This window comes from Enhydra lutris, unplaced genomic scaffold, assembly GCF_002288905.1.
Source record: "Enhydra lutris kenyoni isolate GAN:26980312 unplaced genomic scaffold, ASM228890v2 scaffoldscaffold12, whole genome shotgun sequence".
Classification (NCBI taxonomy): Eukaryota; Metazoa; Chordata; class Mammalia; order Carnivora; family Mustelidae; genus Enhydra; species Enhydra lutris.
Window position 1 is genome coordinate 48,427,788 of NW_019154096.1, and position 144,179 is coordinate 48,571,966.

The window sequence follows — 144,179 nt, forward strand, 5'->3', positions numbered from 1 at the left end:
CAATCAGGGGCACCAGGGTGGCTCAGTTGGTTAAGCGGCTGCCTTCGCCTCAGGTCATGATCCCAGGGTCCTAGGATCGAGTCCCACCATCAAGCTCCCTGCTCCATGGAGAGCCTGCTTCTCCCTCTCCCTCTGCCTGCTGCTCTGCCTACTTGTGCTATCTCTCTCTGTCAAATAAATAAATAAAATCTTGAAAAAAAAAAAACCATCAATCAAGTGTAAATGTTGAATAAGGGTATATCAGACGTGCAAGTTTGAAGTGAACCTCCACAGACCCTCTCTTAGAACCTCCTGGGGAAATAAACCAAGAAAGAGGAAACAGAGGATCCAGCCCAGGACAAGGTAAAGGAATTCCCAGGATGAGTCATGTCACAGGCCTATAGGTCAATCAACCCAGAAAAGAGGAGAGGGTTGGAGGCCTCTGGGAGGGAGGTCTCCAAGAGAAAAATGGTAATAAAATAAAGAGGAACATGTATTATAAAACATAGATGTTTTAAAATTCTTTCAGAGACTTTGAGAATTAGTAATAAGTACATAGAAAACAAAACAGAAAAAAGAAGGCAATGACCAACTAAAAAAAAGATGTACAAGAAAGGAAATATAGCACAACTACATGGTTCAGCCATGAACACTATTTACACAGACAAGATAATGTAAGCATTGAATATCAATATAACCCAAAACTGTGATGTAACCACATTGGGAAGACAGTGTGAACAGAGGTATGTGGGGAGAAGAGGGGACTAAGGGCTCCTCTAATCCATGGTAGGACATCAAGGAATAATATCCAAATTGAACAATCAGGAAACAGAACTGTTAGCAGGCAACTCACAAATATAACAGTACTATCAGGAAAAATAGCTAATAGAGTTGGAAGTGACTGTAGTAGGCAGAATAATGGCCCCTCAAAGATGGTGTCCATATCCTAATCCCTGAGCCTATAAACATGTTATCTGGCATAGGGGAATTACGGTTGCAAACAGAATAGAGGTTGCTGATCAAGGGCACTTAAAATAAGATTGCTAGATTACGCAGGCGAGCCCAAAGTACACACAAGTGTAGGGAGTCGGAGGAAGGTGGGACTCTGTGAGAAGTCAGAGTGATGCAGTAGGAGGGACCTCAGCCAGCCCGCTCCGGTAGAGGAAGGGGGCCAGGGGCCAGGGGCCAGGGAAGGCAGGCAGCCTCCAGAAGCCAGAACACTGCAACTAGGGACACAGATTCTTCCCAAAAGGGAATACAGCCCTGCTACCACCTTTATTTTAGCCCAGTGAGAACCTTTTCAGACTTCTAACCTACATAACCATAATATGAATTTATGTTGCTTCAAGCCACTATGTTGGTGGTAATTTGTTACTGCAGCAATAGAAAATCACATTCAGTGACGGACTCCGGGGAGTAATCGGTGGAATGAGAAGGGGTGACACAGCGTTTCTTTATAAGCCTTGCAGTGTTACTTGACTTTAAAAAGTATACACACCCACAAACACACACTTTTAAAAAAGTATGTGTGTATATTACATACACACACATATACACATAAATACATAAATATGACTTTGATGTAAATTAAAATTGCATTTAAAAAGGGATGAAACATAGATTCTGTCTTGCCAGATCTCACAATCTGGTAGAAAAGACAGACGGGGAACCAGCTACTGCTGAACACAGGAAGAAAAGCACCTTTCAGATGTGAGGAGAGTCTGAAAGGAGAAGGAGGAGTTAGCCAGGCCAAAGAGAAAAGGGACAAGCTCCCCGTGAGGGACAAGCTCTGGAGGGAGGGAGAACCTGGTTTCTGGGGACATGTGTTTGTGACTGGGACATCCAGTGGGTCTGGCAGAGCCAGCGGGAAGGGCTGGGGGCGTGGGGCAGCTCTCTACACAACCAGGCTTGGTGCTGCCACACTGCTGGCTTCTCCAGCTGGGCACGGGACCTGCTGTGCATGATGCAAGTGGACATGGGTAAGGGAAGGCCCGTATACACACAGTATTTTCCTGGACCATCAGTTGTACTCAATAGCAGAGCATATATTTTTTTAAAGACTTTATTTATTCATTTGAGAGACAGAGAGAAAGAGAGAGAGAGCAGGAGCAGAGGAAGGGGTAGAGGGAGAGGAGAAGCAGTCTCCCCACTAAATGGCTAGCTGGACGTGGGGCTCGATCCCAGAACCCCAAGATCACAACCTGAGCTGAAGTCGGATGCCTAACCGACTGAGCCACCCAGGCACCCCAACAGTAAAGCACTTTAAATACCTTTATACTAAAACCAGCACAGACATATTATAAATTAGAGTACAAAAGTCATGTGAATTTTTAACATATTAACTAGAGATTTCAAGGCAACTGCTTGCTTGCAAGGCCCGCTTTAGACACTAAACTATCTGCTGACCACTGAGAACCAAGACTCAATCTTCTTTGTAATTAGTCTGAGTCAGAAGAAAATTTTAAAGCACTACACCAAGCATCCATCAAAGCACCAGGAACTTCATACCTGCAACCTGTCAGGGGGTGCCTACCCTCCTTGTGCCTAGCTTCCCTTGGGTCCTAATCGACATGAATCATAAAGCTGAGCAACATCTCATTCTTTCCCAAAGGGGTCTGGGTCTTGCCACTGACTGTTGGGTTCACCCAGCTTAGGGAAACAAAGAAAAACCATCACACTGAATTCTTACATGTATTCTCTTGGCCATAAGTCCCCCCACATCCCCGACTCTAAGCGTTAAGAGAATCACAGACAAGAGTCCCAGCTTCAACATCAACACCCATAGCCTTTACAGTATAGGCCTCTGTCAGAGAACACACTGCACTCTTTCCATGGAAGGAAGTCAAGAAATAGGGCACATCTCTTGGGAGAGGGTGTCCCTTGTGTCCACAATACAGGGGTGGAAACTTTTTCTATTGTTGTAACTGTTTTTGTTATAAAAACAATAATATCCACATGACAGTGAGCCGGGAAATTTTTTTTTATAAAGAGCCACTACTGACCATAGAAGAAAAGCGGGGAGGGGAGGGGAGGTGGAAATCAATGGAAGGCCACACAGAAAGAAGTAAAAAGCAATTTAATTGGGTTTGGTTTGTTTGTTTTGTGTATAAAACACATACCCACACATGGAAAGAGAGTGAACTCAACTGACTGTAAATTAAGAACAGAGAAGATTAAATTTTAATAGCGGTAAATGTATTAAAATATACTACAAAGCTGTATTATTGACGGTCAAGAAAGAATGGGGAGGAGGGTAAGAAGAAAGAGAAAGATTCAGCAGGAGGAGAGAGAAAGAAATGTATAGAGGAGGGAAACGTGGGAAAGCAAGAGAGGACAGTGAGACACACAGACACACAGGCCCATCCCTGCACAAAAAGAGGGAACAACTCAAGGAATCTAGAGACACTTCCGAGGCCTGACCAAGGAGCCAAAGTAAACTACACCACACAGGCCAGCTGTTGGCTCGGGCTATAGACTTCAAAATATTATCACCTTTCATCCTTGCCTTTGAACGGCTACTGATCCGGTTAACCACTATTCACAGCTCTTTAATTGCTCATTGAAACATTGGGAGGCTTAGCTCAGGTCCCAGGCCAGAAGCTCCCTGCACATGGGCTACAGTTCAGTCAGTCAGCCAGCTCCAGGCTTGCCCTCTGAAAAGGGAGTATGTGAAACACTATCTCATAAAACATACAAAACCCCGGTGAAAGTTTGAGGAGAAAACGCTGCTTGAGTTGAAAAGAGATTCTTTGGAGAACTTTCTTTCGTTTTGCATTGTAAAAAAAAACAAAACCTGGGACTGAATTCAGCAGAACTGGGTCCCACCTCAGCATTCTCTGGCCTCACCGCCAGCACACCTGACTTCCCACATGTTCAAGTTCCATGTGGCCCAGTGGCTCCAAAGGCCTCAGCTGACCCTACGGCAAAGCAGCCTCTACCACACTCTGCAGGCTGAGGGTCAACAGGAGAGATCCCAAGGACACTCCACGGCCACCCCAAGCCCAAGCAGGTCCACCCACTCCCACCCCTATCTAAACCAAGCTACTTCTTGTTTCCTTCACTCCAGGGCTGCAGAAATCTGCTCTCTCCCAGCTGGCAAAGGCCCCCTTTCAGCTCCGTCCCTCCCTCCTCCAAGCTTGGAGGCTGTGTTCTCCCCTTCCCCACCTGACCTGCCTCCAACCTCTCTCTTCTTCAACCGTGTTTCCTCCTCACTTTCTCCATCCCATTTTAGAATCTCAGAGAAGGAGGGAGTAAGAGCTACATATAGAACACGGGACCTCGAATCACCACACCTGGGTTCCTGTCCCAGCTTTGCATCTTGCTACCTGTGTGACTTTGGACAAATCAACAAACCTTCCCAACCCCTCAAATTCCTCAGTGAGGGGGGCGAAACCTAGCAGTCACAGTTTTCTTCCAACGCTCATGCTCTAAACACCTGAATATTCACCTGTATAACTGTAAATAAAGCAGAGAGTTAAACATACATAGGAAGGAGGAATGAATTCTAAAAACTCCTTTTCCTGAGCATTCTGCCAATTCAAGTCACCCCAGTCAACCTCCAGAGAGTCTGTGCCCCTCATTCCAGGCCATTCTAGCTCTGAACTATTTACATACAGTAAATCCTCATCAATCACACTAATCGAGGAAAAGTTGAATCTGAAGCCATCAGAGGTCTGAGTCCTGGAATACTTCTTTCATGCCATTGAGCAATACTATGACTTTAACATTATTTAGCAAACAAAAAGGAATGTTAAAATGCCCTCACAAACTGGGCTTGTCAATCTAAGAACAGTGATGCTGTCAGGAACCTGGGAAAATAGTCTGCTCCAAAGCCTTCCGCTTTTTATTCCAACAAGGACACAGGCCCAGAGCGTGGAAGCCACAAGCCCAAAGCCCAAAGTAGGTCGGTGGCCAGGATCAAAGCCAGCTGTCCTGCCTCTGGTCCCAAGCTCCTTCACCAAAGTTTTTTGGGACCATCCATCTCCTTTTAGAGATGGATTAAATCCTAAATGACCACTGAGTGCCCTCTACAGCAAATCTATTTCCACGTCCAGCGAAGGGTCCAGACCTAAGTTTGAATGACCGGATGATTACCAATGCTGCCTGATAAAAAGCCTTCTTTCCTGAACCCTGCCCATTCATACTCGATGAAGAAAACCCCAGAGTCTGCTATCTATATGGAACTCTATTTTAGGGAAGGGAAAATAGGGGAAACGCTGAACAGTTCTTTGTTCTGCAATTAAGAAGCACCTGCTCGTCCCCTCCCAGGACTCCAACCTCACCCCCCATTATTCCCAATCCCTTCAGAAAAGTTCAGAAACTGTCCAACTAGCAGGAAAGACAGCAGGTAAGAGGAGGATCGGGCCAACAGGGGGAGTGAGCTTGAAGGGAAGATGACAATACCCTTCCCACCTCTTGGCCCTGCAGGGTAGAAAGCATTTCTTTTCAGTTGCTAATTCCCTGCAGGGAAGTCACCAAAAACAGCTAAACTCAGGGCCCTCCAGCTGAGAAATGAGCTCTCCGCAACCCCAGAAGAGCTACCCCTTTGCTAACCGTCCACTCTAAAGTGCGCAGGGCAAAGGTGCCAACAGACCCACCCTTCTCTGCCATCCCCTCAGGCCAAGAGCCTGAGACAGCAGAGCTTGGCTGGCAAGGAGCTATTTAAGGCAGCATCAAGAGGGTGGGGCAGAAAAATTGCTGGCAGCATCCTCTTCCTCCACCCCTCCCTCAAGCCAACACACACACACACACACACCCTCCCAGTGGGTAGACAGCCATCTATCTCACCTGCGTCTCTAACGGCTGTAGATCTGGAGTCTCCAAATGTCCAGCATGTGCTTTCTGTCATTGAGGGTGCTGCCCCCATCTGCTCCCCACACCACTTTCAATCCACCCCCTTCTCTTCAACCACCACCAAGCTTCCTTTCCATCAAAACCATAAAACTGAATCTAAATAGAGGAGCTCAAAAACCAAGGAGAGTGGAGACAGACAAGCCATCCCTGGCCTTCACTTATGAAAGGAAAAGGGGCGTGTGTGGTGGGGGGGGTGATGTCAGAGGCCTGACTGCCAGATAGGTTCCATGATGTCTCTAAATGAACCTCCCTCCTATTGACAGTGAAATCAATTCTGGCAATTTCAGCAGGTCGGCCCTGTGACAACAGGAGCATCCCAGCGCTCAGTTTAAAACAAAAATCCAAAGGTTCAGCCAGAACATGCTGGGAAAACACAGGGTCTGGATAAAAGGAGCCACGCTCAGTGGGATCCCTTCTGCTTTTATGTAGCAGTGTAGCAGCGTAATAAATTCTGCCTGCCCGAAGAAAGCATGCACTGGTGAATTTTCAAAGCCATCTTACGACAGCGGATGCAGGGGGGATGCAGAATTCGACAGCACATCCCCCCATGAAAGGTACATAATGACTTCAGGCCTCTCTCCCCCTCTACCTTGAACGGCGCTATCGCTTATTAAGGAAGCCACATCTGAAAGCAGCCAGGTGGGAGCTAGGAATGCCCGGGGTATTCGGAGAAAGGAGTTGCTTTCCGTCCATGTCGGTGATGAGCTGCCTAGCGAGATGCTGCCAGTCACTCTGGGGGGATGAAGCAGCATGGGCGGATGGGCACGCACGGCGTTCCCGGACCCACACACGCACCCGCTCATTCAGGCGGGTCCTAGGCCAGACCGATCCTCCTAGCGCCCCTCTCGCCGCCCTCTCCTCCCGGGGGATGCTGATGAATGAACACACCTGCGATGCCTCCATCCTGCCGCTCGCTCCCTCCTTCTCTGGCTGCTGCAGAGGAGCCCCTCCGCGGTAGTTTCACTTTACAGCACAAACCCACCAGGGCTTTGATGTCTCCTCCACCCACCCATATTGCAGCCAGCCTGAAGCAGGCGGACATTCTCTCCTAGCAGTGGCCATGATCGCACGTACCCCCACCCACAAAAAAATAAAATAAAACCTGAATCCCGAGGACCCCCGCACCCTGGGGAACTTTCCTGGAGAGACCGGGGATCCACCCAGCAGGAAGGAAGGTCCGGCCGAGGGGGACCACGGCTTTCCCCGTGACCACGGGGATGCTCTGGGGGAGGGCGTCCCCCAAGTACCTCCAACAGCTGGCCCTTTAAACGCGCCTCCTCCGAGCGCGGAACAAAGGCGCCGCCCGCGGGGGCCGGGCCGTCACACGCCCCCGGCGCCGCGGCCGCAGGTCTGGAGAGCGCGGGCGGGCGAGGGGGAGGCTGGCGCGGGCTTACCTCGCGGGTCTCCGGGCGGGCGGGCGGCGCGCGTCCTGCTCCACTCGCACTACACGCTGCAGTTGGCCCCGCTCTGTTTTTCTGGGACTCGGCGCTGACTTCACCGACACTCCGCTGCCGGCCAATGGGCTGCGGCGGCCGCCCCCTCATTAGCATGCGTCTGGAACCGTCCACTCCGGCAGCGCCCGGGCGGTGGGCGGTGCTAGGGGGCGGTGCTCGGTCCGGCCGTGACAGGAAGGGGCGTGTGCGCCAATGGGAGGCGAAGAACCGCCCTGCCGCCCCGCCCCGCGGCATTGTGAGCGGAGAGCGCGGGCCCGCGGATCCTCCGCGACAAGGCGCGCGCGGTCTCAGTAACCCTTTCTGTCCTGGCAGGCCACTGGCTGGGCCCTAGGTTGGCCCCGCGCGCCCTCTGGTCCTTGAGAAGGCTCCCCCGTGGAGAGCTGGGAAGGAACCTAGGGCATAAAAATAACAGCTAACGTGAATGGAGTGCATATATTACTTACCCTGTGCCCAGTTTGCTCACCTGTAAAATGGTATAATAGTAGGTTGTAGTGGGCATCTGGGTGGTTTAGGCGGTTAAGCGGCTGCCTTCGGCTCAGGTCATGATCCCAGAGTTCTGCGATCCAGTTCCGCTCCACCTCCCTGTTCCACGGGGAGTCTGCTTCTCCCTCTCCCTCTCCCTCTGCTTGTGTTCTCTCACTCTCTCTCTCTCAAATAAATAAATAAAATATTTTTTTAAAAAAATAGTAGGATGTAGTGAAGATTAACATAGTTAACCTATGTAAAGCATTTAGATCAGTGTCTGGCCTTTTTGCTACATAAATGTTTGCTACTATCATAATTATACTCTGTACCAACCAATGTGCTTAATGCTTCCTGGATATTTTCTCGTTTTATCCTCAGAGCCTTATAAAGAAGGCACTGTCACTAATCCCTATTTTTCAAGTGGGAAAACTGTTGAGGTTTAAGTGGCTTGCTCAAGGTCACACAGAAAACAATGCAACCAAGATTTGAACTCAGGCTCTGAGATTTCATTCATGCATGCGACACACATTCAGGGAGGCAAATGCTTGTCCCTGGGGTTACAGCAAAAAACAGGGATGCTTCCCTTCATTAGGATTCTATTTTAGTGAGGGAGACAGGCAAGTGAAAAAATCATCTGCAAAGCGAAACAGTAAAGAGAATAAAACAGGGCAATATACAAGTGAAGAGAAGGGTACTTTTTTGAGTTCAGAGCTAACTGCCACTGGGCATACCATCCAGACCTCCTCCAGTACCCCCTCAGTGTTACAGGAGAGGAATCAGAGAGGGGAAGCTGCTTACCCAAGGTCTCAGGGCCAGTAAGCAGGCACACCTACTCCCAACATCCCCGGGACATCCCTGAAGATAGAGCAGTCATCCCCTGGGCTGAACAAAACTGACTTTTGTGAGCTGCCATTGACAAGAATCTTCAGCCAGAGCATGTTCCCAGTTAACAAGCTGTGTGTGGTGAGGTAAAGACAGGCCTTAATGACTGCACAGGCTGATGGGAAACACATCTGCTAAGGTTCTTAGATGTCAAGGAACAGTGACGAGTTTTTGCTGAGCATCGGCTGTCCTCTTCCATGTAAAAAAAAAAAAAGAAATTTAGAACACTCATAGCCGCCTGGGAGCTCATTGCACAACTGAGGAGACAAGATGCCACCAGGAAACCACTCACCCTAAGGAGCTCCCAGCCCATGTCTCCTTCCACTTTCACCTTATCCTTTGGCTTTGCAAAGAAGACTAGATTAGGAATCAGGCTCCCCAGGCTCTGCTATTAGCTTTCTCCCTGATCTAGGCAAGACAGTTCCTTCTGGGCCTGGAAAGTAATAAAATGACTTTCACTCAAGCACAGCTAGTCTGCTAGGCACTGTTCTGTACCTGTACTGAGGGCTTAACAAGCATGAACTCACACCACACAATAACCCCAAGAGGGAGTCCTATACTTATCCTGATGTTGTCCACAGAGGAGGAAAATAACAGAGAGAGAAACCAGAGAAGTTGCCTCCCTCGAAAACTTAGGGCAATACCATTCAGAATTAAAAAAAAAAAAATTAGAGCAATTCAATGTCCAATTTTATTTTTTTTTAAAGATTTTTATTTATTTATTTGACAGAGAGATCACAAGCAGGCAGAGAGGCAGGCAGAGAGAGAGGAGGAAGCAGGCTCCCTGCTGAGCAGAGAGCCCGATGTGGGGCTCGATCCCAGGACCCTGAGATCATGACCCGAGCCGAAGGCAGCGGCTTAACCCACTGAGCCACCCAGGTGCCCCTCAATGTCCAATTTTAATTGGATAAGAAAACCTTTCTACTAAAACCATAATGACAGAATACCATACTGCCACAAAAAAATGAAAAAGTACAATGATACTGACACAAGAAGATGTACATAATACATTATTGAATAGAAAAGTAGATTGAGGGGCATCTGGGTGGCTCAGTCAGTTAAGCATCTGCCTTCAGCTTAGGTCATGATCCCAGGGTCCTGGGATCAAGTTCCACAATGGGCTCCCTGCTCAGCGGGGAGTCTGCTTCTCCCTCTGCCCCTCCTCCTGCTTGTGCTCTCTCTCTCTCTCTCTCTCTCTCTCTCAAATAAATAAAATCTTTTTTAAAAAAGCAGATTGCGAGGCACCTGTGTAGCTCATTTGTTAGGCATCTGCCTTTGGCTCAGGCCATGTTCCCAGGGTCCTGGGATCAAGACCCACCTCGGGCTCCCTGCTCCACGAGAGACTTGCTTCTCCCTCTCCCAGTCCCCCTGCTTGTGTTCCCTCTCTCACTGTGTCTCTGTCAAATAAATAAAATCTTTTTTTTAAGTAAATAAATAAATAGATCATAGATTGAAAACTAGGTTAATACTGCAATCCCATTAGAACAATTTTTATGGGATTGTGAGTAATTATTTTTTTGCTCATGTGTATTTTTATTTTTTTCTTCAAAAACATCTATCAAATTATTTAATTAAAATAAAACAAAATAATTTTAAAATGAAAAACCAGACTCTATCTCTGGAAATTTTATATATAGACAAGTCCATCCTTGTAAGTGGGCAAGTGCTTTGAGGAATCTTAAGTGAGATCTACATCTTTGAGTCATCCCTCAGATATCGAATTCTGCTGGTTCCAGGCTGTGTGTTTATGAGATAAATGGAAGGACAACAGGGAAGAGAAGAGGGGAAAACAGAGAGAAAGAAAAAAATCCTACTATCCTTCGAGACTCATCTCAAATGTCTCTTCCAAGAAGAGTTCAGAGTCATGGTCTAATAACATTAACGCTGAAAGCCACCCAAGAAATCAGCAGGTGTAATTGTGTTCAACTCATTTTTGTCTTCAGTCATTCACTGATTCATTGATTCAAGAGCCTGTAATGGGCTGGTGAGGCCTGACTCCCGACCTCCCAAAGATAACCCCTAAGAAAGCAGAGGCCCAGAGAAGGCCAGCTCCATGGGTGCACATTCTGCGCTAGAAAGGGTCCCACTCACGGTTTAGTAGCATCTTCAAATTTTTCATTTCAAGTGAGGGGCCTCACATTTTCATTTTGTAGTGGGGCCTACAAATTCTTGTAAATTCTGGGGCCTGTCCTGGGAAGGAGAAACGCCAAGCCCTTCTCAGTGTATCAGTAATCAAGCCTGGAATAAAGCGCAGCGCTTTCCGTTCTCATCCCATCTCATAGCACAAGCTCATTCCTGAGTTCCCAAGGAAAGTGAGCACCCCCGCCTTCTAGTCCCATAGCACCTCACTTCTTCCTTTCTCGCGGTATTGGCCATATTTGGCATGAACTCACGTACATACGTGTATAGTCCTATTCCTCATCCTCTCTACCCACCAGACTGTAAATTCCATGAGGTCCTTGCTTGTGTCTGCTCATCTCCGACAGCACTTAGCATGGTGGTTTACATACTGTAAAAAAGACCCTTAAACTTAGCCTTATTAGTAACTCCTCGTTTTCTCTTCATGGGCATCAGATTATTCCTCTCCAGCAGTCCTTCCACTGCTGGAGAGAAATAACAGTATCAGGCAGGAGAGTTGAGCACACAAACCAAGATCATAAACATGCTGTGGGAAGCAGCCCCCAAGCAGGTCGTAACTATGGGAAAGTAGGGGAAGAGGGAGAAGGATTCTGCAGACGACAGCCCAGAGTGGTCAGCATTTCCTCCATCTTTCCAGTCACACGGACTATAGGAGAGGGAAACAAACAAGACGACCTAGAGATGGCAGTGAGCATGGTGGTGAAGCCTGTGGACAGAATCCTGTCTCCAACACTTAACATGGAACTCTTGTGTAAGCTCTCAGGTCCCTCCTCTGCGACACGAGGAACACACAACCCTCTGAGGTTTACTTGCGAGCCATAGGTGAAAGCACGCATGGAAAGTGCTTACACACTGCCTGACCCATAAGAACTCAGTAAGTGGATATTATTACTAATATTACTGGGAAGCCAAGTCATGAAAGATTCTCTCCTAAAATGTGTGGGTTTTGTTAACGTGTTTCCCCAGTTACCCAAAAGAAGGACCATAACTATTTTCAGCCATATCAGCTGGAGAACGCCAGAATGGGAGAGAAGAAAATAGGATAAGGGAAAGGGAATTATGTACCAAAGAATTTAGCAGATATATCTCTAAAGCTCTGGTGAGCATTTGTAGCTGATTTCCTTTGTAACATCTTGAAGAAAGTGAACCAAGTAATGGAAAGAGCCAAACTTCCTTAAAGAACAGATTTTCTTGTTTCTTACTGATTAATTACTGAGAAAAAGTGAATCTACACTCTCATGTCTGAGGGCACAGAACTGACATGAAGATCAGTGCCAGATCAATGCCAGATCAATGAAGATCAATGCCAGACCCAAGAATTCCACATTCTTTGGAGGTCAGTAAGGAGGTCAGGACTGACAGATAACTGTGTTACTGTGTTAGAGAAGTTTGGTGAGACGGAAGGATGTTGGTCAGAAGTCTATGGGACCATGGAGAAATAAGAGGAGCCATGGGGATCACCATGCTTGGGAAGCTGTGCCAAGATGAGTATGAACCAGTAACTTCAAGAGTCTAGTGACAGGCTTCCATTTATTAATCTACAAACACTTGCTCTGGGGCGCCTGTGTGGCTCAGTGGGTTGAGCATCCAACTCTTGGTTTCAGCTCAAGTCACTATCTCATGGCTTTTGAGATCCAGCCCCACAGCAGGCTCCATAATCAGCAGGGAGTTTGCTGGAAGATTCTCTCCCTCTGCCCCTACCCCCCATAAATAAATAAATCTTTAAAAATATATACAAAATAAAAACACTTACTCCAGCGTATCTTGTTTTGTTACTTATATAAAAACACATGTATGTAATAGAGTACCAACCTTACACAATTGTATTTGACCAAGGGCATAAGGTTTGGTTTTGAGATTGCTTTATGCTATTAGTCAAAATAAGACACTTAAAATGTTGACCTGGGTGGACCTTTGAGAGAAATCAGTAGTATAGAAACACCCTTCCAACCACTGTCACTGAATTAATGGGAGAGTCTGTCTAGGTCAGGAGTTTTGGAGGACAAGAGGAGGGGGCCATCTGACTGGGCAGGGGATTCATCCACTAGAATACACTGGGTTTACCTGAGAAGTCTTACTACTCTGAAGTAATTTATTTAATGAAGTATTTACTTGAGGGAAGCATTTCTAGGGCTGGTGGATCCAGCTGCCAGCTCTGAGACAGGCATTCCGACTGAGGCTGGAGAGAGAAAGGGAGAAAGCCAGGAAGGAGGAACAAAGGAGGAGGAAAAAGAGGGTGGCTTTGGGAGAGCAAGAGAAAGTGAGAGAGACATCAGGGGAGAGGAAGAGAGATCACTGAATCTCCTGAGGCAAAAAAAAAAAAAAAAAAACACAACGTCAGAAACAGGGCAACTAGCCTCACTAAACTACGGTAACCTTAACAAGGTTAAAAAATCAACAACAATGGTGTTAAGGGAATTAACTGACATTCTGGAAGCTGTTGGAAGCTTGTCAGAGGTGATTGGAAGAGTTCACTGAAGGAACTCATTACACTGGGCCAAATTGAGTCACACGGGTGCCCTGGGAAAATTAATAACTCTTTGTCAGCATTTGTCAAGGGCAGATGCCAAGTGCCGTGTGGGGAAAGGGCAGAAGGGAAGACGGTGGGCCTGCCTATCAAGTATCAGCCCCATCTCCACGACGTCAGCAAGTCTATTCTGTCCCCAAACTTGCTCACCCTGAATCCTAAACCTGAGTGACCTCGATTTTCATGAACAACAGCTTAGGGACCACCTCTAGTCATTGTGCCATTCCCTTAGGGAACTTACCTCTGCTTCTCTGCCAGGCTGAACCAACCGATTCGTCCAGGCATACACAGTTCTCTGTGACAGGAGGTCTCAGAAAGTCACCTATTCCCAGGGATGTCTGGAGCCCTCTTCAAATTGGCAGTCTCAGCAGTGCTTGCACGGTTTATTATCTGGCCCTGTAAGAAGGAGATAATCTGAAAGAATCTAGTTCTACCGTCAGGAATTGAAGGCAACTGGACTTACACAAGAAAGAAGTGGACAGAGATAACTATCTCCTCCCTTAGGCCAAAAGAACCAAGGACTTCTTCATCTGGCCCTGATTAGAAGAAGAGCAGAACCATAAAGCATGCTAAAATGAGGTTCCCAAAATCTGTTGCAGCCCAAGCTGCCACCTTCAAAGAAGGAAGGGTTATGCCTGATGAATCCTCCAATAGAAGGATAGTAAGGACCCCCGAGGGGTCAGTGGCATCCCCTCTATTGAACTCAATGTGACCCCGGGACAAGGCTCAATGGGGTTAAGCAATGTGACCCCACCAGTTGGTGTTGACTGCTGGTGTAAGCTGCTCCACTCTTTGGTTCCAGAATATTCTATACTTGGATGAGAGCTTCTAACCCCCAGATGATTCATTGAGGGTGGGGAGATGAGCCACCAGGTGGATTGTGGGAAGAGGATTCTTGAGTCATTCAATTAACCAATATCGGTCCTACTGTGTCCAGCTTCTCTACTCAGTGCTGGGAAGCCAGGGAACAAGGACAGGAACTTAACCTCAAGACACTCATAAACTGTTGGGAGAGATCAATAAATACACAGGCAATTACAAGACAGTGTTCTAGACAAACATTTTTTTTAATTGAGATGTAATCCATATACCAGAACATTTATCCTTTTGAAGTATACAATCCAGTGGTTTTCAGCATATTCATAAGGCAGTGCAACCATCACCACAATCAGATTCCAGGACATTTTCATCACCACAGGAAGAAACCCTATACCTATTAGCAGTCACCCACCCCCATCCCTGTCCCCCATTTCCCCTCTCCCCTCAGTCCCTGGCAACCGCTAATCTACTTTCTGTCTTTCTAGATTTGCCTGTTCTGGACATCTCATATAACGGGGATCATGGAATACATGGCCTTTTGCATCTGGCTTCTTTTCACTTCGCATCATGTGGTAAAGCTTTATCCTGGCTATAGCGTGTATCAGTACTTCGCTGCGTTTTATGACTGAATAACATTCCACTGTCCGTGTACCACAATCTGTTTATCCCTTCATCCGTTGATAGACATTTGGGTTGTTTCCACTTTTTGTTGATCGTGAATAATGTCATTATGAACATTTTTTGCATGGGCATATGTTTTCAGTTCTCTTGGGTGTATACCTAGAAGTGGAATTGCCGCACCATATGGTAACAATATGTTTAACTTTCTGAGTAACTATTGGACTAATTTGAGTTAGGTTTCTGCTATTTTAACTGGCAGAGGTCAATACACCTTGTTGAATGAAAGGCATGGGTCACTTTATTTCTTCATGTGTGTATTACTACTTTACGTATTTCTATAAGATTTTTCCAAGGATGCGTATATACTAGTCATTTCAGACAATGTTGAAAATATAGAAAAGCTTAAAGGAAAAAAATGAAAATCATCCATATCCCTACGAAGTACCACTATATCCGCATGGCTTTTTTCCTTTTAATCTCCTTTTTCTTTGTATGCCTTTTATGAAGCAATGTCAGTTTTAGTATATTTTATATTCTGTGTTTTATATTCTGCTTTTCTCTTTGATCATCATATCATAAGTAGTTCAGCATTCATTGTTTTATAGATTCGTCTTCAAATTTATTTTATGTTTTTCTTTTTAGAGTGTTGTCTTTATTCTTCTTACCTTTGAGGGGTTTGCTGAGGAGACTGAAAGAGAGAGAGAGAGAAAGAGAGAGAGAGGCATTTGGGGAGGGAAATGCCATGAAGGATACACGAGCAAGAAAGGAGAAAGCAGACATGACCCTTGTTTGCTTTCTCATAGCTCCATATTTTATCCTGCCTAGTTGAAGAGAAAAATTTAAGGCACCGCTGCCTTGGTGGCCTCAGACTGGCTCTCCAGTCTCTCTCTCTGGTGGTGGAGCCCACAGCGGCTGCTGCTGTTCCGGGCAACCCTGCCCCGAGGCTGAGCCAGGGCTGGCTCCTGCAGCCTGCGATTCAAGATGGCCAATTCGCAATCCTAGCAAAATCAATCTATTGGGAACTAATGAGGCACAAATAGTTCATGCACTTTGGGACTGATGTGCCAACTGAGATAAACAGGGCTCAATCAGCAGGGAAAATCAATCATGCAAAAATGCATTTCAACTTAGTGTTATTTCCCTCTGGGATGCCCACGACATCACATTCTATTGTTAGGAGGCTTCTGTAGCAATTCTTGCCCAAGCTTCTGTAGGCCAGGCCGGGAGAACTCCCTCATCCAGGGTTTCATGTGTCCAGGGGGCTGATTGATGCCAAGACCTGGTGGCTGTGACAGAGAGGCCTGGCGGCCAACATGCGAGAAGCAAGGACTTTCAGTATTGTGAGCAAGCACTAACCTCTGTGTCTCTAAACCACCCCCTCGAACAGGTGATATAATTAGCAAGGAACATAACTATGAACTTTCCAAGAGAGCAAATCACAGAAGTATTGTGTCAGTAATTCACGTTTATATAACACAAAATATACAGTGATGTTTTCAAGATCCTATCTTTTTCTTTCTTTCTTTCTTTCTTTTTTGGTGCCACCAAGCTTATTTTCCCTTAAATATTCTGCTGGTGAGATAGGACATTGTGAAAAATTTAGAAACCATTGATGAGCAAAAATAAACAATTCAAATCATCTCTGTTAAATTGTATGTATATCTTGCCAAATTTCTCTCCACACAGAATTAACCATGTAACACATACCTGTTCTAGAACCTCCTTTAAAAAAACTTTGTAATATATTGGAATTGCTTATTCTATAAAGGCCTTCTCCACAGTGTCATAGTGTTGCTTGGGAGGGCTGGACCCCGCCCCCCCCCTTTCCTGTTTATTTGGAAGCCCACTTGGGAGTCTGACTGGAATGGTTGGAGTCAGGGAAGTGGGGAAGGAAATAGGTAATGTGAAGTCTTATCCCAGACCAGGGGTGTCCTGCAGGAACGGGGGTCCAGACAAGAAGCTGAGTCCAATGGGCCTCACCAGGGAGCTAGCTCCAAAGCAACCATTAGGGATGAATCATGGCCCATTCCCCCTGCAGGGTCAGCAGGTTAAACCCAAAGGGGACCAGAAAACTGAGGGCACAGGTTAACACCCCAAAATCAGTCTGACCAAAGAGTCTCAGGGTGAGGCCATTTCAGGGTCCCGGAGAGCCTGTGGGTGATCTGAGTGGCAGACTCTCTCCTTAACAGCAAGGGCCAGGGCGATATATGGCAGCCCCGGAGCCCAGCAGAGTGGAAATTCAGTATTTGTTAAATAAGGGAATGATGGCTCTACTTCTTCCTAATCATGCTTCTGGTCTTAGATCAGATATTACCTCCACTGGAGAACAGGTGAAAATGGGAATGTCTGTCCAGGCCGAGGGAGTGCCCTGAGGATCATCCCGGAGATTGTGAGGTGCAAGATGTGGGAGAGGAGAACAGAGGGTCTAGGAATGTGGGCGGTTACAGGCATGAGGGCTGGGGCGCAGCGGCCTCGAAAGCCAAGCTCGTGATTTCCAATTGTATCTGGTAGCCGGTGAGGAGTCGACAAAAATTTTTCAACAAGGGAGGGGTGGGACAGAGGTGACATGTAGGAACATCCCGTCTGGTGGGATGAATTAGCGCCAAGAAAGGCCAGGGGCAGAGCAAGCAGTTGAGAAGTAACTGTAACAGTCAAGCTCGGAAGAAGAATGAGAACGAGGGAGGTGACCATGGGAATGGAAAGGAAGAGATGCTTCATTCACTGAATCATTCACTCATTCGACGGATATTTCTTCATCACCGAGAGCCAGAAACTGTGCTAGATCTAGGCACCAGACTCATAAAGGGAGATGGGGCAAGGCTCGCTGTGTGCTGGGAAACAAGTGACTGTCTGCTAGGCAGAAAGTAACCAAACATGATCCCCTAGATGACGAGAATCATCATGTGGTCATGAAGAGAAATGGAGAAAGCAGAAGAAAAACCCAGCTTGGGCATCGAGGAAGTAAATCCTGAATTTAGTTTGATGATACAGTAGGACAGGAAGATGGAACTATCCAGCAGGCAGGTGGAAATGTGGGACTTGAGTAGGAGAGTGTAGGGAAGACAGAAGACGGACACGCGGCTACCTCTATGAGGAAAGAGGCTGCAAACCCATAGGGAGCACCATGACCTTGGAAGGTCTGAACTGGCCTGCCTGACCTCCATTCCAGGCTCTGAGCAGAGAAAGCACAAGGTAGCCTGGGTACCAACCTGCTGCCTCCCTCCTGTCATTCCTGACACTCCAGCCCCACCGCACACGTGGAGATGAGTTTTCAGAAGTTGCTTATGTCGAGACTCCAATCGGACTCCTGTGTCACCTCTGGCTTGAATAGCGCTCCCCCCGTCCCGGCTAGGAAAGGGTGTGCCGCAGCCAGATGGTAAACTGTGAACAGAAATAAACTCTCCTCACATGTAGCAAGTATATTTATATCCAATCCTATAATATCACTGCAGGCGTAATTATAGCCAATCCTCTAATTGCGTTGCGGATATCAGGCACCCAAACCCCACCAAATGCACTGCAGAGACCAGGAAGATGGTTTTTGGGGTGGGGGCCGCTGGGCCAGCTGCTACCGTGAGATGAATGGATGAAAACAGGCAGGTTTACAGCTGACCAGGCGCTCGGCCGGGAGAGGTGGTAGGGACATGATGATTCCGCGGGACACACAGCTCACATTCCTGTTTCAGTAAAACTGCAAGTTCTTAGCTTTATTATATTAAAAAAAATTATAAAATCAATGCTTATTCACTGTATAAGGTTTAAGAAAATGAAAAATCACCCAGAATCCCACAATATATTTGTCATTGCCACATTTTATTTTGTATGCATGTGTTTTGTGTTAGACTACAAATAATGTTTTATATATTGTGTTTCTCATTTAATACCATGAGTACTTTCCTATATCATTAAGGTGTATATTCCCAAGTATTTTTTTTTTTAAAGATTTTATTTATTTATTTGACAGAGAGAGATCACAAGTAGATGGAGAGGCAGGCAGAGAGAGAGAGAGAGGGAAGCAGGCTCCCTGCTGAGCAGAGAGCCCGATGCGGGACTCGATCCCAGGACCCTGAGATCATGACCTGAGCCGAAGGCAGCGGCTTAACCCACTGAGCCACCCAGGCGCCCCTATATTCCCAAGTATTATTTTAAAACTTCTTATTGTGAAATGTTCATATGATGGAATGGTATTCAGCAGTTAAAATGGATAACCTAGAGCTTCATATATAAACAAATAATTCTTAATAGAAGATGAATAAAAGGGGAATTTTTAAAAATAATATATATATAGTTTTATAAAATGTAATTATACATATTAAATAATTTTCAAAAATAATATTGTATATTGTTGATGCTATATGTTGTTTTATATTGTTAATGTTGACAAACATGTAAAAGGTATAGAAAAATAAATGGAAGGGATTTTCTCTGGGGAGGGAGGTTGGAGGTTGAAGTCAGGGACGGATGTGAAGAGGCTTTCATTGTTTCTATAATTTGTTATTTCTTTGAAAAATGATCTAAAACAAATATGTCAAAATCTTAAGACATTAAATCTAGGTGATGAATAAATGTGCTCATTATAGTCTGTATTCTTCTGACTGTATAGAATAGCTTATTACTTTCGAATTAACAGAATGTATTGCTAGAGCAGTTTTAGGTTTATAGAAAAATCGAGCAGAAAAGTATGGGGGGTCTTCTACCCATTCTCACCCCTCTCCCAACACGCACACAGGCCCCCCTATTAGGAACATCTTGTCTGACTGTGGTGCCTTTGTTACAGCTGAACCGATATTGGTACGTTACTACTAACTAAAGTCCATAGTTTACATAAGCGGTCATTCTTTGTATTGTGTATTTTATAGGTTTTTTTTTTTTTAAAGATTTTGCTTATTTACTTGACAGACAGAGATCACAAGTAGGCAGAGAGGCAGGCAGAGAGAGAGGAGGAAGCAGGCTCCCCACTGAGCAGAGAGCCAGATGCAGGGCTCGATCCCAGGACCCTGAGACCATGACCCGAGCCGAAGGCAGAGGCTTAACACACTGAGCCACCCAGGCACCCCAGGTTTCAACAAATGTATAATGACATGTGTCTATCATTACTGTCTCTTGCAGTACTGTTTCACTGCCCTAAAAATCTTCTGCTCCACCCACCTAGTCATTCTTCACTCCTCCCTCCCTCCACCCAAAGCCCTGGCAACTGCTGGTCTTTTCTCCATAGTTCTGCCTTCTCCAGAATGCCATAGGGTTGGAATCATACAGTGTGTATAGCCTTTGCAGAGAGGCTCCTGGACGAATTATTTTTAAATCAAACATTTAAAGCTAACTGTAACGAAGAAAACAAAAACCACCAGGAATTTACTATTTTGAGGTAATCACTCTAAGCCAGGAACACTGTGTATCTTTTTTTCACGTAAATGGCATCATAGTCTCTAAACAATATATTATGGAATCCATGCGATTCAGAATTCTTTCCAAAGCCTTCAGGAGTGTTTCCGGGTATGGAATATTCTATCAGTGAGTTAACCAATCCTTTACTGTTTTCATCTGTGGCAGGAAGCATTTCTGGCCTTGGAGAGCCTCTCAAACTAGAAAAGGCCTTTGAAGTCTCTCTAGAGAATTAGGAATAGACAGCCTTCTAGATATGTGTCACCTGGCAATGTGCTTGACATTAACTGTGAGTTCCCTGCAGTCAAAGACAATGTTTGCCAAATTTTCTCCTCTCATTGCAAACACAGTCCAGCACATGGCAAGTACTTGGTGAACATGGGTGGAATGGATCTGAAGTGCTTCTAATCCAAGTGATTTTGGGGTCACCTCTAAGGAAATTCCTAAACCACAGAGGGGGCAAACTTCTTCAAGAGCTTGCATTATTCACTAGGAACCTAAGAATGGGATCAGGGAGCCCAGTTTTGTGAAGCAGAGCTAGACCGGTGCCCAGAGGAATTGGGTCGCTGGGTTTGGGTGGGAACAGAGGCCAGTGGGTGTGTCTGTCTGCTGGGAGGCTCCTGCAGGTGGGGGTGAGAACCACCTCCGCTGCCCTGGGGCTCCACAGTGGGGAGTGTCTATAGTGTTGTGTAGGCCCAGGGAGTGCTCAGGCTCCAACTTTTCTTCCCTAGGTTCAATCATACCAGTTGAGACCTTGGGATCTGCTTTGGGACTTCTAGTCACAATCCCAACTTGGCCACTTTCAGACTATTTGGTTCTGGACAGGTGGCTAAGTCATGATGGCTTCAGCCCCCAAAGGGGCTATAAGAGCCTGGCTGGGAGGAGCTGTGAGATGAGGTAATACATGCAAAGGACTAAGCAAAATGCCTGGCGCTCAGCAAATCAGAGGAATGACAACAGCTTAGCATCTGTTCTTTAAAAAGCAAGGTTTTTTTGAAAGAGCCAAGCCAGAAGGCCAGCAAACATTTTCCTCCTATACAAAGGCCCAGCACACTTCATAACGGCCAGGTATGGTCTGGATTTAAGTGGATGGGGACCATAGGAGCAGGAAATGGAAACCCCCATTAGTTGACTCAAAAGGAATCTGGGGGGCTCTGATGATTTTTGCAAGCTACCTGCCGGTGTGTGTGCGTTCCCTGTGTTTTTATGTTTACTCTCAGATGTGGTTTAGCATCAAAAGATGCTAAATCCAGCCTTTGCAGATATATTTTCAAATGGATGCATGGCCTTTGGAGTCACCTGATTCTACTGCCCTCTCGGTGAGGGGATTTCTAGCCATAATATCCCTACATGTCCCTAGGAGACAATCTGGATTCCCACCCCCTTTTCTCAGTCATTTCCAAGCAAACCTTGTCAATTGCATCTTCAAAACTGACCTTGGCTCTCTCCTCTTCCCGCTATTGCCATTGCCATGCTTCCTGAGCAAGCCTCCTGCAGCCCTTACCTAGAGACGATCAGCCCTACCTGGCCTTTTTCTGCCCACACTTCCAAATCCCCGGTCTCTTCTCCCCTCAAAACCAGGGTACCTTTTAAAAGTGTGAATCTGACCGTGACTCTCTCCCCATCTTAGATGGAGTTCCCCAGAAACACTCCCTGAAATAAGGACTCAGCAGCAATTGTTTTCATTAAAAAATGCTCCAGGAGGAGCCAGTGAGGGAGTGGGGGAAGCTGGACAGGGCAGCACAAGACACCAAGCAAAGGAGATGCCTGGGAGCCTGCACAGCAACCAGAACTTTGTTCCTGCTGAAGGTAAAGGCTAGGCTTTCATACTACTGCTCTATTAGCAGAGTCCTGGGCCAAGAAGGTTAGAAGGAGCTCTCTGTGCCCGTGGGCCAAGAGCTCCCAAGACCCAAGTGCTAGTTTTGGAATTAAGCTGCAAGAACTGATCATTTTAGCAAAAGTGTGCAGAAGCTTGGAGACTGGCACAAAGAATGCATGACAGGGACCCTCAACAGAGCACTAACTGGATCCACTCCAGTTCCCTCCCTATTTCCTGTCACGCTTTATAAGTAGTTTATATAATTATTTGTCTCTCTCTACTTGTTTATTATCTGTTTTCCTGACTACAATGAAATCTCTAGGTATAGTGAGTACATTTTTCTTGTTCCCTTTTATACCCCAGTACCTAGGATAGAGATGGCACATTGTGGATCCTCCACAAAAATTTTTATAAATGGACGAATGAATGATGGGAACTTGGTTTGGACATCTTCAGGAATGGTGATCTCCTACAGCATGAAGCAGCTCATCCCACTGCCAGGAAACCTTAATGGAAAGCCTATCTCAAGACTGAACTTCCTTCCGAGTCTGCTTTCTTGTCACACCATCTGGTCTCCTCTCTGGAACAGCTCAGGAAACCATTGTCTCTTCCATGCCAGTCCCTCAAATGACCAATGTCCCACCTTTCTCACCTCCAGACTAGTCAACCCAGATCCTCCAGAAGTTCCTTGGATGACATGGGTCTTAGAGCAGTGGCCTCCATCATTTCACTAGTCTGAGAAAATTCTTGCTATCTAGCTAGACAGTGCAGAGCCATCTGTCCCATACCATGCTGAATACACCCAACCTTGGAAGGCAAACTGGGTCAAGCCAGATGAGAATCTGAGCAAAACTAAAGATTACCTAGTCAGAGCTCCAGAGTCAGCAGACCCAAGTTTGAATCCCAGATCCACTTATTCTTAAATGACTGTTCTTGGGCAAAATACTTCGTTTCTCTAAACCCCAGTTGCTTTATCCGTACAATGGGAAGAGTAAGAGCACCTCCATAACAGGGTGGGTGTGAGGGTTAAATTAAATAAGACAACAGATGTGAACCACTTAGCAGAACACTGTGCCCATCTTTCAGGGCCTGGGAGCTTCCCCAGATCTCACCTCTGATCCAATAGCTCTGCTTTTTCCCAGTCAAATCCTCGTCCAGACCCAGCTCCATTCAGATACCTCTGCACCCATTCAGTCATGATGAGGCTTCCAGGAGCTGCATCCAGATGTTTTCCTGGTTATTGTTTGTCTCCTCGCTGCTCCTGCATATCCATCCTGCCTTTCCTCCTTACTTGTCCTTCTTGCTCACTTAATCCTCTCCTCCTATTTCTGGTTCTCCCCGCCATCTTTCTTTATGTCATGGAAACTCTAACCAGAATTTTTTTTTCTCTCTCTCTCCCCTCCCCCTGTCCCCCATTTTCTATTCTGCCTCCTACCTGGGCTCCAGAGAACCAAGAGGAAATGATCGACCTGGTGGCAGAAAGATCAGTACATGGTACCTCCCTCACCGCATAGTCATCTGAAGCCACAGGCTTCAGCGGCTTCCTTGCTACAGACTGAATGGTAAAACCCAAGGTCAAATGAGGAGCCAGCAGCAGTGAGGGCAGAGGAGAAACAGGACATTCTCTTCCCCCTCCCCTGTGCATATGTTTCTCATTCCTTTCCTTGCCCACTGCATTAGTACACTACAGTGATAGCTGTTTGTCTTGTTCTTGACTTTAATGGAAACACCTCTAATAGTTTGTCATTAATTATGACTTTCCTTCCTTGGCTTTGTGCTAAATAGCTTTTATCCAATGGGGGAGCTCTCTTCTACATCTAGTTTGCTAAGCTTACGTGATATGTCATTGTGGTTACTAGACTTGAGTTTCTAGGTTGGAAGTAGAGCACTGAAAACCAGGGAAGCAGGGAGGTAAGTAGGTTGGCTTGGGAGGTAGCCCAGGAATATCAGAAGGAAGAATTGAGGCCAAGCAGGTAGTCTGGGGGATGATGCCGCATCCTGTCCTGAGGGACTGTCATGGCACCGATAGTGCTCTTCATATTCTGCTCTCAGACTAAGTGTGATACTGCGATTCAAAGACTCTACTGGACCCTTGAGGGTAGCAATGACAAAACTTGGATCTTGTTATAGTTCTCGTTTCTTCTTTTATTAATTTAAATAAGCAATTCTGGATTTTCAAGAAGCCTTTGGACCTTCTTGAATTGGAGCAGATAACTGAAACTTCATCCCTTTTCACGTGAAAGCTTTTGGGAGGTGGATCTGATCCCGGTTTTCCATTCCAATCAGTTGCTGTGAAAGCCACTTCTTGTTCTTCCTGTGGGCAAATCAAGCCTCTTTTTCTCCCTGATGGAAATTCAGGAAGGAAACCAAATAATTCCCAACAGAGACAAGAGTTGACCACAGTACCATCCACAAGGGCTTTTAAAGATTTCAATCTTGCATGTGAGAATGTTGGCAACCGAGGCTGGTGGCTCACTCTCCATTGTCAGCTTGACGGAGATGTGGTTTTGCCATTCTGACAGGAAGATCTTTTTTGATGGAGAAGAGGTTGCAATCGAAACATTGCTGAGGTCCACTTTAACACTGGGGAACTGTGGTAAAAGCGTTTGTGACAAACATCCAGAATAAAGTACTAAACACTGATAGCTCGTATTTCTCAAGAAACCAACCTGCACATACTCTAGAATTGATCAAAGGAAGGGACATTCTGAGCAAAATTATGCCATGTGGCATCGATTGATAGTTATTCTACTGATGTGTGTTTTTTTGTGTTGTTTCTACCATGACTGGCGGAAAATTTGCCAGTCTGCTCCAGGATCACCAGGAGATGATTATGCTTGACTTCTTTAATTAGTTCCACTCTTAACTGACGAGGGGTGGGGAAAGTAAATGCTAAACAGCCTGTCACAAAGGGAAAATTTAAACCAACTGGTAATGTGTCAGACAGTTTGGAATAGTCTCAGAAGGTGGCAAGTAAATAAAATCTATGAGGAAAAGTTGAAGGAAGTGACATACCTCAGCCTTACAAAGAGAAGGTGACAGGCTCATATAGTGCCTGTTTCTAGTACAGAGAACTAGATCATCAACACTCCAAAAACACCTTCTGTGCTCAGCAGACAGTGGTGCCCTGGAAAAAGCAAGGCTTTAGCTTAGAGGAAGGAGGCTCCAGCGGCAATTCGGCCAAAGGGGGACTTTGGCTTGTCTACCTGTTTCCACCTCTGTCAAATTGAAAAACTTGGACCACTTTGGGGTTCCCAGCCAAGCCTTCCTTTAAGGCAATCTAAAAGAAAAATGTTCGAACATTTCACACCACTCCAAGGATATAGGACTTTTACTTTATTACATAGTAAATGCATTTATTTAGTGATCAGAATTCTTCAAACATGAAGCTCACCAGGAATAAGAGTAATAAGAGAGGCGCTTGGTGGTAAGAGTATGGGAACCAGTCTGTAAGACACTATGGAGAAGAGACTTTGCCAGCTTTAGCTTAGAGACCTTAGCTGCCACCACAGTGCCTCTTTAAGTGCTCATTAAGCTTCCATAAAATGCAAATGCAGAGAGACCCCCAATAAACTCCCTTGTACTCATCACTCAGCTCCAGGAATGATCCCTCACAGTCTTGCTTTTCTATGCTCCTACTCAAGTGACTTCTAAACCTCCTCACAGATTATTTTGGTGCAAGTTCCAGATATCATATAATTTCACCCACAAACATTTCAATGTGTCACTCTGAAAAGTCAGTATTTTGTAAATACAGTTTCATCACACTTAAAATAAATATCATCTAATGTCAATTCAGTGTTCAAATTTCTCTGATTGTGTCCTAAATATTTTTTAAGGTTTGTTTAAGCTCTAAAGATTGCAATTGGGTGAAATGTATATTAAGTTTTGTTTAAGCCACAGTCACCCCACACGCACCCTCCCACACACACATTTCTTGTGACTTACTTGTTGAAGGGACTAGGTCTCTTGTCCCAGACTTTCCCTAAGTCTGGATCCTGTTGGTTGCCTCTCCAACTGTCATTTAAAGTACATTTACCTTGTACTTCCTATACACTGGTAGTTAGATCCAAAGACTTAATCTAGGGGCTCCTGGCTGGCTCAGTAAGTTTAGCATCTGTCTTTTGCTCAGGTCATGATCCCAGGGTCCTGGGGTCGAGCTCCACATCGGGCTCTCTGCTCAGCAGGGAGCCTGCTTCTCCCTCTCCCTTTGCCTCTCCCCCTGGCTTGTGCTCTCTCTCTCTCTCTCTCTCTCTCAAATAACATAAATAAAATGTTTTTTTTTTTTTAAGACTTAATCTAGTTCAGGTTCTTCTTCTTCCTCTCCTCCTTCTCCTTCTTCGTCAAGAATGTTTCATAGGCAGCTTTCTATATTTCCATCATGCCCTGTTTTCTTTCTTTTTCAGACATTAGCAGGCGTTGAAGATCATGGCATAGATAGATCCATTATTTCATGAAGAGTTGTAAAATGTTGGTATGTTAACTTCATGTCTTAGCTTCACTTCTTCATTTACTTCTATAAAGAAAAAACTTTATATCTGGCATATTTCTATACAGAAAACCTCCTAATCAACTATTCTGTTACCCTGGCATACAGCTGGAAAAAGAATAGCAGAATAAATGCTATGTCTTTCCCTTTATTTACTAGTTTCAAAATGATAGGCTGATTCCCTAGCATCCTTCAAAAGATGACAAATGAGAGGGCTTTTTTTTAGAGCACTACTACGAACTCATGGGTTTAAATATATTTGAGAAGTTTGAGTTTGATGCAGTTATAATCCTTATTGATTATCCCATCATTGGCCAGTGGCATTGTGGGAGCCTCTAATCTGCTCCAGAGTCCTGTGGACCAGCTCTGGTGGGGTTTGGCAGTTCTTAGTTTCTGTAGACTCAACTTTGGAGATAACTTCTAAGGTCCTCCTTAGCATTGCCCTGGCACCAGGGAAATAGGAGCCCCTGCCCTTGGCCACACATATCACATACACTGAGCCACAAAGTATTTTTTTTCCTCTTTTCAGATTTCATAGGAAAGTTTTCTGAAAGTTGGGTGACTGATTGAGTCAGGGAAGGGAGGGGTCATATGTGGACCCATGTGTGGTCATGTGTGGACTGATCCCTGATCAGCTGGGAGCCTGCCTCTCCTTCTGCTTCCCACTTGTTCTCTCTCTCTCTCTCAAATAAATTAAATCTTTTATTTATTTATTTGACAAAGAGAGAGAGAGATCACAAGTAGGCAGAGAGGCAGGCAGAAAGAGAGGGGGAAGCAGGCTCCCTGCTGAGCAGAGAACCCCATGCAGGGCTTGATCCCAGGACCCTGAGATCATGACCTGAGCCGAAGGCAGAGGCTTAACCCATTAAGCCACCCAGATGCCCCTCAAATAAATAAAATCTTAAAAAAAAAAAAAAGATTGCCTATGTCAGTTTAAAGTTGCCCCTCCAGTCAACACAAACGGGTGTCTAGACAGAACTTACTCCTCTGTAACTACCCTCCTGCACGTTCCCCCTGCCCCACTCCCTGCTCTTTGGCTGGGCTGCCACAGATTTGGGAGGCACTTAGAACTGCCTGGTACTCTTGGATTGGAAAAATAAGGTGTCGGGGAGGGTAATCTGCCTGCCCTAACTTTAGGGCCTTCAGTCAGTCTGTATCCTGGGATTGGATGCACCCCCCTGCCCCAGAGTCCTGCGGCCAGCTTCTGCCCTGCCCTGCCCTGCCCTAGCATGTCTATCTAACTACGACTCAGGTGTCCAGATGGCAGGAACAACCCAGGGAGAAACTTGTTCCTTTAGCTTCCACAACTCAAAGAAGTGGAGTGGGCTGTAGGGAGAGAGAAAAGCTCGGTTGGAACAGAGGATGAAAGTGGGCATAGCTTGATTTATAGCTTTTAAATATTTAGACATATCTGCCTTTTTGCAAATGATAGGGCAGCACTGGTCCTCGGCATGAGCTCCATGGCTGCTGGCTGCTGTGCTGTCTGGAGTTGTCCTAACTCCTTCCTCACCTAGATTTTCTTTGTTAATCTCTTCCTTCAAATAGGTGATACACTCGACAGCCTTTGAAAAGATTATTTTTTTTAATTAGTAGGAGCTAACTTAAGCCAGTTTCTAATGCCTGCATGTGCACACACACACACACACACACACACACACACATACACAAAACCCTTAACTAAAACCACTGTTAGGAGGAGCACTGGGTGAGGAGCCAAAGCACCCAAATTCTTTCCTTTACCTCTGACACCCCCATCCCTATCATCACATCATTTCTTTTCTTTTTTTTTTTTAAAGATTTTATTTATTTATCTGATAGAGCGTGCATGTGAGCACAAGTAGGAGGAACAGCAGGCAGAGGGAGAGGAAGAAACAGGCTCCCCATCCGGCAGAGAGCCCGATGTGGGGTTTGATCCCAGGACCTTGGGATCATGACCTGAGCTGAAGGCAGACGCCTAACAACTGAGCCACCTAGGCAACCCTCATCACATCTTTAAAAGCCAGACCTATTATCTTCTCTTATAACCAGAGCTAAAGCAATCAGGTGAAATAGAAATAATAATGATTAAAAATAATGATGATACCAATAATACCTTTTTCAGCACTTTTTGTATCAGGAACTGTGTTAAGTGCTTTACATAAATTATTTTATGAATCTAATCCTCAAAAACAATATTGGGTTCATTAAGATGCCTTTGACGCTGTATAAGAGAAACCCCAAGCTGCAAGGGCACCTTCCGGCTTGCTTAACTTAGAGGCCCAGTGAGATTTTCAGGGACCCAGGTTCTTTCCATCTCTTTGCTCAGTTGGCTCTGGTCTCCAGGCTAGCACTCTTCGTGACTGCAAAGTAGCCGCTGAATTTCCAGGAATCACGTGGAACATGACAAGGTTTAGCAGAGGGATGGTCTCTTCCTTGCAGCTCTTTTTGATGAACAAGAAAAACTTTCCAAGAAGTTTCCCCTGGATCACCCCTCCCCCCAACATGAATGGCCAGAACTGGGCCATACACACATGCCTAATCCAACCACTGACCAGGAGTAAGGTTACTGCAATGGGCCTAGACCAAATGTAATTCACCCCAAGTTGAGAGGGGAAGAGGTGAAACACTCTGGAAAAAAAGAATGAGACTTTTGCAGCAAAGAAGGGAGGAAACGGCTAGTTGATCAGGAGTGTCTGCTACAAACTTTGTGAGATGTGCAGGAAAGGAAAATGGCTTGCCCAAGGTCAAACCACCAGTTAGTGGCAGATGTGGGATTTGAACCTAGAACTGTCTCTAAAACCTGTTCTCTGAACCTATGCTCTGGGAGGCAGTTAGTCCTTACTAAGCTCTGGGCTTTTCGGTTTTTTATTTTGGTTTGGTTTTTTAGTCATCACTAGATTCTTTTGCCTTTGAGGAACTCAAGTCACTAAGACTATTCTGGCTGTTAAGTGAGAAGAACTGGTGTGGGAACTACTAGTCAGTCAGTTTCAAGGGACCAAGCAACAGAGCTACGTTTTCCAGCTAGTTCAACACCTCATTCAACCCCTTCTCCCAGGGCTTGTTCAATCCTCTTCAGCTGTGGTGGAGAGGAAACATAGAACCACAGCAGGCTTCAGTCCCAGATTTCTGAGTGAGTATCATAAATGAACAAACATTCCTTTTCTTTTTTTTTTTTTAATATTTTTAAAAAGATTTTATTTATTTATTTGACAGAGATCACAAGTATGTAGAGAGGCAGGCAGAGAGAGAGAGGGGGAAGCAGGCTCCCTGCCGAGCAGAGAGCCCGATGCAGGGCTCAGTCCCAGGACCCCGAGATCATGACCCGAGCCGAAGGTAGAGGCCTTAACCCTCTGAGCTACCCAGGTGTCCCCAAACATCCCTTTCCACGTCCTTCCATTTTTCCTCTTATTCTGGTATTGCCTCGTTTCAGGGAATTCCTTCTCCCAAACTTTAATCATTGGTTCTTGTGGGGATTTTCAATCACAGTGCTGAGAAATGACATCGAAATCATTGACAATGGAAAGGATGGCCCCAACCAATCAGAAGGGACATTTGCAACAATGGTAAAGCAGGTCCTGGAGGCTCCCGGCTAGGTCAGCAATGAACTCAGTTGCTGGATCATGAGGAAATGCCAGTTGTCCCAGGAAGAGCCACATGGCCATGGATGGGGAGGACAGGAAACTGAAAGAGACTGGGGCCAGTAGGTATTAATGAACAGGTAGGGCAATATTTCATTTAATGGGTTCTCAATTTCAGATGTTGCATTTATCAGTTCTAGGAAGTCTATTTGATTCTTTTTTATATATAGATTCTAATTCTCTGTTGAAATTCTTTATTTTTACATATATTGTGTCCTTTTCTTAACATGTTTATAATACTTATAAAGTCCTTGTCCACTAACACAGTATCAGAACTGTTTGTAGGTCTGCTTTCATAGTCCAATTTTTCTCTTCATTATTAGTCATATTTCTCTGCTCTTCACATGCCTCATGATTATGTAAAAGAACCATAAATGCTGTAGATGATATCATTTTCCTCCAGTGGTGATTCTCTTTTGCTTCTGTTAACAGATGGGGCGAGAGAGAGCTCATCTTCATCGAGTCAGGGATTCAGCTGCCTAGGGGCTTGACTACAACTTTATGAGTCCATCCCAACTCTGGGTCATCTTGTTCCTTGGAAGGAGCCCACGCAAGCTTTTGACTGACAGCCTGGCAGGTCTCTATCTTTCTAACCCTCAAAGCCTGTGGAAGATTCACTTCTGTTCTTAGGAGCTCACACTCTTTGGTCTCTTGCCCCACACAGTTTCAAAATTTAGCAAATATCTTGAGGGAGACACCCACCGTATGTTGGATGTAGCCCTCTTCCTTCTAAGAGGACTTTGTTTCCTACATACTGCAAGTTTGGGAAATTTCCCTCTGCTAGTCAGTCGATACTTCTAGCCCAGCATCTCCTGCTCCATCTTGGAATTCAGCCAGTGTCCCCCATGGGGAAATCAGCCATGTACTTAGAGCTACTCTCGATTCCAGTGTTGGGCTGCTCCAGATCACAACGACCAAAAAAAGTTCTGCCAGTCTCATGTTGTCCCAGTGAACACCTTACTCCTGGGCCAGCCTCTATCCTTGGCCTGCACCCAGTTTTGGCAAATACCCCCAGGGAAGAAAATGGTTACAGATTATCAGCTCATTCAGAAAATGCTCTTTTGGGAGGCACCTGGGAGGCTCAGTTGCAGATTGTCTGCCTTTGGCTCAGGTCATGATCCCAGAGTCCTGGGATCAAGCCCACATTGGGCTTCCTGCTCCGTAGGAAGCCTGCTTCTTCCTCTCCCACTCCCCCTGCTTGTGCTCCCTCTCTTGCTGTATCTCTCTGTCAAATAAATGAATAAAATATTTTAAAATAAATAAATAAAAAACATGATTTCCGTAACTTGACCAGTTTTTTTCTAGTTGTTTCAGCAGAAACATACCTCTACTACATCCTATCCAGAGAGGAAGTCTTATGAAATTATTTCAAGATTTAGGCATGTGTGGTCACAAGGGTATATGTGGCTGAATCAACCCAGATCATGCCTCAGAGGATGATACAGATGTCCTCTGTATCTCCACTACAGAGAGGACAGCTGGCCCAAGTAGACCAACCAAAGTTCTGCACTGGAATGGGGAGCCAGAGCCTTTTTATTTTTGCAGTGGTTGGGAAGTGGGACAAAGCCATGAGAATAAGTTTCACTTATTCACTGGAAGTTTCCATTGACTTGGTCCTAGGCTCAAGGAAGAAGCCAGTCTCCAACAGGAGGAAATGAAGCCGTCACAAAAAAGAGAAGCATAGGAGCATCCAGACAATGTTGGGGTCCCTGATTCTAGTCACTCACGCTCGCTGTGGTTCGCTTACTCAAGCCACAAATTTCTTTTATGCCAGAGCTAGTTCCAGTCTCTCGAGAGGCTGGGTCAGCTCTGTTTTTTGCACTTGACTTTATGAGACATCCTAGGTCCATATAATACGTTATCCTCTTCTTCTTAAGCAAGGTAAAGGTGGTTTATGTTACCTGTAACTCAAAGAGTCTTAACTAAGACTGCTTCTTTAATGATGGGCAGGCATAGAAGGGCCTAGTGAAAGCCATCTCCCTCACTGCACAGAGAAAGAGATGGAGGATGGATGGTGACTAGTGCTGAGACCTCAGCTTTGGGTCATGAATCCTCACCCCAAGGAGAGATGGATGGTTTTGGATTCTGGACACTGAGCCCACCATGGGAGGAACTTCAGACTTGCCTAAGAAGTTATCCAAATCTGCCTGCCAAAACTATGTTGTTTTATGTTAACCAAACTGTGAAACTGCTTCCTATCCTCAACAATATTAAGATGGGAGGGAATGGAAACAGGAAGATTCCCATGTTTGCACATTTTATCTGCTCCTGGGGCTCCTGACTTGCAGATGAGCCTGAAGTTTACACCAGAGGGTAAACAAGATAGCTATTTGGACATCACACACCACTTTGCCAGTTTCCGTTCTCTTGAATTATTTACCATCTAATTGTCTGCATTGAAACAGAATCTGGAAACATGGAGTCAGAGATGTAGCCTTATTTGTGAGTTAGAGAAGGAAAGCTGGAGTCCAGAAGCCCCTGGAGCAGGAAAGCTTTGTGGCTTTCTGAAGTTCTCTTGCTTTGGGAGGGCTATGACCACAGGGTGGGGGAAAGCAAACCATCAGCAGACAGAGCCACAGGCTGGAGGCACCCCCAACCTAACCTGTCCCATTTCTCCTCCGAGGCCACAATCCCTGGGTGCCAGTCTGGACTTAATCACTCTGAGCCTTGATTTCTTGTCTGCAAAAGACAGACTGTGAAAGGGGATGGGACAGAAAAATAAGCCTCTCTTCAGATTTAAAAGACTGTTAGGACAAACTTTATCTTCACCATCATAGCAATAATTTCCGATAGGAATAAATATTAGTAGCTGTGAAAAAAAAGAAAAATATTCTAAAAATACTTCAGGCAGTAACAGAGAAACTTTGGAAAGTTTGGAAAAGTATAATGACAAAAGTCACTAGTAGTCTCACTCTTTGGTAAGAATCGCTCCTTATATTTTGATGTATTTTCTTCCAGTACTTTTTTTAAACCAAATATCTATAATAAAATTGGGAAACATTAATTATATTATTAAAAATTACATTATTTTATAGCCTATTTTTTTTTCTATTCAACATTTTGTCGTGAGCTTTTCCCCCATGTCAATAAATATTCTTTAAAAACAAGATTTTTAACCAACTGGGTGGCTAAATTGGTTAAGCGTCTACTTTCAGCTCAGGTCATGGTCCCAGGGTCTTGGGATAGAGCCCCACATCAGGCTCTCTGCTCGATGGGGAGGCTGCTCTCCTTCTCCCCCTCTTTGTGCTCTCTAGCTCTGTCTCTCAAATAAATACAATCTTAAAAAAAAAAAAACAGCAAGATTGTTAGGGACACCTGGGTGGCTCAGTCAGTTAAGCATCTGATGCTTGATCCTAGTGCAGGACTTGATTTCAGGGTTATGAGCTTCAGCCCCATGTTGGGCTCCCCGCCTGGCATGGAGCCTACTTAAAAACAACAAGATTTTCAATGGCTGATTGTTTTCAAACAGTTTGCTGTAAAGAGAGCCAGGATTAAAATATTATTAACTAGGATTCTAATGGATTCGGTTTGATTTCACACTGAAATCTAACTGTGGGACCGCAGAGGATGCCGATCACAATATGGAGTCACAGTCTGTACAGAGAGGATCAGGAGCAGATGTGCAAACGATTGTTCCGCACCAGGACAACTTGGGCTGCACAGTGGCCCATGGGCAGGAAGTGAGAGAGAGAATATGGTGGGTGGATGGTCAGGGTCAGGGTGGATGGGAGCACCCAGGTGAGGGTAAGTGAGTGGTGAGCAGATCCTAGAAAACCCATGACTCTAGTCATTGGAGATATTAATAATTGCTATTATGCTATTCCCTATGCTCTTATGGCCTAAAATCTGTAGTCCAAGTGCCACCTGTATATTCGTATTTCCTTCCAGTCTTTTTTCTAAACATAATGGCTTTTTTTTACATTGGTGAAATCTATAGTAAGAATATTTTTGTTACCTGCTGTTTTTTTTTTTCATTTATACAAACTCAGTCTTCAAGTTTAATTTGTATAAACTTAGGATAGAGGAAAAGGAACTGTGTATCAATAGAAGACAATTTATCCATTTACTAGTTAGGGTCTTAGTCACACCAATTTCCACTCAAATCAACATGATTTTGAAATTTGCAAGGAAAACGGTCCACTTACAAATGATCGTGGGGAGGAGATATATACGTACACACTGTGGAGTCGGCTGATGCCTCCTTTTCCTCGCAGGCAACTAAGGGGAGGGAAAAGGGGTAAGTAAAGGCATGTCAGGGAAAGTCAGAGAAGCATCCACACCTGCTCGTTGTATCAAGTGTCTAGAGACTCTCTAAATAATTCAGGTGCAGCCGGCTCCCTCCAGGGGCAGGTGCTGAGGAGAGTTTCCAGACAAGCATCTCCTCTTGCAAAGCTGGAGCCGACCTAGGATCTGATTACTTGAAAAGGGGTCCAGTTAGTAGCTATGGCAACCTCCTTCTTCAGCCTTACAACTTACCTTGGGTTAAGGTATAAGAAGCTTCTAGGGAAATACTACTGCTACAGTAGGCCATGGTGGGGAAGAGCTCTGAAGCCCAGGTGTCTAGGTTCTACTACTTCCTAACTGTGTGACCTTGGGCAATTTACTCAACCTCTCTTATCCTCAGTTTCTGTACCTATAAACTAGGAATAACAAGTCACTTATTGAGACTGCTGTGACATCACATGCGAGGCTCCTATTATAGTGCCTGATACATAATAGATATCTCCTCATAGTGTCCCCAAACACATTTCCTAAGAAGAGATGTCTGTGCTTTAAATAAAAGAGCAATGCCCAGAAAGAAGAGAAATATATTCCTTAGAACAAAATAAATATAACAGCTAACAGTTTTTTTTTTTAAGATTTTATTTATTTATTTGATAGAGAGAGAGCACAAGCAGGCAGAGAGGCAGGCAGAGGCAGAGAGAGAAGCAGGCTCCCCACTGAGCAAGGAGCCCGATGCGGGGCTTGATCCCAGGACCCTGAGATTGTGACCCGAGCCGAAGGCAGCAGCTTAACCCACTGAGCCACCCGGGCGCCCCAGCTAACGGTTTTTGAAGGTTTACTATAGGCTGGACATTGTGCTGAGTGCTTTACATATAATCTCACAAAACCCATTAACAAAGTTCTGAGAAGTTAAGACACTTACCCCTAGCAAACAGCTAGAAGATGGTGGAATCAAGGTCCAAACCTGTTCTGTCCCTCGTCTAAAAAAAAGAACCTGTGTTCTTACCCTCTAGGCAAGTTGGTTTCTGAAAGTCATTTTACTGTGCCAGCACTCATCTGCAGGTGGACAACCTGAGGGTGGCCTGGTGGGGGGTGGGGGGGTGGGTGGAGGGGGGTGGAGTGGATAAAGGGTAGACCTCCTTAGGTCCATGCGGCCAGACTGCCCTCTAGTGTTGGAGGACTGTCAGGGCCACATGGAATAAAGAGCGAGTGGCTTTTCCTTTGAGGTGGCAGTGAACCCTCCTCCCTTCCATCCTGGAGTGCAGTCTGTCCAGTGCCTTCCTGTTGGCCAAAGAGTTCTCCTAGGAATGGGGGTCAAAAAGGTGGTAAAGACTGGGAGTTAAGGAGAGGGACTATCTTGGGACAGAACAGCAGTTCTCAGACAGGTTAAGCTTCAAACCATTGGGTAGAGGGAGTGTCTCCTATTCTCAGTACACAGCACATACTAGGTGCTCAGTGAGTACTGAACTAAGTTTTAAATCTCTTTCTCCTTATCAGAGTTCTGCCAGTAGGAGGTTATGGAATTATTGGTTTTTGCCAGAAACACTAGCAGAAAAGACACTGCAACATGTAACCCACCATCCATCCTAATAGATTCCAAGGAAATGTTCATGTTCATGACCAGGTAAGAATGACGACACTCCTTGGTTGTTCAGAAATGAGCTGCAGTCAGTAAAGATGTGTGATCATTTTTGGCTGCCACCCTCACACCAAGTCCCTAATGGTCCAAGGGTCTCGGAGAAGACACCCCCTCCCCACCTCCTGCTGCATCCACAACTCTACCAAAGCGGTCTGTTTCACCAAGAGGTCAGTGAACACCTGTAGGCACTGCTGCTAGCTGGACCACTGGGAAACATTAAAACAGACATACCAGGAAGGGCCCTATTGCTAATTGTGGCTAATGCTGATGGAGCTTCTTCCCTGAGCTGGATGTGCAATCTAGCTCTCCCAGGTCTCTCCTCACAGGTAGGTGGTAGTCTCCTACTTTTTCCAAATAAGGACGCTGAGGCCCATTTTGGTAGAAGTAACTCTTGTTATGTTCACACAATTTAGAGATGGCAACACAGGCCAGGATAACTCTCAAATGCAAGCTCTTTCCAATATGGCACTGACTAATTTTTTGGAATAACTGTTATTGTGACTGTTGCCTTTTTCTAAAATATAAGAACCTCCAAGAGGATTAGCCCCATGGAGCCATCAGTTTACAAACAGGTGGCTTTTTTTTTTTTTTTTTTTTTCCCCACTTTGGTGGTCTAGCTTTCTCCAGCCTAATATCCCGCAGATCTTCAGTCTGTACCCGCTGCCTAGGGCAATTCTAAATTCCCACTCTCTCCAGTAGTGCCCAGGAATTTTTCCTTTTCTCCATCTCCTACAGAGCAATTCGGCTTTCCCACATCCTACCACAAAATCTGATTTACAAAAGCCATCAATGAGCTCAAGAGAACAAAAGGGGCTTCTAGAAAAAGCTAGTCTTAAGAGGAGGTTTAGGGTAATGGTGGCACACAGTGCTAGTAGCTTATCCAATGTTTATCCTTTCTCCTTCCTTATGAAGAAGTTCCTGGTTTTTGTTCAAGGAGGAATGTGCCCAACTGTAAAGCTGTATTTCTCAGCTTCCCTTATAGCTAGAGTTGTCCACATGGCTGCAAGAAACAGTTCCTCCCTAAAAGCCATGTTGTTTAGGTGAATGGATGCTTCTCCCATCTCCCTGAATCAGAGTAATTTTCTTCCCCTATTCAATTTCTCTTCTCCCTTACCAATAGACTCCTTCTTAGAGCTACAGTATGCCCAGATAAAAAAGCCACACTCCCTAGATCTCTTGTAGAAGCAAGGAGTGTCATAAGCCAGTTCCGGACAAGCAGTTGGATGGGCCTTCCTGAAAAGTCACTTGGACGAGGCAGCTGGCATGTACTTGTTTGCCTGTGGTTCTTCCTCCTTCCTGCTGTCTGGAACATGGTCCTGATGGTAGGGAGATCACTGTCATGTGGATGAGGGCCTTACCCTACGATGGGAGAGCAGAAACTGAAAGGAGCCAGAGTGCCTGATGACATCATGGAGCTGCGTCCTCAGCCCTGAGATGCCTACCTCCAGATCTCTTCTTACTAGAGATGAAAATGAACTCCTATCATGTTCAAGCCTTAGCTGTTTGCATTTCCTGGGACAATGCAACTCAATTCCTACATTTACTACAGTGATTGATTCAGGCCAGTTTAATAAGAGCGGAGGTTAGGACCTCTGTCTGATGGTAGTTTTTTTTTTTTTTTAAAGATTTTTTATTTATTTATTTGTCAGAGAGAGAGAGGGAGAGAGAGCAAGCACAGGCAGACAGAATGGCAGGCAGAGGCAGAGGGAGAAGCAGGATCCCTGATGAGCAAGGAGCCCGATGTGGGACTCGATCCCAGGAGGCTGGGATCATGACCTGAGCCAAAGGCAGCCGCTTAACCAACTGAGCCACCCAGGTGTCCCATGTCTGATGGTAGTTTTACCGGATGCCCTCACATCATCCAACCCACCTTATTAGAAATGCAAATTCTCAGCCCCAACCCCAACCTCCTGAGTCAGCAATCTATTCTAATAACCCTGCGGGTGATTCTGAGACTCTCAAGTTTGAAAACCACCGATTTATAGAGATCTGCAGAGAAAGGGAGCCAAGCCCTGATCAAATCATGCCTTAACTACATGTCTGGATTTCCTTAATTATGTAACCCAATAAATACACTTTCTTTTGTGAAACTAGTTAGAGCAGAGGGTTCTGTTACTTGTACCTGAAAACACTCCTACAGTTGCGGCCTTGAGGTCACTATCCTCACAGGAAACAAAATAGTACCCAGAAATATTCTGTTCCATGTCCGTTTGAGAGGCAGAAGTAAGGAGTAACCACATTGACAACAATGGCTCCAGTCAAAAAGGAGACTTGATTAGAGTTAAAGCCTTAGCCAAACAGGACTGTCAGAGGATGCATCTAAATAGGCAGAACCGGGTGCCTGGGTGGCTCAGTTGGTTAAGCAACTGCTTTCAGCTCAGGTCATGATCCTGGAGTCCCAGGATCAAGTCCCGCATCTGGCTCCCTGCTCAGCAGGGAGTCTGCTTCTCCCTCTGACCCTCTCCCCTCTTGTGCTCTCTCTCTCTCTCTCTCTCTCTCAAGTAAAATTTAAAAAAAAAATCTTAAAAAAAAAAAAGAGTCTCTTAAAAAAAAATAAATAGGCAGAACCATTGTGCTGGCTTGGAGGTTAGGAACGAATCTCTAGTTCAGAAGCGCGCACACCACATGTATTCTGCCCTGTCCTGTCTGCCCGTGTTACTGCAAAACACAGGAGAGATGGTTCCACAACATAAGGGATCTAGAGCAAATAACACTGATTATTATCTAGTCCCTGGGGGCGCCTGGGTGGCTCAGTGGGTTAAGCCTCTGCCTTCGGCCCAGGTCATGATCTCAGGGTCCTGGGATCGAGTCCCGCATTGGGCTCTCTGCTTGGCAGGGAGCCTGCTTTTTCCTCTCTCTGCCTGCCTCTCTGCCTACCTGTGATCTCTGTCAAATAAATAAATAAAATCTTAAAAAGAAAAATAATCTAGTCCTGGACTGTCCACTTTTCTTTCCATAAGAATACTTTAAGAATTTATTTGAGAGAGAGAGAGAGTGCGAGCGCACACATGCGCACAAGCGGAGGGAGAGGCAGAGGGAGACGGAGGAGGCTCCCCACTGAGCAGGAAGCCAGCCGTGGGGCTCAATCACACGACCTCTGCTAAAGGCAGACATTGAACCCACTGAGCCACCCAGGAGCCCCCATATGAATACTTTTCTCAATGGCCCCATAATGTATATACTGTATCACTCACATACTTTTGGCTGTAGCAGAAAACCTAAACTCAAGTAAACGGCTTGACAAATGCTTGTTATCTTACATACCCCAGAGGGCCTTTTCTCCCCGCTTGGTGGGGTAGGGGGCGCGCCAGGGTCGGCTGGTTCAACAGCCTGCTGTCCTGGGTTGGTAGTTAAGGAAGGGCAGGACCACAGGAGGGATTTTAGAACAAAAAGCCCCCTTCCTACAGGACAAACCGTAAGTACTCAAGACAGCCTGGGTGGGGATATTTACGAAGGAATGGCTGCCTTTTGACCCTCCTTTGGGGAAATCTCTTTACTTTTGGTGGAAAAATAAATGCCTATGGCCCGAGGCTTCTGTAGAAGAGGACTAAGCCTGAAGTGGCTATAGGGGAATGGCCCTGTTGGATGAGTGAGCTTTAGCTGTGTTTTCCAGACCAAACCCCATTTCCGTCCCCTGCCCCAAGAAGGGTGGCCACCCTGGGATTCTTCAGCTGTCAGCTGTCTGGGATGGAATGCCTTCACTTAGAACTTCTGCCCTGCACTGGTGTGTCCCCTGCTCCACAGACCTGTGTTTCAGCCCCAGCTCTGGCCTTCTGCTTGGACCAGTCCCCTGCCCCAGTGCTCGGCCCACTCCCTACTCCTGTGACTCATCTTGCTCAGGGCCCGGATCCAGGCCTGCCTCCTCAGTGGCGTCTTCCCCAGGGGCCCCGGCCTTCTTGGGTCACTTTCTATTTTTGACTCCAAGGGTGTTTGCTGTCTGTTGGGAGCTGATTGTGGTATCTGCCATACAGTTTCTGGCAGGACTTTTGTCTATTGCCTTTTCAGGCAAGCTATGCCGGAATTCCCCAATCCGAGGGCAGGGCGGGCGGGGTGGCCTGCCGGACCATGTAAGGGTCTGGATGAGAGGGAGAGTTGGGAGCCGGCCTGAGAACACGCTCCACAGGACACTGTGATTCTTTTGCTCATAAAACATCCTTGAAGGCTAAGCAGCAGCATGTCAGTGAGAGCTTTTCTCTTTGGAAGGGCCCCCATGAGACAAGAGAGCTTTCAACTGCGGACTGTTGAGCACCAGGGACCCTAAAACAGGAGCTGGATAGAGGGAGGGTCTTCCGAAGTGAATAGGATGTTGGGTCTGGGACCACAGCTGCCCGAGTGGAGGCTGTGTGGTCCTGGCACCGTGGCAGCACACTTGTGCTATCCATACCCGCCGACCTCATTCTGTCACCATGCTCTCAGTCCTGATGCTCTAGGGCCCAATCTCCTCTGTTTTCCTCTCCTCTGTCAGGCTGGGTTTGTCCCCTGGGATCTGCCTCCACGGACACATGAGGCAGACAGACGGTCTCCCCGACCAGCTTCCTGAGAAGAGCCAGCGTGTCAAAGCAGGCGTGCGGGCCCAGGGAGGGAAGAGGAAGAAGAGGGCCAGGGCAAGCGAGAGTGGGGACTTTAACCACACATACAGGCTTTTCATAAGAACTTTATTTCTCAAAAAGGGGGAAGAATCCAAAGTATTAAAATAACCTTCTAATTTTTGTTTTGGAGGAAAAGGGTAGGATGACAAAATAATTTATATAAAAATTTCAAGCATAATTGCTGTAGATACTTCATCCCGGGACTCGCAGTTCCAGGTTCCAACGGCATCCCCAGTCGTGCTGAATCTTCTGGGCTCGGAGAGGCACAAGCGTCTAGAATGCTGCTTTATCTTAATCCACAATAAATATAAAAGGTCAATCCTCCCCGTGGAAATGATTCAGTCCATTTTTGCGACTGTTTCTGAGAATGCTGAAATGTTTTGAGAATGCTGAAATGAAGGGCTGTCCCTCTTCTAAATTCCAAGCCTTTCCTTTTTGAAGATGAGTGTGAGCATAAGGAGATGAAATGTGGAAAAACATATTAGGTGTGATGGGCTCTATTGCCAACCAAACGTCAGGGGAGATGTTACCTCACTGAGGCGATAAAAAGGTAAAAGCAGCCATGATTTTCCCGTTGACTTTTTGTGGGAAGCTGCACCTTTCTGTTCCTATCATGAAGGGAACTGGATCATATGAAGCGATGTCCCTAACTGCAGCAATTAAGCGAAGCCCCCATTCACAGCGATTATTTTCTAACTAAAAAAGAGATGGGTGAATTGGAATATGCACATTAGCCATCCCTGGAGTAGCCAAACAGAGCCCAGAAGCATCTGGGTGCACTTTCCAACAGGCAGACCCTTCCACGAAGTCGGAGATGAGAAATGGCTCATCCCCTGAGATTCTTAAGACAGGTTTAACTGTGAAGACCTCTTGAATCTTTCCCGGCTCTTCTTGGAATGCTTTCAGTTGGTGTTTCTCTGAGGCACAGGGAGGTTCTCGTGAAGGTATTTTAAACTTCCATGCTCTGAGAAATCTGAGACCACGTGGTCCTGCCCTCGCAGCAGCCACTTAGTGGTGAGCAGTCCCTCAAGTCCCACTGGTCCCCGTGCGTGGATCCTCGATGTGCTGATGCCCACTTCGGCTCCTGAGGGAAAGCATGGATGAGGATGTGGCTTTTCCCAGCCCCTGCTTCCTATCCGCCCACCAGACCCACAGCTCTTCCTCTCCTCATGTGCCACCCTCCACTCTGCCCACTCCTGCTCCATCCTTCCCAGATCAGCTTGAGCTCCACGGTCCCCTTCAACGTGTCCTCCGGTCATTATGAATCATAAGCCCTCTTCTTCTGATAAAACACAATGTGTGGGCTCTCCTCCACACTTTTATCCCAAATGCATTTTGACAATACTAGGAATGCTGGCTGATATCTGCTTGGTGTCTAGACTGTGTATCATAATTTGACATTCAGGCATTTTTTGAAGTATACAACAATGTCCAGTATCAAGGTTTCATCTCCTCAACTATTCTCTAAGTCCCAGAATGGAAGGGATGGGACATGTTCTCAGTATCCCCCAGAATTCTTAGTACATAGGCACTCACTAGATAGTTACTGAATACACGAAAGGGGACTGTTCATTTTCCTTCCCTCTTGCTCTAAGCTTAAACTCATGGTGTTAGGGGTTTTCCATGGTCTGGCTGGGATACAGTGTCCCGCATGGGATACAGTGGAGGCAGGGTTCCCTCATCCGTCACAATTTTCCTGAGCATGTACTATGTAAGAGGCACCAAGGTGGTCCCTGGGGAGGCAGTGGTGAATACCCAAAGCAAGGTCATGTAATCTTAGAGCTCATACTTCTGTGGGCAAGGCAGTCAAAGAATAGTTTAGCAAATAATTCCTTGTGGTGCTGGGAGTGCAGGGAAGGGTGCTGGGACAGACTGTGTGAGGTGGGGGGCCACCACACCAGTAGAGTGGTTAGCGAGGGTCTCCCTGAGAAGGGACTTTCCTCTGAACCCTGAACAATGACAAGGATCCAGCCAGTGGAGGGGCAGGTGGAGAGGTGCTGCAGGCAGAGACCAGCAGCGCAGAGGCCTGAGTGAGGACGTGCTGGGGAGTAGTGGTTGGCAAGGACAGTGTGACCACCAGATTTGAATTCTGGTTTAATAGCAGAGGGACCACAAGACTTCAGGCACATGGTGGAACCATCTTCTCTGCTTCTGTTCATTTGGAAAACGAGGAACAGAATAGAACCCATCACGTAAAACTAAGTGAGACAATGCATGTGATACACTTAGCACAGTGCTAAGAATATGTAAATGCTCAATAAACACCATCTGTCACTGTTATTAATGCACTTCATAGGAATTTAACTCAACCAGAGTTTGAGCATTTGCTCTGAGCACGTGATGGACAGACGATGGAGTGGTCATTTGCTCTTTCCCCATCCTGGACTTTTGCTTGAAAGCTAGGTACCTCAGCCCCTAAAAGTATGCTGCTATTTCTTCATCAACAACATGGAAAATGAAAATCAGTGAAAGGAAGGGATGTGACAATTAAATCAAAACCCCAACATAACAGAAACAGGTAACTAACAGTAAAGAGCCTAATGGCTAAGAATAACTGGGTAAAATTCTCTTTAACAAACTTTAGTAATTCAGTGAGAACTGTTCTCTAGGCAGATCTATTCAAAAGTTCAGAGGAATTAAAATAATTCTCAGATGTGTCACAAATGCCTATTGGTGCTCTTTATAATGGTACCCCTGAAAACCAGAGACCGTCTGAAAATCTCTATACTGGGGAATGGAGATTTTCTTTTGTTCTTTCTTCACGGGGCTCGAACTCACAACCCTGAGATCAAAAGCTGTATACTCTACCTGAGCCAGCCAGGTGCCCCTGACTTTATTTCTAATGATGGATGGGGAGAAGGGGGGGTTCTTTCTTCCTTTCTTTTTTTTCTAAAGTTACTTTTCTGAAGCTTTTTATTTCAAAGGCGTGCTTTAGAAATAAACCTTGCACCTCTGGACCTACTTGTTTTTGATACTGCCTATTTAAGCCCAGCATACGTATTAAAACCTTCTATTGTCTTGTCCTCACGGGGAATCCCTCTCAGGCAACCTGGCTTTGTCTCTTTGAAGGAGTGAGTCTGCAACAGCTCCTGAGGGACCTCGGCATGCACGCCTGTCGTGACCTGTGCATGCAGACATGCTGTGCTCTGCCCGTACTGTAATGGGAACAACCTAGGCTCTGGACTTGTCCAAGTGTGCGTCTGGGAGACAGCTCCGGGGGCAAGTTACTTCACTTCTCTGAATTTCAAAGGTCTATGAAAAAGAAAAACAAGTACCTACCTTCTTAATACACAAAATGTTTAGAGCACAGGACTTCTCCCAGCCCATGGTTGCTCTGAGGATTCTCTCTCATCAACCGCCCTCCCATAATTCTTCTCTTTTATCTTAAGCATGTGTGACTTCAAAGAACAGGTGTCTCCTCCACCCTCACCAGCTCCTTGGACACAGTGATTCACAAAGGGGCCTCTTTTTCTCCTGATCAGAATCTTTCTTACCCAGTCCGAACCGGTAGCCATCAGAGAAGCGAGTGCTGGCGTTCCAGAATACACAGGCACTATCTACGTGCTGGAGAAAGAATTCTGCTGTTTTCTCTGCAGCATAAAGAGAGGACACTGAGTTAAGGTGACCCATGGAAAATATCCCTCCTTATAGTCACACATTGGTGACTGACCAGGGCTGGGCCCAGGCCCCTGAAGAGCTTTCCCACACATTAAACATGCAGACTTGTGAAAAATCTGAAAAGGAAGAAGGCTAACCCAGCTTCATCAGTCCCTGTTATGGAAAGAGTATTTGCCTGGAAAAGACTGGGTTGGAATACAGATCTCCTCCTGTAGACATACCCTTCATGCTGCAACAGCTTAACTATACTATCTCTTTATAAGACTCTGGAACCAGAATCCCTAAGTCTGAATTCCAATTCCATGCCATGCCCACTAGCTGGGTGACCTTGAGCAGGTTTCTGAACCTCTCTGTGCCTGAGCAAAATGGAGACTAATAATATTACCTAGCTCACAGGGTTGTGTGGAGGATAAAGGACTTGACATCCACAGAGCACTCACCCCAGAGCCTAGCACACGTAAGTGCTAGTAAACATTAGCTATTATTATTGGCGGTGTTGTGATTCCCCAATAAACCAACCACAGATCCCTTGAGGGGCCATGCTGGCTGCCTTTCCCGCTGGGCCTCCAGTGCCTGACAACTTGGAGGTCTCTCGGTACACATCTGTGCAATGAATGAATGTGTGTGAAGAGCTGCTTCTGCCCTCAGCCCCCTGAGCCTGGATTTCCTCAGCTGTAAATGGGTTTATTCCAAAAGCCTGGAGAGACTGTTGTCTGGATTAAATGGTATTCCCTGTGACAGAGAGTGAGTCATCTCCAAAGTGTAGCTAACTATCTCTTCCCTGCCTCCTCCCCTGGGGCCGCTGCGACAATAAAATGAGGCAGCAGATGGGCAAATACAATCGATGGCAGGCATTATCATTAGTCTATTCCGACTATGTTTTCCTGTAGCCAGAGGGGCTGAGAGGAGCGGGACCCCATGGAGACCAAGGTGGAAAAACCAGGCGCCATATGCCTGAGGCACGTGTGCACTGACCATTCTCCGTGACGATGACATCTGTGTGTGAGCTGCCGTACTTGTGGATGTGGTCAATGGCCTCCTGGACGCTGTCCACTACTTCAATGCACAACTCCAGGTCCCCATACTCCGTTCGGAGGGACTTCACTTCAGAGGGGCTGAAGGTCAGATAGGAAGCGAACTTGGGGCCCGCGTGAATTTTCACCTGGAGCAGAGGAAGTTGAGGGGTGACAATATAAACACAGCAGCAGGAAGCCAGCTCACACTTCTTCTCTAGGACCAAATAGCCAGATGAGCCTGAAGGGGGGGAGCCTGTGGGTGCTGCGGCCCAGATGATTAAACCAGCCCTGCCTTCCTTTAGAAGCACGCTCCACCCTCCAGGATGCTCTGCTTGGGAAAATGCCGACTGGCCGCTTGCCAGCAAGGGGCCCTCAGTTAAAACTGGAACAGGGATTTAAGCAAGAAGCCTCTGAATGTTAAGAATGTGTAAGGCATTTAACAGGCTATCAACATAAGCCCTCAACCGCTGGCATCTTACTGAAACGAACACTTGACTACAAAAATCCCATCCCCTGCATATGGGATTCAGATATGGAATCACATGGAAAGGGGGAGATGGCTCGTATACATTTCTACTCCTTCCCTCCAGAGAGTCATAGGTGTGCTTTAGAGGAAAAGAGTGTTTAGTCGGTAGCCAGGTCAAACTGTGGTTACTTGTCAGAATTGCAACTTTTGTCAGGTCCCACCTCTAGGCTCAGCTAAGTGACAGACTTGGGGGGTAATTGTGTTCCTAGCTGGAGGAATTTAAGAACTGGGGGCTGGACACTGAGGGTCCCCCCTCACAAGTCTGATCCCACTTAGGCTTCATTCTCTGTGACCTCCACAGGGCAGCGTTCAAGCCCTGATTCTTGGGGACTAAGCTCTTGCTTTCACTCAAGTTACAACAAGTGGTGTCTGTCCTGTTCTTGTTGTTCCCAAGGCCCTTTTTCCTGGAATCCCTCTTCCTCCAGGCCTGGGGCCCAACCATGTTCTCTTCAGGGAGAGGAAACCCATCCCTGAGCCCTAGCTCTGGGCAAGTCACCCTGCTGGTTTACTTCAGGAAATACAAAGGTATTACATGAAGTACACATATTGACTGATTTTGATTCAAAGAATATTGCAAGGCAATCTTGAGAATGACTAAGGATATCATGGGTTTGTTTGAATCAGGAACAGGAGGTTTATTCCCGGCTAAAGGACAATTTTCCTCCTGTCTAGTCCAGTTCAGTGTGGTGTATGGCATACACAGGTGGCCCATCAAATAGGTCAATAGTATCAAGGAAGGTCCCAAACTTGAGTGATCATGTAATCTAATTCCATTTTTAATTTGTGGGGTGCATTTTCATTTTCAAAACAATCCTTTCAGGTTCTCATTGGGACCAGGCCCACCCATTTGTTATGACTGGGGCATTCCTTTCCAGGTAAAGGATGAAAGGGAAAAGACACACTCAGGGTCAAAGCAACCAAGGCCAGCAGCTACTTTCTCTAAATGCCGCGCTTGTTTATGTAATTATGAAAGGGTGCCATGGCATCAGACATTAAAGTTTACAATGTGTTCTGCCAGAAAACTTGAGATTGCCCACTTTTGCCTGGAGAGCATCTATTTTCTTGCAATTAGGAACTTAAGATGGAACATACATTTGTCTGAAACTTACTGGCACTGGTTTTTACAACCTCAATGAAATGGTAATAAAACAATCTAGGGAGAACATTATACAAATTGTTGACTCCCAAATATCATCGTATTAAGTACATCAATACTGGTAATTGAAGACACTGGTGGAGGAGTGGACACATATAAATCTCTGTTTGAAAACATTTCTGCACAATCTTTCCAAATCAAATCCAAGCAGAAATGTGTGTTCAGAAATAAACTTTAAACAAGGCTGCCTCAATAAAGGGCTCCCAGAAACAGAACTGCCATGTGATCTGCCTTATCTTTGCCCTCTCTTAGCACTTACCACATTCCACTCTGTAATACAGCTATTGGAATATGGGTTTCTTCCATAGACTAGATTTTGACAAAGCAGGGATGTGTCTTACTCGCTGTGTACTGAGCACAGAACTATGTCCACAGTAAATGCTCAAAAATACTGCTTCTTAAATTGCCATAAATGGTATGGCAGCTGCTCCTGGTCTAATCCCACAGGCTTCGAAATCTCAAAATGGAAGACAGGAAGTGATGTATGAGTCCTGGGACTTGTCATACCTGTTCCACTCTCAGCATGTCAATGATCTGGTCAAATAATGGTGTTCTCAGCAGATCTCGGTGGATTAAGAGAGTCTCCAAAGCATTACAGGCAGCTGGATATTCACACTTAGAGTCTCGGACTGAAAAAAGGAAGACAAAGATCTTTTTCTAATAACGTGCTCCCAAGCCACACAGGATCTGATAAATATCTTGCCTGCAAACAGCAGGGGCCCCATCCAGCTCACCCAGTCTGGTGACTTTATCGACGCTGGCCTCTGAATCCACATACATGTGGCAGATCCCCTCACTGTGCCCCATCACTGGGATTCCCTTAGCAGCTTTCTGGATATCTCTGACCAGCTGGGAAGAGCCTCGTGGAATGATCAGATCTATCATTTTGTCTAGGCGACAAAGATCTTCCACTTCTTCTCTGGTATTCACCTGAAGAAGTACAGAATAAAAATGAAAATGACATCTGACCTAATGAAATACAAAGTAGCAGCACCCAGAGTGCTGCTGACCACCTCTATCCTGCGATGAAGCGCTTGTCAAGACACTGGGGTGATGGCCTTTTCCCCTCCTCTTTTAATTTCACCCATATGTCATGTGACTTACAACAGAAATACAAATACATATGTACAAGAATGTTCATAGCAACTTTATTCTGTGTAGCCCCAAATCGGAAACAACCCTAAAGCTGGCCAAAGGAAGAAAGGACAAACTGTAGCATATACATGTAAATGGAAAACCACGTGGCGACAGACAAGAGAAAACAACAGCTTGAGGTAACATTGTGGATGACCTTCACAGACATAAAGGTGAACGAAAGAAATAGAACACAAAGGAGTGCCTGGGTGGCTCAGTTGATTAAGCGTCTGCCTTTGGCTCAGGTCATGATCCCAGGGATTGAGCCCTGGCATCGGAGCAGGGAGCCTGCTTCTCCCTCTTCCTGGGCCTGCTCCCCCACCCCCGCTCTCCCTCTCTCTCAAATAAATAATTTTAAAAACCCCAACAACACAACAGAGTGTATTTTGTATGATGCCATTTATAATGAAGTTCAAAAATAACCAAAACAGGGGCACCTGGGTGGCTCAGTGGGTTAAAGCCTCTACCTTCGGCTCAGGTCGTGACCTCAGGGTCCTGGGATTGAGCCCCGCATCAGGCTCTCTGCTTAGCAGGGAGCCTGCCTCTCTACCTACTTGTGATCTCTGTCTGTCAAGTAAATAAATAAAATCTTAAAAAAAAAAAGTATAACCAAAACAGATTCAATGTGAAAGAAGCAAAGAGGTGGCCATTACAGGGGGAAGAGAGCCATCCTGATTAGGAGGGACCCAGGAACCTTCTGGGGTGCTGCAAACATTGTACAGCTGGATAGGCTGCCAGTTATACATGTGTGTATGTGGATCCATGGAAAAAGTCCTAGAGTTGTTCACATAAGATCTGCACAATTTCCGTGTGGATATGATACAGCAGTAGGAAGAGGGCTGGAAGGAAACCTGTCTAATTAAGCCAGGATGCAGCAGAGCTGGGATTTGAATCCATCAAGTCTGTGCCCTTTCCACCCCCTATGTTGCTATAGGAAAAAATCCAATTCTTGTCAGTGAGTATGTAAGGCAGCGGGTTTACAGACACTGTCCCAGCAGCCAGCAGAATCCCAGCACGTTGGAGTAAGTGGGCCTCAATAGAGAAAGAGATGGATCTGGAGTCAGCTGAGGTTCAAATCTACACTCTCCCACAGACTGTGTGATTTTCTGTGAGTTACTTTTAGCACTGAGCCTGTTTTTTCCCTAATACTGATGGCATTTTCCTGCTACGGTTGTTGTGAGGGCTGAATGAGGCATAGATGGAAGCTGCCTTGCCTACAGCAGGTGCTCAGTAAACTCCGGCTATTACAGTCCAGTTCAACGACTCCACTTGCTGATTGAGGAGAGTAAGATGATAGTTAAAGTAACGAGCACAATGACAACAGTGATAATAGCATGACCTCATACTCACATGCTGCACAATGGGTTCATAAACTGTGTTTCATCTGACTTGCCCTAAATCACTCTGCCAGTGGGCAGAACACTGACCTGATATTCTACGTAAGTGTGCCCCAAGAATGAAGGGCTACCAGGCATTCTTGTAAATCACAGTGCCAGGGCACAGCTGTATGACAGTGGCCTTCCCAAGCCACTGACGACTTCTTGGGCCCAGGAAGCCTCTGGCATCATCCAGGGTCAGCAGGTGCACAGGACCTGCTGCTCTTCCAGTCAAGCTTGCCTGTACAAGTGGCTCGGCCTTAGGTAACCTAAGCTTTACTTCAAACACCCAAATACCTGACCTTTGGTTCTGTGCCTGATGGGGCTCATTCCCAAGGACCTACCAGCTGTATGGCCTCTTTGACTCCGTGGATTGAGAGGGCCTCTTGGGCCAAAAGGTGAAGAATCCGATTGCTGTGTGTGGCCTCCTTTCCTCCTTTGAGTAACAAGCCGTTACCACTCGCAATAGCCAAGGCTGCCACCTGCAGATCAAAGAGGGGAGCAGTGAGCCAAAGGGAAAAAGCAACCATTGCAACAGCACTCAACTGAGTACTCCTCCTGTGCCAAGCACTGTGTAGTCACTTTATAAAACCTAATCCATTTAATCCTCACGGATTAAGGGAGGGAAGACTCCCAGGCTCACCCTATGCCCTAGAGTAAACATCTGTTGTTTTTAAGTAGAACTGCTCCTTAAGACTTGATGCTAGTGCAAAGAAAGCTGGTATCATCCTACTGGTCAGCATGGTGGGAAAATGGTCCCAGATTTCTGGGAGAGTGGGTAACCAGTGGGGCAACGCTCTAATGCCACCTGATGAATCAAGGCATGGCTGCTTAGTAAAATCTTTTAACACACTGTTTCTCAATATTAGCCTGTGACAGTCAAATTCCTTAAAAAGGTTGCATTCTAGTTTCCATGAACTACTAAAAGTTTTCCTCAGAGATTTACATCCAGGAGACCATCTGTGACACTAACAATAAAGGATCTTTTTCACATGGGCAAAACCAGCTACTAGATGAATGACCTTGCAGGAAGCTAGAAAGAGGTCAGGGAATAAAGTGCCCCAATGAGCTGAGACATGGAAATGTGCTCCTGCATTGTGCTGTGAAGGTTTTATCTGGGTTCACGTCCCAGCTCCACCCTTTACAAGTGACAGGAATAGGAACTTCTATTAACTTCAGCTTCTTCAACTGTAAAACGTATATATGAATACCTACTTTGGAATCACTTGAAAGAATCAATAACATAAATTAAGCACCTGAAAAGTCCCAAAAATTACCTCTGGGGGAGGAAAAAAGGTAAGACTTTCTCACCAAAAAAAAGAGAAAATAGAAAACTATCTTTGGGAGACTTATTTCACGTGCTGAAAATACATTCTTCCCCTACCCCAATGGCAGGCCCATACCTGGGGCAGACAGTCAGGGCGGGACTCAAAGATGACCAGCAGGACTCCAATTGGGACAGTCACTTGTTCTAGTTCCAAATTTTTGGCAATTCGGGTTCGGCGCAAAACACGCCCCACGCTATCCTGTGAGGAGGCTGCAATTTGTCGAAGGCCGATGGCCAGGCTGTTCAGTTTGGATGTGGAGAGGCTCAGGCGTTTCAGCAGAGGAGCTGCAAGTCTCCCTGAAGAGGTGTGAAGAACACAAGATAAAGGAGCAGCTCTGGGCAGGCCGTAGCTGCTCTACTGAACACACGGCACCGTGTGAGGAACAGACACGAGCTTAGGGGGTCTCGAGCAGACAATGACATGCCCCTTATACAGCTTCTCTAGGGGGCTCTTGGCAGGATAGTTCACCATGTAAAGGCACTAAGCCAATACCCACTGTGCTGGCAATTTCAGTTCCAGAAATCTGTCATTTGCGTGAGCAAACTTGCATATAATGAGATACTTGTTATAGCATTTTTACAATAGAATCAAATTCAACTTGAAAATTTAGACAATGAGCTACAGTGCAGTTGTACAAATAATGCTATACAGCTATGGAAAGCTGCCCAGGATACAGTTTGTGAAAATGCAAAACTACCAAAAACATGCATGATAAAATCCTATTTATCAAATTTTGCATATACGCATGTGGACATGGAGATGTCTGCTGATGATCTCTCTCAGCATTATTTTAATTTTTTGTAACAAGCTTATTTTTATAATCAGAAGCAATAGAGATGTTTTCTTTTGAAATAAAAACTTAAAGAGAATTATGATAATTTCACATACAGCATTTTCTTTCAATTTAAATACACCATTTGCATGGTGTGACTGTCTACACACACACTCCTGAAACACATACACACACACCAGAAAAATCACCTGGAAACACACAACACAAATCATTACTATAGTTAATGTTGAGATGAGATGGTGAAAAATTTCCCTTTCTTTTTTTTTTTTTTTCCTTTTTTTTAATAGTTATATCCACCGAGGTAAAATAATAAAAAGTTTTCTACTTAGGAGGAGAGGAACCAACATTATATTAAGAAAAAAGTTAAATCATCATTTTACCAATTACATTAATCCATTTTCTTCACTTTTCCCTATGTGTTTTTTCCTAAAGATTTTATCTATCAAAGAGAGAGAGTGAGCGAGCACAAGTAGGGGAAGCAGCAGTCAGAGGGAGAAGCATTCTTCCTGCTGAGCAAGGAACCCAATGAGGTACTTGATCCCAGGACCCTGGGATCATAACCTGAGCCAAAGGCAGATGCCTACCCGACTGTGTCCCTCCCTATGTGCTAACAAGTTTTAAACAGTGTTAAATGTTACATTCCAATTTTCCACCTCACAATGCATGTGTGTTTTCCATGTTGCCAAAACTGTTGTAATTACTGCTAAATACTCCACTGAGTTAACGTAGCTTAATGCACTTAACTAGATCTATGTTATTAATAAACTCTGAGGTCGTCTGCAGTTTTCAGGGTGATAAATAACCCTGCTCCAAGAATCATTGCATACAGAACGTTTTTCTCTTCCTGAAATAATTTCTTAGGATACATTTCCTGAAATGTGCTTACCGAGTTAAAGGGGACCACCACGCTCCTGTATACCCAGGACTTTGTTCTTAAGCCACTGTGTGTCCTTATGAATTTCCAGAGAGATATAACTGGGATCAAAAGTCAGAGGTCTGCCAACAACTAGTTGTGTGACTTTAAGCAAAAGCTTTATCGTTAGTGGATCTTAATTCTTTTACTTTTAAACAACTGGTAAGATTATCATCAAAGATTTCTTCCATTTCTGAGAATCTATTTTATGACTTTCCAATACTGCAAAAATTCAAAAGACCAGATGTAAACTCTAAAGGAAGTTCCAAAGCAATAGCTCAAAATGTTTTAAGAAATCAAAGTAATGTTGATGAGCCAGTCTTGCAAGGTTTCTTTGAAGGGAAGACCACTAATCTGGATGTTTAATTTAAGGCACATTTATTCAAGAGAAAAGGAAATTCAAAGCCTCATAAAATCACCCCCCATTTTTTTAGAGTGGAGATACAGAGAATTAGGAAGGAGAGAAAGACTGAGGCTGACTTGACTCTCTATGTATTTAGCTGTCTGCAGTGTGAGTTCGGCTGTATCACTCACTCTACCATTTGCACCTCAGGGGCATTTGTGGATGGCATCTGTTGCTAGCTCTGGGCAGACTACACACTGATTAATTAACTACACGATACGCTACCTCTCATCACAGGCCCCACAGACTACTTCCACAACTATTTTACATGCATAATCCATATGGGTTTGAATCCTGGATCTGTTACTGGCCATATGGTTTTAGGCATATGTCAACTTGCTTGTGCTTCAGTTTCCTCCTCTATAAAATAGGTATAATAAATATCAACGAACTCAAAGGTACCATGTTATAAAGATAAAATGATATCCTGTCTATAAAGCCTTTTAGCACAATGCCTTGCAACATGGAAAGGCCTCAGTAAGTGTTAGCTGCTATTAGGGAATGTCTAAAATGACGGGGACCTCAATCTTTTTTCTGCACTGAAACTGCCACAGTATCCATGGCTCATGACCTGTGGGTATAGAAAAAGCCCCCTGGAGGGCTGCACCAGGGTATCTGGGAAAGGAGCTGAAGATGGTATGTACAATTTGAAAAAGCCCAGTGAATATTAGCAAGCAACTCTTAATAAAAAAGATGTATAATACATGATTTCTTCTATAACAATCTCGTCTTTAGGCAGACTATGACATAAAAACTATTAGTAAAACAAAGAACAAAAACCAAAAGAAATCCTCCATAACACTGACTCCCAGTCACTTGGTCTTTACCCTCTGCCTCCTCCAAGTCTTTTTTGTTGGCTAACAGGATCTCCTCACGTTGGTCTGTCAACAGATCAGCCAGATGATGGATAATCTCTGCTCTCTAGGAAGAAAGGTAAAAACACTGAACAAATAAGCAAACACATTAATCCAAGAAGAACGCACAGCATACTTTTAAACCTACTCCTCTGAATAAGCCAGGTCTTGCTCCTAAACCCAAGGTCACCACTCACTGAAATGTCCTTACCTCCTTTCAATCCCCACCTCAGCTCTCACTTTTTCCTTCCTCTCTCACTACTAATCTCCGCAATGAATGACAGACACAATCTGTCCCCAAGGGGCCAGCATTTTGAATCAGCAGAATACATCCACCTCCGCATACTCAGTATTACTGGCTATATAGTTTAACTCCCAGGTTTTTTTACATAATTATTTATTTAATGAATTCAGCCAAAGGGAGAGAACCAACAGACCCCAATCCTTACCCACCTAGATTAAGAAGTGTAGCAAATGAGTGAGATTACTGAAGGAGCAATGGGAAGTGGCTTAAGAGACAAGCTAAGCTCTTCCTTTGCTTTCTTCTCTCTACTTGTAGTTGTTTTAAATTCTCCTATTCCTCAGGCCACAGTGCTTCCTTGAAGAAACCCAAATGCACGACTCTCAAATCTGTCCTTAACAACACAAGCCTCGAGAAGCCAATCCCCAGCTTCCACCTGCTTCCATTTCCAGACTCTGCGTCTGCCACTTCCCTGTGGGAAGGACCCTACTAGAGAGCAGGCTCTTGAGCTTGCATCTAATAGGTAAGTTAAGTGATTCAGATGGGTTAGAATAAGCAGTTTTCCTCCATTTCCCTGTCCGGGATGTGGCAGGATTAGGGAGTTTCCTTGGTCTCATCATTTTCATGATGTTTTTGATCAAAACATCAGATTGATGAAAAGCTACCTTAGGCCTCAGGCTACAAAGACAAAAGGGAAAATAAAATTTGGAGAAAGAAAAAAGGCAGAACAAATCTGAATCATACCTATAACTAGAATAACTCTCTGGGGCCATGAGGAATGAAGGGGGAGACAGGCTTGACTGTGCACTAAACCTTACAGCATGACTTACTCTGTAAACCAACAAAACTATTAGCTAGGGTTATTACCTGCTCAGGTTCCAAAGTGGCCAGCATCCTTCCTCCTGATCGAGCCATTTCTCCCTGCTGCTCAACGGTAGGACCTGTAAAAATATTTGCAAACATCAGATCACAGACTGCTACCCCAGCATGTGCACAGAACGAATGCTCAGTGTTTTGGTGTATTGTTTCCCAGAGGTCACTCGGACCAATAAAATGGCAGAAGAATAGATTAGATTAACTCAAGCACAAATACAAGAAACTTGTCTGTATTTCCAAACTGGACAACATAATTTATATCTTATGGAGTTCTTTCAATTCCACTTTGGCTTATATTCTCTAATATGTTTCCATTTCTGAATGCAGATTATTTGGCAATTCTGTTTTTGTGAACAATTCAGAGTACATATCATGTCTTACACATCTTTGCATCTCTAGGCATCCAGCATGGGTCTAGCAAATGTTTCTTAAGAAAATGGATGCTTATATTCTTTAACTTAGTGGTTTTAGAGAAAAACAGAAGTCTAGCAGAGCAGGTTAGCTAAATTTAACAAAAGCAAAGCAAAATCCAATTTTGCAAGCGTGTTTGAGACATTACCAGAATTCATGATATCAACACATTGATTTTGTGATCTCTGTTCCTAGAGGAGAGCTTGGTCTTCAGTCTCATCTAGGCCATGGTGTGGCTAACTATCATCACAAACCATGGGTCTCTACAAAGAACTACTTACCTGCAGGCTTTACCTCAGAAAAGAAGGTGCCAACTTTCTTTCCCTCCACAATGTCTGTGATGACATGCCCAGACACCTTTGGGTGGGTTCCGTTGGCAATAACCACAGAAGTGCCACCTTGCAAAGCCCAGAGGGCCGCTTTCACCTAATAGGAGAGGTTAGATCCCATCATGAGATTCAGACCTTTGCAGGGTCTAGTCATCCACACTATAAACTTGCAAAAAGATAGACAATACAATGTGATACTGAGCAATCGAAGTATATGCAGGAATGTTTCCAACGGCTCGGAAGGTCTGAACACACACTCAGCTCATGCCTTCTTCCCAGCCCAGCTTCAGCATGTGCTGCCTAATGCTGAGTCAATCCGCCCTTTATGCTCAGTGTTCAGTCTGGTGTTTGACCAGGGTCTGAGCCCAAGTTCTTTTAGCCTTTGCATACCTTTTTCGTATGTCTCCGCCATTGCCACATATGATGCTGTATCTTAAGGGTATTACTTCCTAGAGTAATGGGAGGGAAGAATTTCTGAAAGATTTCATAAAGAATATTTGAGCTGGGGCACCTGGCGGCCTTAGTCCATGGAGTATATGACTCTTGATCTCAGGGTTATGAGTTTGAGCCCCATGCTGGGTGTAGAGATTACTTAAAAAAAAATAAAAAATAAAAATCTTAAAAGAAAAAAAGAAAGAGGTGCCTGAGTGGCTTAGTCAGTTGAGCATCTGCCTTCATCTCAGGTCATAATCCCAGAGTCCTGGGATTGAGCCCTGCATTGGGCTCCTTGCTCAGCAGGGAGCCTGCTTCTCCCTTTCCCTCTGTGTGTATGCCCACTCTAGCTCTCACTCTCTCTCAAATAAAATCTTTAAAAAAAAAAAAGAAACTTTTGAGCTGATAACATTAGAGGATTTACGAATTATGAAAAATATATAGACCCTGCCCTTGACAAGTTTACAATATGAATGCACCATATAATAATAGTAAAGAGAACACATACACAGACACGACTAAATATAGGTACACAATATGCGAAAGTCCGTATTTAGATGTGCACATTTAAGTACGTATGTGCTTAGTATCATAACCATTAATGCCCAAACACTCACAAAGTAAGAAGGGTAAAATATTGTCTGGTTTTATATCTGTTACAGGCAGTAAGAGCATCAAATCCTTACCTTGGCTTCCATGCCACCCATTCCTACTCTTGACTTGGTTCCAAAGGTCACAGACTGCTGATCTCCAGGATAAAATATATCGATGAGCTTTGCATCATCTGACCCTGGGGGACTGTCAAAAAGACCTAAAAAGCAGACAAAAGTCAGCAATATTGCTGTAACGGAAGTGAGTGTCCCCTAAAACAGACCCCTGGGCACCAGCCAACCCCTCTGTACATGACTGAGCCAAATGAATTCTGTGTTCTACCAGCACTAACCAGAAAAGGGAAAAAGGGATGTGTATAGTCTACCCATGTTGAAAATCAGCGACAGGAGGACTCTCTTTACATAATTTTACAATCTGGCTTAATGAATGAATGCTTGCTAGTATCATGGCATGACCACAGCCTTGGCACAAAACTTACCAGCCCTGCCCATTGTCTATAGGGAAGCTGTCCTCACCTCTGCCACTGCTACTTATGATGCTGAATTAAGGAAGTAACTGAAAAGGATGAGTGGCCACTGCAGAAGACAGAGCAGCCATATATTATAACATGACTGTCTCCAAGTGGGATGAAACGGGAGACAGGTTTTCATTAACTCTCACAGCACCCTTTGAAACAGCCACTGACTATATTCTGCATTTATGGGCAACCCGATGTGAAGGTTAGGCTGTGTCAGCAGAAGAGCACAGGACTGCCAGCATTCAGTCTAGATTTGTCATCACAAAGCCCATGTCCCTTTTATAACCAAACAGAGTAACATAAAATACGAGTTACATGAAACATTATATGCATACAACCCATGATTAAAAATCTTCATAATTTCACTTGTAAAAAGAGCAAGTTGGAGCCTTGGAAAGAAAAATCATGGGCCTGTGAAAATGGAATCACTTTAAGGCCTGCGTGGGACACATACAGAGAGGAACTGCCCTGGGCTGGGGACTGGTCAATGATATCTGGACAGTGATGTTTTTGGTTTAAGTTACTGCTTTTCCTGTGTGAAAATACAGCCCCTCTGCTTCATTATTCCAATCTCTAACACAACCCTGCTATACACATCCTCTCCAGGAGAAAGGTATCAAAGGAGTGATGGAAAGTGTCCGGTATAGAATGAAGCAGTGCGAACCGTGGGCAGCAATTACAGGTGGAGGAAAAACCACCTCTCACCATCTCTGCCTACCGCAGCCCCACGCATGGCTCCTGGATTCAGGGCTGGAGTCTTTTCAGAAGGCACTATGCTATAAGATCATAAGCGTGGATCCCAATGCTGTTTTGGTTTCATACAAAAATAGCATGGGCAAGGTTGTAAAGTTCTAAGTGAGACCTTCTCAAGAGATGCTGAGGAGGGCCTAGCATTCTGGTATTCTGCCTACTCCTCTTTTTCCCTTATAGTGGCTTCTCAAACCCATCAAGAGCATATTTAAAATTCTAATATCATGCTAAAAATCAACATTCAGTGGATAACTAATCAGGGTTAATAAGCTAAGCCTGTTTTATATACATGAATGTTCATAGCAGCGTTAGTTATAATAGCTCAAATGTCTACCAGCTGATGAATAAGCAACTAAAATGCGGTGTATCTACAGAGTGGAGTATTATTTGGCAATCACGAGAAAAGTACTGATATATGCTATCACACTGATAAGCAATTTTAGTGTTTGAGGCTGCATTAAAAATGTTTCCTAGAGTCTAGTTCAAATTGGGTGTTATATACTTAACTTTCAAATTCATGTCCTTTACCTTGCTAGGCAGTACAGGAGACGGAAGGGTGTAGATTTTTAAACTGAACAGATCAAGTTCTAAAACCAGCCTCTGCTAAGCACTGTGTGACTTTGGATATACCATTTAACTGGTGTGAACTTAATTTTTAATTTCTTCACCTAAATAGCAGAGCTAACCTATCTACTTTGCAAGACTGCTATAAGGATTCAAAAAAATTGACATTTATAAAGTACCTAGCATGGTATTTGTGCATAGTAGAAATTTAATAAAAATCTGCAGATTAACTGAAAACCCTTCTTCTCTAGAGTGGCTCACTCTTATCCCAACCTAGCTATTCCTGTCCTGAGATTTCAAATTTACAGTGGATAAAAATGGCACCAAGACTTCTTACAGGTAAAGAAATTGACACATAGGTATGATATATCAGACTTCCCACAAGGGCAGAAGACAGATCAATCCATCTATATCTGCCCCTACCTCCATTAGGAAGCTCCCTGCTCTTAATCTTACACCCATGGAGTGTAAATGGAAAACAACTCCTGCCAAAGTACCCTGCCTTGGGTCTGGGCTGGGAACCAAATAGGTTTTTGTGATCTCCTGGGAATGTAATGAGGGTCCTCTGGGATCCTGTTAGGTTTGGCCTGTTTTAGACACAGCTACCATATTCCTTATGGGTCAAAATGTAAACTGGGAACAGTTTACGAGAGTGAGAAGAGTGAATGGAGAGTCAAACTGGAATGAAGAGGGACCCCTCTGAGGAAGGGGAAAGCAGGGTAGAATAGATTAACATATAAGACCATGGTGGCCACATAGGCAGGACTTCTGCAGTGGCTCCAATTTAGTATCACCTGTCTCATGATTTACATTAAAAACTGGAAGTGATCAAACCACAGTGAAATAGCACTTCACGCCTATCAGCGAAAAGGCAGATTTTAAGAGGTAAGTGCTGGCAAGGAGGTGAAGAAACTAAAACCCTCATTCAGGGCTGACAGGGCTATAAAATGATGCAGCTGTTCTGGAAACCAGTCTGGCACTTCTTCAAAAGGCTAAACATACATGAAATTACCAAAGGATCTCGCAATTCTACACCTAGGTAAAACAAAAAACATGTCCGCACAAAAATCTGGACATGGATGTTCAGAGCAGCATAAATCTATCCCCTGACGAACACATAAACACAATGTGGTACATGTGCACAATGGAGTAGTAGTTGGCAATAAAAAAAAAGTACTGACAGATGCCATGACGTCCATCGATGAGCCCTGAAAACATTATGCTAAATGAAAGAAACCAGTAATGAAGGATCACATATTGCATGATTCCACTTCTACGGAATGTCCAGAACAGGAAAATCCATAGAGACAGAAAATAGATGAGAGGTTGCCTGCAGTGGACAGTGATGGCAAATAGGTACAGGGTTTCCTATTGGGGTGATAAAAATGTTCTAAAATTGTTGTCAGGGTTAAGCAACTGTATGAATATACCAAAAATCAATGAACTGAATAGTAAATCTTGAATAGCTGAGCTGTATGGTATATGAATCACATCTGTATAAAGCTGTTCTAAAAAGCAAACCTGAAATGCCTGGAAATGACAATATTTCAGCATTCAAACTCCATCTCCCAGATTCCCTCACCTTCTTCTTTTTTTTTTTTTTTTTTTTAATTTTATTTATTTATTTGACAGACAGAGATCACAAGTAGGCAGAGAGGCAGGCAGAGAGAGAGGAGTAAGCAGGCTCCCTGCTGAACAGAGAGCCTGATGCGGGGCTCGATCCCAGGACCCTGGGATCATGACCTGAGCCGAAGGCAGAGGCTTTAACCCACTGAGCCACACAGGCACCTCTCTCAACTTCTTTTGAGTCATAAAATCCCTTTGTTAGACCATATGGCTCAGAAAAAAATGGTCCATAGGGTAAGGAAAAAAAAATCAAAAGAACTCAAAGAGAGGAATTCACGTGCTCCCCCATTTAGTATTTAAAACAAAGGTTGGATTAAAGGAAAGGGTGTCGCTTTGTACCTTCTACATCTGAAAGAACGATCAGGAGGTCAGTTTTCATTTCCACGGCCAGACGCGCAGCCAGGCTATCATTATCTTTAACACTAATAACCTGGAATGCAGGTAAAAAGTTAAAAGTGAGTGAACTATGCAGCTCAAGAAGATGTTCACAGAAGCACTCTGCTAGGTTCTGGCAGGCAAGATTAATGACTGAGTGTGTGGATGACAGCTCTTATAGGCCCCTTCTGTCTCAAAACACTGTGCCTACTGCCCTGCCCCCCCATTTCTAAACATGCACCCTTCTCTCCATTGACACACACAAGCCATGCTCATAGCACCATCTAAAACCACAATAGCACCTCACCCTGTTGAATGAGACCCTCCCCGACTTCAGAAGAGTGTATGCAGCCACTGCTCCATGAGGCCAGCTTCTGTCCCAATTTCCCCACCTTGTTTAGGCCAAACTTCCGGTGTTAGTACATGCAGCACAGCATAGCATTAGACTCCAGCATGCTCAACCCTTAGGAATACTTTACCCACATTTACCCCCTGGAGATCACTATTGGGCTCAGCTGGGGGTACGACAGCATCATTCGTGTTGACAATGGGGACAATGTTCATTCGGAGGAGCTCATGAAGTGTCCCATTAAGGTTCCGGCGCTTCTGTTCATCATGGAAATCCAAGTTGGTCACCAAAATCTAAAAGTTATTAAATGGATCGGAAACGCAGAAGGGAGAGAAATTATGAACATCCTAGCAACAACATACAAAAGATGCTAAGAGGAGGGGAGTTAAACTCTAGGTTTCTGGATCCCATACAGATTGGAATGGAACACATATCTGTGGATACTGATCTAATTCTTTCAAAGATGGGAAAAAAATCAATCACTTGGAATATTTAAGGATGCTCAAGACTTCTTGTAGAAAGTGCTTTAATTCTCAGGGCGCCTGGGTGGCTCAGTGGGTTAAAGCCTCTGCCTTCGGCTCAGGTCATGATCCCAGGGTCCTGGGATCGAGCCCCGCATTGGGCTCTCTGCTCAGCGGGGAGCCTGCTTCCCTTCCTCTCTCTGCCTGCCTCTCTGCCTACTTGTGATCTCTGTCAAATAAATAAATAAAATCTTTAAAAAAAAAAAAAAGCAAGAAAGTACTTTAATTCTCAAAGAGCTACTAAATCTCTTCTATTTACAGCATTAAGAAAATTAATGTATGAACTTTAGAGAGATACACTTTGGAGGAACTATTGGCCATCCATAAATTTCTAAAATATCTCTATCCTAGCATCAGATTCAGGGGCTGGCCACAGTAGGCACTGAAACATTAGGTGAGTGAGCCAAGAACCGTCTGCCCTGGCCAGAGAAGTGTAGGAGACAAAATGGAAGAGGGCTGTGCTGCCTCCCCTGCTCTGCCACCAGCCATGGCTGAGGTTAGCAAAGACAGAGTCTGAGCCTGTGCGACTGGTCTGAGAGGCTTATGAACGCGAGTCTTCAGTCAGAAACTGAAAAGAAGACCTAGACTTAACTTAGCTCAGGGGAGGCGATGAGCATAAGCTACTCAAAGGTCTGGTGAAGAGCTGGGTGTGGGGGTGGGCAGATAGCTCCACTTCCTTGTTTACAGCAGAGTATTGGGCAATGGCCAGCAGGTGAAGGTAACTGAGGATAGCAAGAAACTAATGGTAATAATCCCTGAAGCTCATAAATAAATGTTTCAATGAAATCCCTCTAATGTTTAAGGAAGAAGGTTCTTGCAATGTGGGACAGGCTGAAGTAGGAAAGGCAGCAGGCAGATGGTCAAGAAAGAAGGTACCCAAACAGTAAAAGTAGGCATAGTGAAGCCCTGAGGATCTGGTTATGGTAACTGAGAAGATGGTAACGCAGATTTAATGATTAAAAAATGTAGGTAAGGAAGACAACATGGTTACACGAACAAGGGAAATAATCTACTCACTCATTTGGTAAAAGACTTATTCAATACTTCAGGAATGTCAGGCCCTGTATGAGCTGCTGAGATAGAGAATAAAACTGTTGATAGTTTGGGGAAGGTGGAATGGGGCACATTTTTTTAAGGACAGATCACGAACTCTTTTTTAGGAAAGTCAATCCTATAGGAAACAGGACCTGATCAAAGGCAAGTCTATAGATTCTAGCCATAGGAGTGAAAGGTCAAATGATAAAATAAACATATGTGTAGGATAGGCAAGCAGGAGGTATAAAGGTCCAGTGAATATACCTGTTGTTCAAACAGTTTAACAAAGAAGGAGTAGAAGACAAGAGCCCTAAGAGAGAAAAGTATGTGCATGGAATTGGGCAGTCTGTTAGGATGCAAATCAATTTCATTTTTATGAAGAGAAAACAAGCTGCTCTATTTAAGTCTTTAACCTGACAAACAACTTGGTGGCGTTTTCCAAAAGCCACTGATAATGGTCTTTAATTTTAAGGTTTTATTAATTTATTTTTAGAGAAGAGTGAGAAAGAAAGCATGTGCAGGCATGCGGGGGGGGGGGGGGGGGGCAGGGGGGGGGGAGGGAAGAAAGGAGATAATCCCAAGCAGACTCTGGAGAGTGAGTGTGGAACCCAACATAGGGCTCAATCCCACAACCCCAAGATCATGACCTAAGCCAAAATAGTCAGATGCTCAACCGGCTGAGCACAAAGGCACCCCCGATAATGGTCTTTAAAATAGGACTACTAAAGACAACAAGAAACCACAGAAGGTACAAATGGCAGAGATTTCTTACAGATAAGATCCTAGGGAAGGCAAACGTGTGAGATGGTCTCAAGGATGGATGTTTGTTGGAAACCGGAGGGGACAGAGCTCTTTCACGTCAATATTAATGGAAGCCATGGCGGATGTGCAGTGGACTTTTAATGCTACTTTCATTAAAACCAACCAACCAAAAAAAAAAAACCAAAAAAACCCCCAAAGCATCATATCTGGGGAAAAAACAAAACAAAAGCAGTTACTGGACCTAAGTTTCCTCACCTGGCTCCAGACATTTTTTAAAAAATTAAAGACAAAATTGCCATTGGATTGTGGAAAAGAAGAAAGCTGATAATAGTGGCTGACAGAAATTAAGATTTCTATTATATTGATGCTAACACAAAAAAAGAATCTGAAAGAGTGGGGTGCCCAGCTACAGACAACAAGTGGACAAATCCATGACTTTCTGCTTCAGCTCACTTACTCAAGAACACTCTGGAACAATACCACAATGTAACTGCTGATAACACTGTGAGAATTATGAAGAAATAGAAACAGTAGTAGGAAATAAAAGACCAAAATCTGAAAGGATGTATACATAACAACATCAAATATGTAAAATGACACCTCTGTAAATGGCGGGATCAGGCACAGCAAAGGAGTTGGAAGACAGTAACTTGGGGAGTTCAATTTTTTCCAACTATTTTGTGAAATGACTGTTAACTTGTTTTGTGATATTTACATGTTTCTAGTGTACAGTGGTACTGATGATCAAAGATATAACTGAAAAAATAATTCCGGAAATTTAGGCAAAAAACAATGTGGAAAGAAGGTTCTAGAACATTTCAAGTGCAACCACTAAAAATGTACAAGTTTCATAAGGACGGGAACCATAGTTGATTTGTTTACCACAGTATCCCCAATGCCTAACATACTTCTTGGTATACCATTAAGTGCTCAATAAATATTTGTTAATGAATGAAAACCAACCATATGCATTCTTCTTTCTTATCAATGCTTGACAGAAATTTATTATACAAGGCAACCAGGTATAAAGAGGGGTACCTGGGTGGCTCAATAATTAAGCATCTGCTTTCGGCTCAAGTCATGATCCCAGGGTCCTGGGATGAAGCCCTGCTAGATCTGGGCTCCCTGTTCAGCAGGAAGACTGCTTCTCCCTCTCCCACTCCCCCTGCTTGTGTTCCCTCTCTCGCTGTGTCTCTCTCTGTCAAATAAATAAAATCTCTAGGGAAAAAAAAATAAGATAACCCAGTACAAAGAGAAGCAAGCTGCCCGAAGCCAAAGAAGCCAATGAAATAAAGATGCCTAATTTTCCTGTCATCAAAAATATAAACACATAAAGTAGTAGCTGTAACAGTTACTAGCATAATACCGAGTGCTAATAATTACTGGGAATGACACTACATTAAATGCCTTTCATATATTTTCTCATTGACTTCTTCCAAAAACCCACTTAAGTAGGCACTGATGTTATCTTCTTTTTTCAGATGAGGAGACTAAGGCACAAAAAGGTTACATCTAACAGTCTCTCTGCATTTCCCAACTAGCAAGTGTGAAGTTAAAGCAGTCTAGCTCTAGAGCCTTGCTCATCACCTCTTTGCTTCATGGGAATCACCCTCAAAGATCCCACACCTCTCTGCAATGGTGAGCCTCTCACCTGGGCAGCACAGATGCTGTACTGGGTAAACATGGCCTCATACAAGGCCATCAGTCCACTCTGACCGGCAGCTGCGCAGGCTCGTGCTTCTAAGACTGGAATTGCCTGTAACACACAAATAGATACGGTGTGGTTGGGAGTGAGGCAAGGAGGTCTATAGACCCATTACAAGGGCTAGGGAGGTAGCACTCACCATCTCTTTCAGCTGGTTCTGCCCCGAGTGCAGGGCCTGTCGGACACTCTGAGACAGAAGGATCTCATGGCGCAAGCGTTGCTTGCCAAAGGCTACGGCTCCACTGGTCACCAGCATCATCTCTCGGCCTTGATTCTGGAGCACAGACACCTAACATTGAGGGAGGAAAAGTTACAAGTTATTACTGTATCATCTCTTTCTTCTCTCAGGAGAGACTCAGGTAGGGTAGATGACTGAGTGGATCCCAAATGCTGGTTTATGGACCTGCACTGGGCTGGCTCTGGAAGAATCACCCAAGCTGTTTGATAAAAATACAGATTCCTACATGCTATCTCAAATTTGCTAAGTGGATGGCAGACAGAGATCAGAAATTTTGAATGAGGGGATTCTGGTATGCAGGCACCTTTGACATGCACAGCACTTGATGGTACCTGTGGGAATCTATAGTGCAGAAGGCCTAGTTGTTCCAGAAAAAGAAGTCTGGAGCTAAGAACTGCAATGTAAACTTAGCAGATGGCATCTTAGGTTCTAAGGCATGATGTGTAAGATTGAGGCTCTTTCTGAGGTATGTTGATCCCTATGGGTCACCTTAGGCTAGACCAAGGACAGATGTTCACCCTGTTCTGCTCTGTCTGCCCAGGTTGAGCTGTGGTCACTTTGTTCCCTACTTTGGACAGATGTGAAAGAACCAAAGACTCAAGCTACAAATACAGTCCATAGTCCTAATATGTCCATTCCTCCTGATTGAGCACTAGCAGCTCAGGAACTCACCAACATCTGTGATGAATCACGACTGTGAAAAACAACTTTTTATCATAGAAAATTTCATACTGGGGGCACCTGGCTGGCTCAGTCAGAGGAATATGAGACTCTTGATCTTGGGATTATGAGTTCAAGTCCCATATTAGGTACAGAGATTACTTAAAATGAATAAATAAATAACTTTAAAAATGGAACAAATGCTCGATACACACACACAAAAAAAAAGGAAAAAAAATAAAGAAAATTTCATACTTAACCAAGTAGTACAAACAGTTTTATAAATCCCCACGAACCCATCACCCAGCTTTAACAACTATTTCTCATGCCAATTTCCCAGTCTCTGGTATTGCCTTTACAGCTAGCCCCACAATTATTTTATTTTATTTTATTTTTAAAGATTTTATTTATTTGACAGACAGAGATCACAAGTAGGCAGAGAGGCAGGCAGAGAGAGAGGGAAGCAGGCTCCCTGCTGAGCAGAGAGCCCGATGTAGGGCTCGATCCCAGGACCCTGGGACCATGACCCAAGCCAAAAGCAGAGGCTTTAATCCACTGAACCACCCAGGCGCCCCACCCCACAATTATTTTAATACAAATCCCAGGCCCTGGACACACCATTTCGTCTATAAACATTTCAGGAGTAATTGCTAAAAGACAGAATATATATGCATACATCTAAAAACCAGTGTCACCTAAGACATTTCAGTAACTCCTTAACATAAAAGATCCAATCAGTTATAACACTGCTCCAATTTTTTCAGCTTGCCAAATGACAGTGACTGAGAGGTCCAAAGATGGGAAAGCCAAATCAGAGTGTAGTTTTTCTTGAGGCCTCCTAGGACAGAGCTGGGACTCAGCCTGGGCCTCCACGACTGGGAGAATTTGCATCTGCTGCTAAGTGCACAGTGTGAATGGTGCCCTGGAGTTGTGCAACCAAGGGGTTCCTTCTGAAGAGGAGGCTCTAAGAGTGGATTCCAGATTGGGGACAAGGACAGGAATGAGTATGACATGCCGGTGGGCCAGGGAGGAAGTAAGCTTGAAAGCAGGAGTGGTGGTCTCACCAGGGAGAATGGGAAATAAAGTACATCATTCCATTAGGCAGTTACGTGTCAGTGAAGTTTCTCACAACGTGGCCCTTTCATAAATATCAGCAGAGTGAAATTTCACCTGCACCTGGCTTTGTAAATAAAGTTTTACTAGAACATAGCTATCCCCATTCATTTACGAACTGTCTATGGCTGATTTTGTGCTACATGGTAGACAAAAATTTGAGACAGAGACCATCTGGCATACGAAGCCTAAAATATTTACTATTTGGTCTTTTGTAAAAAAAAGTTTATTGATACCTACTTTTGGCAAAGATAGGTAGTAGGATATGTAGTTATGACGTCTGAAACTCCCACATCAACCCTTCTTTATTGATAGTCTAGTCAGCCTGGCTTGCTTGCATAGTCAGTGGGGCATAAAATCCCTACTGGAAACTTCTGCTTTGCGCCCTTTGAAAGGTAAGATTCCCTGCACGGATCTCTTAGAAACTCAATCTGAAGACAGACTGTGGTCCCTGTGCAAATAAAGATGTTGGAGGACTTGGGCACAGATGTCTCTCAGACCCCAATGCCTGCCTGTACTCTCTCTTGCTGCCTCATATCCTTTGCCTTTATTTTTATTATTTTATTTTTTTTAAGATTTGATTTATTATCTGATAGAGACAGACACAGTGAAAGAGGGAACACAAGCAGGGAGAGTGGGAGAGGGAGAAGCAGGCCTCCCACCAAGCAGGGAGCCTGATACGGGGCTCGATCCCAGGACACTGGGACCATGACCTGAACCGAGGGCAGACGCCTAACAACTAAGCCACCCAGGCATTCCGTCCCCGCTTTTTAAAAAATCCTTTGCCTTTAAATGAAAGTCTTATATGGATACTCTCTGTGGATTCTGCCAAAGCCTTTCAAATATATAAACTTAGAAAATCTTTGTAATGATAGCTCATACTTATTTCCTAATTAAAAAAGAAAAAGCTTAGCAAAACAGGAACAAAAAAAAGCTCAATATTCATAAACATCCATCTGGGTACTCAACCCTGAGTACTCATCAGTCACCTGGGGAACTTTAAAAATCTAGGTGCTTGAGCCCCACCCCAGAGACTGAGTGCGAAGCGTAGGAATCTCTAGGCCCCTTAGACAATTTTAATGTGCGTCCGGGATTAAGAATCATCAACAAAGGGATGTTTGTTGGGTGGCTCAGCTGGTTAAGCATCTGCCTGCGGTTCAGGTCATGATCCCAGGACTCTGGGATGGAGCCCCACATTGGGCTGCTTGCTCAGTGGGAAGCCTGCTTCTCCCTCTCCGGCTGCCTGCACTCCCCCTGCTTGTGTTATCTCAAATAAATAAATAAAATCTTAAAAAAAAAGAAAAAAGAGGAATCATTGACATATACAGCTCCTTATCACTAAGAAGCCTGAGGGATGAACTGCATGAAATCAACTTTAATCCTTGACATCCCTTTGCTTGCCCTGGGATGCTGGGTTCACTGGTACCTTTACTGGAAAGGGAGTTTTTCAGACGGGGTTACATTTATTGTACTCAAATTATTTTTACGAGCTGATAAACCTGAGTTGATGGTTAGGATGGGTTAGGGATAAAATTAGGGCCGAACTGACAGCTTAAAAAACTCCGTATTATTTTTATTCACCAGAGTCTTCCATCTTGGCAATTACCTGCTCAACAATAGATGCCAGGCGCCCCAAGGCAAGGCCGCACTCATCCCCCCGGGTTACTACAGCACTTCCAAGCTTCACCACAATTCTCTTCGCGTGCTTCAGCTCACTGCGGTGGGCAAAAGACTTGCCATGTGTACGACTGAGGGGTACAGTGATAAAGGGGATGTTGCTCCAAGAACGAACATGTCTGATTGCTGAAGGCTGGACACGATCTGTAGCTCCCAAAGTCAAATGCAAGAAAAACGATTAATATATAATAAAAAGTTCTCATTAAAAACATACACATGCAATATTAATCAGTTTAGTCAAAAAAATAGCCTTATCACGCTTAACTGAGTCAAACCAACTAAATCAAAAGCCAGTATACCCAGCATGTTCTTATTCTAGTATTGCCTGGAGTTCACACCCATTATACAGGTCCCAGATACACTCAAACACTGTGAAGAGTTTAAACAAAATAATCTTTCCTGAAGACGAGTTGGCAAAATACACCAAAAGTCTTAAAAATGTTCACGTCTTTTGATCCAGTAATTCTATGTTCAGAAATTTATTCTAAGAAACTAATTAAAGACAGAAACAAAAAGATTTATCAGAAGGCTGCATCAGTGTTATTTGTAACAGGAAAAATCACAAGCAGAGTAAACATCCAAAAAAAGAAGAATTAATTAACTTTTTCATAATTTTTAATAACATAAGAAAATGCTCATGATGTTAGTTTCCTGTGTCTAAATGCACAGAAAAAAGATGAAAATAAATCACAATGTTAATGTTTTTATTTTTGATGGAATTACAAGTGATTTCAATATTCTTCCTTATTCTTATCTATATCTCCCAAATTTAAGCAATAAAAATACACTGTTTAAAAAAAAAAAATAGTGTGCTTTTAAAGAAACCATACCACTATAAATAGGGAGTGAGCCTGACTAGCAAAGACAATAAAGGGCAAAGTAACTGGTATGAGTAGTAAAAAGCATTAACTGATCCACCTACAAATTTTCTCTCTGACATGGTAGCATGATTCCAGATGTCTGTAACAATGATTAAAGATAACTGGATAGCTTTCTGAAGGACAAGGAATGTTGGAGTCAGATACTTTCAATCCTTTTGGACATCTGCCTCTGAGCAATCCTTTCCTGATTCTTTTTGCTTGCATGCTATACAGGATTTCTAAGGAAGCAAATATTAAATACACAGACACACACACACACACACACACACACACACACACACACACACACACACTCATATATAGGTATATATTGTCTTGATTAAAAAGCTAAAGATTTGGGGCACCTGGGTGGCTCAGAGGGTTAAGTCTCTGCCTTCTGCTTGGGTCATGATCCCAGGGTCCTGGGATCGAGCTCCACATCAGGCTCTCTGCTCAGCAGGGAGCCTGCTTCCTCCTCGCTCTCTCTGCCTGCCTCTCTGCCTACTTGTGATCTCTGTCTGTCAAATAAATAAATAAAATCTTTAAAAAAAAAAAAAGCTGAAGATTTCTCTACATAAAGCCAAAAGTAAAACAGTAGAAGCTCAATGTCAGGCACTGAATCCCTTCACCACCCTTACGGGTCCAACTCATCCTGCTGGCTGCTTACTAGTTACGCATTAGCCCCTTCACAAATGAAGAGACTTCTCTACTTTGAGCAGGGCACACGGCCACTAGTCAAAGGCTACATTCCCCAGACTTTTTGTGCAGCTAGACATGGCCATGTGACTTAAATTCTGGTTAGTGAGATACAGTGAAAGTGTTACGTGGAACTTCTAGGAATTTTGTTCAAAAGAGAAGTGTTTCCTTCTTCCCTTCATCCATCCTACTGCTTAGAACATGAGTATGAGGCAGGAGCTCAAACATAATTTTAGACTACAAGCAAAAACTTTGAAGTAAGAAACAAGGAGGAATGTGGATGCCCAATGATTTCACAGAACTATTCTGAAAGCCCTGGACTGCCTCCCTTCTTAGAAAACCCCAGGTTCCTTTCAAAAGAGAGAGGGGTGCCTGGCTGGCTCCATGGGTAGAGCATGCAACTCCTGAACTCAGAGTCGTGGGTTTAAGCCCCACGTTGGGTATAGAGATTATTTAAAAATAAACATCTTTAGGGTCGCCTGGGTGGCTCAGTTGTTAAGTGACTGCCTTCGGCTCAGGGCACAATCCCAGGGTCCTGGGATCAAGCCCCGCACTGGGCTCCCTGCTCAGCAGGAAGCCTGCTTCTTCTCCCTCTTTCATTCCTCCTGCTTTATGTTCCCTATCTCACTGTGTCTCTGTCAAATAAATAAATAAATAAAATCTTAAAAAAAAAATTAAAATCTTTAAAAGAGAGAGAGAGAAATAGGGTGCCTGGGTGACTCAGTCGGTCAAGCATCTGCCTTTGGCTCAGGTCATGATCCTGGGATCATGATCCTAGGATCGAGTCCCGCATCAGGCTCCCTGATGGTGGGAAGTTTGCTTCTCTCCCTCTGCCTCTGCACCTCCCCCCTGTTTTTACTCTCTCTCTCATGCTCTCTCTCGCTCAAATAAATAAAATATTTTTTAAAAAAGAGAGAGAAATAGACTTCTATTCTGTTTGACCCATTATTTTGGAGTTTCTAGTATACACACCTGACCTAATTGTATTGATACAGAAGAATGAGTGTCCAGACAGAGGGCCAGGTGAGGCCTTGCTGATGGATGGTCTCACTCACCACAAACAGACTTTCTCTTGGTGGGATTCCCTGATTGTAAGAAGCAAGTCAAGATGAGTACTACAGGTCCTTAGCAGGACTAAACTTCAGGTACTTCCTCCATAAGAGGTCTCTATGTGTCATTACAGGCACTTAATAAATATTTGCATGAATTACTATAGTAATCATTCCAAGCCACTATTCTACAATGGTACTACTGCAGAGTAACTTCCAACACTCCAATCAGCCATTATCACCTCCATTTATATTTACAGACAGATTTCCCAGATTTCTCTAGAGCTGCTACCTCTAACCCCCAACCACTAACTCTTCTAACTACAATGTAGCTTCTTTTATTTTCTCTATGCTGTAACAACCAGAGAAAATGAGCAGAATCTTATTCTCATGGACCAGAAGATCAGTGTGTGTTCTCCTCCCTCTCTGCTTCCTTCACACACAAATCTTAGAATGAGTATTTTTAATGAAGCAGTAAAGAGTCCTTTCTTCCATCTCTTAAACGACCACTTTAAAAAGCGCTTATGTTTTAGGTTTGTGGAGATACGAGAAGATGACAAGGTCTTTTTTTCACAGCAGGCTTACAGTCCAGTTCCTGGCACAAAGCTGCTCAGTAAGTCCATCACCTAGGACGGAACCGGGTCCTGGCACCCTTGCTCACCCACAGATGGGTTGTCTCTTCCTGCTGGGGGGAGTCCCAGGGACTACCAGGCTGGTCTGTTGTTGGGGCTAAGTTCTGTGGAGAGTTCCCTTTCATTAAGTTCGTCATCAATACAGGTACTGTGGCTCAGTCTTCAGTGCTATTATCATAAGCAATAATACACCTAAGTCTAAGCTTAAAAGTTGTATACGTAATTCTGTCTTCATTGACCTGGCAGAGAGAGGAGTGGGGTTTGGACCTGGGGCCTTAATGGCTATTTGCAAAGCTCAGAGCTACACCCAAGTATCAGTATCCCTTTGATAGCTGTCAGGACTAGGCCTGATAGCCATTTTTCTTTCCTGTCCCTGCAGGCCTTGTCCTGTCCTGGAGAGTGCTAAGCATGGGTGGAGCAGTGTAAGAGGGCACTTAAGGACACAGGTAGTGGCAAATATGACAGTCCAGGTGATCAAATGGCAGAAACCAATCAGAATCTAGCAGGCCAGGTTAGCATGAAAGAGCCTCCTGATCCATAATCTTTATCAGCAAAGATACCGGCACACCTGGGTGCCCGGCAGTCAAGGGTCATTCTGGCTTTAGGCAACTGGGTCACAGCAGATAGAGCTGACAAGGTTCAAGAAGAAACAACTATGAATAAGGTTTCGAGCAAGTAAAGGCTCAGTTACATCCAGAGGATTCTAGCACCAGGGAGAGTTCTATGGGGTACAGGGCTTTTTGGGCTTCCAGTTCAACAGTGCTGAGGACCTACATTACTCCCAGATTGAGCCTACCTTTCTTGGGGGCATTTTTCATGTTCCACAGTGTTGAGTATTTTTTAGAGTCTGTATTGAGGACTGAGAAGGCCTTGATTAGTTAGGAAAAATCCAAGGCTTCTGGAAGGGCAATCTCTTCCCATCTTCTAGTGAACCTTTAGTCTCACAGAAATGCCGTCTCCTCCTGGTTAGTGTAAGGGGATACTGAGAGGTAGGTGTGTGCACCGTGTTGGGGTTGGATGTGAGAAGAGGGTTGTCCATATTTTTCAAAAATGCCATGCACCATACTCCAAGGGAGGAGAAGTCTGTTACCTTTTCAGCATCAGAGTCCTTATGCTCAGCAATCACTGAGCCTGTGTTCCACACCTGAACAAGAGAGGACCCTGACAGGATTTCTATCTCCCTTCCCGGCCTTCCATTTCCTTTAGTGTTTAAAAGTATACGCTTTTTCACTTGGCCTTTCTTATTTCTTTTCTGTTCTTCTGCTTATCACATTCAGTGAACACAGGGCTCCAGAATTCAGAGGAATCTGGATACAAAAATTGAAAAACCCAGCAAAAAGATCAGAAAGTACCTCTTTTTATGAATTAGACTAAAGAGAATAAACAATAGTAACAATAATAAAAATACTGAATACTTACAATATACTAAGAGCTATGTTAGGTATCCACACACCTTTTATGGAGGCAGAGGACATAGAAAAGGACTGGTATAGATTCTGGAACTAGACTGACTGGATTGGAATCTAAATCCTTCCGCTTATTTGCTGTTACCTTAACTATCTCATAAGGTTGCTGTAAGGGATAAAATGAATTGATGCATGAACAAAAACTGACACAAAATAAACACTCAATAAATATTAGCTAGTATTATTTAAAAAAGTGTCTGCTATTGCTATCATCATACTGAATTCTCATGAGTTAAGTCTCATGAGTTAGGTATTATCATAAATTAGTTGGTGTTATTACACTAGCTTTATAAAGAGGAAACTGAGGCCCAGAGAAGCTGAGTAACTTGCTAACATTACCAGATTGCAAAAATGGCCACAATACTTTGAAGCTTCTTCCATCAACAGGCAGAATCTGTTCTCCCACCCCTTAAATCTGGACCTGCTCTATGACTTGTTTTGACTAATAAAATGTAGCAGAAGTAACACTGCATAAATTCTGAGCTTAGGCCTCAAGAGGCCTTGTGGCTTCCACGCATGCTCTTTTCGGGAACCCTGAAACCAACATATGAAGAAGTCACGTTTAGCCTGCTGGAGGATAGGAGACCATGTGGAACAAAGAGGATCCATCATCCCAGCCGAGGTCGTTGAGCCCTCAACAATCGGCCCTGAGCCAAAGAGCTTCTGACACAAAGAACGACCATGCAACTAAGCTGGGTCCAACACAGAATTGTGATCTAAATCTATAGTTCTTTTAAGTCACTGAAGATATTTAGTAAGTAAGTAGGACAGCTAGTTTCAAAACCCATGGCGCCTGGCTCAACCTTGATCTTTTCTCCCTTATATTCTTCCTTATGTGAATGGGAACACAGAGATTTTTTTTTCTAGATAATGATAAGCTTCATTAGTTGATAAGCAAGTTCTCTTACAGTAAAGTCTGGAGACAGACTACTGGCAAGATTTAACTGATATCAAGGAGACAGCCACTCAAAACATGGTAAACAGCCTCTCAACAAGTGCTGCTGGAATAACTAGATGTCCACAGACAAAACCATAAACCTTGACCTAAACCTTACAAAAAATAACTCAAAATGGATCATACACTTAAATGCAAAATGTAAAGCTATAAAACTTTTAGAAAAAACACAGGAGGAAATCTTCAGTATGTAGGGCTATACAAAGCCCATAAACTTGACCCCAAATGTACAATCAATGAAAGAAAATATTGTTAAATGGGACATCATCAAAATAAAAAAACTTTTCCCTGTGAAAGATCCTCTAAAGGAATGAAACGACAAGCTATAAATCGTGAGAAAATACTTTCAAACCACTTATCTGTAAAGGACTGGTATCTAGAGGAGAAAGAACTCTAAAAATTAAAAGCTAAAAAACAATATAATTAAAGATGAGAAGGAACCATTTCACTAAAGAGGATTTAAGATGGCCAACTAGCACATGAAAAGATGTTCAACATTGGGGCGCTTAGGTGGCTCAGATACTAAGCCTGCCTTTGGCTCAGGTCATGATCCCGGAGTCCTGGGATCGAGTCCCACATCGGGCTCTCTGCTCAGCAGGGAGCCTGCTTCTCCGCCCCCACCTCTCTGCCTGCCTCTCTGCCTACTTGTGATCTCTGTCTGTCAGATAAATAAAATCTTTAAACAAAACAAAACAAAAAAGATGTTCAACATTATTAGCCATTAGGGAAAAGAATGTTAAAATCACACGGAGGTGGGGCGCCTGGGTGGCTCAGTGGTTAAAGCTTCTGCCTTTAGCTCAGGTCATGATCTCAGGGTCCTGGGATTGAGCCCCACATCGGGCTCTCTGCTCAGCAGGGAGCCTGCTTCCCCCTCTCTCTGCCTGCCTCTCTGCCTACTTGTGATCTCTATCAAGTAAATAAATAAAATCTTAAAAAAAAAACCACGGAGATATGATTACACACTTATCACAATGGCTAAAATCAAAGGGTGACAACATCAAATGTTTATGAGGATGGAGAGAAAGCGGATTGCTCATACACTGCTGGGGGGAATGGAAAATGGTATAGCATTCTGCAAAAACAGTGCGGTAGTTTCTTAAACAACTAAACATACAACGGCTATATGATCCAGCAACTGAACTCTCAGGCATTTATCCCAGAGAAATGCAAACTCTGTCCACACGAAATCCTGCACACAAATGCTCACAGCAGTCATACGCATAAAAAATTGGAAACAACCAGATGCCCTTCAATGGGTGAATGGTTACACCAGCTGTGGTATACCCATACCATTAAATACGACTGAGTAATAAAAAGGAAACAACTGATACACACAGCAACTTGGATGTCTCTCCAGAGAATTATGCAGGGTAAAAAAAAACCCATCCCCAAAGATCACATACTGGATGACTTCATTTATTTAACATTTTTTGAAATGACAAAATTATAGAAATGGAGAACAGATTAGTGGTTGCCAGGGGTTAGGGATTGGGAGGAGGAGGACAGACATAAAAGACAGAAGTGAAGGATCTTGTAATGGTGGAAACGTTCTTATCTTGACTAGATCAATGTCAATATCTGGATTGAGATACTGGAAGAACATGTAAAAGGGCATATGGGATCTCTCTGTATTAGCTCTTATGATAGCACATTAATCTCCAGGGTCTCAAAATTAAAGCATAACTACAAAAAAGGGTAAGGAACACAAATAGCCTGTAAAAAAACTTCGGGAAAATAGAAGTAACACCTCATTTGAAAATTTTTAAAAAAGAATTTTTTTTAAAGATTTTATTTGACAGAGAGAGAAAGATCACAAGTAGGCAGAGAGGCAGGCAAAGAGAGAAAGAGAGAAAGAGAGAGAGAGAGAGAGAGAAGCAGACTCCCTGCCGAGCAGAGCCTGATGCGGGGCTCAATCCCAGGACCCTGAGATCATGACCTGAGCCGAAGGCAGAGGCTTAACCCACTGAGCCACCCAGGCGCCCGAAAATTTTTTTAAATTTTAAATTAATTAATTAGGCATACAAAAAGCTGTAAAAATTAATGAGTACAACTTGATGATTCTGTAGATATGTATACACCTGTGAAACCAACACCACAGTTGATGCCATAAAGCTATCACCTCCAAAAGTTTCATTTTATTGATAAATACAAACACTTTTAGAACATTTCACCAGTAGATTGTTTCCTTGTTTACTCTTTGTCCAATTCTGCCAAATTATACTTTTTTCTCCTTTAAAACCTTGCGTGAAACACACTTCCACACTTCCCACATGCTTCTAAGTTTCCTGTGGTACGTACGGGATCTGGAGAGGGCTGTGGATTGGAGCCAGGGAAGGAGACGCTGGCGGAAGGGCTGGAAACCAGAGCAACAGATTTGTCTCAACATGCTGCGATGTGGTCACTGATCAAAGTATCTGTAGAATACATTTTTAAAAGATGAAAATGAAAATAATAGGCAATTAACTTTATTTTCTTCCACTTTCTCATACTCTCAGAGTAAAAACTTGACTCTTCTGCTCCAGACTCCTCTGTATTAGGCACACTCCTACCTGTTCTGTATATAGAAAAGAAAGAGACAAGAAATGGCTCCTTCCCAGGTCCCACCTCTATCCTTCCTTTCCTAGGACCTCCTTAGTTTTTATGTAAGCAAATCACAATTCAGGTTTATAAATATTCTGAGTGACAAAAAAGTTAAAGTACAAGGTTTCTGTATTGATACTAAATCTTCATTACAATTCCTACACTATTAGGGAGACTCAAACAAATAAAAAACAGATCCAACATCCAATAAGCAGCCATCTCCACCTTCCTGCTATCACCTCCCAAAAGAACTCTGAAAACCACATATTTGAAATGTCTGCTTGATCCCTGCTGACACAAAAAGAGGATGGGAAGGCCAGAGGCTACTGTCATCTTTCCTCCTCCTGCCCACAGGAATCTAAAGCTTACTCTTGCATGCCTGGCAGAGTGCAATGTCTGCAAATGGTCAGTATTTTAGGGGCGCCTGGGTGGCTCAGTGGGTTAAGCCTCTGCCTTTGGCTTGGTTCATGGTCTCAGGGTCCTGGGATCGACCCCCACATCGGGCTCTCTGCTCAGCAGGGAGCCTGCTTCCCCCCCCCCCTTTGCCTGCCTCTCTGCCTACTTGTGACCTCTCTGTGTGTCAAATAAATAAATAAAATCTTAAAAAAAAAATGGTCGGTATTTTAAATGACTATGGGCACATCCCGTAGAGGGTGAGTACCTGGCTAGAAACCTGAGCTGTGAATATGGTGGTTATGGGCATTTTCCTGCCCGGGGTCAAACCTAAGATTTCAGATAAAAAATAGTTTATTTCACAAAAAAGTAGGGGGCTCCCTCCTATATATGCACATGAGAATAAGCCATTCATTATTGCACCTCTCATGAGGCAGGGACATTGCTGTTTTCACAAGATAAGAAAAACACTGCACCCTCTTTGCTTGCAAACTTCTTTTTAACTTTTGCTCTATGGATTGGTGAATACATGGCAACCCTCTTACACATGTCTCAAAAGACTAGTAGTTAACCCCACAGTGAAGAGAAACAAGGAGTGGCATGTGCTGCTCTTCAATTTATATAGCTCAAAGGAACAGAAAGGGGAGAGAAGAAATTGGCAGGATACATCTTACAGCTGCTGTAAAAGATATGTCATCCAATAGGCAACAGAATGTGTTAAGTGCTGCCCTTATTGACTTCAGTTTGTGACAGTCTGGAAGATCCCAAGGGAAAATTATCTGTGTAATATTTAAGGAGGACAAAGCCCATGGTCTTTGTGTGCTGCTTATATAAATTCCTTCAGTAATTTTGTTTTTTTTAAGATTTTGTTTATTTATTTATTTGTCAGAGAGAGAGAGAGAGAGACAGAGACAGAGAGACAGAGAGAGCACAAGCAGGGTGAGTGGCAGGCAGAGGGAGAAGCAGACTCCCCGCTGAACGAGAAGCCCTAGGACAACTATGGCAACTAATCCCAGGACCCTGGGGTCATGACTTGAGCTGAAGGCAGATGCTTAACTGACTGAGCCACCCAGGCATCCCTCCTTCAGTAACTGTTGCTAAGCAATTATTTAAATATGAATTCTCCAAAAGGAACTTCAAGAGGGTAAAATAAACAAATTGTGACACTAAAATTCTAGTTCTGTCTCATGAAAACTTTCTCAGCAGCTGTAGCATTCAAAATTGGATATAACCCTACAGGTTATCTTTTTTATACTTTTTTTTTTTTTTTTTAATTTGACAGAGAGAGAGAGAGATCACAAGTAGGCAGAGGGGCAGGCAGAGAGAGAAGGGGAAGCAGAGAGAGAGGGGGAAGCAGGCTCCCCGCTGAGCAGAGAGCCCCATGCGGGGCTTGATTCCAGGACCCTGAGATCATGACCTGAGCCAAAGGCAGAGGCTTAACCCACTAAGCCACCCAGGCGCCCCTACAGGTTATCTTTTAACTGGTTTATGTGTTACTGTTGCTTTTCCCACCTGGATTATCAACTTCCCACGGACAGCACAGCGGGGTAAATTGGACAAGGAACATGGATTGTGGACAGATTCGGGTTTCAGCTCTACACTTGCTATGTGCTTTCTGGAAGGTTACTGAATCTTTCTAAGCCTCAGTTTCCTCTATTGTAAATCAGGGACAATGACAGTAAGGACTTCTTGGGATTATTGTGAGAATTAAATGAGACAATGCAGGGAATCTTGAGTACAACAGATGCTCAACAAATGTCAGCTGTGGTCCCTCTTCTAAGCACTAATGATGTCCTACAACTTTCTCTTTATTTCCTTCAGGATGTGTCACAGGCATAAGAATTCAATGAATATTCTCTGATGGACATAATCACAAATTAAGCTTATTGCTTACCTCTCTCTTATCTAATAACTGAAAGCTCTGAATGTTCAAGGTCAATAACTTGTTAGGTTCAAAACTGACCGAGAAACCAAGTCTCCCTGGCCTCTCCCCTGTACCACACAACCTCTGACTGACTGCAATGAATGGTTCTCCTGTCAGAGCTCATTAGGTTCTCTAAAGCAGACAGCTGATTCCAGGGAGCAAAGGATATGTGTGTGTCTAGACTCGATGTCTTATCAGCTAAAAAAAAGTTCCCATGTTTTGACTCAGGTCATTTCTGAAGTACCTCTTTCATTCGTGTTTTTATTTTTATTGTTGTTGTTTTTTAAGATTTTATTTATTTATTCAACAGAGAGAAAGAGGGGGAGAGCACAAGCTCAAGCACAAGCAGGGGGAGCGGGAGGCAGAGGGAGAGGGAGGCTCTCCGCCCAGCGGAGATGTGGGGCTCGAACACAGGACCCTGGGATCATTACCTGAGCCGAAGGTAGACGCTTAACCGACAGAGCCACCCAAACGCCCCCACTCGTTTAAAACAGAATGCCTTTACCTTACTGATTTGGACAAAGAACTGAACTTTAGTCCCAACAAACTTCACCCAGAAACACAGACTTGGTGGTATATGGTTCAGCACTCAAAGACAAAGACCGTGTGATAAACCTTGGTGCCTCAGAGAGCAGGGGATAATGATGGGGGGCGGGGAGTCTGGGTGCGCCCTGGAGTGCCACGGAGGTACTTCCTAACAGACCGTGTGCCACACTACAAAGGGCAGTCGTGACCGGACGGCCCCGCTGCCGGGGGCCTGGTTTTGAAAGAGAGGGTCACGAGAGCCCGGGGGTGGGGGTGCGGCAGGGGACCCACACACAAGCCGCGGAGAATCGGCGCGTGGCCGGTTACAAACCAGGGTCCATCACCGGCCGCGGGGCAGGTGCACTGGAAGCTGACCCCGGACTTCCCGAGAGGGGTCCGCTGAGCCCTCAGGCCTCCACCCGGAGCGGTTCCCCCACGTGGGAGGAACCAAGCGCGGACGCGGAGGTCCGTGCCCCAAGCCCTTCGGAGCCCATATTGGACCACTACAAGGCGGCCGGCGCTCCCTGGGCCGCCCAGGCAGCCTCCGTCAGTGGCCGCGAGCCCACACTCTCGGGCCCGGCCTCCCCGCCCGCCCGCACCCCCGCAGCCCCCTGGGTCGCCCGCGGGCCGGCGTTCACCCTTTCCCCGCGGCCGCCCGCGCGCCCCATCAGCCTCCGCGGAGGCGCTGGCGCGGCGCCATTCCTGCCGCCATCCCCGCCGCGTACCTGCTTCACGCCACCGCCCGACCCAGCTGTCCCGCCCCGCCGCCTGGTCCGCAGGCCCCGCCGCCTGGTCCGCAGTCCACGCCGGGCAGATTCTGGCGCCGAATAACTCCCCTTTTTCTTCCGTCCACGTCCCGCAAGATGACGTTACGTCAGCTGCGTTGGAGTAACGCAGGCCGCGGAGCCTCCGCTGCTGACGTGGGGCGAAGGGCTGAGCCGGAGCTACGCTGCGGCAACAGCGTAGGCCCTTGGAGAATCGGGTCTGCGCTCCACGTGGCGGGGCGCCGCCTGCCCGCAGGCGCCGGGAGGCGGGGCTCGACATCTCGGGGTGAATGTCCAGGTTCCGCTGGGGCACGGGGGCCTCGCTCGGCTTCGCAGGGAGGCGGGAAATATCCCTGGCTCCCGCAGCTGTTGGTAGATCCCCATAGGTGTGTCTGTCAGTGTTGAACATTATATCCCCGGCGCGCCGGGGGATATACGTTGGAGAATATACAGAATCCACACTTTCGGCAAACTTCTGCTGTTGACATGCGAAAATTTTGTCACTGCAATAAAATGATTTGCCGCCTAGGTGTCTGGAGGTTTCCCCAAGGGTCCCAGCCCAACTCTTGCACTGGTGAGAGTATTACATTTAAAAATAGTTTTATTAAAAAAAAAAAAAAAGTTGTATTTAATCCCTGACAACGGGAACTATTCCAAAGGTGAATGCAGATCCACCTTTTAAATTAGAACTGAGTCTCCCTCTTTCCTACTCGTGTTTTCCTCAGAGGGCGTGTTTTGTATGGGCACTGGCAGGGCTGGCCAGGTGTGGGGGTGGGGAGCTGCACAGCACTTGACTGGAGGTCAGTGACAAGGAAAGCGTCTTCCTCTTCTTGAGAACATTGCTGGGCCTACTTATTCATTTCCTCATTCATCAATTGCCTACTTGATGTGCCAGGGTTCCCTAGGTGTGGAGGAAGACATCGTCCCTTCCTAGATGAATTCATAGCCTTAGGCGAGAGACAGGAGAGCAAATGATTACAACACAATGCGATTAATGCTAGAGGAGGGGGTGCCCAGGGAGTCAGGTAAGGCTTTCAAAAGAGAGTAGACATTTGAATTGTGCTTTGAAGGACAAAAAATAAGTCGTTCACCTAGAAATGGGAAGCGGGATCATATGAGGAAGAGGGTATGCAGTAAGTAAAGGCATGAGATGTCCTATGAGAAGATGCTGCACAGAGGATGTGAAAAAAGAGGTGTTTGGTGGGGGGGGCATCTTTTTTTTTTTTTTAAGATTTTATTTATTTATTTGACAGACAGAGATCACAAGTAGGCAGAGAAGCAGATAGAGAGAGGTGGAAGCAGGCTCCCTGCAGAGCACAGAGCCCGATGTGGGGCTCAATCCCAGGACACTAGGACCATGACCTGAGCCGAAGGCAGAGGCTTTAACCCACTGAGCCACCCAGGTGCCCCGGGGAGGGGGGGCATCTTGCAAGAGGATTTCTGTGCCCCACTAAAGAGCCTGAATTTAATCATCCTCAAAGATAGAGAACCACGACTTTCAAAGTACCGGAATGGCACAATGATGAGAAATCATTGTGTGTCTGAAATCAGTAAAGAGGGTAGAAGCTGGGAGGCTGGGAGGCTGCTTAGACTAGTGCAAAGACCCAAATAAGAAATGGTCACTGGAAAGGAGGCTCCAGCAGTGAGCACGGGGAGCATAAAGTGGGGAGAACTATCACTTACTACTTTAAAGTTGGGGTGGGTGGTGGTGAGAGAAGAGGAGGGATTCTTGCAAATCTGATGATGTTGCATCATACTATGTTAGGAAACAGATGGGGGGTAGTTCTTAGAGGTGAAAGATAACAGTGAACATGAGTTGAGTTGTCAGCTCTTTAGCTTTGAAGTAGGCTGGGGACACAAAAGTAGTAAAAGTGCTTTCCAGTAAATTTCATCTGGTACTTCAGCTTTTAAGATTCTTACCATGAACTTAAAACAAATTAGGTAACCATGGGGATAGCTAAAGTCATTAGAGACGGGTCTTCTCCACTTGAGAAATCCTTTCCTAGTTCTTCTCTTAAATCACACATTGCCTTAGGTAATTGCTTGTCTGCCTTCCCTGCTAGAATATAAGATCTTGAGCATAGGGCCACATAATAGACACTCAATAAATACTTGATAAATAAATAATTTAATTCCTTTGGGTTTAGTTTTCTCAAATAGGAAATGGACTAATAACTCTGTCATTGTCTATCCCATATTACATATTACATGGGGTTGTTAAGAGGAAAAGATACAGAAATCCTTTAACACTGTGCATTTTCTATTTTATTAGTTATTTTTTATTACCATTTTACTATTAATGTTCTACCCAGTGAGGAGAAAGGAATGGGATATGTGACAATGGATTGGGAGACCAAATCTAGAAATATAAGCTAGTTTGTGCCTCTGCAGAAATAGGGGAAATAACTTAGCTATGGTATCCTTCCTGCATATGATTTTTAAAATATCTTTTTTAAAAAAAGATTTTACTTATTTGACAGACAGAGATCACAAGTAGGAAGAGAGAGAGAGAGAGAAGGGGAAGCAGACTCCCCGCTGAGCAGAGAGCCCAGTGCGGGGCTTGATCCAAGGACCCTGAGTTCATGATCTGAGCCAAAGGCAGAGGCTTAACCCACTGAGCCACCCAGGTGTCCCGATATCTTTTTTTTTTTTTTTTTTTTTTTAATTGGAGGGATCTTTTGTCTCAGCAAATGGAAATAGAGCTGGCCATGACTAGAAAGTCACAAAGGAAGTGGACTATTTAGAACTCGACTATAGGAATGCAGGATTGAAGACTACTCCTTTACATGTTATGGAGTATTAGTTTAAGTTATCTTAGTTTAAGTTATCTTAGTCTGGGGTTCTTTAACTGTTTATCTTAGTTTAAGTTATCTTAGTCTTGGGTTCTTTAACTGTTGATTATAGAAACATCCAAATAAGGCAGTTTAGTAGAAGGAGTAACAGTCTCCAAGAACAAGAGGTAAAACTGAATCTCATGAGAGGAGGGTACAAGGCACTGGAAGTTGGGGACTTCCAGTGGGGACTAAGATTAAAGACCCAGACTTTCTCTCTGGGTCTCTTATTTACACTCTTTTTTACACTTTTGTCTGCACTCTGTTTCTCTTTTCCCTTTTAAGGTAGGCTCTTCATCAGTTAACGCTTGGTGGAAAACAGCTTCCTCAGCCCTCAAATATCCTTAGTTAGTGCCGGCTCCTGACTGACTTCCCATCTTGGTCCAGTTCCTAAGTCTTAGGAGAGAAAATCTTACTGGCCTAACTTGGTCCAGGACTCCGCTTTGGACTGGTCAGCTGTGGAGAGGCAGAATCATGCAGGTAATGTGAGCCTGGGGGCTGGGCCCACCCTTGGCAGAACTCTGAGTGATGGGAATTCTAAGAGAAAAGGTAGTAGGCTAGGCAGACGTATCACACGAGTTGGCAATGACCGGACAGACACTTAAATGAAATCCGTTTCAGCCACACTACACATGTAGTTCTGCAAACAAGGTTGCATATCAGAAGTACCAGGAAAGCCTTTTAAACATAGATTCTTAGAACCTCCTTTTCCCACCAGTGAATCAGAATCTTGAGGAATAGGGCCCAGGAATCATTATTTTCATAAAGTACCCCCAGAAGATTATGATGTGAGTGGCATTTCAAAACCCCTGATTCCAAAGACAGGCCCAAAATGCCAAATAAATACATCAATAGAAAAGGGAAGTTACTCATACAGAACATTCTTACATACACTAAACGGGGAGGGTTTTTTTTGGAGAGTGTATGTTTTCTTCAAAATATAGTTTTGTCTTATGATTATAAAAATCAGAAATGCTTATTATTAAAAAAATCCTCATTTTGGGGGGCCTGGGTGGCTCATCTGTTAAGCATCTGCCTTTGGTTCAGATCATGGTGCTGGGATGGAGTCCCACATCAGGTTCCCTACTCAGCAAGGATCCTGCTTCTCTCTCTGCTTGCTGCTATCCCTGATTGTGGGCTTACACTCCTGCTCTCTCCCTCAAATAAATAAAAATCTTTAAAAAACTATTAAAAATCCCCATTTTGACATGCTAGCTTTCCAGACTTTTGTTTGCCTAAATACACATGTATAGCTTTTGTTAAAAAAATGAAATAACAGAATATATGCTCCATTTTGTAGTCTCTTTTGTTCATTTAAAGATAGATCATATTACAATGGAGGTAAGTCTACTCAATTTTCAGTGGTTGTACAACACTGCAATCTATGGATATTATTATATGTAATTCTTCACTGTTGGATATTTTTCCCTCCTTAAAAAATGTCCAGTAAGTGGAATTGTTGGGTCAAAGTTTACCAACTTTAAGGCTTTTGATACATATTATAAAATAGTTATCTGCCCTTCTCTCCAAGTTTCTACCAGTTTATAATTCCCCAGAAAGTTTTTGAGAGTACTTGTTTCTCCACCCTGGCGATGTTTGCCTGGAATTTCAATTTCATTCTATCCAAACTGTACATATCCCTTTAAAATAAAACTTATTCCTTAAATTGAATACGTGGTTACAATACAGACCTTTTGTGCAGTAAATCAAATAGCTGATAACTTGTAGAGATAAAGGAAGGGAACTAAGAAGACTGCATTGTGCTATAGATGGTTTTTAAAAAGTCTTGAAGGTCTACTACAAGGAGAGTGACTAGAGAGAACCATAAAATCTTATCTAAGGTATATTAAGTAGTCTTGTAACTGGAAACTATGTTTACAAGCTAATTAAATTAGCAGAGATGCAGAGAGGAAGAGAACACTTGAGGTATTCCTGTCTTGGAAGAACAGATGTGCTGACTTCTGGTGTAAGATCTCTATGTATTACAGTTTAAAAGGGCATGGTAGAGCACATGAAATGCCACTACACACTCCCAAGGATGGCTAAAATAAGACAGACAATAACAAATGTTGACAAAGATGTGGAGAAATTGGAATACTCACACATTGCTGGTGGGATTTCCACTTTGGAAAATACTTTGGCAGTTTTACAAAAAGAGAAATGCAGAGCTACCGTATTACTCATAAATTCCACTCCAAGGTATATACTCAAAATAAATAAAATCTGGGACGCCTGGGTGGCTCAGTTGGTTGGGTGGCTGCCTTCGGCTCAGGTCATGATCCCGGTGTCCTGGGATCGAGTCCTGCATCGGGCTCCTTGCTCATCGGGGAGCCTGCTTCTCCCTCTGCCTCTGCCTGCCATTCTGTCTGCCTGTGCTTGCTCTCTCTCCCTCTCTCTCCCTCTCTCTGACAAATAAATAAATAAAATCTTTAAAAAAAAAAATAAAATCTTAAGTCCACACAAAAACTTGTACATGAATGTTCAAAGCCGCATTAATCATAACTTCAAAAAGTAGGAACAACCCAAATGTCCATCAACTGATGAATAAATAAAATATGGTATAATCATACACTGGAATATTATTCATCTATGCTACAACAGGTACTCTGAAAATATGCCACAGACACTAAAGGTCACATATTGTATGATTCCATTTATATGAGACGTCCAGAACAGGCAAATCTACATACAGAGAAAACAGATTAGTGACTGCTAGGAACCCAGGGGAAAGGGGAAATGAGAAATGACTGCTAATCAGTGTGGGCTTTGTTTTTAGGGTGATGAAAATATTCTGGAATTAGTGGTGACAGTTACATAAATCTGAATATACTAAAAACCACTGATTTGTATTTTAAAAGGGTGACTTACACAGTATGTGAGTTAAATTTTTTTGGTAGATAAATAGAGATAGGATGGTTTCATAGCACCTGGGCATGGGAATAAGCATGTGAATAAAGAAATAGAGGGATCAGATTCTAAGAAGGACTTGTAGGCTATTGGGAGTAAACTAGATGTCTCCTACCCCATAATATAGGGTTGTCACTTATTCCCCTTTAAGAAGCCCAAACTGGAGACCCTGAATACTCCAGTAGCTTGTGGTCTGTTTTGGTACAGGCCTCTTTAGAGGTAGGGCTGCTGAATTCACATTAACATCTTCATAACGGACTCTACTGGGAACCATACAATCAGCTTCCCAGGTCCCGACCTCCCCTGTGCAGAATGTTCCTTGTACAGAAGCACTTCCTCCTGGTTTGGTAATAACTGCTATGAGAACCTTGCCACTTTCCTCCAGGGAGGTAGGTTACTTTCAGGGTACTTGGAGTGGGCAAAATGATAAACCCATCAGAGATGCCTTCTACAATTAGCTTTTCTGCTCATGAAGTAGGATTTATTATAACTAAGTATATGTTTTATTAAAAGGCAATTCTAGATTCAGATTAATATGTGTGTGGGGAAAAAAGACTATCTCCCAGTTCTCTCTGCCTGGATTTCAAGTCCCCATATAATGAGCTCTCATGTTACTTACCCCATATCTTAGTGTCTCTTTTGCCCATTCAGTGTTTCTACTACAGTCACTTTAGGCTCCCAACCCTCTGGCTCCTGGCATCACACCCTTCCATGCTCCCAACCGATCTTACTTATCATGCTATGTTTAGCTCCACTCCCAGGAAAAGAGCCCAAGTACTTCTATTTGAATGCCACTGTGTGATGTATGAAAGTTTTTCCCCACTTTTTAAAAGCTCCTGCACATAGATAATCATGAGGTGATCACATGTCAGCTTCTGTGTGCTGCTGGAATTAGTACAACAAAGCTCTCAGTTTTGTTTCTCCTCACCACAATGGAAGAAAAATACAGAAATGAGCGGTAGGATCATTTGCTAGTAAAAAATGGGGGTCTGGGATTCCACAGTCATTTTGGAAACTGACTAGAAAGAGTTGCTCTCCTCACTCATGCCCGGACAGAGTGTGGCCCAAGGGAATGGGGGGAGGTGAGATGAAATCCTTAGCCAGCAGTTTTCAGCTCCTCTCAAGTCCAGAGGGCATCTATTCCCAAGTTCATCCAGGGGACAGCAGGAGCACATTCCTTTCAATGCTGGGCCTCAGTGTGCCTGTGAGCAGATGGATGAAGATCTTGCAAGACTTTAGTGAGGCAAACACAAGCTGAAGGGCTGGAGGCAGGGCTCTTTGTGTTCTTCCTAGCTTGAGAAGTAGAGAACCTAATGTGTACTTGGTGGTCTGCACAGTCCTAAACAGAGAACCATGACAAATAAGGTATTTTTATTGCTTTTCGAAAATCCCTTCTTTCACATACAAACATTCCTTCAGTTAGGTCCTCTGTTATGTTATACACTCTCCTCTGGTCACGAGCAGGTATGGACCTATTTAGCCAAGATTAAGTAGGCTGTCTCCGAACTTCCCATAGGGAAAATTAATAGCTGGTTCTTTTTGTTTCACCTGGTTTCTAGCTTGAGAACTCCAAGTACTAAGAGACACAGGATAAGGATGGGAGAGGCTGAGCCTTTCTGAGAGTCTACTCCTCTGCTGAATGCCACTTTGAAGGGAAAAAAGAAGTCGAATGGCAGTTTCCAGTCTATTCTAGGTTGGCCCCTTGGAGGCTCTGGCTTCTGGGTAATGTCCACAAAGGTCACAACAGTTGTCAAAGGTACATCTATTATTTGCTGAGAAATCTGCAGGAAGAAAGTCCATGACAGGTCAATGCTTGGAACCCATTCATATAGCTCTCTAACTTGATTGTTACTATTACTTTCCCTGAAAAAAGACCAAAACCAAATTGCTCTAAGCAGGATATGCCTTTTTCTCGCATTGATACTATGTAGTTCTCATTCTATGATACACAGGAAATGAATTTTGTAGCAGCAGTCCACGACACTAGGACTGTTAACAGTTACACCTACCTAAAGACTGAAAAACTGACTCTAGCTTCCCTCAAATGGGGAGCTGGCTGATATCAAAGAGGCCAGATGGGAAAACTGCTGCTGTTATGTGCTTAGCAGCTTTACCTTATCAAGTCCCAGAAGGCTCCAGGCTCTGAAGCAGTACACATGTGCACATACTAGTGGCATTTCTAGTCCACTTCAATTGCAGAAAATGTGAAACTTCATGGGAAAAACAAAGAACTCATAATGTCGATAAAAAGCCCATCAGATTGACAGAATCTTAGGGTTAGAAAGGATCCTCTCAACCGCCCAATTCAAGTCAAATGAAACAGATGCTCCAGGAAGAAGGGACCTCATCAAACTGACTCAAGTATCTTTTTTCTTTCCCCCAAGACTTTATTTATTTATTGGCAGAGAGAGACACAGCGAGGGAGGGAACACAAGCCAGGGGGAGCAGGAGAGGGAGAAGCAGGCTTCCCGCCAAGCAGGGAGCCCAATGCGGGGCTTGATCCCAGGACCCAGAATCATGACCTGAACCAAAGGCAGACTAGTAACAACTGAGCCACCCAGACGCCCCTCAAGTATCTGATCTAATACTACACATAGCTTTTGGTAGATACAGTTGTAGCCTGATGACTGAAACAAGTTTATGTAAAATGAATTCCTTTTGTTCTCTGTGCTTACCAATCAGACTTCTGATTATAATTTGACAGTAAATAACTATCTTGTTGAACCAGAAATGATTATTTCCTCCACTCACCTTTGTCTACCCTGATGCTACATATTATCTGCTGTGGCCTTTGGCAACAATAAAACTAGGCTCTGGGAACACAACTTTGTCTGGAATAACCCTTTTAGGTACTTAAAAAAATGGGTATGGGGCCAATGCTGTGATGATCTTACATGTCATATTAACTCTTTGGAATCTTTTTTTAAAACAGTGTAGTTCCTGAGGGACTTGGCACAGAAGTAATGTAACTTTTGGGGCACTGAAAGAACCACATGCATTCCAGGACAGCCAGCTTAGGCTAAAGCTGAAAAGGCAACACTGACTCCAGCCAGGAATGGAAGACTGGCTGAGACTAACGAAAGAAAATGGGGGGACAGAATATAACATGATGGCAGGCATGAGGTAGGGACAGAAAGTGGTTACTGAATTATACCCCCTCTGTGTGATCAGGCAACCACCCCTTCCCCACCTCAATAAGAGATTGGATAATTTAAATAAGAGAAATTCTGGATTTAGGGACATTGGGCATAAAGGAGGACAGAGTGACGTATGGAACTAAAAATAGGAAAATTTTTCTGTATAATGAAATCCTTTCCCTCATTTAGCTCCAAAATGCTGACAGATGGTCTTATATCCCTACCTGTCAGTCAGTAATCAGGAGGGTCTTTTCTGGAGAAAATGATCAGTTTCAGCAACAAGACAAAAAGACTGACATTTGACAGTTCCATAACCCCAAAAGCAACTGTACCTAACTGTCCTACTGTGAAGGCCACCAGTCAGCAAGTCTCATTCATGAGCACAGAGCTTTCAGTTAGCTTTAACTGCTTACTCTTAGGTTGGATAGACAGCTAGGGACTGCCAGATGTGTGGGGAAGCTTCTCACATTAAAGAGGAAAAACTGAACCAAGTGAACAGAATAAATAAAACAGAAAAATATCAGAACAAACAGACAAGGAAAGATAAAGATCAAAACTTAAGATCTTTATTTTTTTTTTAAGTTTTATTTAAGTAATCTCTACACCCAAGGTGGGACTTGAACTCATGACCCTGAGATCAAGAGTCATGAGCTCTTCTGACTGAGCCAGCCAGGTACCCCAGATATTTAAATATACATAAAAAGGGATATTATGAAATGAAAGAGAAAATAAGAGCTCTTAGATTTTAAGAATGGATAGTCAGAAAAAAAAATCAGTAAAAAGGTTAAAGACAGGTGAGGAACTTTTCTAGAAAGAACAAAGAGCTAAAGAGAGAGATAGACAATATAAAAGAAAAAAAATTAGAGAAGCAATCTAGTGACCCTGTAACAGATTAACAGGAGTTACAAAAAGAACAGAGAAAATTGCATGTGTGATTATTAAATGATAACTGAAAATTCTCAGTTTTCAGAATAAGAAATATCCAAAATTGTTTGGCATAATGAAAAAAAAAAAAAAAAAAAAAAAAAAACCTACCCAAGGCATAATATTGTAGAAGCTTCAGATCTTAAAATAGCTTCTGAACAGCACTGAGAACTAGAAGACAATGGAAGAAAGCCTTCAAATTGTGAGCAGAAAACATTTCCAATCTAGAATTCAATCTAGAATGCCTGGATAAATGATCAATCATAATTTAAATGATAATAAAGATGACAGATGCTTGAATAAAGTTATTCTTAGGTAAACTAAAATAAAAATGTACTTTATGTGTGCTTTCTTTTCGAAGAGGTTATTAGATTTTGAGCTCCATCAAAACAAGAGAGCCAACCAAGAAGGAGAAAGCAGTGTCTGGCAAACAGTGACTCTAACACAAGAAACAAGAGGAATTCCTAGGATGATGGGAAAGTTCCATAACAACAGGTGGTCAGGAAGTAGTTTATACTACATCGAGTAATGGAGGTCGCTATGAAGAAAATACAGAGGAAAAAGTAGAACTGTTAATATCTCATGCCAAGTTCAACTGTTTAGAAAACTGCATTGAGAGAGATTTTAGAGATGTTGGAGAGTGTGAGATGTCTTAGCTTTTAGCTCAAAGAAAACTAAAGAAATAAAATATGAGGTAATTATTAATTTCAGAAATAAAGCATTTTGCTTTCCATGAGGACAGGGATGATGTCTATCTTGTTTTCCATGCATCATATCTACAGCATCCACCATAGCACTTGGCACAAAATAGGCACTCAATAAAGATTTTTTTTTTTTTTTTTGGACAAAGGAGTAGAGGTATTTTTGGAGATAGGGCACCAATACAAAGTAGCAAGAGATAATAAAACACATGGAAGAAAAGCATACCATAGCTATTTAATAGCCAGCAGTTACAGATCAGTTTGACCCCCTTATTCTCTCAACACTGTAATTAGGATCCCTAAAGGTTGTGCTTCCTTCCTTCATATATTTATTTATAAATTAATACTTCAAATGAAATGCCTTTTTTCCCCCATATATTAAAATATTGCCTCCATAACTGTGTGGAGGTTTGGAACTAATACAGTCTAGCAGACAGTCCATAATTAAAAGGAACTTGAATGCACTTGCCAGGTCACTGGATAATACTGAATGTTACTGGCCCATTTTAGAATTGGTATTTTAGTACCACAGGAAGAACAAGGTTTCTAAGTTCAGTGTGTTATTCATAAATTCTGAAGACTCAAGTTTTTCTATTGCATTTTAAAAGTTATGTATAAGCAAAATTAGAGAATTCACATTAGCTTTAAAATGTAGTCAGAGGGGCACCTGGGTGACTCAGGGGGTTAAAAAGCCTCTGCCTTCGGCTCAGGTCGTGATCTCGGGGTCCTGGGATCAAGCCCCGCATCAGGCTCCCTGCTCAGTGGGGAGCCTGCTTCCTGCCCCCCTCTCTGCCTGCCTCTCTGTCTACTTGTCTCTGTCAAATAAATAAATAAAATCTTTAAAAAAAATAAAATAAAATGTAGTCAGAGATGTACTTTCTAAAAGTGTTTTTCAAATTGCAAATTGTGACCCATTAGTGTCTAGCATTAAACAAAAAACAGAATCAACAACAGAATAGACAATATCACACAGTGTATTGCATAAAATATTGTTTCCTAAAATTTTTGTTTCAGTTTTATACATGTGTGTGCTATAATGTGGGCTATGTTGTAAAATACATTTCTTACCATGGGTGACAGCCAACAAAAATTGAAAAATACTGCTCTAATGCCTGCTTATCTCTGGTTTTTTTTGCTTTAAACATTCTTAATATGCTACTTCTATGGAAATTTGGGAAAAAGTTATGATGATAAAAATAATAACAATGTTATGATGAGCAATATTTATTGAGTATTCACTATGTGCCAGGAAATGTACTATTTTACTTTTATGCTCTCAATATTTACAATTCAATGAAGAATTATTATTAATCTCCATTTTATAGATGAGAAAACTTAGATTTAGAGAAAGAAAATAACTTGATTTAGACCTAGGTCTGACTGACTCAACACCCATGCTCCCTAAACTGTAAAAAATACGTCTCCAAGATAATCTAAAAAGCTTGATAATCCATTTTAAAGATAAAGATGAAGTGAATAGGGGCGCCTGGGTGGCTCAGTGGGTTAAGCCTCTGCCTTCGGCTCAGGACATGATCTCAGGGTCTTGGGATCCAGCCCCACCTCGGGCTCTCTGCTTGGCAGGGAGCCTGCTTCCCCTTCTCTCTGCTGGACTCTCTGCCTACTTGTGATCTCTCTCTCTTTGTCAAATAAATAAATAAAATCTTAAAAAAGAAAAGATGAAGTGAATATTATAATTCTATAAAGGTTCAGAGCCTTGATCCTGTGACGCTACATTGTTCTTGTCACTCACTTATTGTTTTGTGTGTGTGTGTGTGTGTGTGTGTGTGTGTGTGTTTAAACATTTTATTTATTTTTTTGACAGAAAGAGACACAGTGAGAGAGAGAACACAAGCAGGGGGAGTGGGAGACAGAGAAACAGGCTTCCCACCAAGCAGAGAGCCTGATGCGGGTCTCGATCCCAGGACCCTGGGATCATGACCTGAGCCGAGGCAGATGCTTAACGGATGAGCCACAAGGCCGCTCTATTGTTTTGGTTTTGACTGATCCAGAATATTCTGCAAAAGTAATTGTTTCTTTCTAGAGATAATTTTATTTTTAAATTTAAAAAAGTTTCTATTCAGATAGCATACATATTGTATTTTATTAATTCCCAAACTTAAAGGTCCCTTTAAATGCTCAATTAGTACAAAATTATAAACAGCAAAGTACCATGTGGGTAAACCCTATTTAATTCATGGGTTTGTTATGAGGATGCAACATTTATTAAAAGAAATTTGTAAAAAACACTACCAGTAATTATCACAAAGTAAATGACAATAAATGTTTAGATATTATTATCATACAAGAAGACAGGGAAGTGTTTTGCTTAAATTCTTCCTTGCTTAGTGGTTTGTTTTTAACTCGGGGACTTCCAAAAATTTTGCTACTTCACTTTTTATAGTGAGAGGAATTTAAAGTGTTTCTAAAGCAACATCTGTACAATGAAGTCATTCAGACAGTTTGATTCAAAATTTAACTAACCATCTAGCAGCTTCATTCCAAGGGTCATAAACACAAATGCTTACTGTTCTAAGTAGAGAACCTGAATGAGAGAGTGGGATGGCTAAGGATGGGTAGGCATAGGTTATGTGCAAGGGGCCCTCTATTTATAAGTGGAAACAACCATTCAGTGACAAGAGATTTTATGCCAGGCAGGAGTGTAGGACTGCTATTGCTAGATTTTCAAGAGAAGTCAGAAATCTGGATGTCAACATGAAATTTCCTGATTTTTCAATGTGGCACAAATTTAAACAAAACAAAACACTGTGGGTAAAACGAAACAAGTGTATAGTCTAACTCTAGCCCACAGCCTACAGTGTGCCACCCAGCTTTACTTTTTTTTTTCTTTTAAAGATTTTATTTATTTATTTGACAGGCAGAGATCACAAGTAGGCAAAGAGACAGGCAGAGAGAGAGGAGGAAGCAGGCTCCCTGCTGAGCAGAGAGCCCGATGTGGGGCTCAATCCCAGGACACTGGGATCATGACCTGAGCCGAAGGCAGAGGCCTTAACCCACTGAGCCACCCAGGCGCCCCCAGCTTTACTTTCATGCCCTCACTCAGATACAGAAGCTGACTGACACAGCCTACATGAGACTGCTACCAACCACATGGCCAGTGGGTAGGGAGAAAATCACAGGACATAGATCTTCTGAAAGTTTAACTCTTCTTTTTACTTTAGAAGCTTTGGGAACATGTACACTAGCTTTCTCTGAATAGTCTCTTGCTATTCTACGAAAAAAATTTCATAGGGAAATCCTGAGAGACAAGCCTGTGTGGATACGGATTTGAAGTAGAGGACAAATAATCAGAATATAAATGCATTAAGAGAAAGTGAGTATGTTTATAGGACTTCAGGAGAAAATATCCACTCATGACCGAAGAAGTAAGAAAGTCTTTCAATACAGATGATAAAATCATCTCTTTATATAGAAATAAATATTTGTATTTACTTAACTTTTCTGATATGACACTATTGTTTCACAACTCCTCTTATGTTTATAGGGGCATGGCAACTTTCATGAGGGTGAGTTTCTCAAGTCAGCCCTTAAAGTGACAATTTTTGTATAGTCAACATGACCTTTGCACATCCTTTAAATCGCCATAAGTAAAGGCATATGATTTTGTATATCCCACACCACTTCTCCGTACGTTCAACACGGTAATTTTTGGTCCATGATTGGAATAGATTCTGTCTTCAGTTATGCATGAATGAAACACAGCTGAAATTCTCAATTGTCAACCACTTATGCCAGTTAGATGTGAATGACTATAAAGTGTGATTTTGTAGAGGGGGAAAACTAACCCAAAAAGCTAACCTCTCCTAAGTACTAGAATAAAATAATGATTAAAATATCTACATAAGAGAGAGGCACTGGGTCACTTCCATGCCTAGGAGAACCAGAGATTCAAAGAAAGAAGAATACTCTTGTGGGTATCTTCCCAAACTACCTGGGTGCTTGCAAATAAAGATACAGTTTAGAAAAACAAAACAATTTATTCAGTGTAGGATTTGTAACAGACTCAAAGAGTCTTATAGAAATACTGCTATTTTATTCAGTAAACCAATACAGAGAAAAAATGGAGTGCTCTCACTAATAATTTCGGGTAACTTGAGTTTCAACCCTATCTGTAGGCAAAGAGCACTAAGGTACTCAACCCTGTTATAAGAAGGAGCTAAAGATATTTTATTTTTGGCCTACATGTAGTGTCTAGTTTATTTCTTTTCTGGGATATAAATGCAATGACATATAGGTAATAATTTCAATTAGTTTTAGTTTTCATTAGAAGTTAATAAACTGGCATGCAATTTATATGTGAATCAGTTCACTGGGACTTAATCATTTTTGTTTTTGCAATTCTAAAGCTAAGGATTAGATACTAAAATCAAGGCAGATGTGTTAAAGGTGTCTTAACACACATCATAAACAGCAGGTATATGTTTACTATGTAGTAAAATTATCTGTCTTAATGGAGTGCAACCAATCAAGAATTGATGACTACCAGCTAGCCCCAGCAAAAGCTTTAAGCAATTAAGCCTTAAGCTCAGAGACTCTGATAAGTATGTGACTGTCATATTGAATGCACAGTTATGGGGAATGTTTTCTGTAGTTAAATCAACTGGTATAGTAACACTGGTATGATAATTGAAAAGACTTAACCTGTATTACAGTCTGGGTTCAGGAAATTAAAAGAGAAAAGAAACTGGGGAAAAGGATACAGATTGTTTTTATCATGACAATATGCTAATTTCAATAACCGGCCAGAGGGACTGACTTAGAAGTTGTGTCAGCTCATTCAAACCAAATGTTGGCTGGTAGCATAAATTGGCTCTCATTGTCAAAAAGTGATCTGCTTAGGGCGCCTGGGTGGCTCAGTGGGTTAAGCCTCTGCTTTTGGCTCAGGTCATGATCCCAGGGTCCTGGGATCGAGTCCTGCATTGGGCTCTCTGCTTGGCAGGGAGCCTGCTTCCTCCTCTCTCTCTGCCTGCCTCTCCGCCTACTTGTGATCTCTCTCTGTCAAATGAATAAATAAAATCTTTAAAAAAAAGGTGATCGGCTTATCATATAGCTTGTAAGACAACCTAGGCATTGCAAGGCTTAGTGGTCCTTTATGAGCCATGACTTACCTTTACGGATTGGTACCGGTATAGGAACCGGGCTCCTGACACATGAGCTTGTGGGTTGGACTGGAGGCCTATATATGCCCACAATACCTGGATCTCCAGGGAAACTGGTATGACACAGCAGGAAGTGCAATGCATAGCCTGTAGAAGGGTAAAGAAGCATCTGCTTGAATTGCTGATGGTTGCCTATAATCAGTTACCATGCATTAAGTAGCTACTGTTTTTTAAACATTATATATAACAGAGAAGGTAATATGTCTTAGAGAAAGAACACAAAAGTTCACAACAGATCATCCTATTAGATCTTAAAAAATTAATATTCTAAAATGGGAACGACTAACATAGAGATTAATAAAAGGTGAGCTCATGTACACTGGTTATGAGAAGTGTTCTATTAGTGGTACATAGTCAGTGCTGTGGAACGCCAAGACAAACTGCCACTTCTGGTTAAGGATGGCTTCATGGGACGGGAATGAGTAGTATGTGACTGGAAGGAGTGGTGGTGGTAAAGGAAATTCAGGCAGAGAAATGGCATATAAAAAGGTGTGCAAGTAGAACAGCATATGATGTCATGGAGGGACATTCATTGATTAAAAACTGAATAATAGTGGCTGAGAGTCATCTATGTGCCAGGCATGATGGAGGCACTGGCCTTGAGCACACCACTTGAGTGAAGCCAAGGATTTGGACACAGAAGCAGTGAAAGGTTAAGGAAGACATTTCCTTCTAGGAGAGTCCCATCATCTATAGAAACAGGACTGGTTTTAATTTTGATATCCATAATTTACACACAAAAGAGGAAAATAAATTTTTGTGAGAATGTGTTATTTGTCTCCTCACCGAAACACTGCAGTTGCTGCTGAGAATCCTCGTCCACTCACTCTTCCGGGCCGGGTCAGCATTACCAAAGATGGCAACGAGTTCTGGGCTGGTCTTTCCATGAAGAGCCTCACAAGTCTCCTGCTGTAAGTGGCTGCAAGCCACCTTTTTCAGCCTGAAATGAAACACTGCGGAGGCTGCAGTTCAATGTTAACATATTAATCCAAACATTAAAAATGATACTATAAAGTAAATGAGAGGAAATAATCCTTATTATTAGATATAGAAGACTGTCAGAAAACTTTTAGCAATATTAACATTATTTAGATTACAAACTCTAACTAGCAGTCATCCAAAATATAAAAGTTGTCCTATCAACATATTCTCTACAGAGACAAAATTGTGGAAAGTGAGGCAGAAGCAGAGTGACCTGAGCTTGCATCCAGATACTGCATTCACTCCAAATTGTACTTCATGTCTCTTAACAGAGCATATTCCATCACCCTGACTCTGTAAGACGGTCATCTGAGGCAGAAAGCGATGGTCAAGGATAGTATAACAGAATAAAAAGAAGGCCGATTGGAAAATTCACACTCTTATTGTGTCCTTAACACTGTATTTTTCCAATGTCATGACACTGTTCAAATCACAAATTTGTTTTTTAATCTAGTAATTGAAAAACACACAGAGACAAGAACTATTTCTCCCAAAATGGCTAACCATATAACAGTATAAAACTATTTCATTAAAACAAACAGGAAGTGAGTCATGATCCTTACCTTCAGCTAGTTTAACACATTTTAAAGCCTTTGGTGGCAACAATTTTGAGAACATAATGTATTAATGGCTCAGTAAAGAAAGTCCTGAATACCTAAAAAATCAGGGGACCTCAGAATTGGGATACCCAGAAGATGAGCAGCCACAGTTTTTCTCATCAGGCTGCAACAGGCTACCCAGCTCCAAAAAAGGATACAGGGTGACTTAAATCACCAGTTATGGCCAAAAGTGGCTTCCCAACAAGATAGCCAGGATTTCCACTTCTAGGACGAGTAAAAGAAGTAGCTATGCTCTGTTGAAAAGCCTGCAGAAAGAGGGAAAGTCACTTACAGAGGAAAGCATGCTCTCACATCTTCCACTGCCTGGCTTCATACCCTTCTTTATCACAAAGCAGTAAGGCCGCTGCACTGAACAATCTGGCTCCCTTCCACAGTGGAGCGTTTTGCAGAAGTTTCTTGCAAAACTTCCGTGTTTTACTTTTTATTCACTAAAATAGGTCCTAAGTGATCTTAAAATTCTTCTAAGGATTACAACCAAGGATCGACCAACCCTGTTTCTCAAAAATTACTGTCAATTGAGGGCTATGTTCAGCCTGGCTAAAATGAGAAGAATTTAAACATAATTTAGAAGTATCTTTTAATTAACTACAGACGTTCCAGAGATAAACTAAGAGACACGGGACTTGGTTGATTACTTGAGGGCAGAGTGAAGAAGAAACAAGAGTCCGCTAGGTTCAAAAAGAAGAAGCAGAAGAAAGTCAAAAGATAGTTACCAGGATTGGAAAGTTAGATTAAGTGGGAAATGAATAAAATGCTGACTGCTGTCACATTATATTTTGCCATGTTCATAAGTATACATAAGCAAAAATTTGTTGTAAGTATATAAACTCAAATAATGCAGAAATATAAAGAGTAAAAGTGTGAAACAAAAACCTGCTGAACGCGCAAAAATATGAGAAAAGGTAGTTAAAGAATTTCTGTGGGAGGTTGGCTGAGTTAATGATTCAAAGTGACTCTTTTTTTCTAAAAATGGAGTTTGGATTTGAGACTAAAATACTGCTTCATTGGGGGGCCAGATAATCTGAGAAAATGTTACTGAATAAATGTTGTTAAATATCGTTTGTAGTTAAATTATGAAATACTAAATGCTGAAGCCTCAACTGACAGATTGTAGGCCTTTTTTTTTTTTTTTTTTTAGGCTGGGTGTGGAACCCTAGGCCTTCATATTCTTAATCTATTCTGCATGCATCACAGAAGCACAGAAATACTGAATTTCTAATTTCTAATTCAGTATTTCTGCTCCCCTTAGTCCCCCATAGAAGAAGAGTTCTAACCCTGAAGCGAATGATAAAGTGTTGCTCTAAGGAAGTGCCTGGCTCGACAGTCAGGTTGGTTTGTCCAAAACTGACAGAGACTTTCTGGATTCCAAAAGTCCCATTCGTCTCTATCTCATAGATGACCTGAAATACAAAAGTAGAAATCAATTAATATAAATTGTTTAATGGGCCAATTATACAGAAGATTTTCTGTCTCTAAGAGTTTTATTATACCTGCATGAGGGTACAACATAGTGACTATAGTTAATAATAATTTATTGTATATTTGAAAGTCATTGAGAGTTGGTCTTAAAAGTTCTCATTGCAAGGAAGAACGTATAACTGTGTAGTGATGAATATCAACTAAACTTACCGTGGTAATCATTTCACTATATGTGTATTTTTGTGTGTGTATATGTATGTATATATGAAATCATGTTTTACACCTAAAACTAATGATATGTCAATTATATCTCCAATAAAAGAAATAACCGAATGAGGGAGACTAAACAAGTAATCTTAAAAATACCAAACACAAATGCCATGAAGAGAAAGACTTCATATAATATCTACACATGAAAAACAGACTGGATAGAGCTCTTTGAAAGGGTTCATGGGAGAAGTTTATGGTAAGGATTGAAAGGGGAAAAAATGAGTTTTGACTGTGTGCAGAGAAGATGAGTAGAGAGGGAGCATGGAATGGACACCCAGTTTACTTGGCTCTCCCAATGTCTGAGGATGAATGAAGATAACAGCTAGAGATGGAAGTCATAAGCAATTGAAGGTAACCTTCGATTTTGGGTAGTCCTTACAATGACGCTTAAGATAATTCTTCCTTCTGTAGGATGATCAAAAGGGAGAGAGGAGGAAAAGAAGTTGACTCTTCTATTTCAGAATTTTCAGATGATACTGATTTTGTCAACAGAAGAAAATGTGGTAAGAACTATAATAAACCGCAAATGGGTAAAGAAAGAAGAGTCAAAAGTAATCATAATCTTTTGTATATGAAATACTGGAGGATGGTAGCAATGGAAACTGAAATATGGTAGGAAGGGGAAGGTGATGGGCTCAGTTCTTGACATGTTAAGTTCCATGCACAAACATTCATGTGGGGTTGGTCTGGTACTTAATGGAAGATGAGGCACCTCTGGTAATGTTGATCAACAAACATCAATCCAGAATCTGACGTCAGTGTCCTCACCTGGGAAACCACATTCTGACAAGTGTTTCCAGACAAGAAAGGAGGATCAGCTTCTGAGACAAGGGTTACAGGAACCTGGAACTAGCAAGGGAAAGAAGCAAATCAACTGAAATCAAAGCAGTATTTTCTCTTCTAGCTATATATCATGCTGAAATGAGTATTTTTCATTTTTGACCGCCTTCCCCTCTCCTTCCATTGCCAGCCTACAAGTTAAGATAAAAAATGATTTTAAGTCAGCTCTTCTCAAAACATATTTCTCAGAACATTAATTCCACTAGGTATAAAATAAAGGTTCCACAGTCAAATAAATTTTACAAATTTTTGTGTGTGTGTGTGTTTTTTTTTATTTGACGGAGAGAGAGATCACAAGTAGGCAGAGAGGCAGGCAGAGAGAGAGGAAGGGAAGCAGGCTCCCCGCTGAGCAGATAGCCTGATGTGGGGCTCGATCCCAGGACTCCGGGATCATGACCTGAGCTGAAGGCAGAGGCTTTAACCCACTGAGCCACCCAGGCGCCCCTTTTTGTGAGTTTTTAAAAAAGTTTTTATTTCCCTTAAGTAGTCTCTACATCCAGTGTGGGGCTTGAACTCACAACCCCAAAATCAAGAGTTGCAAACTCTACTGAACCAGCAAGGTGCCCCCAAATAAATTTGAGAAATATTATATTCGGTATTCCCCTCTTAGAGAGTACCAAGTCCTTTAGTACATTAAAGACTCCAAGAAGTCCACTCTAAATATAGTATTTAACTTTACTTAATCCAATGTTTCCCAAACTTATCTAACATTTTACGAACTTGTATTTCATGTAATGCTTATTAATCATATAGAACATACATGAGAAAAAATGTTTTAGATTCACACTTAAGAGTTTGATATATCACACATAGATTTCCTTTCACAATTACTTTAGACTGAAACTGACTCAGATGCAAAGGGATCAAACAGTCTCCTTCCTTTCCAGTGATAAACAGTATCATACCTTCAAATTCTGCGGATCAGTCATACCTTTTGGAACCTAGAATTAGAGAGTAGCAAGAACTGTGAGTATGTATACACCTCACAGAAAATATCCAGGAGCTTGTGGTTTCATGTGCGGGGAGGAAAAATCAACACATTAGAATGATTCTTCTCTTCTACCTGACTCTTTATACCAAAATGCTATGAGTAAAGCTGAGGAGGGGTTGGGCTACAACATACCTACTCTGAGCAGAGCTCTAGTGAACAGAAAAGCAAGAGGTTCTGGTAAAATAGTGAAATGTCATCCCCTGCCACCCTCCCAAGCCAATCCCATTATCCAGAAGGGAAGAATCTCTTATTCTGGACATATATTCCCCAACTCTTTCATCTTTCTTCAGAGGGTAGGGTTTCTGGGCCCTATGTTTTTTTATGTAGTTCTTAGGCATTCTGACTTTCAGTTCAGTGCTTTATCCACAACCCAACAGCAGGAAGCATGCTGACTTTGTCCACAAGAGTGACAACAGGGAGGGAAGGAATACCACCTTTAAGACTGTGAAGTTATAATAAGAGGCAGCATTGAGGGCTGGATCCAAGGTGCAGCTACTTGTCAAGTTCTTGAAGAAACGAGCACAGGTTGTACTTTTACTCTCCAGGAAACCTTAGAATGCAAAGAATTAAGGGAGTGATAAAAGAGAAAGCCTATTTTATTTTTATGAAAAGCAATTTTTAGAAAGTTTTTTTTTTTTTTTAAAGCAATTTCTAAGAAAGCCTATTTTAAGTGGAATAAAAAGGTTGGCACTTCTGTTTTGGACTCACCTGCAGGATTGTTCTCGGCACAGAGCCCCCAAGCTCCAACTCCCGCAGGCTGCCTCAGCAGGCTGATTACAGACCACGTGGGGAAGTAAGTCAAAATGGGGTCCCCAGCCTGAACAAAGTACAGTAGAAATTCATTCACAGTAAGATTGGACTGAACTCCACCAGAAAAAAAAAAGTAGAGACAAAAATTAACTCAAGGGCTTATGAATGTGGATAATACTGTCTTCTAAAAGAGTTGACCCCGTTGCAGGGGGGGTACCTCAAGGATACCTGGTCAACTGTCAGCCATGAGGGAAAAACCACACCAAACAATCCCGTCCCTATCCCCAGGCTCACCCTGTAATGAGGTGGTGGTGACTGGGTTTGGAATGTTGAAGTGAAGGATCCGCCTCCAAACTCTGTAGCCAGGGCCTCAAAGCGGGTTGCATTGACCTTTTGAAGCTTCTGGAAATAGTTTAATTCTGCTAAAATGTTTTTTAAAAGAAAAGGGGTTTAGATAAAAGTAAAATATTTATTTAGAAATACCTGGCACACCAAGTAACTGCTTTTAAAAAGTATTCTTTTTTAAAGATTTTATTTATTTTTTGACAGAGAGAAAGAGATGACAAGTAGACAGAGTCACGCGGGGGCGGGGCGGGGGGGGAAGCAGGCTCCCTGCGGAGCAGAGAGCCCAATGTGGTGCTCAATCCCGGGACCCTGAGATCGTGACCTGAGCTGAAGGCAGAGGCTTAACCCACTGAACCACCCAGATGCCCCTAAAATGTATTCTTATTGGAGCATAATACATAGCAAAGTCTGTAAATGCACTATTCCTAAGTGTACAAAAGAATTTCTACAAATTGCTACACTCCTATTCCTACTACCCAGATTCAGTTATAGAAATTTCCCCAGAAGACTCACAATCAATAATATTCCACTTTCAAAGATAACAGTTCTGATTTTTATCAAATTCTACTGCATGTATATTCTGTTAAAAGAACTACTGCTTTATTATTAAGATCTAAGGTAAGAATATGGTCGACAAATGCCAGGCAGTTCCAAGTCCCTGATACCAGGAATGTTATTAGCAATTTGTGATGAAAACAGGAGGTTCAATAATGCTCACATTTGCCCCACACCAGATAAGTCTCTAGTACAACAAAATAGTATTATTTCTGTCAGAACATGGCAAAGTTGAAAATAACACTCAGTTTGTCCTCTCCTGTTTCTTCTAAACTTCAACTGACCAGTCTCAATAATGTTTCCATCTCTCAAGTATATGAATTTGTTGTTTCTCCCCTTTCACTTCCTAATTCCTACATTTAAAATTTCAGACACTCCAAAGAGGTATATTCTGTAATAAGTCTGTACTTTATAACAATACAGAAATCTATTCAAGTTCCTGCAGTCATCTCCTTATGGCTAACGGGGATGACTGGAATTAAAGTTCTATATGGGTTTTCTGATCCACAGCCAACAGGGCATAAGAAATTGCAAATATTCACGAATAAGAGAGAAGGGGAAGGTGGAGAGGTGGAAGAGGGCAGATGACAGAAATTCAAAAAACAAAAGAAAAGTTTAAAAACAAAGGTCCAGACACAAAGCCAAATTTTCAACAAATGCTAGGTAACAAGCATAGTCAACTACTCACAATCATTCACATGGACACAAAACTGCCTAATTCCACTTGAATCCATGAAAACTCTTGAAGGAAATGGGGAATTACTCCTGAAGATTAGAGAGTTGTCCACACACACCCAACTTGAAGACCTGAGAGGAAACAGGATGAAAAACAGATACATTTAGAAGCGGAGGGTTAGGTCAGAAAAGGTGCTGCATGGATGCCAGCCAATGCCTAAGAGAGGCCTCCTTGGGCAACCACAGGACAACACAAAGGTCCTATTCTATTGGACTGCCCTACGCTGGAGAATTCGAGGAGGAACTTCACTCCTGGGGAAAAAACCAACATGATCCCACTTATAGAAATGCAAGTGGGATTTAAAAAAAAATTAAAAATTAAAAAAAGAAAAGAAAAGAAATGCAAGTGGGGGCTGAAGGCAGGAAAGATAACCCTTCCTATTTCCAAATATGACCTATACTAGGGTCCCAGTTTTTCTAGGATTCACCCGGCACACGGCAGCTCACCTCACGCTGCCTGGAAGGCAGAAGGAGAAAACTGTCCTGGGATGGAGTAGATAGCAGTCCTTGTCGCAGCAGCAATTTATGTCGCAGGTACCAGGAGTCAGGTCACAGACACAGATCGGTAAGACTATGAAGATAAAGCAGAGCGAACGGGATGAGGCTTCCCAAACTTCCAAGCGCGAATTCCCCTCTTCCAATGGCCCCACTCCCCACTTTGCGGCATTTCACTTTGTTCCCAGAATTTCAGATCGAAGTCAGTGGTTTCCATTCCCACATCTCCTCCTCTCACCTGGGAAGAGGTCTACGGTCCCATTCCCAGGTGCAGAGGGGGTCACTACCGTAGGGCCCACAGTAGAGATCCCAGGCACTGGCCAGGGAGTTTCAGAGCCCTCCGAGGAGGACTGAAGGGTCCCGCCTGGCGACCCCAGCCCCACGTCCGATGGGGTGGGCACAGCCCCAGACGGGGAGGATGAGGGCTGAGACCAGACGCCCTCGGGGACCAGCAGGAACAACACCTGCAGTAGTGCGAGCTGCGACGTGCACATGGGGTGAGACGCACACGGGGAAGTCAAGACCCCTCCTGCTCCCCAAGAGTTCAAAGTAGGCTCCAGCGGTCGCCAGGCGCGTCGCTAGAGGGTGGGAGGGAGGAGTCGCATCTCGTCTGACGTCATCCGCATGCATCTGCTTATTGGCTCAAGGCGATGGCCGAGAGCTCCTCAGCCAATAGAAATCGGCGTTGTTACAGTTCTTTCTAGCGGCTTTTAGTGCGCGCCCTCCTCCTTAGGCCAGGCCTCGCACAGCCTCCGTCGCTTGGTAACAGCCAAACTCGCGGAGGAACCCTTGCCTCTTCTCTCCGCTAGGTGACAGTAGAAGGTCATCGGAATGACAGGTCTCGCGGGGTGCCGCGCCGGCGTCGCGGCCCTCGGGACCGAGCTCTTCATCCACAGAGGGAAACCCCAGAGGCTGGAACCAGAATTGCGTATCTTTCCCACCACGGATTCTAAAGATGAGAAATTCTAAGGAAGGATAATGATCTCCGAGTGGAAAATACACAAAAGTTCACATACACATAATAAAAAGTTCCCTCTAAATATTGTAATTTTTGGAAACAGAAAGATTAGGCTTCTTAAATTTTAACGATGAGAAATATAAAAAAATGTAAACCTCAATAAATGCTGCAGTCTTTAACTGTAGACTTCATAGTTGTTATTAGAGAAAATAGAGAAGGGGGTGAGAAATGGAGTGGGGAAAAAATGTGAGAAGCTACGAAGAGAAAGAGTAAGGAAAGGAGAGGTTTTGTAGGAGCTGAAGGGAAGATAAGACGCAGGAATGGAAATAGTCAAGGGATAGAGAAGACAACTTATATTTTTGCCATTAAAATTGCCACTTGCTGTAACCATTCTCGGGAAGTTTTGGTCTTTCCCAGGAGTGGCGGCATTTTCTTCCGATTCTCTAAAGCACTACTGTCCAATAGAACTAATGCAGTGTTGGAAATGTTCTCTGTCTTCCCTTTTCAGTTTGGCTGCCATCGCTATAGGGGGCTATTCGCGCCCTGGAAATGTGGCTCATGTGACTAAGGAGTTGAATTTAAAATTTTTAGTTGATTCCAAGTTAAATAACTACATGTGACTACAAGCTACCATATGGGGTACTACAACTCTGGATGATCAAAATTTTGCTCCCGCTAGACCCCGTGTTTTCCTCAGTCTGCACAGGTCTGACATCTGGATTATTTCAGTTGCTTGTTCACAGATATAAATTGAGATCTGTTAAGAGTTGTCTAAAATCTGGTATACTTACCTAAAACCTAGCCAATATCTCCTTTTCCAATGAATCACTTAGGCAGATAAATTTTAGGACCCCTGACCTTTCTCACGTTCTCTGACAAGGTATTGACTTCTAACGTTTTGAAGTCAGTAGCTAAATGTATCTGTGTTATAAATGTTCTTAAATATTTATTTATTTACTTATTTAATTTTTATTGAAGCATGATTAACATAAATGTTTCCAGTATACAACATATTGATTCAACAATTCTATATATTACCCCATGCTCACCATGGTAAGTGTAACCACCATCTGTCACCCAGAAACATTATTACGATATTATTGACTATATTCCCTATGCTATACTTTTCATCTCTGTGACTTTATTTTAATGCTGTAAGTCAAACAGATTTCCATATGATTGTATGATGGATGGCTATAAGAGATATGTATATTTGTGTTTGGACATAAAGCTTTTACATACCTTACTAGTAATTTCTGTCGGAAAGGACAAAATTCAAATTATTTAAGTTATATCTATATTTACTAGAATATAAACTCCACAAACCAGGGGATTTTGTCTGTTTTGTTCATTGATATGTCCCACGACTAGAGCAATACCTAGGACATGTTAGATGTGCATTAAATATTTTTTCAAAAGATCTTTTTGTTGAACTCTTTGGGTTTAACACAAGAATATTTAGAGTTTGTATTATTTCAGGATTCCATTTATTTACATTAAATTTCTATTGTACAACCACCTGGAGATTATTTTAGATTTAAAAATTTGGAATTTACACTGTAACAATCAAGGTAAATCAATGATATATTATTCCTGAATTTATTAGTGTTGGCAAAAGAATCTGTTGCTTGAAGTAATTTTAGGGTTGAATAAAGGGAAATAACATTTCAGGATTTTTTTTCCATCTCAGGATCTTTCTGAATTGCTTTTCCTTATTTTTAATTTTAGCACTTAACAATTTTTTTTTATTATTAATTATTTTTATTAACATATAATGTATTATTTGCCCCATGGGTACAGGTCTGTGAATCATCAGGTTTACACACTTCACAGCACTCAACGTATCACATACCCTCCCCAATGTCCATAACCCCACCACCCTCTCCACCCTCCCCTCCCCGCAGCAACCCTCTGTTTTGTGAGATTGTGGTTTGTCTCCCTCCCTATCCCATCTTGTTTCATTCTTTCCTTTCTACCCCCCAAACTCCCCACTCTGCCTCTCAAATTCCTCAGATCAGGAAGATCATATGATTGTCTTTCTCTGATTGACTTATTTCACTCAGCATAATACCCTCTAGTTCCACTGATGGTGTTGGAGATGGCAAGATTTCATTTCTTTGATGACTGCATAGTATTCCATTTTGTGTGTGTGTGTGTGTGTGTATGTGTGTACAATAAAGATGTAGTATATATATATATACCACATCTTTATCCATTCATCTGTTGATGGACATCTAGGTTCTTTCCATAGTTTGGCTATTGTGGACATTGCTGTTACAAACATTCAGGTGCACGTGCCCCTTCGGATCACTACATTTGTATTTTCAGGGTAAATGCCCAGTAGTGCGATTGCTGGGTTGTAGGGTAGCTCTATTTTCAACGTTTTGAGGAAACTCCATGCTGTTTTTCAGTTGCTGCACCAGCTTGCATCTCCACCAACAGTGTAGGAGGGTTCCCCTTTCTCCGCATCCTCACCAGCATCTGTCATTTCCTGTCTTGTTAATTTTAGCCGTTCTGACTGGTGTGAGGTGGTATCTCATTGTGGTTTTGATTTGTATTTCCTTGATGCCGAGCGATGTTGAGCACTTTTTCATGTGTCTGTTGGCCATCTGGATGTCTTCTTTGCAGAAATATCTGTTCATGTCCTCTGCCCATTTCTTGATGGATTATTCCTACAAACATACAACAGCAACAACAGAAAGAGTATTTTTGCTCAACTATAACAAAAATGAGGGGGCAAGTAACTATTTTTAAAAATTTGTTAAGTGCTAAGTTCTTTATAGATTTTGCACTTAACGGATTTTTTAAGAACAGTTACTTTCCCCCTCATTTTTGTTATAGTTGAGCAAAAATACTCTTTCTGTTGTTGCTGTTGTATGTTTGTAGGAATGTGATACAGAACTCTCAATTATCTTGGGATCTAATATTAAAATCTAAAAGATAATTTTGTTGAGGGAGAATGGAATTTATTCACACATGTCCTGCAAATACTAGTTTTAACATGGAAACCAAGTCTTAAATTGAAATAGCTTAATATGACATCATTTCAGAAGCAGATATTTCTAAATTAGATCATATGATACTAGCAGCTGTGTTTGCTATTAAAGAGTTCAGTATGTACTTAGAGATCAACTGAGATTGAATCAGGATGGCCAACTGAGAGCGAGTTCTAGCCTCTAGCCTCTCCCAACTCCTCCTCTCTTTCCCAAATCTAAAAACTACAAAAACCTTACATGGGTACACAAACTCACGTGCATACCTTAATACTGAAAAACATGAAGGGGTGCTCTCAATGGAGCAGTCTTTATGAGAATCCTTGAAAAATAGGAAGCAGATGGGATTGGATTGAAGGGAGACAAACAAAAGTTGCATAACAGAGGCTTACTGCAGAAATGCAAGGTGGTTCTTGGGGATGTTCTAGATACACAGGAAAAAAAAAAACAACTATTGGCATCAGTAGGGCCCTTGGACAATGTGTGTTATTGATTAAGGAACTGTTCTAGGAAGAGACAGCTCTCCACCTTACTCCCACTTGCACATGCAGTGGGTAGCAAAAGAACTTACTCCTAAAGCGGGGAGGGGCAGTCCATGTCAGTACTTTTGCTGCAAAGCTGCGATGGCTTTTATATGTGGGAGGAAGAGAGAGACTTCACATCTTGAAGACTGATATGAGCTCACCTTGGGAAGCTGCACATGCAGCATTCCTCCTTCAACACCCTCAAGGCAGAATGAAAAAGAGAACATCTACAAAAAATATGGGTTATAAAGACATTATTACCTTCTACAGAGAATAGTAAGACCTGAACCTGGCTTTTTCAAAGATTTTATTTATTTGAGAGAGAGAGAGAAAGCATGAGTGGGGGAAGGGGCAGGGGGTGAAGAAAGAGGGAGAAGACTCTCCACTGAGCCGTGAGCCCGATGCTGGGCTTGATTCCAGTACCCCAAGATCATGACCTGAGCTGAAGGCAGTCACTTAACCAACTGAGGCACCCAGGGCCCCCATTGAAACCTGAATTTTTAACAGAAACGAGGAAAGCCATAAAAAGTTGAGTAATGTCTTAGAAAAAGCCACATTATAATTCTTTTTTTAAAGATTTTATTTATTTATTTGACAGAAAGAGATCACAAGTAGGCAGAGAGGCAGGCAGAGAGAGAGAGGAGGAAGCAGACTCCCTGCCAAGCAGAGAGCCTGATGCGGGACTCGATCCCAGGACCCTGAGATCATGACCCAAGCCGAAGGCAGAGGCTTAACCCACTGAGCCACCCAGGTGCCCCGCCACATTATAATTCTATACCTAGCAAAATATCCTTCAGAAATGAGGATAAGATAAAAATGTGTTTAGAAAACAAACATTGAGAAAGAAGATCACCACCAACAAACCCACACAAAGAATTGCTAAAGGGAGTTATGAAGGCTAAAGGAAAAATGATCCCACATGGAAGCGGAGAAATGTAAGAATATGAGCAATGAGAAAAATAAACACAAGATAAATACATAAACTCAACTGTATTATAAATATCATCTAAAATTTTAGATGGTAAAGTTTATAATAACAAAATATTACATACCTAAGATCTCTGCATATCAAACTGTATATGATTTCTGAGAAAAATTAAGTAAAGTCTAAATAAATGGAGAGCTACATGAAATTAATGGCTAGGTAGATTTATGAATGAAAACATGTCAGTTCTTCCCAAATTGATATATAGATTCATTATAGTCCTAATAAGAATCTCGGCATTTTTTGGTAAAAATTGACAAGCTGATTTCAAATGTCATGTGTAATTGCAAAAGACCAGGAGTACCCAAGAGAATCTTGGAGAAGAACAAAGTTGGAGGGCCTGTTCCTACTATATATCATCTTATTATTATTAGAGAAAGATATCTTTATTATTAAGATAAAATAATTATTAGAAGAAAATGATATGGCTTTGACTGTAGGATAGACCAATGGAAAAGAATGGAGTCCAGAAACAGACCTACATATATGTGGTCACTTGATCTATGACAAAAATGTGATACTACAGTGAGTGAGGGAAGGATGATCTTGTCAGGAAGTTGTGCTGGGCCAACTGGATACTCATACAGACAACAGTGTATCTTGCCTCCCAGCTATACATACCCAAACATTACTTTCGCATGGACTGGAGGCGGGTAAAACAATGAAGCTGCTACAAGATAACATCAGAGAATATTCTTATGATCTCGGGGTAGGCAAATATTTGTTAAACTGGACAGAAGAAAGGATGCCTTTAATATAAGAGGGGTATCTACTTCTCTTCTCTTTTCTTTTTCCTTTTCTACCTCATTTCATCCTCTGCAGACTGTCTACAGTCCCATCTTTTCTCCAGTCTAACTCTGTGCCTTTTACTCTAGGCAGAGGCTGTTATTTGTTGACCACTATCCATTCTTCCTTCTCTCTCAGATACACAGAGTCCGTTTTTTTCTGAGCGTAATGTAACCAACAGATGGTATTTCCCAGCCTCCTTTGTAGCTAGGTGGGGCTATGCCTATAGTTCTGACCAATGAGATATACATTAAAGAACAGATGGGACTTTGGGGAAAATCTCTTGAGAAATGAAGGCTATTCCTCTTTCTCCCTCCTTTCTCCATCCTGCTGCTTAAATTCTGAGTGAGATGGCTGGAGCTCGAGATGTCATCTTAGAACACTGAGAAGACATGTTAAACAGAGGTAAGCAGCAAAATGGAAGAAACTTGGATTTCTGACAGCCATGGAAACTTCAACCCTGCCTAGAACTTCCTACCTCTGAACTTCCTTCATATGTAGGAGAAATAATTTTTATTAAAGACACCAGCTATTTTCACCGCGCTGAAACTTGCCTTCCCTCCCCATTCCACTTGGATGTAAATAGACGTTGCTGGTTATGGCCACGGTACCCTTCCATTGCATGAATATACTGGAACTCATTTAACCAACCCCTTATGGATGGATAATTAAGTTCTTTCCATTTTTTTGTTATACATAAAGCTAGAGTTAACATCCTTATAGACATATTTTGCTGCCTATGTGGGTATTTCTATAGTATAAATAGCTAGAAATAGATTTATTCGGTGACAGAATGTGCACAATTAACATTTTAAGAAATACCACCAGAAAATGATACTAACTTACAGCCCCATCAGTAAAGTGCCTTTTACCCTCCCACCAACCCTGAATCAATCATTCAATAATTTTGCCGCTCAGATAGACATATTTTATCTTTCTTTACTTTGATTACTGGTAAAGAGGAACATCATTTCATGTTTATTGGTCATTTGCATTTCCCATTGTGAGTTGTGTTTGCCTATTTTTCTTTTTTAAATTATGAAATTATAAATGACTATCATCTCATTGTACAAAACTTAAATGACACACAACTGTAAGAGCAAAGACACTTTTCTCCAATGTTTCCAGTCACATTCCACCACCCACAGTTTTATGTACATCTACCTAGCCTTTTTCCATACATTTCCATATGAATATACATACACATACAAATGCTATTTTTATATAAATAGGATCATATATATGTACTGTTCCACAGCTTGCTTTATTTTTAAATAGGATTCAGTACTACGAAAAACCCAATATTTAACTATCCCCTTATCTTTTCTCTTGCTATTACATTCCCAAAGCAAACATCTTTTTAATGTATTTATGGGCATGTGTGTGAATTTCTTTGGACGGAGATGTATAAGGCAGATTGTTGGGCCAAAAGATGTGCTTTCTGATAGACCCATCTTAGCTTTCCCAAATGTCTGCATAACTTTCTACTTTCACCAAGTGTATGGAAAGTGCTCATTTCCCCACAAGCCTTACCTACATTCGATAATTTTTAGCTGATGGCCAAAAAAGAAAAAAAAAAAAAGAATCATTTTGTATTTTCCTGACTAATGGTGAGGTTGAAGCTATTTTGATGTTTATGGGCCATCTGTAGTTTTATCAGGATTGCTTGTTCATGTCCTTTACCTACAAGAGCTTTTCTATTGGGTTATGTGTGGATATATGTTGGTTTTTTGTTCAGCATCTCTTTCCCTAGCCCCCGGTTAGAGAATTCTTATTTACTGTGAGGCATCCATTCCCCGTGGCTTCAATGAGTGCATGACCAGGCCTGGCCTTCCTGAGTCCTGCAGCTCCTTAGCCACAGTGGTGAAAGAACAGGCATGTAATTCAAGGCAGGCTAAACAGAGCTTTTAATAGAACTTCTGTGGGGACTATCGGAGAGAAGCTTCTACAGAGATCTCTTGAACTAAGGACCGTGTAAGCCTGAATTTGTACCATGTGCAGTGTCTGAGGAGAAACTCAGAGGCTGGCAGAAAGCAAGGAGAACTCAGTTCTGTTGTCGTTTTTTGGGCTCTAGATCCAGCTGTATCTAAAGCCTGACCTGCTTCTAGACAACAAAGTTTTGGGAGCCAATAAAGTCCCTGTATTGTTTAAGATAATTGAATTGTGTTCCTGTTCTGGTTAATATAGGTTATTTGTATTTTCTTATTGGTTTCTAGAAAAGTTTGTGATTTTTAAATTCTAGACTTACACTTTATGTACTATATTGGTTAGTAAAATTAGCACGGCCTTCCCCAAAAAAAAAAAAAAAAAAAAGACACCAGCTATTTAAATCATAACATATTTTAGGGGTGCCTGGGTAGCTCAATGGGTTAAACCTCTGCCTTTGGCTCAGATCATGATCTCAGGGTCCTGGGATGGAGCCCAACGTCGGGCTCTCTGCTCATCAGAAAGCCTGCTTCCCCCCCTCTCTCTGCCTGCCTCTCTGCCTACCTGTGATCTCTGTCTGTCAAATAAATAAATAAAATCTTAAAAAAAGTCATAACATATTTTAGTGGCTTACTTAAACTTACATACTAATTAGAACTTTTTTTTTCCTAAAGGTTTTATTTATTTATTTGACAGATTGAGAGAGAGATCACAAGTAGGCAGAGAGGCTGGGAGAAAGGGAGGGGAAAGCAGGCTCCCTGCTGAGCAGAGAGCCCTATGCTGGGCTCCTTCCCAAGACCCTGAGATCATGACCTGAGCCAAAGGCAGAGCCTTAACCCACTGAGCCACCCAGGTGTCCCCTAATTAGAAGTCTTAAAGACCATGATTACTTTATTTATTTATTTATTTCATTTTAAAGATTTTATTTATTCATTGGAGAGAGAGAGACAGAGCACAAGCAGGGGGAGTGGCAGACTCCGCACTTCGCAGGAAGCCTCATGTGGGGTTCATCCCATGACCCAGGGTTCCATCCCAGGACTCGGAGATCGTGACCTGAGTTGAAGGCAGAGGTTTAACCATCTGAGCCACCCAGGCTCCCCGACATGATTACTTTAAATATAGTTGGAAAAGGGGCATCTGGGTGGCTCAGTTGGTTAAGCGGCTGACTCTTGATTTAGGCTCAGGTCGAGATCCTGGGGTCCTGGGATTGAGCCCCTTGCAAGGCTCTGCACTCAGCAGGGAATCTGCTTCAGGATTCTCTCTTACCCTCTGCCCCTCCCCCCTGTACTCCCTCTCTCCTTCTAAAATAAATAAGTAAATCTTACAAAAAAAGAAAAAGGGGTGCCTGGGTGGCTCAGTGAGTTAAAACCTCTGCCTTCGGCTGGGGTCATGGTCCCGGGGTCCTGGGATGGATCCCCGCATCCGGCTCTCCGCTAAGCGGGGAGCCTGCTTCCTCCTCTCTGCCTCTCTGCCTACTTGTGATCTCTCTGTCAAAAAAAAAAAATCTTAAAAAAAAAAAAAAGAAAGAAAAAGGCATATAGTGCACTGCACTCTGTTGGTTGATGCAGTTATAAGCCCACCCAGAGAGTATATGGATCCCCTATCTCTCTAGGGGAAATACATAAAAAAATTTGAGGCTAACTTTTACAACTGCCACAAAAAATATATAAAATTTGAATATCTTTTTATACAAAATTTAAGTAAATGTAAAAATCTTTGAAATTCAGTGTCTTCAAGAAATTATTTTTTTCTAATATAGTAAAAATTACCTGCTAAATTTAAAGGCAAGGCAAAGCATAAATAATACTGAATCTCAAAATTTAAATTTATTTAAATGAAGTTGAAAATTTTAACTCAAGTTTAAAAAACTTAATTAGGTCTTGTTAAATATTGCTAGAAACATGAAACTCTTTATAATTGTAGCTGCCAAAGAGAAGAATAGGAGCTGTGTGTCATATATGTTACATTCAGACTGCCACACGTACAAACTTAGGATGTAATTGTTTAATATCACAAATTGTTCCTCAGTTGCCACGTGTAACTATTGTAAAAACTGTGTGAAATTTTGAGTAGTGGATATAAGGAGTTCAAGAAAATGAACACTTTGCTCTATTAGAAAATACTTCACCATTCGAAACCTCTATTGCAGTCATTGTATTTGAGAAGAAAGATATGATGATTTAATTTTTTTTCTTAATTATTTCTCCAACTCAAATTCTCCCCCATTCTGAAACAAGGCCCATCTCTGATATCAGCAGTGCCTCAGTCTTCAAGTCCGCATTTGGACACGGTCATCTTTTCTTCAGGGACACAGCGTAAGAGATACAGCAGAGCTTTTATTCTGGGGCCTGAACTGTGTGAATCACAGCAGCAGATGGGGAACATTGTGAGTTGCCCAGTGCCATCCCTGAGCACTTGTCTCCTCAGGGACAGAAGTGTCTGTGTGATTTTCACTAAATTCATCATTTTGGGTTTCTGGTTTATGGGTCCCTGTAAGATATAGGAATAAGGAATAATAACCCCTTACCTGGGTTAGAAGGTGGTGCCCCCTCTCTGGAGCATGACCTTTTAAATTTTGTCTGTTTGGTCACTCTCACTGTTAGCTCTAGTTCGGAGTTTATAATCCAGGAAGCTTCCAAGAACATGAAATTCCTTCAACAGTGTTTCCACAGTAAATTATGGCCCAGTTCAGGTTCAGAAGTTGATGGGCTGTCAATTTTTTTCCCTGTAGTGCTTAGTCCAACAAATGCAGTCCAATGGTGGGATTTGTCTGGGTAAAACATGGAGGAGCTCCAGCATCTGGAAATGTGATCACACTTGTACTCACAATGTTTCCTGACCTTTAGATTTGAGTAATAGTTTTGGTTCATCGAATTTTCTTAATTATTTAAGGGGGGAAAGGGGGCTTGTTTAACCAAGAGGAACCCTCGTATCAATGAGCTTAGACAACCTCCAAAAGATGAGGTCTCCATTTACATTTACTTTCTAGAAATTTCCTCTCCATATCTGAGAATTGTAGTCAGAATTCAGTCTAGAGATGATTCAAGATACCTACCTCCTATTTGGAAATTGTTTAGAAATTTCTTCTGGTTCACTGTATGCAATTTGTACTTCATAATCATAATTATTTTAATTAATACCCATTTCTTTGTGGAAAGATTCTTTCACTAGTCAGTCAGCCATAAGGACTCAAAATGTGTTGTGGGGAGAATGAAATCTCTTTACCTCCTCTTTCACCGTATATTGGTCTAATCGATACTTATATTCAATATCAATCTTTATTTATTTGTTTTTTAGAGGGGTGGAGGGGCAGAGGTTGGAGATCCATTCCAGCATGGAGCCTGATGCGGGGTTGATCTCACAACACTGAGATCATGACCAGAGCTGAAATCAAGAGTCAGACACTTAACTGATTGAGTCACCCAGGCGCACCTCAATATCAATATTTATAATTCATTTAAATGCAGGGATTTCCTTCTATTTTAAATCTAGAATCTATTGTTACTTTCCTCATGGCTATTTACAACTAATTGTGGAATAAAATAACTTGCCCCCACTCATAGTTAAGGAAATCTAAGATATTAGCTGGCACCTGGTAGACATATTTTTATTTTGATTGAATCTCTCCTAGCACTGATGAGAGCAAAACTCTCCAAGGCTTGATATATATGGGAAGCCATTTTAGATTTCTTTCTAAGTCAATATGAGTGCACATAAATTTTGTTTAAATCAGAAGCCTGACTTATGGCCCACCAAGCATACATTGTATACCTGCTTTGTAAATGAATAGCCTAAAGGAAAACTGTCTTGTCCTTAAGATATTGATCAACACTCCTACCCTCTGCATTCCTTGTTAAAACTCATGATTTCTGCCTGTATATTAACCTGTAATCTTTTGAGCTTTTACAAGTTTTTCATACAGGAATTCAGTAAAGTGATAGGATATAAAATTAATGCACAGAAATCAGTTGCATTTCTATATATGAACAACACAGAAGAGAAATTAAGGAGTCTATCCCATTTACAATTGCACCAAAAACCATAGGATACCTAGGAATAAACCTAACCAAAGAGGCAAAGAATCTATACTCAGAAAACTATAAAGTACTCATGAAAGAAATCGAGGAAGACACAAAGAAATGGAAGAACATTCCGTGTTCATGGACTGCAAGAACAAATACTGTTAAAGTGTCAATGCTACCTAGAGCAATCTACACATTCGATGCAATCCCTATCAAAATACCATCAACTTTTTCAAGAACTGGGACAAATAATCCCAAAATTTGTATGGAACCAGAAAGGACCCCAAATAGCCACAGGCTATTTCTTGAAAAAGAAAACCAAAGCTGGCTGCACAATTCTGGACTTCAAGCTCAATTACAAAGCTGTGGTCATTAAGACAGGACGGCACTGATGGAAAAAACAGACACATAGACCGATGGAACAGAATAGAGAGCCCAGAAATGAACCCTCAACTCTATGGTCAACTAATATTTGACAAAGCAAGAAAGAATATCCAATAGAAAGAAGACAGTGTCTTCAACAAATGATTTTGGGAAAATTGGACAGCCACATGCAGAAGAATGAAACTGGACCATTTACTTACACTACACACAAAAATAGACTCAAAATGGATGAAAGACCTAAATGTGAGACAGGAATCCATCAAAATCCTTGAGGAGAACACAGGCAGCAACCTCTTTCACTTCAGCCACAGCAACCTCTTGCTAGACACATCTCCAAAGACAAGGGAAACAAAGGCAAAATAAACTATTGGGACTTCATCAAGATAAAAAGCTTTTGCACAACAGAGGAAGCAGTCAACAAACCAAAAGACAACCGACAGAATGGGAGATGATATTTGCCAATGACATATCAGATAAAGGGCTAGTATCCAAAATCTATAAAGAACTTATCAAACTCAATACTCAAAGAACAAATAACCCAATCAAGACATGGGCAGAAGATATGAACAGACATATCTCCAACGAAGGCATCCAAATGGCCAACAGACACATGAAAAAGTGCTCAACATCACTTGGCATCAGGAAAATACAAATCAAAACTGCAAAGAGATACTACCACACACCAGTCAGAATGGCTAAAATTAACAAATCAGGAAATGACAGATGTTGGAGAGGATACGGAAAAAGGGGAACCCTCCTACACTGTTGATGGGAATGTAAGCTCGTGCAGCCACTCTGGAAAACAGCATGGAGGTTCCTCAAAAAGTTGAAAATAGAGCTACCCTACGACCCAGCAATTACACTACTGTGTATTTACCCTAAATATACAAATGTAGTGATCTGAGGGGGCATGTGCACCCGAATGTTTATAGCAGCAATGTCCACAATAGCCAAACTATGGAAAGAGCCTAGATGTCCATTGACAGATGAATGGATAAAGAAAATGTGGTATATTTTTATACAATGGAATATTATCTAGCCATCAGAAATTGAAATCTTGCTATTTACAATGACATAGATGGAACTAGAGGGTATTTATTATGCTAAGCAAAATAAGACAATCAGAGAAAGACAATTATCATATGATATCACTGATCGGTGGAATTTAAGAAACAAGGCAGAGGATCATAGGGGAAGAGAGGAAAAATGAAACACAATGAAACCAGAGAGGGAGACAAACCATAAGAGATCTTAATCATAGGAAACAAACTGAGGGTTGCTGGAGGGGAGGGAGGTGGGGGCATGGGGTAGTTGGGTGATGGACATTGGGGCAGGTATGTGTTGTGGTGAGTGATGAGTATGTTGGTTAGACCGATGCATCACAGACCTGTACCCATGAAACAAATAATATATTATATGTTAATTAAAGGAAAAAGAAAAGAAAAGAAAACCAGTTGCAAATTAAAAAAAAACAAAAAAACAAAACGAAACAAAAAACTAAGTTGTAATAAAAGACCTAAGCCTGCAAAAACTATTCATTCTCCGGAGCACTTTCTTCCCTATGAAGAATGTGTTCCCTGGGCATCTGTCCTAACTTGAATAAAATTCTCTTTTTTTTCTTTTAGACATTCTAAAAGGTTTGTTCATTTTGTGTTGACAGCAGCACCCTAAAAATAACACCAAAATAACATTATCTATCTATTTGATTACTCTTAGCAGTCTGATGCCACAACCCAAACAAATTTAAAATTTCCATATTGGGGTGACAGTTGTAAATTTATCAGAGAATTCACAAAAACTTTATGTGTAAATTAAATGATCTGAGTATCCATTCCACAACCCCCCGCCCCCATTTTTTTTTTAAATCCTAATGTAAGTTTATTGTTGTTTAGGTATTACAAACCAGAGCAATCTTTGGCAGGTTTAGGAATATAAAAATAGTAGTTTACTAAGACTATCTAATCACTGAATATATTTAATTTTATTTGAATTCTCAGTTCTTCTCCAGTATTCCTCTCTTCCTTTCCCCCTCCCCTTTCTTTCTTTCTAAATACATATTGGATAATCTAGCATTTTATTTTATTTTATTTTTTAAAGATTTTATTTATTTATTTGACAGAGAACGCAAGCAGACAGAGAGGCAGGCAGGGAGAGAGAGAGAGAGAGAGAGAGAGAGAGAGAGAGAGAAGCAGGCTCTGCACTAAGCAGAGAGCCCGATGCGGGGCTCAATCCCAGGACCCTGGGATCACGACCTGAGCTGAAGGCAGGGGCTTTAACCCACTGAGCCACCCAGGCGCCCCTAATCTAGCATTTTAAATGGAGTTCTCCAATTGTATTTCAGAGAAACACAAATACAGACAATGAAAATTACCTATGTGGAAAACGGTTTGTCATATCCGAGGGAGTTTTAAGAATTCGTTTCCTTTAGCTTCTCTGGGAGGAGGGTCTATGCAAAACTTTCCTGTGAGTAGTCAGTCAGCCCTGAGCTGTTAGGCTTCTCACCAGAGTTCAGGAGGGCAATATCTGTTTCCTCAAGATGGTGTGATAATGGGGTATTACAAAGTTCCTGGTGTGAAGCAAAGAGATAACAGTCAGAAAGTTCATTAAAAAGAGTAGATTTTGCTTTAAGGAAAAGGGCAAAGCCTTTTCCTTCCCTATACTTTAAAATCTTCTGGCTCTCACCCACACAAAGACCTGAAACAATAGAGTCAACAGTAAGAATGACACCTCTATGTTAACTCTTATGAAATATCTTCTTTTGTTTCCTTAATGAAACATTTGTCTCCATCTTCCTCTACCTTCTCCCTTGGGTAAGAATTGACTAATGCATTTTCTCAGTGGTGTACATTTCAAAACAAATCATCTCCCCTGCCCCAGAGTTCCTTTTGTTAAAAACTTTAGGCTGGCCAAATGAGGGACTACACTGCTATATTCTGGAATCTTAAGGCAGTAACAGTGTGATAGACCTTAAGGAAATATTGTTTTAAATCAGGGTTAGGGATATCCTAATTCCTGATTTGTAACAAGGCAGAATCTCTGAAATCCCAATTTAGGAATAATAACTATAACTTTATTAATTCCTTGGATCTGGTGATTTCATGTAGAAGATGTTTTGCCCAGTGTTCCTCACTATAACTTAGGGGTATCCTGGCATTAGACTTATGCTCTACATTAGAAGGGAAGTGAAAAGAGAAAGGACAAAGTATCGTGATCTTGGGCATAATTACTGGATCATCAGAAATGTTGAATAATATAAGGATAAAAGAGGAAGTGTTTAAAAGAGTGAAGCCCACTGTCAAAAGTAAAAGGAAATAACTAGGGAAAGAAATGACTCTTTGTTAGAAACTGATATGTAATTAATTGAATATAGTTTTTTGGGTGAGGGATTAGTGGTAAGAAAATACTTATTTATAAATACATACTACTTATTTATGCTAAAAAAAATTGTGGTAGCAGATAGTTGTGTAAATGTCTTCCTAACTGAAAAAACACAGTGAGAGAAAATAGTGGCCTTTCCTTCCTGAATGAGTTTAGAAGTGGCAGCGCGTGTCATCCGTCTGGAGCAGTAGCACGGGCATACTAACACCTCACATTCGTAATCACAATAACCTTTGTAATTACAGAGCATTCACATTCTTTAGATTTGTATAATAGCTTCATTAGATCGATGACCTGACAAGGAACCCTCTGAACTAAATGACTTGTTTAAAGTGGCATCATTCCTAATTCTTAGACTGAAATCTCTTTCTCATTTAGGTAGTGCCGGAGCTCGTTTCTGCTGCTTGAACTCACAGAGATGTTTTCCAAGGTCCTTTCTAGTGACAAGGTCTTTTCTTTGGTTTTAGCAAATATACAAATGTATCACAGTATTTTAATTTTTGTATTTTTATAGTGCTCTTACAGTCAAATAGTGTAATTTTTTATAGTCAAACAGTGCTTTTAAGTATAGAAATTTGGAAACTGTGGAAGGCAGATGTCCTGAACACGTGTGGCCCTGCAGATCTGCTCATTCTCCTCCTCCCTGCTCTGTGTCCTGAGAGCAGACTGTGTCACTTGGCTTCTGGTTAGGTTCAGCGGGAGATGGGAGAGTGGGGAGAGCAAGACTGGGTATTTATCCCTCCGCTTCTTTCCCTGCTGGGCCAGATTGGCAGTAACTATCCTCTTTAACCTGGGGTAAAACAGACCCTGTGGACCCCCCACCCGTGTACCCTCAGTCCTCACCACTCCTTACACATGATGGTGGCTCTTTCCTGTATAAACACGTGCCACTCTCTGCCTGAGGCCTTTTCGTGGCATGGGAGCAGGCCCAGCCCATGCACAGGGCAGGCAGGTCAGTGGTGTGAGATGGTTGATCCCCAAGGAGCAGCTCTTAACCAAGGATGTTCGGGAATTGGTGCATAAACCCTGCAGCTTCCTCTCCCCCAGGTTGGGGCAACTCTGAGCCGTGTTCTTTATTGCCTCCCAGGGGTTCCTATCAAGACTGAGCCCCAACTGTACTCAGTGATGATCTACTGATCAGTGTACCTGGTATTGGCCTCTTTCCCTGTCCTGTCTCATTTACCCAGCCCCTTCCAATTCCTCCTGGAACTGCCTCCTAAATGAGCTCCTTGTGGTGGAATCTTAGCTTCAAGGCTGGTTTCTGGGTGACCCCAACCCAATAAAGAAGCCACAGTTCTTGTCAGACAGCTGTCTCCTACAACCACAGCTTACTTTGTGGGTTTCAAGGACCTCTTCCTTCCTCTCCTTGCCGCTTCAGGCCGGCCTTAGTCAGGGACACCCATTGTTACTAACCCCAAGGTGATTCACCATCCTTCGTACACACAGCTGCAAGCCAGGCTGGGCGCCGTAGTCTTTATGATAGGCAGCTAAACAATAGGTATTCTTTCGGTGAAGACGGAAATTAGAATAAGAGGAGTGAACATCCAGCAGCCTGTCACAGAGGTACACTTCAAATTCTAAAAGTTTTTGAGACCTATTGTGTGAGAAAATGAAATGATTGAAAGCAACACTTATTAAGCCAGCAATGATTACAATGCCATGGTCACCATAACGTCAATAAATCGTCATGGTTACGTACAGTCTGCTCTTCAGGATGACTGCTGTTTGAGAAGATCTGGTTCTGCTTCGGCTGTGCTCTTCCTCTTGGAGGCAAAGGTCTTGCAATATCTCTGTGTTGCTGACCTGATAACGTGCTTACCTAATACCCCCAGTTACAGCAAAGCTGTTCCCACACCCAGCCGTCTGATGTACTTAGTTTCGTATGTCAGGCATTGCTGTGACAGTATTTATACTCGGCTGTGGCAAAAATAAATTTCTTTTTTTTTTTTTTTAAAGATTTTATTTATTTATTTGACAGACAGAGATCACAAGTAGGCAGAGAGGCAGTCAGAGAGAGAGGAAGGGAAGCAGGCTCCCTGCTGAGCAGAGAGCCCGATGTGGGACTCGATCCCAGGACCCTGAGATCATGACCTGAGCCGAAGGCAGTGGCTTAACCCACTGAGCCACCCAGGCGCCCCCAAAAATAAATTTCTTTACATGTCAGAAAAATGTGAGGGCTTTGACTTCTTGAGCTTAGTGAGTGAAAATCCCCATGTTAGGTATTTTAGAGGAATGAAATGAGTAATAAACAGTCCCTTCCCTCCAGAACTCTAATAGTAATGGAAGGTGGGCTGAAGACTGAAGGGAAATTTGGGGTGGGAAGCAATGATCATCAGTGTAAGTGGCGGGATACTTTGTTAAGATGTTAATTATAGCAGGTCCCCCTCCCCCACAAAAAAGATGTTAATTATAGCAGGTTCCCAATCTTACCTTAGCTTGCTGAAATTCCCCAAGGTGCTCTGAAGCATACGGTAATGAGGAAGAAATAAAGGGGTACCTTTGAGGGCCAGAAAAGAGCAGAAATTCTGGAGCACTGGGAAGGGGATGGAGGTAAGGGGGGCATGGATAGGAGGGACCCCTGCTTGTTCTATGTCCTGGTGGGTGAGACCTCAGAAAGGGTGGTTGTGTGGTGCCTTGGGGAGGCTCCCCTCTAGTACCAGAGCTTCTAGTGGAGGCAAAGCCCCCTTTTAGCCCTATCCCATTTAGGCTTAGCATTGGAACAGAAAGCCTGTCACATTTCAGTTTGGGCAGTGAGAATATCATGAGTGATTAAGGCAGGTGGGAGCTTAGAAGTCCTGCCCTGATTTTCTGATACAGGTGCTTCTCCCAAATTCTGGTGTAAACCACAATTATGATTGTGATGGACTTTCTTGCCAGCTCAGAGGGAGCTAATATTGGCCTTAAACTGATACAAAGAAAATAAAGATAGGTGTCCAAATATTTTTATTAAGTGTCATGGCCCAAGATTGAATCTGTTTCATGCATAAATGAGACAAAAGAAGAATATGACAAGGTTTCTGCAGGAGCCCAAGCAATGTAACATAGCTAGAATAAATCACGGCGTATTACTAGCTGTTTGGGAGCACGGCTGTCTCTTTTTCAGTTTTTTTTTTCCAGGCTAGGGCAGTTAAATAGAGGAGGGGGAACTAATTATTTTCCTCCCTGTTTCTGTTCTAGCTTGTTCCCGTTTCATAACACAAAGCACTTGTACGTGTGGTAAAAATGTATGTATTAGTCAAGTATTAATGAAGTATTTTCTGGTAAGTTCTTCTTCTTTCCCCTAATCATATATATCCTTTGAGCATATTCTGTAAAATCCCTGTTATTCACCCTCTGGTTTATAGATGCAGAAGAAATTAGTTCGTGAGGCATTATGGCACTCAGAGTTCAGATCCCTTCGCTCCCCCATCCCTTCCTCCCACAGACACCTCTCTTAACTGGCAGCTTTCTCTTTGTCATTCCAGAGGCTTCAGAGCAGAGACCTCTATGCAATTTCTGTTTTTCCTCAAGAAATTATGGCGAACAGTCGAGTGGGTAGGCTTAGAGATATTTTCTATATATAGTCTGTATATCCTTGATTGTAAAACACTTGATAAAAACAGATTTTTATGTTTTGAAATTCAGAATGTGTCTTGCAATCAATGTCAAAAGCAATCTGTCTGTTTCCAGGCAAAACTGTGAGTTAGGTTGTGTTTGTTGTTGTGCACGAGCATGCTTAGTGTTGTGTGGAATCTATCTTTTCATCTGATTGCCAACTCAGATGAGTTATTTATAACGGTACTTAATGCAGCTGAATTTTGTTTTTACATTTTATTTTACCTGATTAAATAATTTTTACTCTTTACCACAGTTATTCACTTTTTTTTTTTTTTTCATTTTATCTTTTCACTCATCTCCCTCCTCCCACCTCTAGCCTCTGGCAACCACCGATCTCTTCTCTGTATTTATGAGTTTGGTTTTTGTTTTATTTTAGATTCCACTGCAAGAGAGATCATACAGTGTTTGTTTTTCTCTAACATTTCATTTAGCATAATGGCCTCAAGTTCTGTCCATGTTGTTACAAGTGGCAATATCTCATTCCTTTTTTTATAGCTGAATAATATTCCATTATCTTCTTTATTCATTCATCCATTGATGGATACTTAAGTTGCTTTCATATCTTGGCTATTGTAAAGAGTGGCGCAATGAACATAGGGTTGCAGATATCCTTTTGAGGATATCTTCAGATAAATGCCTAAATTGCTGGATCATATGGTAGTTCTATTTTTTTTTATTTTTTGAGTAATCTCCCTATTGTTTTCCATGGTGGCTATATCAGTTTACATTCCCACCAACGGCATGAACAAGGGTTCCCTTTTCTCCATACCTTTTCCAAAACTTGCCATTTCTTAACGTGTTTGGTAAGAGCCATTCAAACAGGCATGAGGTGATGTCTCACTGTGGTTTTGATTTGCATTTCCTTGGTGATTAAAAGATGCTATTTTCATGTACCTGTTGTCCATTTGTGTATCTTCTTGGGGGAAAAGGTCTATTCATATCTTTTACCATTTTAAAACCACACTGTTTTTTGTTGTTGAGTTGTATGAGTTCTTTGTGTATTTTGGATATCAGCCCCCTATCAGATATATGATTTGCAAATATTTTCTCTCATTTGATAGGTTGCCTTTTCATTTCGTTGATGGTTTCTTTTGCTATGCAGAAGGTTTTTTGTTGCTGTTGTCCCACTTGTTTCTTTTTGGTTTTGTTGCCTTTGCTTTTGGTGGCACATTAAAAAAAATCATCACCAAGGCCCATGTCAAGGAACTTATTGCCTATGTTTTCTTCTAGGATTCCTATGGTTTCAGGTCTTACATTCAAGTCTTTCACCCATTTTGAGTTAAGTTTTGTCTATGTTGGAAGAGAATGGTTGAATTTCATTCTTTTGCATGTAGCTGTCCAGTTTTACCATCAATTTCAGGTGAATTTTCCTTTAATTCTAGACTCCCAGTTGGCTTTTAAAGATTGTAACTCAACAAACCTAAACTCATTTTCTTTTTTAAATGTGGAAGATTGCCTGTTATATATCAAACCATGAATTTGAAAAAGGGGATTGTCAAGTACTTTGGACTGGTTCAGGAAACTTTCAGAGTAGGGAGAGATTTGTGTGCCCAGTTCATGAGCTGAGTTATACGTGGGAATGATACATCTGCTGAAGTGTTCTAGCTAACCTTTTCCCCTAAAGCTTTTATGAAAAAGCTTAATATTTAGTGGAAGTAATATAAAAAATGTGCAAAGAAGAGTCAGTAAATGAATGCACAGGTGATGCTCATTGGGAGTAAAATGTGGATGAACTGATCAGCAGCCTCACAGGGAAAGGAAAGCTGCTATTTTGCATCAGGCCCTGGATTCTGTATGTGAGCATGATGATCTCATGATTAGAATTTTTTCTGGTAATTTCTGTGCCTGCCTGGGTTTCCGAATGCCAACGGCTCAAGTGAGACTACAACCCAACCTTTCTCAAGATGGGGGAGGTATCAATTATGAATGAGCTAGGGGAGAGTAGGCAAACCCAGGGTCCTGGCACGGGTGAGTACTGGGACTGAGCTTCCAGGGTTGGGTTCATTTTGCTGGATCAGACCAGGGGTCACTGTCTGGAGGCGAAGATAATGTCATTTTCCTGCACCAAAACAGATGCGTCAGTCAGTTGTCTGGGAACCAAGAAGTATCGTGTGACCAGAGTTGTGAAAGACCATTTTGGGCTGGGAATGCATAATATACTGGTGACTGCAGGAAGACTTACTTCTTCTCACCTCTGACTCTCACCATAAGTAGGCTGGACATAATCAAAACAACCTCCTGGCTATTTTGAATGGCTAGCCAAAAGAATAAGAAGTAAAAAGGGTCTGATTTATATTTAATGTTTTCAAAGGCAATTTGAGAGAAATCAGAGCAGCCACTCAAAATCAGCTATTTATTAAACATATATGCAAAACACTGTACTAGGTGCTATGGGAAATGAAAGAATGTGGATGGGGAGGAAAGAAAAAGAATTTGCTGTCAGACTCAAGAATCTGAAGTTAATTCTAGGCTATATAGACAAGATGTATTACACAAGAAAAGAAGCCAGCAATGCAAGGCATTAAGCAAATGCCAAGTAACTTGGCATTTGAGAGAAGGGAATTATGCTCTCAGAATTTGGAGGAGGGAGGCTTAGCTGGAAGACTAAAGGTTTAAGATTTGAACTAGACCTTGAAGATGAGCTGGGAGAACCAGCTAGGTTAAGTAGGCTAAGTAAGTCTGAAAACCACCATTATTTTTTCCTGCTCTCCTATTTATTCAGGTTCTGCTGGTCCCCAGTGGATGAGGGATCTAAAGTAAAGGAGAGCAGGATGCCTGACTTTGGGCTGGGCCTGTTCCCATGTTTGTCACCGCTGGCTGATCTCTGCAAAGGCGGAGGCAACATACGAGCTTCCTGCTATGGACTGGCCTGGTATTGTGGGCTATTATTATCTTCAAAAACTGGGTGTGTGAGCATGCTGCGAAGGTCTTGAGCATTAAATTCTAGAGGCGTTGTGTTCTTTAAAAATTTCCCCTGCCCTCTAGGACCAGTAACGTCTAGAATTCAAAGACAGAGACTTAGGCCCTTTGGAATCTTGATTGCCTAGCAAGTACAATCAGGGGCACTTAGAGTTGGAAAGTATGGTAAATTTTTCTTAGCTCCAACTTTTCTCCTTCTCAGAGCTACTTTAAGTTCTCTGGCAGTGTTCCCATTTAAGGGTGGCCCTCTGGAGAAACGTAGGCACTTTCCTTCCTTTTATTATTATTATTTTTTCAAATCTGGACTCAGCCGTCGCTACTCCTTCCTGCCCTCCCCTGGTCCCAGAGTTTCTGACCTCTCCCTTGAGACACTTATTTGGAAACTTTCTGAGCCAGTGAAGAATCAACTTAGAGGCTTTTTTACTTTTAGGCCAATGGGAATATTGTGTGTCATGGATAGAAAGATTTGAGTACTACAATTATCACACTGAGTCTATATAACAAGGCTATTTCCATGTCTTGGCACACAGCCCGAGTTAACTTTGCTTTGCTGGATGTAGATACAATTAATTTTGTTTGAACAAGAGATCACGTGTGACAAATGCTTTTGCAAAACCATGTCTGTTCAGGAGTTACTTTAATACATATGTGCCTCAGCAAAGCGTTTTTGTACAACAGCTGGGTTTTTAAACACCCTTACCCTGTTTAACTTAACATTTTAAAAAAATGAACTTTTTATTTTAGGGCAGTTTTTGATTTACAGTGAAGTTGTGAAGATAATATAGAAAGTTGCCATACACTTCATACCCAGTTCCATGTTATTAACATCTTTAATTAGTGTGGTACACTTGTTACAATCAATGAACCAATATTGATACATTATTACTAAAGTTCATACTTTATTTGGATTTCCTTAGTTTTTATACAAGGTCCCTTTTCTGTTCCAGGATCTCATATTTCATTCATTCCTCATGTCTTTTTAGGCTCCTCTTTGTTGTGGTATTTTCTCAGACTTTCCTTGTTTTTGATGACCTTGACAGTCTTGAAAATAGTGGTCAGATATTTTGTAGAATGTTCCTCAATAGGGATTTTCCTGATGCCTTTCCCGTAATTATACCAGCCTAATACAGTTTTACCGCAGAGGCGAAGTGCCATTTTGAACACATCACACCAAGGACATAAATTATCATCAGCATGACTTATTGCTGTTGATGTTCTCTTGGTCACCTGGCCGAGGTAGTGTTTGTCAGGTTTCTCCACTGTGAAGTCACTCTTTCTTCTTCCTTTCCCACAGTCCTTACTTTGGAAGGTAGTAACTATGTGTAACCCCTGCTTACAGAGTGTTAGCCTCTACCTCCTAGAAGGCAGATAAATTATTTGGATTTCTTCTTGTCAGGGGGTTCTGTCTATTCTCCTTCATTTATTTATTCAATAATTTATATCAGTATAAACTCATGGGTATTTATTTTATACCTTGGGTTCCGGTTGAATGCTATTTTATTTTGCTGCTCACATTCTTCCGGTTTTGGCTATTGGCTCCTGCGTCAGTTCGAGCTCCATCACTGTGTCGGCTTTTGATCACTCCCTTAACTTCTGGCACTCGGAGATACTCCAGGCTTGCCTTGTATATGTCCTGCCCCAGTCCTAGAATAAGCCATTTCTCCAGGGAGTTCTGGTTCCTTTTATTGGAGAACGATTTACTTTATTTTTTATCTTTTTAAAGATTTTATTTATTTGACAGAGAAAGATACAGCAAGAGAGGGAACACAGCAGGACAAGTGGGAGAGGAAGAAGCAAGCTTCCCGCTGAGCAGGGAGCCCGATGCACGACTCGATCCCAGGATACTGGGATCATGACCTGAGCCAAAGGCAGACCCTTGACAACTGAGCCACCCAGGCGCATGGGGCGAATGGTTTTAGAACAGAAACTTTGTCACAATCTACATTCCGTTCTGGGATTCTTAACTTCCTGAATGATTTGTTTTCCTAATTTGTATACATTAAGCTTCATTCTTTGTCCTCTAAAGTTTTTTCAGTTCTGACAAATGCATATTGTCATGTATCTACCACTACATATCATCCTGAGTAGTTTCACCACCCTAAAAATCCCATTTCACGTATTCAGCCCTCTCCCCACCCCCAGTGAATCTTTGGCAACCACTAGTCTATTTACCATCTCTAGTTAGATGTAATGTTTAAAAAATATTTATATTAAAAAATTTTTAAGTTGGAACCTTTATAAACTGATTAGACTTTCATAGATAAGGAGTACTTGTTTGGAATGAACATCTTTGACCTAAAAGACGTTATCATACCTGATTTAGTTATCATACCTGATTTAGTTATCATACCTGATTTGGGGGGCTGCCTCTTAAAGTAGCCATAAAATCTTATCATTGTAATAAAGTTACAGTTCACTCATTGTTTCCGTAGACCTCTGACATGTTTAGAGGAATCAGGGCACTGGGGGTTGGGGGAATAGGATGGAGGAGGTAAAGAGGATGTTTCAACAGGAAATGTAAGAAATTTTAATTCATGCAGGGGAAGAGAGGGTCAGTTCTTATAGCTCAGATAAGAGTGCTTATGAGTCAGTTGTGAGATACTTGATGTACACGATGATAATCCCTAGGCCACTTAGGCTCCATGGAGCACTGGGGTCAGGTTCCACATTGGCCTGACGTTTAGAATCTTCCTTTCAGTTCATTAAACTCCTTCTTGCGTGTCTGCTCTTCTTGCAGTTGCTGTGATGTGTGCTGGAGGCCTCCCTTCTTCTGGTGCTACTGTTTGGGCATATACTTCCCTTTTGGAAGAGATGGACATTCTGCATCATGCAAGGGTTTTCTCTAACTCAGGGTTGTGGGTGTTCCTTCCTGATTACTAAGGCTTACCCTGGAAAGACTGGGGTGATCTCAGGTCGTACTTCGCTAGCCATTCCCTTCTCTCAACATGGCACCAGCCCCACAGTTGCTGTTGAATATATAGGATTGCTTTAAATTTGGGGAAGGGGAGCATGGGGAGATCCTTTGTGCTATAGGATGGAAGGGTATTCTGCTCTCATTCTCCTCAGGGGTCCTGGGTTTATACTTCTGAAAAACAAATAGAAGATGTTGGAGGGGAAAAGGCAAGAGACACAGAAGAGAAGATAAAGTTTTGTTTAAACCGAACACAGATCTAGCATATAAGTGAATAGGAAAGGAACTGGTACTTGTTGAGTACCAGCCATGTACTAGAGTCTCTTTTGGGAGTCCTCATGTATTTTTCCCCATTTCCCCCTTACAGTGACTCTGTGATATAGATTAAAAACAAAATTTTCATTTGACAGATAAAGAAACTGAGGTTCAGAGAGGCTCATTAACTTATCTCAGATCACACATTAAGAATTTTTTTTTTTTTAATTTGTCAGAGAGAGAGGGAGAGAGAGCAAGCACAGGCAGACAGAATGGCAGGCAGAGACAGAGGGAGAAGCAGGCTCCCCGCCAAGCAAGGAGCCTGATGTGGGACTCGATCCCAGGACGCTGGGATCATGACCTGAGCCGAAGGCAGCTGCTTAACCAACTGAGCCACCCAGGCGTCCCACACATTAAGAATTTGAATCTAGATCTCCTTAACTCTGAAGCTCTAGTGGCCCATTAAAATCATCTAGGCCCTTGAGGGGCCTAGCTGTCTTAGTCAGTAGAGCATATGACCATTGACTTCTGGTTCACTTGATCAAGTCCAAAATTGGGTGTGGAGCCTACTTAAAAAAAAAAATCATTTAGGACCTTAAAAAACAAGACAAGCAAACAATAAACCTTGCCCGAGTCCTATCCCAAACCAAATTAAATCCCAATGTCAGGGGGTAGGGTAGGGATGGGCATTAACAATTCTTAAGTGCCCTAAGAGATTATAATGTGTAAGCCAAGGTTGAGAATCCTGGCTCTGCTTAGACAGATGGTATCTCTCCTACTTTCTCCTAAAAGAAGGAAAGAGATGTTTTCTGAACCGATGTGCATTCTAACTACTCTCAGAGCACTTTCAGATCCAGCCTTGTTCTCCATTTCCTACTCCTCACGGGGGTTCTGCCAGCGGATGGAGTCTGGGCAGAGGTTATTATTGATGGAAGAGAAGTAGCAATTCAATCCAGTAAATTAATCTGTGTTTCTCTTCTATTTTTTGTTTTAAAAGATTTTATCTATTTGTGAGAGAGAGCACAAGCAGGGGGCCTAAGTGGCAGGCAGAGGGAGAAGCAGGCTCTCCACCATGCAGGGAGCCTGATGTGGGACTTGATCCCACAACCCTGGGGTCATGACCTGAGCTGAAGGCAGACGCTTAACCGACTGAGCCACCCAGGAGTCCCATGTGTTTCTCTTTTGATAAGCCATGCATGTATAGTGCTGATAGACTGTCAAAGCACGATGTCAAATAGTGTCAAGAAAATTTCATATGATTTTCAAAAGGTGCTGGCAAATTTTGTTTACTGAATATTCATACACCAACACCAAGATGTAATATTTTACTCCATGATTCTTTTTTTATTTTTTTAAAGATTTCATCTATTTATTTGACAGAGAGAGGGAGATCACAAGTAAGCAGAGAGAGAGGGGGAAGCAGGCTCCCCACCGAGCAGAGAGCCTGATGTGGGGCACAATCCCAGGACTCCAAGACCATGACCCGAACCGCAGCAGAGGCCCAACCCACTGGGCCACCCAGGCTCCCCTACTCCATGATTCTTTAAGTATTATGATTTACCATGCCTCTGGCATCCCTATCAATTATAAAAACCCATTCCTTTACAGTCTCCTTTTAGCTTTGAGAGCAACCACAAGCAAGGACTGTTAAAAAAATTCCAAAAGGACATTACCTCAAAATGACATGTTAAACATTATGAAGAACACTTTAGTATATTCAAATATAATAAAGGCTAAATGGATAAATACAGACATTCTTGGAGTTGGAAAAATGTCACTTTTTAAAGTTATCCATGGTATTTATTTTAAGATACGTAAAACCATAGTGCCTCCTTTCATGAGTTTTATCAACAGAGTTCTGCTTTAATGAAGAATTAGAAACAGTGTAGAGACCAGAATGCCCATCCTCCACCCCATCCTACCAGCTACCTTCCCGATCACGACCCACCAGAGATGCAGATGCTATGATCCCTGCTCTGTCCAAGTCACATGATTCCTGCTTGCTTGGTCATTGTTGGGTATATACAGAGTCCCTCAAGTTGTCAAACCACACCATGGATACTGCACTTTAGAGAGAGTGCCTGATTATTGCACTACAAACCGGGAAGTGAATATATTTTTCTGGCTTGTACTGGTGTAATGGCTTTTAGTTTTGACCAGTGCGTTGTTCAATTACTTTTACTTGTCTTACAGATGATCTCTTTCATCTGACTATTTGCCTTCCTTAAATGAAATGCTCAGCCTATTTTGTGATCATCATCTTGCCAGATTGTAGCAATTTTTGTCACTGAACCTTGTCATCTTTCAGCCCCAAGCCAGTTTTACATATGGTTTACTGACTCAGTGAACATTCATCTGGGTTCTTGAAGTCTTTCGAGCAATTTCCTCATCTAACTATTGCATATTATCAGATAATCTTCCACTCTTTGCTTGGGACTCTTTTTTATCAGAAAATTTCAAACACACAAAGTAGAGAAAATGGTAAATCCAATCCCCATGTACCCATCATCCAATTTCAGCATTGATTGCCTTATCCCCACTCCGGTTTTAGCTGTGCCTTACCGCCTTCTCTTCTTTTTGGTGCTCATCCCAGATTTCTTTCTTTCTTTTTTTTTTTTAAAGATTTTATTTATTTATTTACTTGACAGAGAGAGATCACAAGTAGGCAAAGAGGCAGGCAGAGAGAGAGGAGGAAGCAGGCTCCCCACTGAGCAGGAAGCCCGATGTGGGGCTAGATCCCAGGACCCTGGGCAGAGGCTTTAACCCACTGAGCCACCCAGGCGCCCCCCAGATTTCTTTTGAACATATTTCAGTATCTATCTTCAAAAGACATGGGTTTCTGAAAAATTACAAACCCAATGCTGTTAAACACTTTTAAAAATTGAATAGTTCTTTAGTATTATCAAATACTATCCAAATTGTGTTCAAATTTCTTCAGTGATCATGGAGTTTCTTTAAAATTGGTTTGAATCAGAATTTCAAGGTCCAGATAGTACCTTCAGTTAATGTAATATTTAAAGCTCTTTTTCCTAGAGGTACCCCATCCTTTTTTGTCTTCCCTGACATTTGTTAAAGAACTTGAATTATTTTGTAGTATTTCCTCCAGACTAAATTTTACTGATTGTATTCCTGAAGTGTCTTCTAACAGGGTTTTCTGTGTCCTGTATTTTCTGTAAACTGGTAGTTGGATTTAGAGGGTTCAGTTTTTTTGCAAGACGACTTGAGAAGGGGTGTGTGTGTGTGTGTGTGCTCACATGTGCATGTGTTTCCATCAGAGGCCTTCAGGGAATGCTTGTAGCTCTTTTTGTGACATCAGCAGCCATTGACAATTATTACTCAGCCTCAGCACTCAGCACTTTATTTGGTGTTTGTACAACAGTGATACTCAAGTGCTATCAATGTTATGCTTTCATTACCTGGAATACCTCACGAAGAAACCTTCCCTCATCAAATATTTGGTCGTCCTGTGGTACAATCTGCATAGCAAAGGCATGCTGTTGATATTGACCCCTTTTATTTGCTTTCCAAATAATGAGTTGGTTCCAGAGATGAACAATGATTTCTTTAGATTGTCATTAATAACACGTACATGTCAACATCCATTGCAGTTATTATTCCTTATTGCTGTTCAATTTTTTACTACTTTGGCTAGTAGGAGCCACTTGAAGTCAGCTCCTGAGTCCAGCTGGCGTAACCCCAGTAGTTTTAGATAGTCTGTCCTTTTGATATGACAAAATATTCCAGTCTCATAGACGTCCTGCCTCAGACTTGGAATCAGCTATTTTTTTTTTGCAAAGAGCTTTGGTTCATTTTAGTGGAAAACAGTATTTAGAGATCATAATCTTGTGCCGAAGTAGAAGACGATCATTGAGTAAAGACCTACAGGGAATGAGGGAATGAGTTGTGTGGACTATTTGGGAGAATAGCATTGCAGGCAGAAGGAACAGCAGGTGCAAAGATGATGGAACAGAGAGAGCAAGATAAGGGAAATAGTGGGAAAGAAAGTCAGAGAGATAGTGGGGAGAAGGGCTGATAGGGCCTCATAGGCTGTTGGAAGAACTTTTGATTAGCTTGGAGTAGATGGGAGCCATTGGAGGATTTTGAACAGAGGAATGACATCATCTTTTGTTTTAACTGAATCACTATGGGTGCTGGGCTGAGAATGGACTGAACAGGGTTTAAAGCAGAATCTGTAGCACCAGAGAGAAGGCTATCACAGTAAACCAGGTGAGAGGTGAGGTGGCTCTGGCCAGTGTGGTAGTGGAGGTGATGAGAAGGAGTCAGGATCAGGATTTATTTTGAAAATGGAACCCACAGAATTTGCTAAATCATTGGACTTGGGCTGTGAGAAAAGAGAATTCAATGTGACACCAAGCTTTATGGACTGAGTTGTAAATGAAATAATAAAACATCATAATAATATGAATGGCGACTCTTCTGTGGTTCAGTGCTATGTTTGGGGGGTGGTGGTGAAAAGAGAGGTCAGGCCAAGCACCACAGAGGACTAGATACTTATGCATAGTCATGAAGAATATGTAGGAGGACCAGGTGAAAAAGAGGGGAAAGAACATTCTGAGCAGAGAGAGCAACAGAGGACGTAGGAGGTTAAAGTTTGGAAAAGGCTGTCTTGTGTCAATACAATTTGTGTTGAGTCTAGAGTCCTGAAAGGACGGTGGGTTTGGAATGATTATTTGATTTTGGAACATAGGGATCTGGCAGGAAATGAGTCTAGAGAGGCAGAGGGGAACCATACATATTCTACGGTAAGAATTTGAATTTTGTTTTATGGATGATAAGGAGATTAGAACTTTTTAAGCTTGGGAATGACATTATCAGGTATACACTTCAGAAAGATCATCTGGGCAGTTCAGTGAGAGAGACTGGAGGTATAAAAAAAATGAAACATCCATCATTTTAAGAACTTATCAAAGATCCTTTTATCATTAACAGAAAGGTAAATATCTTCACCCCTTTCGAAGAACTCCCTCTGTCCTTCTGAGTGCCATTTTTATTTTCTACTATTACAAATAACGATAACATGAATAATGATGACTTTTTTTTTTATGATGACTTTTTTTGTTGTTGTTCAGAAATAGGGTTTATTTTTTAAGATAAATTTTCAGGCCTTTAAAAAGACACACATAAACCCCATCTGTTTTGTAATTATTCTTGGATGAATGAGAGGCAATATTTACTTAACTACATAGTGTTTTCATATGCCAAGGAGGGTGTGAACACCAGACAGTATGTTTTAACTGTAGCACAGAACATGTTACCAGAAGAAGCATGTGACATTTAGTCAAAAGGTTCTCATAATTTGAGGTGGAGGCTAAAACCATGTTTCTATTACTGTATATTCAATTTGGTGAACTTCAAATCTTTATGAGGTGCTAGTTACTATAATGAGATTTTACCTCTTCTGGTTGAACCGGAAGTTGGGTGCTTAACTCTTGATAGCTTCTCTCTCTGTGATGTCATTGTAAGAGAAATGAGTCAATTGTCAAAGTAACCTTTGGTCAGCTGTATGATGTCCAAGAAGAACATGGTAAGAGTTGCTTTGAATTTTATTTTATTTCATTTTTTATTATTTTGAATTTTATTTTTGTTTGAAATAGAGAACTACTGCCACAGCGCCCGGTATGGGGCTCTCTTTGACGTGTTCGTGTTTGTTTTTTGTTTTTCCCACCTAAGCCCTCATCTGCGATGATCTTCCATTTGATCATTCTTTTCTCCTAGCTTTGGTGGTCTGTTTTCCATTTTGTAGTTCACAGGGTATTTTGGGGACATGCTGTTTTTCAAATTTTTCTCTAAAACAGTGATGACAAGACTGTCATAAACCCATTATAAAAATTGTTGATTTTTACAAATATCTCATTATCTTACTTATTACAATATGACAAATATCAAACCAATATTCTTTGTTAGTGATGGAATCTAAACTGGCTCTAGAGAAGGCATCCATTGGATTTTTCATTTAACATAATTAATTGTTAGTATAAATGCAAAATCCTGCAACTATGAACCACTTAGTAAGATAAAAGAAGAGTTTTGTTGTACAGACTCAGATTTATTAAAACACCAAACATTTATTGAGCACATACACTGTGCCGGTCACCATGCAATAGATGTCCGAAACTGAAAAGTCTGCCCCTGCCTTTCTTAAAGTCTCATGGAGAATATATTTTCTATACAGAGTCAAAAACAATTTGTAATAGTCACTAATTTAATGGTTTATATGAAGAAAAATGTCTTACGGTATAACTGGCTTTTGATACAAGTTCTCATGTTAGAGAGGCGGTGTACAAAAAGCATGAAGTAGGAATCAGAAACCGTACCTACACCCATGCTCTGCTGTTTATTCATCGATTCAGCCATTTATCAAACATTTATTGAGAGCCTACACTGTGGAGCAACTGTATTGGGTGCCGGGGAGCAAGGTAGCAAAGAAGAGAGACCATGCAGCTCCCTGCTCGCATGCTCCCTCTCTGTGAACATGAGCAGATGGCTTAAAATTTCCTCGCCTCTAACCTTGGTTAGACTAGAGGTCTTCGGTCTCTTTCCAAATCTAAAATGCTAAGGTTTGTTATAGCCTCGTGCAGGGAGAATCTGCCCAAGGGGCTTGGGGTCTTGAGCACTTACCTTCCTCTGGGAGGATTGTCTTGTCCTAATTTCAAAATAACATCGAATATACACAGTTTGAAAATGTTTTGCTCGGCCTCTCGTCTGCATTTGGGTCATCTTGGCAAAGCCTGGGTGTGGCAAATCATGCTCCTAAGACTTCAGAGGTAGGAGGTTAAAGTTTGGAAAAAGTGGACGACTTGCATCAGTACAGGTGGACAGCGGCTCCCAGCGGCAGCCTCCTTGGCCTTCCCACCAATAATGCGGCTCCTCCCGCCACAGCGTCCATCTGCGACAGGACCTGCTGCTGCTCTTCGGCTCTCAGTGAGCCTCGAAAAAGGGATTCCTCATCAGAGGACCAGCGGGGATCGGCTTTCAGGGGCGGGAAGGACTGTTCTTGAGTCCCACAGTTTTTCCAGTGGGTATCAGAAAACAAGCTTCCTGTTATCTGGTTTCAAAACTGCAATAAGTAAATAGCTTTTTTGCTTGCAGCCAAGATACGTATCTCAAGGAGAAAAATGGATTTCTGTAGCAAAGAGAGAGGGAAAGCGAGCGACTTGAACATACATTGCTTTAAGAACACGAAAAATCACCACCCGCACAACTCTTCGTGGTCTTTAGGGAAATGAGCAGCTGCACTCAGCCAATCTCTTCTTTCCAGTGGAGTCAATGAAAGAGACATAGGGTTTGAGGTTCCTTCCGAAATGGGGCCGGCTAATTTAGCCCCTCCCCTGAGCCCGAGGGTCTGTTATATCTCGGTTCCTTGAGTACCTCTCTCACTGAGACCGACCACAGCAAGCAGAGGCTGAAAAAAATAAAGAGCAAAGAGGAAGAAAACAAAGGCTGCCAGTTATGGAAGATAGAAAGGGTAAGAGCAAATTGATTTGATCTGAATCCTTAAGAACAACCAAAAAAAAAAAAAAAAAAAAAAAAACCTCCAGAAAAGCCCAGACCAAAAGCAAGTACTTGAAAGAGCAAGAGGCACAAATCCCCAAATGAACTTTCCCACCCTCTCCTTCTGAGAGGAGGCAGAGAAAGAACTTTGGGAAACTTTTTAGGAAGCAAAGCCTGGAGGGTTTAGTCAGGGGTGGCTCTTGAGCAAGCTGGAGGGGCTCATGAATATTCACGAGCAATTTGCATGCAGATCTGGTGTTTTAGCGGCAAATGACTTCTTCGGTCCCTTTGCAGTTTAAGAAGTAGCTGCCTCATTTGTAGTCCAGAGTCATCTTGCTTCGGGTCTGTACCTCAGTGAGTTTGCTTGAAGATGCTGGGCTCAGCGTGTTAGGAGATTTGTTTTGTTCTCGAATTTCCTGCGTGCTTTCCTGTTGTGAAATTAGCAAAGGCTTCTCTGCCAGGAGTTAGACAGAGAAGTTAATGTGGCAAGAGGCTGTCACAACAGGACCCGGGAGTACGTCTTGCAAAAGACTGAATGTTTCTGGGATTGTGTGAATGTGTATGGGAGCGGGGGAGAGGAGTGAAGGGTTGGAGGGATGAACAGTTTTATCTTGAAAAAGCAAGGCATATCTGAGTGACTATATTTAGATTGTGTCTAAAAACTATAAGAGGGGCCTGGTTTTCCAGATGGTGTGCCGTCTCTGTCTTTTACCTCTTTTGGGCATTTTCTGCCACCGCGGAGAGCCTGCTGCTTGCCAGCCCATGGGAGTCAGGAGGAGTCTCCGCAGCGGTGTGGCTGTGTAGGGTTGCAAACCCTCCTCTTCATCATCTCTAATTTCTGATATTCCCCACATGTTTTTATCACATAGCACGCAGAGCGAAGGGATGAGTAGCCAACAGATTCTTAATAATGATGGCAGTTGTAGCTGTTAATGTTTACTAGGTCTCTACTCCGTGCGGAGAGCTCTTCTAAGCACATTACCCATATTATTTATTCCTTTTATTCCTTGAACCGACTTAAGAGGTGAGTGTTATCATTATCATTCCCATTTTCCAGGTGCTGGAATTGATACAGTGTGAGAGTGGCTTGCCTCGGGATCTCATGGTTAGTGAGTGGTGAATGTGGATGCAGGTAGTTGGACACAGGGTCTGTGGGCCTTTCTCTCTGTACTCCCACATCGTTACTCCACCTGAAGGCTCCCGCTTTGGCCCTGACGTGGTTGAATCTGGATTTCAAAGCCTTGAAGCTACGGGGGAAATGACACTTACTGAAATCTCAAGTCTGAGAAGGAATCTGTGCTTTGCTGTCAGTTCACATTCATTTTTCTCATGGGGGGCTCATAGCCATTTTCTATGGGAGACCCCAGGTATTGTCATTTTTACCCTCTTACCAAAGGAAGAGACTTGGGCTAGGAGGGGTTCAGGGACAGGAATCACACAGACCAGAAATCCCCTGCCTCTGGTTTCTCTTCAGACCTGCAGAGCGAGCCCAGTCATCTCTGAACTTCTGTCCCAACCCCCAGCCACTTTCAGTTCCCCAAGTGACCTTGCTCCTTTCCTCCCTGCCAGACTGTTGCATGGCACTCGCCTCTGCCCCGGAGAGGCCTGTCTGGCCTTCTCCTTCCCCTTCCGTCTGGAGCCAAGCTGCCTAGGGTTGAATCCCAGCTCTACTATTTACTAACCGTGTGCCTCAGTTTTTTCATCTGTAAAATGAGGAGAATAATAATATCTACCTCATAAGGTTATTATAAGGACTGAATAAGGGATTCACGCAAATTCTCAGAACAGGATCTGATGCATAATGTATGTGCTCAGTAAATGTTAGCTGCTGCATTCATTTCCTTCAGGCTTCGTCCTGGTTGTTATTCCCTGCGTTAAGCTTCCTCTAACCCTTCGAACCTTAGATTAGCCCCTGTCTAGGATGTTTCTACAACACCTCACAGCTTACACCTAAACTGTTGGTCGCCACACTCATCCACATTCCTGCCCTCTGTGTTGCTTACCCGGACAATAATTTCTTTATCGACCTTTGGATGGGCATCATCTAATACAATGTTTAGCCCATACTGGGAACTCAACAAATATTTAATAAACTAAGTATTATTATTTTAGTTGATGTTTATCCAAGAATCAGGAGGCTGGTTTAAAAGGGGACCTGTGACTCTTCTGGTTATTGTGTGTGGCGCTGTGAGCAGCAGAGTCCCCCATGACTCCCTGTGAGAGGTGGGGCGGGAAGGCCCGCAAGCAACCAGCGCAGGTGCAGGTGCAGGAAGGTTATGGAGACGGCGGAGCTGCACATCAGCCTGAAGAACGAGGATGAACACTTCTCAGACACCGTCAGGCTTACCTTTCCTCCCCACCCACGTTCTCCGTGTGTCTTGGGGGACTGGCAGCACTGTGTTGAGAGGCCAAGGCTGTGGATACTCCCTGCCTGGACAGGAAGGTGCTGAAGAAACTCAACAAGGACAAAAAAAAAAAAAAAAAAGAAATCAAGAAGCTGCCCAAGAAGTATGATGCCTTTTTGGCTTCAGAATCTCTGATCGAGCAGATCCCACAAATCCTGGGCCCAGGCCTGAATAAGGCTGGCAAGTTCCCTTCCTTGCTGACGCACAGGGAGAACAGAGTGACCGAATGGATGAAGTGAAGTCCGCAATCAAATTCCAGATGAAGAAGGTGCTGTGTCCGGCAGTGGCCATTGGCCCGTGAAGATAATACATGATGAGCTCGTGTACGACATCTACTCAGCAGTCAGTTTCCTGGTGTCATTGCTCAAGAACTGGCCGAGCATCCGGGCTTTATACATCAAGAGCATCATTGGCAATTCCTAGCATCTGTACTAAGGTACCGTTTAATAAACATTAGTGCTATCAAAACAAACAAACAAACAAACAAACAAAGGACTAAAAGGGGACCTATGAATTTGCAATAGAGTTCCCACTGGTACATACTGTTCTTTTATGTGCTCTCTTAAGACATCCCTCTAAGTGAATACACTGAGAAATGAGATGCCTCCCTTCTAGGTGGATGAGCTTCGGAGCTGATGTGGTCCCACGCCAGAGAACCCAGTTCGGCCGGTCCAGCTCTGGCAGAACTTCAGCCCCCACTCCCCGTTCAGCCAGGGGCCAAACTGCAGATTTCAGATGCCTCCTAGTTCAACCTTGCTATCTCTGAACAGAACGACTGGTTCCAGAAATAGTGCCTCCCCAACCCCATCAAAGAGCAACCTTAGAGTCTGAGACAATGTTCTCTGGTAATAGAAGAGAAACATACACTGCAGAGGTTGGCCCTGGATAAAATCATAAAGAACATTAAATTTGTTTCCAGCACCCTCCCTTTCCTCTTCCTGGCATACCTTCAAAGCAATCCGACAAATATTATTGTGTGTCTACCATTATGTCCCTATGCCAGATGTGTGGGATATAAACAGTTTGCTCACAGTCTAGTGAGGAAGACAGATATATATACAACCGACTCTAATGGAAACCAGACTCTGTGAAGTGCTAATAATAATAGCTAACATTGATTATTATGAGCCAGGCGCTGTCTCACATAACCTTCAGGACAAATCTGTGATATAGGTTTCTGCATCTTACAGCTGTGGAGAGAATGACTCATCCAAGGTCACAGAGCCAGCATAACAATAGGGGGAATTTATTTTATTCAAGTATAATTAACATACAGTGTCATATTAGTTTCAGGTGTACAATATAAAGATTTAACAAGTGTCTTTTTAAAATTATTTATTTATTTATTTTACAAGACAGAGATCACAAGTAGGCAGAGAGGCAGGCAGAGAGAGAGAGAGAGGAGGAAGTAGGCTCCCTGCTGAGCAGAGAGCCCAACATGGAGCTCAGTCCCAGGACCCTGGGATCATGACCTGAGCCGAAGGCAGAGGCTTTCACCCACTGAGCCACCTAGGCGCCCCTTAACAAGTCTCTTTTAAAAAAGATTTTATTTGGGGTGCCTGGGTGGCTCAGTGGATTAAAGCCTCTGCTTTCATCTCAGGTCATGAATTCAGGGTCCCACGTTGGACTCTCTGCTCCGTGGGGAGCCTGCTTCCCCCCACCCCCTGCCCTGCCTGCCTCTCTGCCTACTTGTGATCTCTGTCTGTCAAATAAATAAATAAAATCTTTTAAAAAATTTTATTTATTTATTTTTAGAGGCAGGGAGCGGAGGGGGAGGGAGAAGGACTAGCAGACTCTGTGCTAAATAAGGAGCTTGACATGGGTCTCCATCTCACTACCCTAAGATCATGACCTGAGCCAAAATCAAGACCCAGATGCTTAATGGGCTGAGCCACCCTGGTGCCCCAACAATTCAACAATTCTGTATAGTACTTAGTGCTCATCATAATAAGCATGTTCTCCATTCCCTTCACCTATTTCACCTATCCTCCCACCCACCTCTCTTCTGGCAACTACCAGTTTGTTCTTTGTATTTAAGAGTCTATTTTTGTTTGTCTTTCTCTTTGTTTCTTTGTTTTCTTTCTTAAATGCCACATGAGTGAAATCAGATGGCATTTGTCTTTCTCTGACTGACTTATTTCATAACATTATACCCTCTGGATCCATCTATGGTGTTACAAACAGCCAGGTCTTATTCTTTATTCTTTTTTATGATTGAGCAGAATTCCATTGAATATATATACCACCTCTTCTTTTTTTCTTTTTTTAAGTAAGCTCCACAGCCAATGCAGGGCTTGAACTCACAACCCTGAGATCAAGAGTTGCATGCTTCACCGGCTGAGCCAGCCGGGCACCCCTACCACCTCTTCTTTATCCATTCATCTATCAGTGGATGCTTGGGTTGCTTCCATAGCTTGGTTATTTGAAATACTGCTGTAATAAATACAAGGGGGCATATACTTTTTAAATTAGTTTTTTTTGTTTTCTTGGGTAAATACTCAGGAGTGGAATTATTAGGTCAGATGGTGGTTCTATTTTTATTTTTTTGAGGAAACTCCATACTGTTTTCCACAGTGGCTGTGCCAGCTTGCATTCCCACCAATAGTGCATGAGGATTTCTTTTTCTCTACATCATCCCCAACACTTACTATTTCTTGTGTTTTTGATTTTAGCTAATCTGACAGGTGTGAGGTGATATCTCATTGTGGTTTTGATTTGCTTTTCTCCCTGATGATGAGTGATACTGAGCATCTTTTCATGTGTCTGTTGGCCATCTGGATGTCTTCTTTTGAAAAAAAATGCCTATTCATGTCCTCTGTCCATTTTTTAATTGGATTATTTAGGGTTTTTTGGTGTTGAGTTTTATAAATTCTTTATATATTTTGCGTATTAACCCCATGTCAGATGCGTCATTTGCAAATATCTTCTCCCATTCAGTAGGTTGTCTTTATGTTTTCTTGATGGTTTCCCTTGCTGTGCAAAAAAAAGATTTTTATTTTGGTATAGTATCAGTAGTTTAATATTGCTTTTGTTTCCTTTGTCAGAGGAGACATATCTAGAAAACTATTTCTAAGGCTGATGTCAAAGAAATTACTGCTTGTGTTTTCTTTTAGGAATTTTATGGTTTCAAGTATCACATATAGGTCTTCAATGTATTTTCGGTTTATTTTTGTGTATGGTGGAAGAAAGTAGTCCAGTTTCATTCTTTTGCATGTGGCTGTCCAGTTTTCCCAATACCATTTGTTGAAGAGACCCTGTTTTTTCCATTAGACATCATTGCCTCCTTTGTTATATATCAATTGACCATAAAAGTGTGAGTTTGTTTCTGGGCTCTTTATTCTATTCTGTTGATCTATGTGTTTATTTCTGTGCCAGTACCATACTGTTTATAGTACCACAGCTTTGTAGTGTATCTTGAAATCTGAGATTGTGATACCTCAGTTTTATTTTTCAAGATTGCTTTGGGTATTTGAGGTCTTTTGTGGTTTCATACAGATTTTAGGATTATTTGTTACAGTTCTGTGAAAAATACTTTTGGTGATTGCATTAGATCTGTAAATCTGGGTAGTATGGATGTTTTACCAATATTGGTCTCCCAATCCATGAGTGTGGGATATCTTTCCATTTGCTTGTGTCATCTTCAGTTTCCTCTGTCAATGTTTTATAGTTTTCAGGGTGAAGGTTTTTTGCCTCCTTGGTTAAGTTTATTTCTAGGTATCGTATTCTTTTTGGTGCAATTGCAAATGGGATTGTTTTCTTAATTTCTCTTTATTACATTATTAGTGTATAAAAATGCAACAGATATGTGTATATTAATTTTGTATCCTGCAACTAAACTGAATTCATTTATCAGTTCTAGTAGTTTTTTTGGTAGAGTTTTTAGGGTTTTCTATATATAGGATGATGTCATCTGCAAATAGTGAAAGTTTTCCTTCTTCCTTACCAGTTTGGATGCCTTTATTTTCTATTTCTTTTCTGACTGCTGTGGTCAGGACTTCCAGTACTATGATGAATAAAAGTAGTTAAGAGTGGACATTTTTGTCTTGTTCCTGATCTTAGAGGAAAATCGTTCAGTTTTTTACCATTATGATGTTAGCTGTGGTTTCTTTTATATATGGCCTTTGTTATGTTGAGGTATGTTTTCTCTAAACCTACTTTTTTTTTTTTAAAAGATTTTATTTATTTATTTGACAGAAAGAGATCACAAGTAGGCAGAGAGGCAGGCAGAGAGGAGGAGGAAGCAGGCTCCCCAATGAGCAGAGAGCCCGATGCGGGGCTCCATCCCAGGACCCTGAGATCATGACCCAAGCCCAAGGCAGAAGCTTTAACCCACTGAGCCACCTAAAACTACTTTGTTGTGTTTTTATCATGAATGGATTTTGTACTTTGTCAAATGCTTTTTCTGTGTCTGTTGAAATGATCATATGATTTTTATCCCTTCTTTTGTTAATGTGATATATCATGTTGGTTGATTTCCAAATATTCAATCATTCTTGCATCCCTAAAATAAATACCACTTAATTGTGGTGAATGATTTTTTAAATGTATTGTTGGATTTGGTTTGCTAATATTTGTTGAGGACTTTTGCATCCATGTTTATCAGAGTTATTGGCCTGTAGTTCTCTTTTCCTATAGTGTCTTTATCTGGTTTTGGTATTAGGGTAATACTGGCCTTATAGAATGCATTTGGAATC

At 42.6% G+C, this 144,179-nt stretch overlaps 2 protein-coding genes and 1 pseudogene across 5 annotated transcripts; 1 reads left to right on the top strand and 2 right to left on the bottom strand.

Annotated features, from left to right (window-relative positions):
• Positions 1-40,547: 40,547 nt before the first annotated feature.
• LOC111144881 (aldehyde dehydrogenase 18 family member A1) lies at positions 40,548-80,347 on the bottom strand. Of its 2 annotated transcripts, none has more exons than XM_022499459.1 (18): positions 80,214-80,347; positions 76,365-76,480; positions 68,338-68,552; positions 64,860-65,009; positions 64,667-64,771; positions 60,838-60,990; positions 60,313-60,403; positions 56,591-56,715; positions 55,425-55,569; positions 54,724-54,797; positions 53,589-53,682; positions 50,728-50,948; positions 49,669-49,806; positions 47,549-47,744; positions 47,322-47,443; positions 45,092-45,278; positions 43,993-44,088; positions 40,548-41,582 (listed from the first exon to the last, which is right to left on the bottom strand). In XM_022499459.1, exons 2-18 carry the CDS (start codon positions 76,450-76,452, stop codon positions 41,401-41,403), a joined length of 2,382 nt encoding a protein of 793 aa, XP_022355167.1. In that variant the 5' UTR covers positions 76,453-76,480; positions 80,214-80,347; the 3' UTR covers positions 40,548-41,400. The 2 variants fall into 2 exon arrangements, with proteins under 2 accessions (XP_022355167.1, XP_022355166.1); XM_022499458.1 differs by having other exon boundaries at positions 60,832-60,990; positions 80,214-80,346.
• A 5,441-nt stretch (positions 80,348-85,788) lies between these two features.
• Positions 85,789-104,497, bottom strand: LOC111145342 (tectonic family member 3). 3 transcript variants are annotated; one of them, XM_022500190.1, is made up of 14 exons: positions 104,169-104,497; positions 103,883-104,006; positions 103,389-103,507; positions 102,095-102,222; positions 101,759-101,867; positions 101,485-101,600; positions 100,965-101,000; positions 99,988-100,068; positions 98,805-98,930; positions 97,668-97,775; positions 97,125-97,219; positions 96,716-96,869; positions 95,879-96,016; positions 85,789-87,329 (listed from the first exon to the last, which is right to left on the bottom strand). In XM_022500190.1, the coding sequence occupies exons 1-14, from the start codon at positions 104,422-104,424 to the stop codon at positions 87,171-87,173; spliced, it is 1,749 nt and encodes a 582-aa protein (XP_022355898.1). In that variant the 5' UTR covers positions 104,425-104,497; the 3' UTR covers positions 85,789-87,170. The 3 variants fall into 3 exon arrangements, with proteins under 3 accessions (XP_022355898.1, XP_022355897.1, XP_022355899.1); XM_022500189.1 differs by lacking the exon at positions 85,789-87,329 and adding an exon at positions 87,345-87,771; XM_022500191.1 differs by lacking the exons at positions 85,789-87,329; positions 98,805-98,930; positions 99,988-100,068; positions 101,759-101,867; positions 102,095-102,222 and adding an exon at positions 87,345-87,771.
• A 34,859-nt stretch (positions 104,498-139,356) lies between these two features.
• LOC111145018 lies at positions 139,357-139,908 on the top strand (annotated as a pseudogene).
• The last annotated feature ends 4,271 nt before the right edge of the window (positions 139,909-144,179 follow it).

Bases quoted from the DNA above. Each gene is read 5' to 3' on its own strand.
- LOC111145342 (XM_022500189.1), bottom strand. From the start codon at position 104,424: ATGTGCACGTCGCAGCTCGCACTACTGCAGGTGTTGTTCCTGCTGGTC. The intron at 101,601-101,758 runs GTGAGTCCAAAA...TTGCATTCTAAG, and splicing joins TGCCGAGAACAATCCTGCAG to GTTTCCTGGAGAGTAAAAGT. The intron at 100,069-100,964 runs GTATGATACTGT...TTCCCTTGCTAG, and splicing joins CTGATCCGCAGAATTTGAAG to TTCCAGGTTCCTGTAACCCT.
- LOC111144881 (XM_022499458.1), bottom strand. From the start codon at position 76,452: ATGTTGAGACAAATCTGTTGCTCTGGTTTCCAGCCCTTCCGCCAGCGT. The intron at 60,404-60,831 runs GTGGGTAAAGTA...CCTGCATTCCAG, and splicing joins GTGATCTCCAGGGGGTAAAT to GTTATTAGTGTTAAAGATAA. The intron at 49,807-50,727 runs GTATGGGCCTGC...TTTGATCTGCAG, and splicing joins GCCCTGACTGTCTGCCCCAG to GTGGCAGCCTTGGCTATTGC.